The sequence below is a fragment of the Electrona antarctica genome (assembly GCF_951216825.1).
Source record: "Electrona antarctica genome assembly, chromosome: 4".
Taxonomy (NCBI): domain Eukaryota; kingdom Metazoa; phylum Chordata; class Actinopteri; order Myctophiformes; family Myctophidae; genus Electrona; species Electrona antarctica.
In genome coordinates this window covers 14,214,595-14,315,854 of record NC_136809.1, presented here as the reverse complement: position 1 = coordinate 14,315,854, position 101,260 = coordinate 14,214,595, and the positions used below count along the sequence as shown (strand labels likewise).

The 101,260-nt window shown below is 42.0% G+C and overlaps 1 protein-coding gene across 1 annotated transcript; it reads right to left on the bottom strand.

The window, feature by feature from the left end:
• Positions 1-4,462: 4,462 nt before the first annotated feature.
• On the bottom strand, positions 4,463-90,788 carry LOC306922553 (stromal cell-derived factor 1-like). Its single transcript, XM_079500236.1, has 6 exons — positions 90,579-90,788; positions 89,263-89,560; positions 15,753-15,934; positions 12,216-12,333; positions 7,990-8,073; positions 4,463-6,448 (listed from the first exon to the last, which is right to left on the bottom strand). The coding sequence occupies exons 3-6, from the start codon at positions 15,817-15,819 to the stop codon at positions 6,406-6,408; spliced, it is 312 nt and encodes a 103-aa protein (XP_079356362.1). The 5' UTR covers positions 15,820-15,934; positions 89,263-89,560; positions 90,579-90,788; the 3' UTR covers positions 4,463-6,405.
• Positions 90,789-101,260: the final 10,472 nt, after the last annotated feature.

Genomic DNA, 101,260 nt, shown 5'->3' with positions numbered 1-101,260 from the left:
CGGCCAATTTTCTACCCCGACAACTGCAGTGTGCTGCACTCTCCCACTGCATTGAGAAGAGAAGAGTGATCGTGGTGGACAGCTCAAACCTCATGCCCCAGAGAACAGGGTGCTTGTTCTTTGTGTTCATGTTGATGCTTTTCAATGGTTCATGCTCTGTCTTTCGGCTCCACGGGCCCTTAGCTGTTTGTCTACTGGGGGTAGCGTGGCCTTGGCTTTCTGCAGGGTCATCCCCGAGTCACGGAGACCAGACCAGGGAGTCCAGCACATGTTCCTGGAAATGGATCACACAGAGTGGTGACGCGGCCAATTTCTGGGTGAAGTTAGCCAGGTGTGCTGCATACTCTGACTTCATATCCCTTATATTGTACAGTATATTGTCCATTATTTCATATTCTCAACAGGGAGTTGATGGGTGACAACATAATTATACATTTTGAGTGGGGCTGTGTGTGTGTGTGTGTGTGTGTGTGTGTGTGCGTGCGTGCGTGCGTGCGTGCGTGCGTGCGTGCGTGCGTGCGTGCGTGCGTGCGTGCATGCGACCCGTGCGTGCGACCCGTGCGTGTGTGTTGACCTTCCCCTTCAGCATCAGTCCCATGTCCCATGCATCCTGAACAGGAAACAGCACATGTTACGCTCTCTTCCCCAGATGATGTGTTTTCATAAAGGCTACAGCTCTGCTCCAGGAAACAGAGACATAGCAGTCTGATCCCAAACCCCATCTTGCTGACATCCCTCAGTCACCATCATCAACGATACACACACGTGAGAACAGCAGCCATACACACAGACGTACGTTCATCATTCATGGTCCCAGCCTCTCCTCCGCCACCCCCACAACTCCTTCACCCACGTTCAGCACCACCCACCACACAACAAAGCATGATTGCACGCCGTGCGCAGGTTGCGCACACACCCATTTAGGCTCGCGATTGGCCCCGTGTGTGGTTTCTCAGCCAGCATGTTTCCCATTACCTTCCATCCCGCCAGCTGGGTATTAAGTTGTTCAAAGATGTAACTGTAAAGAGCCCCAAATCACACCAGATTACCCACAATCCCGGAGACCAAATCAGCTGGGCAATTTATTGTCCAGCCTGGTTATGCTTTCCGTCTCAGGTGATTTGAGTTGAAAGCTGCTGTGTGCAGACTGCAGACAGAAGCTGCTTGTTTCCTTTCCCTGTGGCTACAGCTTGATTTGAGACTTCTGGGATTTATAGGGAATCTGTCTCACATTTTACATTTGAGGCGTTCAGCTGATGCTGTTGTTCCGAATGATTTATTATGAGTACAATAGTTGAAGGAGTCTACATTTCCACTGTCAACATTACAAGCGGCATACTGTTAAGTCAGTTAGGGGTCAAAGACACTGTTCTCAGACAATAAATGGCCATATAGTATTCGGCTATAGAGCGTCGCAGCCCCGCCCCCTACCAGGGCCCAGGAAATGATTCTCCGTTCATTTTCCTCATAGACATTTCAAAAAGTATTTATTTAAAGACCTTTTAAGCCTCGTACAAAGCCAACTCTTGGCGTGACAAATCATGACAACAAACACAATTTTTCGGGCCGAACAAATAATAAGAAAGAAGAAGAAAACGGCAGGTTACAACACTTTTTTTGTTGTTTTTCTTCTATGTAATTATTTGTTTGGTCCAAAATATTGTGTTTGTTGTCATGATTTGTCACAACTCGAGTTGGCTTTGTACGACGCTTATAAGGTCTTTAAATAAATACTTTTTTGAATTTTGAAATGTCTATGGGAAAAATGCATTGGGAATTATTTCCTGGGCCTGGCGTCGTCATGAAAGGGGGCGGGACTGCGACACTCCATAATAGAGGTGGGCTAGATGCAAAAAAAGTAGCAGAGAAGACAATTGTGCTGTAATTTTTTTAGCCTGTGTTTGTTTTATTAGTCTCAGCATATATGGTATGCATATTACTGTACATTATATTTTACCATAATAATACTGCACAAATACACAAATAAATTGCATTTAAATGCCAACCATCCCCATGTGATCTCCTGTTGTGTTTACAGTATAGTATGTGTGCGAATGTAATATTTAAATTTGCCACCCACATACATTTATCTAGGCTACATCTGTAGCCTACATAGTGATTTCTTTAGTCCCAACAAATTGTTGGGACTAATAACTTGCATTTTTCACACCTTTGCTTGACACCTACCTGTATATGGTTGATCTGAATGTTCTCCTGCAGTAAAACTTACCCAATATACTGTATATTGGGACTGGACTGCATTAGACCAAAGTGTTACACTAAATTACATATTAATGTACATTATGTGCGTTTGTCAGTCACCTCGGTCAGCTGAGTAAGCATAGAAATCCCATAATCATTTCTAAATGCGCCCAAGATCTCAAAACATGCAGCTTTGACCCTCTAAAGCGCTTGGTCCACTTCCAAAAACCTGTCTCGTGTTTCTCGTACAAATGCTACAAATACGTAAAGGCCAGTGGAGGAAGCCTCAGTGTGAAATTAAGTTGCTTGACAGTTCCATTTTATTAGAGCTGACAGTTTTAGAAAACTGCACAAGCTCCCCGGTGCTGTGGACTAGTAATGAACCAGCACAAATGAATACTGGGAAAACCTCGGGTGCTGAAACCACAGAGATTCCTCCTGACCTCAAGGCGCGGTAAAAAAGGATTCACTTAACATGTTTTAGTTACGGGAAAATGCCAAGTAATATCCCTGTTCATTTATCCATCAAACCACACAAACGCTGTAAGATGATTTGCGTGGGGTTTTGGCTCAGTCTACTTTCATTTTGGCAGCCTCGGAGCGACAACGTTTACACTCCAGTGTTAGGTTAGCCCCTTTCGGGACACTTGGGTTACCTTTTCTGTATTTACAGAAAAGGTAACCTGTATTTACAGAAAAGGTAACCAAGGGTACGGTCCCAAAAGGGTCTAACTCCAGTGTGTATTCTATGCTGTGCAGAATTATGTGGTTATTGTTCCACCTGTTTGAGGTGTGGTGTAGTGTCTGTGTCAGGTATGTTACGGTCAAATTATGTATTTCCTTGTGATACCCTTGACAAGGAAAGCTTTTTTTGTTTTTACCAGAGTGGACACTTTTGTATATTAACCACTTTAAGCTCTAATAGGTTACAAATAACCTCACTTCACCAAACTTTCCAGGGTACAAATAGCGGAAAGCTCGCAATGCATCACCATGCAGCGCGTTGAGAGCTTGTAGATCAGCTATACTTTACATGTCCAAAATAGAGTTGCCATTGGTAGTTAAAGACAAACATAACAGTTCAGCAGATATTCATACGATTATTACAAAAAATAATTGAGAAAAAACAAAGGATTACTAAATATATTTTTATAAAAGTTTATTTAAAAAGGAAGTGAGTATCGTAGCTATGATATTGCTTCTCGGTTTACAAACAGTGAAAATACAGAGGGTAAAAAATTGTAACATATCTTTAGATGAAAAATACGCACCAGAAGCTGCCTCAAAAGAACAACCCAGTATTTCACATTGTCTTGGGGTCAAAAGTAGAACATATGCATCATGACGAGTAATTTACACACTAGCAAATATTATGCATAATTGTGGATGCTCGTGTTACATGAATTAGGTCCAAATATAAGTTTAATTTGATCATAAAACTACTATGTAATGCCCTGTATAGCTGTATAACAATAACACTGCCATTATTAGAACATTGATGGGAAGATGACATCATGCCAATATTTTAGATATTGGGGTAGGCCTACAAGTTTCCATGTCATTGCTGTCTATGCCATCTATATAACTATAGCAATCAAGCTTGTAGATCTCCTATTTTCACTACTTTAGAAAGAGTTAGAATTGTCTTCCATAATGACATGCCCAACATTGGGAGGTTAAGTTGAAAGTTGCTAAGTCTGACTGTGATATATATTATCAATATTTAACCAATGGAAATTATTAACAAGAGCTTGTGACTAAATTATAACTGTATTGGATCCATTGGAATTTTTTCCATTTCCCTTTTTTTCCCTTTCTTTTCTTTTTTCTTGACACACAAGGTTTCTATCCGATAGCGCCATTCAGTATAATGGTAGTAATAACTGAATAGGCCAAAATGGTCATCATATACTGACATCGAAAATGTATATTAAAAAAAAACAAGATGACTCAATTTGTGGAGCATGTCAACAGTAAAGCAAAATACTGTAGACGTGCACACAAAATGCACGTGGGGTGTTGGGAACGGCTAGATTGAAAGCACATGTTATTCCCACCGATCCCCACTTGAAAGGTATTGTTCTCCGTTTCAGCTCCACGGCCCCATCGACACATCATATCCCATTTTGGGCGGGAACCCCTTTTGGTGTTAGCATTATGTTATGCTTTAGCTATTGAAAAATAGCAGATCTACAAGCTCATAGCTTGTAGATCTGCTATTTTTGAAAAATCTAGACATTTTTAGAATCTGATCTCAGGTCAAAATGGGATATTTCAGCCTCACTGAAATTATTTCAACAAACGCATTTACTGCTGTTCAAGAGAAATGACGGGCCGGTTGACATTTGATAATTGCCTGGCTCAAGTAACAATGATAACAGTTAGATTTTAGATGTAGTATTCAAGCATGTGGGACCTTTTTACAGATTTATTAGATTTATCCAACCTAAAACTGAGGATGTGTCCCAGATGAGAGTGGATGATAACGATACACTATACTGTACCCCCTGGTACAGAATGAAAGATATCTAATTTGTTGTAATGAGACCCATATTTATTTCCAGTAGTTTGATGGGATTCTTTTCTCGTGTGGATGATATAAAAGAGAAGAAAAATCACTTCCATCCATTTAGCTGTTTAAACAAATACACACAAAATGAGGAATTTACAGATGTCTGTGATTACAATTGTAGGCCTACTACAAGGGCAAACAAATTAGTAATACTGTTTTATAGCACAGTCCTATCTGGAAATGCCTTAATTTAGTACTGCTTGAATAGCCTTAGAATGTGTTTTTATTTAACCTAGATTATACAAAATACAAAAATAAAAAATCATTACATTTAAAAGACGCAACCGATAATAAAGTGGCTCAAATATATACTGTAGATAAAAAAGTAGATAAAACATGAATGTTCCTCCTGGATGAACATTCACATGTGATTTTAGGTATTTTGTGTGGCAATAAACATAGCTTTATATTCCAACCAAGGACAGGTGTTGGTATTAAAAATCCCTGTGCTCTTACAATATTTCAACCAGGTCCCTTTGCTTTGCTAAGCTGTGTAATGCATTGAACTATATTAAGAAGACACATGGTTATAAACATTACATTTATTTATTCTGAGGTTCATATTTTTTGTTAAATAAATATTTGGTTTCTGATTTGACTGATTCTAAGACTTGAGTGGAATCATGAATGATTAATCAATAAAGCAGCAGCATTGATGTGTTTTTAAAAACCCTTTTCATTGCAATCTTTTTCAGTATGACAGCAGTGCCAATGTTTGTTAGCTGATCTAAAACAGTTACTCAGCTAATATTAACGTTGCAAATTCATACACATAAAGATAACATAACAGTGTTTTGTATCTCTTTTGATGATTTGTGATCATTCAAAGGTTATGGTCAATGTAAGACATTGCACCAAATGATCTCATTCCATCCAAAGACATGAAATACATTTATGTCAATGGCTCTGACTCATTATATACTGCATAGCACCTCTTAAGTCAGTGCTAGTCTTTTAGTAGCTTTTGTGAAATAATGTTTATCACTGATGTTGCAGCAAGCTCCTTAGACTACGAACAGCATGTCCTTCCCTGATTGGTCACCTCTTTTGGAGTAAGCTAACCGATCATTGGCCAGTCTGTCTGTATGTCCCTGTCACAAAGTGTCACATGTCCCCCTCCAAATCCTACTCCGGGGGTTACCCACAAAGCCTTGCATGCAAGAGTTCAGAGTTCATATTGTCCCTTACAGCCGCATGAAGTCAGAAAATACTATATACAGACACATTCGGAGTTAGTACATGTAGGCTACACACACATACGCTCAACACACACACACGCACACAAACGCTTATGCACTAAAAAAAATAGTTACATAGTTTGACAGACAAGACTGACATGCATCCTGACATTCTAATACAACAAGGTATAATTGCACTTGGTGCTGATGGTGAAGCTATGAGAGGTGACAGTGTGGGATGAAGCCATCATGTCCTGCAGGCGCGCGGCGCAGCAGCGAGGCTGCAGGATGGCATGGGTAGGTGGTGAACAAGTGCTGGTTCTGCAAGCGGCCCATAGAGGCGGACAGGTGCGCGTGTGTGACATGATAATACATCCGTAGCAGTAGAGAGAGGAGGTATACATGTTTGGTTGCCAGTTGCCTTTCGGTCTGCAACGCGTCCCACCACGCTTCTTAGATATTTTTGTTGTTGTTACGTCTTCTGGATTTCTTCACCCTGCAGATCAATTTGAGAGGATACGTCAATAAGATGCTCCTAATAATAGGGCGACATCCACCATAATCACGTAGTGTCCCTTTTCTGGGCATGTCACAATAGGTACTAAACACTTAGCAAAAATCACACTCGTGTGAAGTGAGGGGCGCTCTTGTCATCATACATCATTCATCATACATCACATTCCGTGCCCAGCCAATCAAATCATCTCAAATTTGGTACACACAAACACTCAAAGCTCAGCATAATTTGGTATACACAAACACACAAAGCTGTTTTGACCCATTGATCTTGTGAATTACGGAAAAAAGCAAGGGACCTAGTATAGACCCCTGGAGGACCCCCGGTCAACAAAGTGTATACGGTTTAAGTGGTTACATTTGATGAGCTCCTGTGTTTTTAATGTAACGCTGATCTCTAATATCCTCAGTCCGTAGCTTTCATGTCTAACTGGGGATTCGAACCACGGTCTCAGGCGTGGGAGACCAAATATCAAACGCTCTGTCAAGGCAGAATCCCTACTTGGTCCAGATATGGTTGAACTTGTGAGCTACAGGCAATACCTACATGTATGGAGTATGGAGACAAACTCCAACCACTGCAGATATACAAGTAACATACAATGTTAACATACTCTGCCAAACAGATGGGTTAAAATTACGTTAAAACTTCACTGAGGATTTTACTGTGTAACTATATGTGTTGTCTTTGAAAACGTCACATTTCAGCCTTTGTACTGTAGGCTATGTGTCGTGTCTGTTTCAAGAGCACATCCTAGCCAGTTGATTCTCATCTGCAGACACATTGTTAGGTTTATTGCACACGCATTTGAACTGTATAACTCATTTAAGAATAAATATTCTGAGATGCTGTAGTAGTTAGTGTAGCCTCCATTGTTTACTCATTGGGTGTCAAAACCAATGAACCTGCTCCCTACCACTGACAGTTTAACAGTAACTGTCGTTAGAAATTATATATACATTGAATAATGCTTACATATCTTTTATGTGCCTACATTTTCTCACAATCTGAGATGGTCAAAATGGGCCAATGTTGCCTTTACTGATACCCTTTTAGTGTTCTTATGGAATATTTAATCACAATTTCAGACATTTTCACACAAGAAATGACTGCAGAAATATCAGTGCCAGATTTATCACTGTTTTCAGGTGATGCAAGTCATTTCACTGTTAATAAGTCAGTCGCTTTTATCAACCAACTTGGTGATTTCCGAGAGTAATTGCCACCATGGAGTTGAACAGGGCTGTGCTAATGGTATGCGTCTGTGTATCTCTGCTTTGCAAGAACCATGCGTGTTTCTCTATCTGTGTGTGCGTGCGTGCGTGCGTGTGTGCGTGCGTGCGTGCGTGCGTGCGTGCGTGCGTGCGTGCCTGCGTGCGAGAGAGAGAGAGAGAGAGAGAGAGAGAGAGAGAGAGAGAGAGAGAGAGAGAGAGAGAGAGAGAGAGAGAGAGAGAGAGAGAGAGAGAGAGAGAGAGAGAGAGAGAGAGAGAGAGAGAGAGAGAGAGTATTTCTTTTCTTACTTATTAATGGCATTCTTTAAGTACTGCTGAAGCCACTTGGTTTCTGGGTTGATGCACACTTCTCTGTTGCTCTTCAGCTTGGCACTGAGAAAGGAGAGATGGAGATGGAGAGGAGTGAGTGAAATAGAGAGAAAAACAGAATAACAGAATGCAGAATGCAGAATCTAATAGAATTATTGGGTTTCTGCCCCTCGACATTTTTTAGATTTTGTGTGTGTGAGTGTGTGTGTGTGTGTGTGTACGTGCGTGCATGCATGTGTGTGTGTGTGTGTGTGTGTGTGTGTGTGTGTGTGTGTGTGTGTGTGTGTGTGCGTGCGCGTGCATGTGTGCGCGTGCGTGTGAACGTATGATTTTTCAACCATCCCTACCATGTTATTTCAAGCCTCCATGCTTTCTAATCAGATACAATACAGCAGTGTACTGCCCTATACATCTGGCATACTTCTTTGTCAGCTCAACATCCTGTAATAGTGTACTTCCATCCACTTCTTTTTCATCTATGGTCATGTTTCAACATGCAAACCGTAACCAGACCTCCAAGACAATGTGAAATGTGAGTGGCACATTTAATTATTGCCGATTGTTCCCAAGGTTCATTGATGGCCCCTTAATTCATATACTGTAGCTATAGCTGGGGCAGACTTTATTGTACACCGGAACACGGCGACTTCAGTGTTGTGCTGCCGATATGTTTTCCATTGGTGGTTCATCTCAACAAGGTTTTCTGAAGATTCAGCCCAGGCACAGTTAATCTTATTTAGCTAAAAACTAAAAATTCCAGCTTAAATCAGGGTATTTCCATACCTCAGCAGACAGGTCATAAATTAGTACCTGCATTTTTTGTCTTTTTTTAAAATATAGAAACACAAATAACTCTTATTTAACATCTTTGAAAATATTGTAATGTGTGAAGTATAAATGTAGTCTGCTGTGTCAGGCAGAACCGTCTGATATTACCTGTATAAATACAGATAACCTCAGATAAGTCTTTATTTGTGTAGGCTACACTTCTTCATATCTATGATAATATGTCTATGTAATATCTGCAGTTTTTCTGACAATCCATGTCAGAAACGGATTCACTTTAATCTGTGAAAATTCCCTAACACATCCAAGTATAAACCAAAGGATTACCACACATATAATGTCTCTATCGCCCTAAGCACAGCAGTGAAAAATCACATTTCTGGCAATTTTATATCAACTGACCTGTCTCTAATAAATAAAGAAACCCAAATTATTATATAGAAAACTAGAGGGAAATACTTGTATTAAAATAATTGCATATACTAGTACACTATAGTGTCCAGCATAAATCTTATTTTTTCTTTCTGCAAAGTCCAGAATGATGTCCACCTCATCATAGTTAAAACATGATACAGTGGTGTAGCAATATATCAGAATAATAACTGAAGCTTCATGACGGCCCGCCTTAGAAACAGCTCAACTTAATCCCTAAAAACCTCAGAACATCCCACAACACATCCCACTTTAAACCGCGGGATTTACTCAACATAACAGGCTGTCACCCTAACTACAGGAGTGAAGAATCACAGCTCTCCGTTTCCACTCTGGGACAGCTGGAAGGGAGGCTCACAGCATCACTACAACAACCATGACAAAACAAGATATCTACCTCATGCATTACTGGGGGGAAAGGAAAAAAGAAATAAAAAAACATAACCATTTGGTTTCCATATTTGGGGCGTGTCATTAGGAGAAAATAGGAGACAATTATTATTTTGTCCACTAGCAGATCAAAGAGGAAAATAGCAGATCTACCATCTCACAAAACGTTATGATGTCATGTGTTGTGAGCTTGTAGATTGGCTATTTTCGCATTTGTTTTATTTATTTATTTATTTTATTTTATTTTACAAACATTTAAAGTATAAAATAGGGGTTAATAACTTTTAATTTACAATTGTTGTAGATTACAAACACTGAACTCTGAACTACCTACAGTAAGGGCTGACTAGACGTATAGGCTACAGGGGCCAGATAGGATGTCCCAATAACTTGTACTCTATGATTAACAGCTCTGGGCAGTGGGCACCCAGAAAGTGTATGTTTCTGTGAATGAAGGCTCGGCCTGCTGATGGAGAACTGAGCCAAATGTTTAGAAGAAGGATTTGTTCTGTTATCGCACACCGCTGGGTGGTGGGTTTTCCGATGTGTGATGAGTGCCTTGGAGTAAATAGGTGGGACATGAGAGGAGCCCCCCCCCCCCCCCCCCCCTCCAAACACATGGATCTCACACCTCTGTGGCAAGAGGTCGTGTTTGAGAGTTAACAACTCTGAGGGGTAGCGTTTCACCGCCTCTCTCTCCGCCTGTATCACACGACCCTGCAAATTAAACATTCCTCCCTGTGACAAATCTCTCCTTCATCACAGCCTCAATGCTTTATTGACTTAAATTGTGCCCCGCCCTTTAATTATGCCCCCTCCTCCTCTCTCTTTAACACACACACACACACACACACACACACACACACACACACACACACACACACACACACACACACACACACACACACACACACACACACACACACACACACACACACACACACACACACACACACACACACACACACACACACACACACACACACACACACACACACACACACACACACACACACACACACACACACACACACACAGCAGGTCAACTGAACAAATGGCCAGGCTTGCCTCAAGGATTTTAGGAGCATCACTTGTAGAAATCCCTCCGGCACACACATCTGATTCAGTAAACCAAACAGCTGCGCAACGCAACGGGACCTCTGTTTGTTTGTCCTAAAGAGATGTCTCCCTTTCCTTTTATTTTATTTTATTAGGGGGGTGGCTCGCTAATCCTTTTGGGAGGTTTCAAGTGTTTTGATGTGTCTCCCTCCATCCTGTTTATCTGTCTGTGTGTTTGGCTGGCTTTAGTTGGCTGGCTGGCTTTGGCTGGCTGGCTGGCTGACTGACTGACTGACTGACTGACTGACTGACTGACTAACAGGTAGTCAGTCAGTCAGTCAGACCAATAGTCCACCCTAATTGTCTTGGCTGGAATGTGAGGGCCTGGAGTTCCACAACCAGCAGGTAGTAATTACTTCACAGCAAGTTAATACCAACAGCATGCCGGGGCACAGTGGGTGGGGGGTGCCATGGGGAGACAGGGGGATGTGGGGGGGGTTAGTGTCGCTGTCTGTCTTTCATCTGCGCCAACAGAGATATCAGAGCAGCACCCTGCCTTTCTCCCCTGGAGCCTCGTGGGGCTCTTTCTTCACTCAAAATGACTTCTTGACTCCTCCGATTCTACTTCCAGGGAAAGGGGGTAAGGGAGGGGGGTACTATGCATCCTCTCTGACCTTTTGCCACTACGTTACCCCTTCGAAGAGTCACCCCCCCTAACGCTCTTTTCTTAGCTGTGGGGCTTTTGCCAGTGTGGTTTCTATAGGTTTACAAATAAGGAGTCATTCTGGTAATGTGTTCCAGACCATTGGCATTATACTAAATCTTTCTGGGCGGCTTGGAAGGGAAATAAAAAAAGAGAGTGGATGAGGGACACGGAGGGTCAGCAGAAATACAAAGGTAATCATTTTGACCCCTAATGATTGTTTCCTTAGCAAAACAAAAATGGTCCCCCGAGTGCCTTCCTCACTCTGCATGGATCGTGTTGTTCTAATCCACACCGACCGAGAATCGGTGCTCCAACTTGAATCTAGAAGTACTGATAGATGCCTATGGTCAATTCTGAAGACTACATTCTACTTGTTCTTAAGGTCACAGTTCTGCGGCTGAAAGAAAAGAGTAAATGCACACAGGCTGTGTTTCTCCTCTGTTCATAACCACTTTAAACCCTACATACTGTACTTCACTTGACCGGAGTCCGCCAGGGGTCTATATTAGGCCCGCTCCGTTTCTGTACTTGGCCCGGGCTCCCCCAGAGTGTGTGTCGAAATGTCCCTGAGCAAGTCTCTGAACCCCTAATTGCTCCCAATGTGCATGGTTTCCTCCGCCATCGGTGTATGAATGTGTGTGAATGGGTGAATGTAATGCACAATCTATGTAAAGCGCTTTGGATAAAAGCGCTATATATAAATGCAACATTTACCATTTTCACAGAAAATAGCTGTTCTACAAGCTCACAAACCAAATGTTCATCCCCATAATAATGGATGCTAAATGTGCAGTTATTGTAAAACATGTAGTCTCATTATTACTGTACTTACATGACTTGGAAGGGACAGTTGGGCGTGTGGAGGAACTTGAGCTCTTTGATGGACCTCTGCGGGACCGTGTTGAGTGTGGAACGGCACCAGCACCTCTCCACCAGGCTGATGGGCTTGGCTACAAAAAACACACAGAACACACAGTACATCACTTTTAGTCAGCGAGCATGTCAATTTGGAAGGAATACAGTCTCTGCTCTTTCTTTTCTAAACTAACTAGGCCAATGGGAACGTTAGGCGGTGACTCAGTTCAGCATTCCCTCCTGACTTCTCACCACGACGAGGAGATTTTTTTTAGTTTGTTCCATATAAAATATAAATAAGACAACGAAAAACAGAAGGCACAGGGGAACCATAACGATTGGCAAATGACTGCTCCAAGTCTATGAACGGACTATTACAATTTGGCTCAAAAACTCTCAGAGTTTTATATATATTTTTGTCAAATAACGGGCAATGAACTTTAAAGGGCAGTCAAATAAATTGGGGGCATTAGAAAATTGTTGTGGGTTTTTTTCCCCCTTCAGCATTCCATGGGCCTCCTTTCTGTATCTGTTTAAAAGTGCTAAAGTTGTCAAATTAAATTACTGTGGTCATGGGCATACAAGATGTCCCTATAGGCCTACCAGGTGTTATTTTCTTAAGATACAGTATATAAATAACAGCTAAGACTGAAAGTCCTAAGGAAAGTCTGTATGTGCTATAAGTCAGGGTTTGGTGATCAAGAATAAGAACTATATGGTAAGACTACCCACTGAGCATGGTCTAAATGACCACAGAAGTGTTCAGATTTGCCAGAATGTTTGTAAGTGGACAGACTATAGATACAGTTGGGTGCCACCGATATTGTCCCTTATTATTTGACCCATTTAGGCCTGACCTCAAAATTTTTAAAAAAATCCTCCAGTTTTCTGAAATAAATATTTTCACGATTTTTCAAAAATAGCAGACCTACAAGCTCGTAGCGCGCCACTCGGTGGCGCGCTATGAGCTTGTAGATCTGCTATTTTTCAATAGCTAAATTATAACAATGTTTAAAACACCAAAAGGGGTTCCCGCCCAAAATGGGTTAACTGTCCTTTTGCGCAGATCACGCAAACCTCAGCAAAAAGAAAAGGACAATATCGATGGCCTCCAACTGTAAGTGGACAGACTAGATATGACATCAGGACCAAGTAAATAAAATCAGTCTGTAGATAATGTAGATGCAGCTATTTCAGGGTTGTTTAACATATTGACTATGTTTATCTCAGTGTCAAACTAAACCTTATTCAGGCCATCTACCCAATAGATCATCTGATTGCTATTAGATAAACACAACATTTCAAAACCAATTTCATAACACATTTCATATTCCACAGAACACACAGTACATAACTTTTAGTCAGCGAGCATGTCCATGTGACGCCCATTAATATGCATTGTCCTGTCCAAATAAACAAATAAGTAAGTAAAATATCATAAACAAAATCGTGGGCCTACAACCACACTACTTTGAAGAATAAGCATTAACTAAAATAACTTGCATTGCATGCATTTCCCTTTACAATTAAAATCATTACTATAATCACAACTAATCTAATGTGTCCAATGCATTTACAACGCCTGAGGGAGGTATACGTAAGTGTACCTGCCGATATTCCTAACAACACAGTCATTAAAAAGAGATTAGCGTGCTACACACACACCACACTGGCCTGCCTCTATAGTGCACGGACACACACACACACACACACACACACACACACACACACACACACACACACACACACACACACACACACACACACACACACACACACACACACACACACACACACACACACACACACACACACACACACACACACACACACACACACACACACACACACACACACACACACCTCACCATTCAGTCTCACAGAAGTAATTTTAGCTTTCCACTCTGTATGCATTCAGCCTCTTTGCCACTCTAATGGAGAAGGACCCTCAGCGTTCAGCAACACTGGGCTTTCCAATATTCCTTCCATTTACCAAAGAATGCCTCGGAGCTTAAGAGCAGAATTAAAACCCCTTAAAGAAATCACCTCAAGTACATTCTTAGAATGACTAAACATCACCCATGGTGCCTTTATTCATACATGGTCTTCTGAACGAGAAGTCTTCATTGTTAGAGCCAGTGGGGGTTGGACATCATTGTGAACCTATTTTAAAATCCAAGAAACATCTATAAATATGTATTTACTTGCAATATCCCGAAAAGTAACAGACAAGGACACTCGTAAATGTGTCAGCTTTCTTAGATAGTTCAGGTACTTTCTCCTCCAACAGGTTTTCCACAGACAAAAACAAGCACTAACTCCATGAACTACAAAAGTACAAAAACTAACAAAAACGAAACTTTTTTTGTGTGGCTAAAATGTTTCCTTGTATTACGTTCAATGCAATGTCAAATTTAGCCAAAGTCCTAAACAGTGTAATAAGTCAAATTCACAAGCTATCCGACTCTTTTCTCATGCTAACTAGGGGATCATTATGCGGCTTACAGCACCAGTAAGAGAGCATCCACAGCTATCAGGGCTGCAGCCTGTTGATCCCTAATTAGAAACTAATTAAAAGAAAGCAAGGAGAAAAGACAAATACACACATTTGATGCTAGGCCTTCTCTTTAATATGCAATGAGAATGAGATGCTCACCGGGGGTAGAAACAACAAACTTAGCATACCGGTATGCCTGTATGGCCTGGGTATTTCAACTCCACTCTGACTTATCTTATCATCATAGGATGTAAGGGATTAATGCAATGGTTAATTCAGTTCTGCACTTCACCGCTGTAATAGGATTTCATTTAATATTTTTTTTAAATCAAATGTAGTTTGGTCAATTAACAAAAAGTATATTATATTATACGATTACATCTTTTAAAATTACGATATCGTGTAAGCCACTAAAGCCAGCAATCATTTTATCATAGTGGCGGAATTTTCAAATGGAGGCTATACAGTATATTGAATGTATCCATTCATGTATTGTATGATATTCAAAAGGCCAAAGCAGTACATCAGAGCAGGATACCAAAGTGTTGAGATAAATGTGACAATAGAGTTATTTAGCAAGGAAGCTTGACTTAATTTCCACCACAAAATGAAAAGACAAATAACTCTAAAGACCTTGGAAGTCCAACTGAACAATGAATGCAAACACTACTAGCAACATGTTGTTAAAAACACACACCACTTAGACAACTAAACTGAATAGTGTTAAGATTTTTTTTATATTCCTAATATTGTATTTCATAATTAGGCATTTAGTGAATGCATTTATTCTAAGGGTAAAACTTATATACTGACATACTACCCAGACATCCAAGCAACATATCCTTGGAGAAAACCATAATGCCCAAACAAACGATGCTCCAAACACTCTTCAACAGTTCTTTCAAGAATTATTCAACTTATTATGCACATTATGTCTAAATCAAATCAAATCAAATCAAGAAATCCCACCCTCCAAAACAGATAAAAATGGGATAAATCATGGTCAGCCAGCCTTACCATTGGAGGTTGGTACGTGCGTGGCCACGGCCAGCAGTGCCATCAGAGCCAGCAGTTTGACATCCATGACGGTGGGCTCACAGTATGCAAGGAGGGCTGCTCTCTGCTACAATCCAGGACACAGTGTGGCTGCCTGCTCTCCTCAGCACTGCTTTAAATCTGTAGAGATGAGAGCCAGCCAGCTAGAGGGAGAGAGAGTTAGAGAGAGAGAGACTCCCACTTTCTCAGGAGGAGGTGGGAGGGAGGGAAGTGGGACTCAGCATGAGAGCAGGGCAGACAACGGAGCAGCAGACTTCCTCCATTGTCAAATGTACTGGCTGAAAATCAAGGAGAGAGTCTGAGGGGAATTCTACTCTCTCTCTCCCTCTCTCTCTCTCTCTCTCTCTCATACCCCCCCCCCCCCCTCCCCTTCTCTTTTCTATTCTTGGTTAGTCTTTACTTTCACTCGCTTATATTCAGTTCAGTCTGTCATCTGCCTCTCCTTGGCTCTTTCTGATGCCATCTCCCCCATCTGCTGCATTCACTCAATTACAGACAGACAGACAGACAGACAGACAGACAGACAGACAGACACATGGGACGTGATGTGCATGAGCTGATGTGCACTAATGCGCGCATAGTAATGCACATCACCTCCCCATGTCCCGCCAGTCAATCAATCAGACTATTTTCAAAGCCAGGGCTCCCTGCTGCTGTGCCAATGTTGTATACAGCTGAATGTTGTTTTGTTTTTTACTGGGCATCTGACCTCTCTCTCTCTCTCTCTCTCTCTCTCTCTGTGTGTTGACTCCTGGTCCTCTGGCTCTGTTCCAATGATTTATATCTGCCTCATGTCTTCACTGAGCTCCGCTGGACTGTTCTCACCGACTTTACAATTCCTCTCCAACAAACTGCAACTCCACATTTTTATGGTCAGTGATGACAGATGAGTCAAAAAGGAAAAGTGAATGAAGAACAACATCTGCTCATGTTTCACAAGGATTTACCTGACATGCATCGTTCTCAATGCTGAGTGCCGAGCAGAGAGGCATTGGATCCTGCCCTGCCCTGTATAAGTGTGAGTGTTAAGTTTACTCTGAGAGTGTACAAATGGACCCTTATGGGTCCATTTGGTTTAATTTGTATACTCTCAGAGGCCAGCTTTACAGATCCTCAAGGGTCCATTTGGTATAGGAATTGTGTGATATTCAGTTTTTGGCAGATTTGACTAAAACCTCCCAAAAATCTCAACTTTCCAATGTGGGTATCATTGTACACCGAAATAAATGGCCACAAAAGCAGGAGATAATCCAGTGCCCTCTTGGTCCAATAACTGCCTGTATCTTCATAGTGTGTACACACTCAATCACTGCCTGTATCTTCATAGTGTGTACACACTCAATCACTGCCTGTATCTTCATAGTGTGTACACACTCAATCACTGCCTGTATCTTCATAGTGTGTACAGTACACACTCAATCACTGCCTGTATCTTCATAGTGTGTACACACTCAGTGTGTATACACACTCAGTGCCTGTATCTTCATAGTATACACACTCAGTGCAAGCAACATGTAAAGGACTTTCAGAGGTGAAAATAATGGCATCAGTGCTGTAACAGGTGGCTACGTAACAGTGCCTTATGGGACAGCTGATCTCAAACGCTGGTTCCCAAAGCAATTATAGTCCTAACGCTCTGGTTGGTCTGAGAACCTCCAACATCATCTAGCAGAAAGAGGACTTAAATAGCGAGGGACAGTCTAACAGGACACAGATGTGAGTTTAAATGTCTTTATTTGTGTGTACATGCATGCGTGTGTGTGTGTGTGTGTGTGTGTGTGTGTGTGTGTGTGTGTGTGTGTGTGTGTGTGTGTGTGTGTGTGTGTGTGTGTGTCTGTGCATGCATGTAGTGTGCGTGCGTGCATGCGTGCTGCCATATCATAATCTGCAGCACTCTAGAAATATGACCAGGTGTCACAGTGTGCAGACATTTTTCCAACAAAATGAACCATTGCCACATTTTACAAAACGGAGGTTTTCTGAACCAGAACGTGATGTATTATACTCTGTCAGGCAGTCAGAGATGCTGGGCCCACCCCCATTAAATCCATTAAAGACCGCATGTCGCTTCATATAAGCTGGAGACCCATCCTCGTACAGTTTAAAAGGCCCATACGATGGTACCGTGCCGGGTGAGCTCTTGCAGGGCTGCAGGCAGCCATAAAACAGAGTGGGTGTTTACTGTAAGCCAAAGGGCCACCCAATATACCTGTCATTAACAGTGGTGAGATCAAACCACAGTGTGAAAAAAACAGACCTCAAATCACCCCGGTGGAATTTACTTAGGTGGTTTTACACCAGAGATTGAATTGTTACTGTTTTACGGCTCAGCTAATTAGCAAGATAATACAGTTTTTACACCGTAAAATCGGGAGTGTTTTTTTTTACACACACTTAGCGCACAAATGTAACCAAATGCGCCTCCATTTGGTTACATTTGCACACTCTCAGAGTTACAAATGGATAAATTACCACTGAGGAGTTTGTGTAGAATTTAAAGTCCTTATTTTAATTTAGAGAGGCCCAATTTTATCCATCTTTTTTGATAGTGCGTATATGAAACTTAAGGGAATACATTTGTTTATATGTTTGATAAATGGGTTGAGAATGACTTTTTGGAATGTTGGAACTTTGTAAGCTAAAAGGGGTTGCTGTCATATTCTCTGCGGATGGAGGGAGGGGTTTATAAGGTCACACTTCGTTCTGTACAAATTCACTTACACCCCCAATGCCGCCCCAATCAATTACAGCATGTATTTACCACTGTGAGTTAACTAAGAACACATTCAAGTGAAAACCCCTGCAAGGGGAGAGTGGGTTACATACACTCACACACCCACGCGCAGGCGCATGCACAAGTAGACGCATGCATGCACACAGCCACATGCACATGCATGCATGCACACACGTTGCACGCACCCACGCACGCACGCACGCACGCACGCACGCACGCACGCACGCACGCACATAAAAGAGTTGTAATTTTCCCCATGGGTTTTCTGTGGTAAGATAACATGTTGTGTCATTTAAGTCAGTTATATAAAATTTGCTCACTAGACTCGAAACAATCTTATCCACTTAACGCCTTAGGTTTTCTACTATAATGACATGCCCAAAATAGGGACATCGGGTTGAAAGTGATTTAAAAGCGCCTGCTAATCATTTAGTTTTAGTTTTTTTCACACTCAACAGAATCGTTGCCGAGACACAGCAACAAATGTCAGATGTGCTTTAGCCAGGGCGGTGCTAACACGCCACAGAGGCCAGCTGTGACAGTTAGCGCCCAGACATTGGGAATGTGTTTGGCACGTTACACCGCTGGCCTGTGGGACAACGCTGCCACTTGTATCACACACGGGGTCAGAGGCCAGCGTTTCATGTCTCCTGTATTGGGTTACAGAGGAGCGGAGGCTGCCGTGGAGGGCTTTGTTCTGGTCCAGCTACTGATTGACGGAGCTACTGGCTAATGGCAGCCATGTTGAGGGTCCTGATGAGGCACAGAGAGGGAGAGGATGTGTCTGGTTCTTCAGGTGGATGGATGGTCTGCGTCAGATCAACACCGTCTGAGGTGTACCGCCACCCCCCAAAAACAAAGGTCACCACGTGTGTTAAAAAACACGTTCAACCTGGCGTCCCAACTTTGAGCAAAAATGTCCCAAAAATCTATACGAGTTCAGCCTGTAGTTGAACTTTTCGCTATTAATCATGCTACGAATTATATACGCCTCAAGGGGTTAATGTTAACCCTGTTTTTAGCGAGCTAAAAGTCGAAGAGATAAGAATGATAACAGAAAATATTCTTTAGAGGTCCTAGTGAGTAAAAAAGCTGAAAAAATAAAACTGCAGTGCTGTGTATTTTTCCTAACGTTTTGTATGATGAAGACTTCTTGCAAGAAATAAATCTAATCAAGTGAAAAAGACAAGACTGGGTCCAATAACAGCTTGCCTTCATGTGGATCTGTGACGCCAGTTGTCTATGACCTATAAATTACTCTGTATTTGGCCAAGGTTTCAGCCAGATTCAACCACCACTCTCTTCCTTATTGAAGGCCTGGCTCTGAAAAAGAGTGTACTCTAGCCAGATGACATCATCATGCCCAGATTTTGAGATTCCGAGCTCAAATGTATTCCATTATAAAAAAAAGTTAAAGTTAAATATTTCAAAAAGTATATGTGAACAAGAAATGTATGACACTGACCGGTCCAGCGGTTTGTGAGATCCGCACAGGCACACACACAGACAGACAGACAGACAGACACACACACTGACCCTCTTATAAACAGCTTAGCCTCTATCAGAGGAACAGATTTCCTACAGGACAATACACATTCTCAATGTGCACCAAGCGCTAATCGAAAGCATCGTTCAATGCACACATTCCATTAGCCGCGATAATCATCTTTCATAAGCAGGTGTGTCATACCACTTATATCCTACCCAAACAAACACATTATTAATGTCTTTCATGGGCTTCTATGCTTTAAACGTCAACCAAATAAACACGAGACTAATCTTTGTCTTGATCTCCTGTAGAGAGCAGATCTCTGCTTTCCTGTTGGGATCTATGGCACGGCATTCCATCACAGTGCGGTTTATTGTGTTTGTGTAGTGGTTTGAGCCTGGTCCTCACTTTTATTGTATAGTGGCAGGACAGATGAAAGGTTTCCCTCTGCTGGGCTTGGATAAACAACAGTACACAATCACTGGCTGGCCTTATAGCCTACCAGCAGAGCTGTGATTTATTATACTACAGATATAAACATTAATCAACATCTGGAGAAATGTGCGGAAATTGAGACGAATGTTGCTGTTGAATAAATATATTAGGAATCCTACGTCTAATTATTATGTACTTTTTAAATGGTAACCTACTGTAGCTAACCTAATGTATGGCTTGACTCACACCTAATGTCAGTTTACAATGTTGGACAGGCCTTTCAGTTTTGTCCGTGTGTGTGTGTGTGTGTGTGTGTGTGTGTGCATGCGCGTGCGTGCGAGTGTCATGTGCGTGCGTGCTTGACTGTGAGTGAGTGAGTGTGTGCATGCGTGCATGTTTTATTTATTGGGTGAAAAACTGCGGGTTTCGGGTAAATACATTTCATGCCATAATCGTATATTTACGTTTTATAAAACCCAGCACTTTAATGCTACCGTCGTATATTTACGTTTTCTGGTGTTTATAGTACAGAATCAATGATCATTATATTATTTACAAAAATATACGGCGAAAATAACCAAATAACTCTGCTCCATAGCGACGAGGCGTGCTCCATAGAGCTCCATAATGGCGGCGATCTTTAGCAGCGTTAATCTCCGAATTGAGGCGTAGATGAGGTGATATATGAGGCGAAGTACTATATTAGGAGATCAATAACAAATTAGCGCTAGGCTCCGCTTAGCAGATTAGTGTCTTCCATGCTAGTTTCATGCTAGATCTACCTAAGGAAACAGCATCGGCTAATACTTTCGGTTCAACAGCCACGTCACAGGGTCCTCATTTTTGCATGGCAAGGGTAAAAGGGGCGCCCAAGAACGGCCTGGCTTTAAAAGGTGGAGGGTTTTGAGATGGATGTGTGTGTTATTTTGGGGGGGGGGGGGGGGGGGGGGGGGGGGGGGGGTGCTGTTATCAGCTCACATGTTTGTTTTTCCTGAGCCTCAGCTGCTGGTCTCTCTTGGGGGGGGGGCGGGGTACACCCCTCAATCAATGCTCCACGCTCAGTACCACACACACACACACACACACACTAATTCTCACTTGTGGCTGTTATGACAACATGACAACATATAAGGACAACACATAAAGATGGATTGCTCTTAGAGTTATCTGTTGTACAATTAGTTATCTGTTGTATAATTACAGTATTACACACACACACACACACACACACACACACACACACACACACACACACACACACACACACACACACACACACACACACACACACACACACACACACACACACACACACACACACACACACACACACACACACACACACACACACACTAAACATTTTATGGTTCATTAATCAGTAATGAATCAAGGAGTCCCGAGTGCAGCTCTAATGGATTCACATTCAATATGAATGGATCAAAGCCTTCAGCTTAATTTAAATTAAACGTTGTACTGTGCTGTGTATTGTGCACTGTACTGTAATATATTGTATTATATTGAATGTATTTTTAAGATATTTTTGGGCCTTTTTTTTTTACCTTTTATTGATAGATTCAGAGTAAGTCGACAGGAAACTGGGAGAGAGATGGGGGGGAAGACACGCAGCAAGGTTCGTCGGGATCGGGACTCGAACACGCGACACGCTGTCAAGCACGATTACCAGCCTAGGTGCCTGGACCGCTAGGCCGACCCAGGCCATATTATATTGAATTTATGTTCGTTAAAACTATAATACAAAATAACTTTCAAGAACAGTATTGGTATTGGTACAACACTGTTATAACATATTATAGCATATCTGCACTAGTAGTTGGGAGGTGGCCTCCCTACTTTTCCATTGAGAAATGTCTACGCCACGGTAGCTCTTGGTCAGGTGATTTTTAAGCAGACCACGCACCGGATTGGACACTAGATGCACCACCATCTCCATTGTAGTACGGACATTGTTTGTCATTGTTTATCTCCTTCAGGAGATGGATGTCTCCATCTCCTGAAGGAGAGGTACCTGCAACAATGTCCGTTGTCAGACATAAAACGTACAGGTTGTATAGGTTTAAATTAACCTAACTCTGTATACTTTGCTGTGTGTTAACATTAACATACACAGTTTACTAGTCATACGCTCAGGCTATGTCTGCTGAAATATAATGAAAGTCATTTCCATGTGAAAGCATGTCCTTTTGTCCCCAAACGCCAGTCTTTCGCTAGACACCTCCTAAATACGTTTGAAGTTTCCACTGTCACTTACATATGAGAACAGGCCTCTCAAAGACTAATCCAGTTTACGTTGTGCCGGGCCACGGAGGACAGACTCTGGCATGACACCAAATTCTGCTCAATGGATGCTTTTCCAAACAAAGAAAAATAAATGCCTGCCCCTCCTCTGCTCTCCTCTGTTTCTTTCCTTCTTTCCTTTAGACAGCCACATTCAGTCCCTCTGCTCTGACTATACCGTATATTTGTCAAGAGCATAGTTGGTGCCCGACCCCGTCGCCATGGTTTCAGGTGCTGTATAGGACAGGGTGTGTGTTTACTGTATATATTATGGGATGTTGAGTAAAAAATAAGAGACAGTGAGTTGTAGCATTGCCCCCCGCCCCCTTGGTTACAAGATCGATTATGTGTGTACATTGCATTTGTGTGTGTGTGTGTGTGTGTGAGGGACTCAGAGGAGCGTGTGTGTTGGGATGTGCGCATGCAGCTGTCCAACATGAGGCCACATGGTTGTCATGACACAAATTCTAATTGGATGGGATGTACCATGAACGCTCAGTGACCGCAGGCGTGTGGTCTGACCAAGACGTACACTCTGAGGGTGTGTGTGTGTGTGTGTGTGTGTGTGTGTGTGTGTGCGTGCATGCGTGTCTGTGTGGCTCTGCTGGTGAAAGTTCAATGTCTATTGCTCCTCCCGTCTCTCTCTGTGAGTATGTACGGTAAGTGTGTAGGTATGTGTGCGCGTTTTTGCCTGCGAGCGAGCGTGTCTACCTGCCTGTGTGTGTGTGTGTGTGTGTGTGTGTGTGTGTGTGTGTGTGTGTGTGTGTGTGTGTGCCTGTGTGTGTGTATGTAAACACTGGCCTAAAGAGGAGCATGTAGAGCTGGGTGATAAAAAATATTCCGGAATATCGATATTGTGACAATAATTGTAATTTGTCTAATATATATAAAAAAAGAAAATAGCAGCTTTACGATGCGTTATGAGCTTGTAAATCGGCTATATAGAGTGCTGAATTATTTTTCAGTGATTAAATCCAGGATAAGACAACATCCGATTTTACAATATCCAAATTCCCAGACAATGTCTAGTCTCCTATCACGACATCAATATAATATTGATATATTGCCCATCCCTAAGGGCAGGTTTGGGATCAGTTCCCATTTTGTGTGACTGACATCACATACAGCCTGACATTATTTAATGATGACATCACCTCCTTTATGTGCTGTCAGAGAAAAAGACACACTAATCGGCGTGGATGTTTTGCCCTCCTTTCTACGCGTTCCCGTGGCAACGGGCGATCGTGGCGCTGTTTTGAAATTGACGAATTGAAATGTATTAAATTCACCTCGGGCCAGGGCTGACCTAGGCCAAGAACAACCTGGAGAGAAATTGGAAACATCAGTTTGCGTAGCAGCAGTTCACTGTCAAATAAAAATGCCATTAAAAGAATATATCAAAAAGTAATAAAAAGCATTACCTATTTTTATGTTTTATGTTTTTTAATGTTTCTTTTATTTGAAAGTGAAATATCCCTTTAAGCCTGATGAGGTGGAGATTATGTTTTTGCCCCTGTCCCTCCCTCTGTCGACTGTGTTGAAGATATACAGTTTTTGCAACCTAAATAAAAAGTCAGAAAAAAACAAAAACAAAAAAATGTACAGCTTACGAAGAAGACAAGTAAACCCTTTAATAGCAGCAAAGGGGAGTGCATGATATATGAGGAGAATAACTTAGCAGCCGGAAATATAGAATATGCAGTAAAAAGTATACACATATATAGTATGTACATAGTGGCATTCAGTATAGTATCCTGTTGCGTAACAGGAGTAGATAGTGACTTTTTAATGTAAATTTCAGATGGCTCTGACATTTTAATATGATGTGTGTCTGGCACATCAGGATGAACTCTGTTGGCGCACACACACACACACACACACACACACACACACACACACACACACACACACACACACACACACACACACACACACACACACACACACACACACACACACACACACACACACACACACACACACACACACACACACACACACACACACACACACACACACAAACATGCGAGCGTGCATGCGCACAAGGGCAGAGCCAGAGATTCTTTCCAGTGCCGGCTTCTCGGCAGCTCTTGACCGACACACTCAAGTGAGTGCTGCGTTACGGTGGAACATGGTCAGCACCACGGCCAACCGAGGGGGAGATATTCCGTATGCTGTGAAGGGACTCGGGGTCACATGACCCTGGCCTGGCAGGCTGTTCAGCCAATAACAGTGGGAGCTCTCTTCTACCACCACCACTCCCTCCTTCACAATCTCATACACTTCACACTCTAAAGACTGGAGAATGGAGATAGTAGGATTTGTTTTCTTCTCTTCTCACTAGGCACCATGTCATCTGAACCGTTCTCATTTTCTCACTTTTTGTTTGCTTTTCTTCCCGTTTTCCCAACTATATCGCTGTCCTAATGCACCATTTGTCTCGTTGCCTCCCAATCTCTTCATCTGTATATCACTTTCCTTTCTCCTATTCTGCGATATTGTTACCATTCATGTGTCGTGTCCATCCACAGTCCACAGTAGCAGGCTCCTTTTCAGGCGATTAGCCAACTGGTTTCTACTCAGGATGGTTCACTGCCTCGATAGGATCTGGAAGAACACGCTACAGCTGACCTGCCGAGATATTCTAAACACGCTAACATGGGCATGCACGCACTCTTGGACCCCTCCCCCCCCCCATCACACACACACACACACACACACACACACACACACACACACACACACACACGCACACGCACACAAATTTGATACAGATGCCCGTTTATCACCAAGCTGCTTCCCTGCAGGCCATTACCCGCCCGCCCCCCAGACAAATACATCAGCATCATTACACACACACACACACACACACACACACACACACACACACACACACACACACACACACACACACACACACACACACACACACACACACACACACACACACACACACACACACACACACACACACACACACACACACACACACACACACACACACTTCCTGTGTAAAAACGCAGAAATAAGTTGACACTAATGTTATTGCAGAACCATGATGAAAACCTTTGCATTTATATATGTTTGGCCTGAGAATCATTTCAAAGAAAATCTGGGCTTTACAAAGGATGGTGGATGCAAAATATTTAACATAATAGGTTCAATATTTATTGTTCAATGATTCATGGCCCTTCATAATAGTACCTGTTTGATTGCATACAGTATGGCATTTATCCAACAGCAATTTCTGTATAGTTCTAGTTCACACACTGTTGTTATTATTAATGGGTTAATGGCCCGTTGGACAACATGCCCCAGATTATCAAAACCGACTTTCCATTGCTGTTTTGGGGAATCTATGAGCCGCGTCAAAAAGAAACATCATGAAATGTTTTCAGAAGTGGGGGAATAAACAATTGAGATGTGATGTTGCTCAAACGGTGTCCCGGAATGTTGTTGACTTCATGCACATCCACTGAACCACTGCCTCTCATGGGGGAGAGAAAACGAGGGGCTAAGGCTGTTTTCTGATGAACTTCTATAAGCGCGCAGAGATGATAGAGCAGAGTCCGCGCACTCACGTCCGCAAGCCTCGTGCAATATATAAAACGTTTTAAGACACTTCAGAGTGCTGATGTTTAGTGAAAATATCCCTCCCTTTAATCTTGTGGTTTTATCCCACTCAAATGTATCTGGTATGGTAAACATTGCGGGCTCTGCACGGAGCAGCGCTTCACTTTGAGGAATGGAACCGTCTGCTTCTCAGATCACTTCTGTTCACTCAGGCCAGTAATATAGTAATAGTAACCCATTAGCACAGTATTATGGTCCCTTCCTCTCAGCACCCCCAAATTTATGACCTGCTTGTGAAAACATGACAAGCTCCTCTTTCTCTCTCTCTCAGGGGGGATAGCAAGAAGAGAGTTTCAAGTCCCTTTAGAGATTGTTCCCAGATGGAATGCAGTCATAAATCCTCACACTTGATCCAGTGTGACAGATCAAAGTCCACACAGAACACCCCAGAGGAAAGTGTCACGAGGCATTCATGGCTATAGCGCTGATTAAACGACTTCTGTTTAAAATGATCAAACAGTCGTGTTGTCATTACGAAATACAAGACATACAGTACTGAGATTCAGTACAGAGTGGTTGCGGACCGTGTAGAGAACCGTGATAGGAGACTTATCCAATTGATTTGGAGATTTATCCAATAACTATATTGAATTAATTCTTGATATATCACACTTATTGCAGCTGCTACTTGTAACGGTAGAATTTATATTCCTTTCTCATTCAAATTATTTATTGATTATTGAATAATTATTAATTCAGTATTACTAGTACTTACTTCAGCTGTGTGCATGTCTGCATGCCGATATGTCTGAATGTAGAGTTCTAGCATGGAAAGAAAACAAGGCTGATCATTAAGTGTTGTGTGGTGGTTATTAAACAGCAGCAGGCCCATAAAGCAAGGTTACAGCAAGGCTACCTCTTATACCACTTGCCCAGAAAACCAACACAAGGTTCCAAGGTTTAATAAACGCATGGGCAATGTGTCTTGTATCAGGCGTCAGTATTCTGGCTGAAGCAGTGACTGCCTTGGCGTATAGCAATAGGTCTTCCATTCTCAGCCGCTGGCCCGCTGACAATCAGTCCCCAGAAACATCAGAATAATTTGTATGTACACTTGGATAATTCTGTAAGCTCCATCAGCATCCAGATCGGTGTCAGATTCTTGGCTTGTCTACCCAGTTATATAACGAGTCTTTCATCTGTAAACATTGTGTATTTCTCTTTTTTTGTATGTATTTTTGTGGCTTTCGCCTTTATTTTATATTTTTTATAGAGGTACAGACAGTAGGCTGACAGGAAATGGGGGAGAGAGATGGGGGAGTGACATGCAGTAAGGGCCGTCGGGATCGGGAGTCGAACCCGCGGCACACTGCCAGACGCGGACTACCGGCCAAGGTGCCTGGACCACTGAGCCACAGCCCAGGCCAACATTGTGTATTTGAAATGATGAATTAATTAGCTGAACACTGTGAAGCTTCATTATTTCATATTTGTGAAATGTTAAACATAAAAAGACTAATGATGCTGTTTTAGTCCACCTGCACTCATAACAGAAATATAAAACGATTCTTAGTGCCAATGCTCAACCATTTGAATTACAAAGAAAGGACCACATTCAGGCTATTTCATTTCACTACACATTTTCATAGAAATCAATTTTCTCTTCTGACCCGTTTTTAATTGTTTAATTGGACTCAATATAGAATCAATCACGCACATGCATGCACACATGAATAACATACAGGCTCAAGCAAAGGAAGGCAAACAGCTATATAGATGTGAACATGCACACTTGCGTGCTTGAACACACACACGCACGCATGCATGCATGTGTATGACCTGTCCATACACCTACCTAGTAAGAGCTCTATTGAAAGATGCCGGTGGGCTGGTGGTGGGTTTGATGACACACACACACACACACACACACACACACACACACACACACACACACACACACACACACACACACACACACACACACACACACACACACACACACACACACACACACACACACACACACACACACACACACACACACACACACACACACACACACACACACACACACACACACACACACACACACACACACACACACACTCTGACCTCCGATGCCAGGCCCTCAGTCCCACTGAATGGAACACCAGATGGTTCAGTTGGCTTCAATGGATCCCCAAGAAAAAACACCCACAATGAAAGAAGAAAACTTCCAATGGGCGCAAGACAAAGGTGGTGAAGTATGTGTGTGCGTGCATGTGTACCGGTATGTGGTGGTACGTGCATTTTTATATCAGCTTGTTTGTTTGTGCACACGTGTTTGTATGGCAGTATGTAACTATAGTAGCCGCATTAAGCATATCAGTATTACTTCTATCTGTTGGTTAATGGACACTATAATCCATGATAAGTAAAATATGACGGTGCAATGTTACACAGATGCTTTATGTATCAGTACTGTGTAATATTACATTGCCTGTTTGGCATGCATGATTTCCCTAAAGCTACTCCCCATTGCAGCCCACACACACACACACACATGTAGAACTTGTTCCAGGACTGGTGTGTGTGTCATCAGAATCCCTATCTGGGAATACCGCGTGAAGACAGCTGCTTGTACAGTAAGCCTCATTGCTAATCGGAACCCTGTCAAAGGCAAACTCGACTCCCAGTTTGGAGTCCAACAGCTATACAAAAACCTGTCTCCTTGTGTTACACCACTGTGTGTGCATGTATCTATTCTATCTATTTTATTTATGCACGAGCCAACAGGTTTCATTTTCCCACCGTCGTATTACAAACGCTGTTGGCAGACTTGTGGTAGGAATGAAAAGAATGAGTCATTTTGGAAGCGATTTAGTAGCAACAAAATGGTAGTTTGGAATCACGTTGCCATGGTCAGACGTGACAGTTGAGGGATGGAGGACATGCTGGCTCGTCAAGCAGATGTATCTGGGCCAAAGGTATATAGGCTACATTTCAACGACTCTGAAGTCTGAAACCACATTTCTGAAGATGGTTCAAGTTAAGTTACACACCAGGACCATTCCCTTGCGCTGTCCCTGTTATTCCACTGAACTGTTTCTAAAAACAGACAAACAAACAAAGTTTCCATTGGTATCGTGTCTAAATGAATATTGGTGGACCCCAGGAGTGTAGAGATATGGCTCATTGGCATGCCTGAGATAGTGACCAGTGTTGACCTTGGCACTGCAAGTCGGTACAATGTTTCCATTGCTTTGGCAAAAACCTTTGGGAAATCCTGTAGTTCCAGCAGTGGGAGAATGCACCAGTTAAGATACAGTATGATGATGAGCACAATGAGAAGCAAGAGAAAGAAATAGAGTCCGCAACTCAGTGGAGCTGACTTATTCCACAATGAGAAGCACACATATTTCTCCAAATCATTTAATCTGGCACGGAGCCCAAAAGCTTATTGTCTTTTGACTTGAAACAAGATGATTAAGTTTGTGCCAATGGGGGACATGAATATTGGCCTGTTGTGATGATGACTCAACATCATGGCACGTCAGTGTGCCTTAATTATCAATTATATCAAGCCATTTGGCAGATAGTTTAGCTTATTTGAGGCCAAATAAGATTTGAGGACATAATGCAAGTTAAAGCCACTTGTAAAATAACAAGGAAATAGATTACAGACCGGTTTTGGGAAGGGGCATTGCCTTTCCCAAAAATTGTCTCCAATGTCAGCTATATGAGCTAATGTGGGATTCCAAAGGCTCCAACGTCCTATGGGTGATTGAGAAGCTCCCAGTGTCTGATAGATGAACTGTCATATCATTTACTGAAAGTCAGCACCGATTATCTTTTATGATGCCTTTATTTCACTTTTATTTCTTATATACAGGATGCACTGTACTATATCAAATCTAATTCCAATCATATGTTTCACATAGTTTTGTGGAGCTGAGTGGGGTCATAATGGTTGTTTTTGGCCCAATACACATTAACTTGTGCATATTTGGCAAAAACCATAAAGCCATGTTCCAGGTTTAGATTTGATCGATTTTCCCATGACTCAGTTTATTGGAATTTGAAGTCTGCTGCATTGAGCTACAATATATACACGAAGAAAAGCACTAGTACATGTACAAGTACAGTATATCTCTGCTGCCGGGAATAAGAAACCACCTAACTCCAATATGTTAGTTTTTCAGGAAATGAAGAAAACCTTGTATTTTTAAAACAAAGCAATACTGCCTCATCAAAGTTTGTATTGTGACTTTATTTATTATAATGACTAATGAGAGGGGTGAGAGGTGGTGGAGTTAGCTGCTTTAGCAGACAGTTTGAGGGTCCAATGGAGTTAAGAGGTTTTGTACTATGCAATCGCTTTTTATTACTTTTGGTTCAATATAATATAACACACAGATGTAAAGGGTGTTCAATAGCACTGATTTATGAGGGGGAAAAAATCTAAAACCTCAAAAGTGGAGTCAGGTGGTTTCCTCTCGACAGCAACGATATGCAAGGTTATGACAAAAGCCACATGAAAGAAGAAATGGTATAGAATCCTGAAAGGAGGGAGAGGCCACCTGGTTTGTTTTGCCATCTTCGACTAAATCAACACTCACCATGTGGGATTGGCCATCTGTTGACAGCTTAATTCACCACTGCGGAGGCAGGGGTCAGAGGGGTGAAGATAGGGGCCGAATGGTTGCTGTGGGATGGGATTGGGCTGCGGTTGGGGAGGACAGGCCGGCACGTAGATAGACGGACAGGTATGCTCTGCATGGAGATATGTGTTGTTGTCTGCGTGGTGATACAGTATGTGATGTGTAATGCTTACCAAAGGACAGCAGATAACCCATAAATGGAGGTCCGGGTCAGCAGCCTGAGCACTGGACCACTGCAAACAGCTGCATTAATAAACAAGGCTGTGCGTGAACAGCAGAATTGAACAATAGCCAGGTTAGATTTTCTCCCAGCATTTGAGACAAACATGTCAGAAAGAGAAGCTGCTGACAGTTTCAACATGGGCTTGTCAACATGTTTGGCTGAAGGCTGCCAAGCGCTGCTCTGCTGTTTGAAAACAATCTGGATGATGATGAATGGATCACTGAACTGTTTGCTGATGGGGAAAGAGTAAACATGTGCATGCATGCATGTGTGTTTCGGCATGTGTGTGTCTGCGTAGCACTATGTGTGCCTACTCACTATGTGAGTATGTGACGAGAGAATCTGGTAGACATTATCACCACTCTGCAATGCACACAATCAGGACCCACTTAACCGCACTACGGGGTTCACCAGGTCACCACGCCGACCGTGCAGCGCCAAACAAAAGAAGAGTTTGGTGGAGGTAGGTCTGGGAGCCAGTAGCACTTAAAGACACATACCTCATGAATAGAAGAGGAAAATAGCCGGCTGGATTACACGGTCCGCTTGAAAGTGTGTTTGCATTGGGACGCGTGAAAACTATTTCTGCAGTTTGTTTTAGAGCTGAGTTTGTCATTTACTTTTCACCTGTAGACGATATTGATTGACAAGACTAGCGGATGACTTTGCTGGGGTGGTGTCATATTTCATCATTTTTGACAAATCGACATTCATTCAATAGCATACGTTGTTGTAAATAATCGCATATTACATTAGAATGCAATACTGGTATATGTATTATCTAGTTTAATACATTACATATAGTATTGTAATGTAACATTTAAATACATCATATTTATGTATTTAAAATCCAACTGAATAGAACTACTAACTACTTGCTAGAAACATGTATCAGTTGTACAGTATAGAATAGAGCCCGCATGCATGTTCCAAGCCAAGAATGTTACCAAATTAATAAACTATTATGTCATGCTAATGACCGTTGGTTTTACAGCAAACTCTCACGTCCCTGAGAAGCAGATAAGACATGTGGGCTGGTACCCTTCCTACGCCTGTGTGATCACTAACACTCCTGTGTTCATCCACAGACCACCATCATGGTAGACCCCGTGATCAGCAACACGCATAGACCATCATCATCATGTTACAGTGGAAGCAGTAATTCCTGTGGGAAAACAAACTGCTATCACTATCACTAACAGTAACAGTAATATGAAGTGTCATGACGTTGATAAATGTATGTGATCTAGAGATAAAGCGCTTATATTTCGGAGTAAAAATGTCTTGCAAAAATACAGCTTTTTTTCATAAACGATATACAGGATGGAGAATTCTCCATACTGTAATGTGCAGGAATGACCAAAAAGTAATGTTCCTCCCTATAATGGTCTTGCATTACAACTGTTTCTTCAGCTGACTGAGCCCTGTGTGTCTACATTTTATAACATTCTAAAACAACATTCGTCCATGGTGTGAAGTACGTGATTAAAGTGGCAAAAATCTGTTCACAAAACCCTAACCCCAGGTATTTCTTCACCTGGGTGTCAGCTTGCAGTTCTGAAAGATATGTAGAATTCTACTCACATCTTGTATTCGGAATATATTGGTCCGGGTGGTGTTATGCCTGATTTAATACTTGCTTGCACGATTGAGTCAAAGTTCATCATCCCTCATCATTAAAAGGTTGTGTAGAAATAAGTAACCTTAATCCTTAACCCTTAGAAGATGAAAGACGCCAATTGGCGTCTTCATCAGAATTCCGTAAATGATCAATGACGCCAATTGGCGTCTTCACAGTTTTTGATGAATCTAAACATATTAATATGCTCCGAAGCGCTGTTTAAATTCCTGAGCTTATATTCCAACTACATTACCCAGAAAACCCGTGTCACGTGACACACGTGTACGTGTTGCCATTGGAAGCTGGTCCCACCCCCTGTAAACAGTGGGGGCAGAGGGAGTCTTCATAGTTATCATTGTTTTGCCTGTTTGCCGTCTCGCCCGAGCGATTTTCTAGCAGAAAAAGTTGAAAGCAGTACTATTTATTTGAGCGAGTTTTGTGGTAGTAGTATTGATCCATACGCGTCCCAGTCGCCTTCTCCAGGCGGAGTAGCCCTGGTCCAGTGCTTACAGCGAGACTCGCTGCTCCCTCCCTCCTTTTTTCATTGTCTCCCCATCGTCGTCCGATGAGCTATACCGGGAAACCATTGAAGAAGACGATCAACCCGGAATGTTTTGAGGTAATCTTATTGTAGAAAATGCCCTTCTATAGTGATCAGAAATCATAAGATGATCGCTACAAATAGATGATTGGATAATTACTACTACTAGTCAGATCATGACGCCAGAATGACTCACCACGATGGCCCCCAGCCATTAGCCAGCACCGAAGGTGCTGGCTAATGGTGTTGGTCGGTGCATTGGTGCTGGCTAAGGGCTGGAGGGGGGGTTGGTGTTGATCGGTTGGTTGGTGCAGTACAAATGTATCGTAGCAGGCATGCACGCATGGCAGTACAAGTATTTTATATTGTAGCGTGCCTTATAGGCGATCTGATCTTTAGAGTAATGTTCGCTCCTTTTATTTACTGTCTACAAAGACGGAGAACAAACATGCATCGTTTACTGAAGCAACGCGTGGTTATGATGACGTTGCTACAAGGATCGGAGGGGGGACGGGGAGTGAAGCTAACAGTAGCGTATTATATAAGATCTGTATGACGTTTCATTGACGTCTGAGCTTGCATGATAATTGCATTCATTGTATATTGTATACAATCATGATTGTACATTGTTTAGTGTGTCTCCGTGTGATGATGATGATGACGATGATGTCAGATAGCCTACGTCCCCCCCCCCCCCCCAACTGGCTATTGGCCGGGCTGACTACAGCTAAATGTTTATTTTTTATATATTTAGAACTGGCATCAGATGAGGAGGAGGAGGATGATGATGATGATGATGATGAAGACGAAGAGTCAAGACTGCGATGGAGTTCTCCGACACTGAACCGGATGCATTCATTCATTTCAGTTGTTGTTTTTTTTAAATTTAGCCTACACACACACACACCGTCAAGAACAACTGGAATGCAGTGGTTTGGGGACACTGGGGAGTTTGGGGACAACTGTTTTGTATGTAGGCCTATTTATTTTCTGTAATATTTATTATAATTGTATTATGTTAGTCATAAAAAATAAAAGACAAGCTTTTACAATGAGTTAGACCTGTCATGGCTATTTTGTTCACTAGTCTGAGGTTTATGGTTTGACTAAGCGAGTTTCAACTGTGATTTACTCTGTAACGGTAGATGGTAAGAACCCAATTTTTTTGTTATAATACAGTATACATTCAAGTCTATATTTTGATACATATCATGGGCACAAAGTCATATCAAAACAATGTCCTTGGATGAGTTTTTTATCAAAACTGTTTCTTCACAACAGGTTTTTGAGATACATGCATGAATAGACACGGTACTGGTAAGACTATGTAAACATGGTATATATCAAAATGTGCGTTAGAATGTCTAATTTTACCCCAAAAAAGAATTGAGTTTATATGATGTTCCATTTCAGAGCTAGGGGGACTTTTAGCTGGATAGGTCAGATTGATCATGACTGACCATGCTATTTATAGATGGCAAAATATCTACAGTGGTACATGTGAGAAACTTTTTATTTTATTTTAATTGAACTAGACAACTCACCCTTTAAAATGAGATATTGCATGGCTATGTACGCCCAGCAGAAAAAAAGTTATTTAGAAAATAAAACTTCAACCGGTCATAACTTTTTTTGTTGTCCTAGAAACACTACCCAGTGTAAATGCAGGCTCTTTTAAATGGCTTCCAACACCACAACTAAACATTTTATCAACTCAGTTCATTTTTTTCCTGGAAGCAGACAAGCCAAGCTTTCTCTGAAGGTCTTTCGTTGTCACACATTCACAGCAGAGAATTTTCAATAAATCATTCAAAAACGCCATTCTGCCATAGAGAAGTCTAAAAACTATATAGAAATCCATGAAACTCTCAAAGAGTTAATCCTTTTAAAAAATGAATATTTTATTTGTGCGGTTCAGAACCCTGCCTGTGTTTCCAACTCATCCATCTTCATTTATTCCCTTATCTCTCTCTCTTCCCAACCTCTGACCTCATTACCACAGTCTTGTGATCTTTACAACTACATTACAAGGAGCTGTTTGCCTGCGGTGTCCAATCACAACAGCCTTCCAGCTACAGTGATTGAGTGTGCACATGGCAGTCTTAATATGATTATAATCAGAAGCCCATTAGGTCTGCAAATGTACTGAAATATTTTTATGTTAAACGAGACTTGGCACGACTTCCATTTGACTTTGCGTAAAGCATGAGGCAATTCTAAATACAGGGCTGCCTCCTTAATAAATTAAATGAAAGATTCTGAGGCAACCACCAATGTTAGTTGACCAATACATTGACCAAAACAATAGGTGCGTTCGGATATACACACCGCGAGCACACTCACGTGTTGGTCTGTATTGGCACCAGTGCGCTCAGTGGCCTATATCCAAACGCACCCTAGGTTAGTTGGTAACAGTAGTGAATTAGTTTTCTCCATACTGAGTTAATTTCCTGAAAAACTATCATTTTTTGAATACACATTTGTTAATTAAATGAACTAATCGATTAGTGATAATATCCTTGACTATTAGTCAGCTAAGAATCTCTTTTATCAAAGAGGTAGATGCCACATCAGTGTAATGAATTCCAGAGTGTTTCCCAGACAAACACATACGTTTTCGCCACAGGCTGTGACCAGCCGAAGGCTGGTAAATAGACAGGAAGGAAAGGTGACTTTTGCGCGACCTTTTGATGATTGACAGCACATGACCTCGTCTGCTGGAAACCTCGCCCGCTCGAACACGGCTGCAGCCAGCAGCCAGGCGGAACAGAAATCGATAGGTCACCACATTCGGCGCATGTGCCTTTCACAAGGGCTATATCTCACCCCTTACCTTATCCTTGAACCTATTTGCCATTTTTTACTATTTTGTAAAACCTTTTAAAATAGTTCAAATAGCCAATCTACAAGCTCACAACGTGTCAATTTCAACATGAATTCCTCTATAGGTCTACATGTGTTCACATCTCTCTACGTCGTCCTCAGACGAGCCCTCCATCGGCGTCTCCAGTCATCTCGGTTCTCCATACATCTGGCCAGCTCATTTGTGCTTTCTGCACCAGCATCTTTCTTTAGTACGTCCACGTAGGTAGGTGTGGGACGTCCTCTCGATCGATGCCTGTGTGTTGGTTCCCACAGTACAAGCTTTTTGGCCGGGAGTTCAAATACTCTATTGGAATATGATTTATTCAAATAATTTCTTGTTTCAACCTAGTATAGTGCCCCATAGACAAACTTCCTTACAAAAGAAAACAAGAAAATGGCCAAAACTGGAATCACAATTCTTCACCTGAGAGCAGCAGAGTGGAACTTTGCACCAGGTGTGGAAGACATCCTGAAAGTGGGTTGCAGACATGTGTTCGCCTTGATTGTAATATAATGGGCCATACATCAAACTAAGCTTCCATCTCTCCTATAGTTCATCACTGTCAGAGTCTACTCTACGCTATATCTGTGCCTACAGTATATGTTCACTGTGATGGATGGGCTTCCATAGGCTTGTGCCCTTAAATGCACCGAACACCCGCTGGCGGAACCTCAGTCTGGCCTTTCTGGTTAGCTCACACAGACACGCTGCATGCCGTTTCCCTCGTTTTCACATGCGCGCACAAACGCATGCAGTCACACACATGCATTACACACACTCGTGCACACGCACACACACATTTGTATTACTATACTTGTGAGGACATCAACATTTTAGGACGGCCATTTTATAAATATCACCGTTACGGCCACACAGCCAACTCAAGGTACGGCCACGGAGCCGACTTGGGGACCCAACGCAGCTCCTTCAAGGAAAACAAACAAATTAACGGAGCTGAACGTGAATCCCCCCCACCGCCCACCCCTTTTTTTCCCTCACTGTATATGTTTCTTTTCCCTTTTTACCTCCTTTATGATGAATTCCTGTTCTGTCCTTTGTCTATATAGAAGTGTCTATTTGTACGTCTCTAAATGTTTTGATGATTTGAACATGGTGGACCCTATTGGAAACAAGTGTAATGCTTAATTGGGTCGTCCACTCACAGTTAACAGCCTTTGTATTGAGTTTGTGCTTGAAATGTACTGTAATTCTGCAAACTGTTAATACATTTTTCAATCAATCAATCAATCAAACCTTTTTTTATAAGCCTAACCATAAACCATAAATCACAATTCGGCGACACGTAATTCGATGAGCTTCTAGACAGGCTGTTTTATTTTGCAACAACGGCGTGCAAAGTATAACGCAGGGATAACTCCAACTCCTAAACGCTAAATAAAACACCAGGAAATTAGTTTTTCTCAAATTCTACATTTGTAATTTATGTCTGTGTTATTTTACAAGCAGTTTTAACTTGTATTATGTCTTCAAATCGTATTTGCATTCACATAGACTAAATTGTCCGAAATGGTCTGAGATAATAATTGATTAAGGCACTGATGTGCCTGATGTTGTCATCATCACAGATCACCAGATGTCCCCCTTTGTGTGCAGGACAGTCCCTCATTTCCAAGACTTTTCATGCGTCCCACAAATTGAGACTCTGTCCCATATTGTGACTGGCAGGTATCAGTGTTCAAATGCCCTCATAGTTGGCTTTCTGTTGTAAAGCTCTCTCATTGTCTCTTTTCCTGCAAGATGTGTTTGTTAAGCCTGTTCAAATAACATGAGAAATATCCCCTTAGGCTACAGTACCGGTCATACCACCCATGACCACATTTATCATTTTAAAAACAAAATGTGAGATTGCCAGATAATAAAATTATAGGAAATATTAGGCCTATGGCCAAATATGACATCAAGGCATTTTATAGCAACTTAAGTAATACGTTGCCTAACCCCGTCACATCCCCATGTCCCACATAAGCAATAATTCTGTCCCTCAAATTAATAGTTTGGATCTGGTCTCCCTAATCACATCATATCAGGCCAGTATTCCCATTGTGTCGATCCCATTGTTCCAAAGTCAATCATCCCTGAATCAAGACAAATAAGCTTTCAGGCTTCAGTGCCTGATTAATTAACATTTGGCCCTCACAAGTATAGTCACACACACACACACACACACACACACACACACACACACACACACACACACACACACACACACACACACACACACACACACACACACACACACACACACACACACACACACACACACACACACACACACACACACACACACACACACACACACACACACGTTCTCCCTGCCTTCCACTGGTCATCGTTATGAGCACATCATCCATGCACCATAAAGCGTATGGCTCCTTCCTAACGATCAGCCCTGTAAAAGAAATCACCTCTGAGAGAAACAACATCTCTCAGGGATGCTTCCAACTGACCCCAGGGTGACCGTCCAATGAGCTGTTTACAACACTTTACAACCGTTTTAAGACGACAACTAATTCACCGTTTTATCGCTTCCGCGATTCCAGAGGTGTCGTTTCTGAAGAAACTAGAGGGTGGCAAACTATTTAAAAAGAAGCTAAAATAGCAGCACAAAAAGAACACATGCGATGCAAATGTAAAACAAATATAAAGTGTGTGAAGTGAGGGGCGCTCTTATCCTCATACATCATCACTGCGTCCTCACTTTTCTGTCCTCACTTTTTGAGGGCCCCATCCTATAGTCAGCTATAGTGTAAATCTTTGTCCTAAAACAAACATTAAATGCTATTGACAATGAATGGAAAAATTATGTCATATCTGAGCAAATTAGCTATTTTGTGCTAACACAAACATTAAATGCCATTGACAATGAATGGAGAATTTACGTCATAATTATGTGGACGAGCAAATCGGCTATTTTGGCTCAGCCACGGAATTCATCATCGCTATGGGGTACACACGCACACACAAAGCTGGGCATAGGAGGGGTTAGCGGCAAAATGTTTGTATCGCATCGCTGAGCACATGTAACTGTTTGTAATGATAGCTAAATGGTAAATGGTGCATTTATATAGTGCCTTTATCCAAGGCGCTTTACATAGATTGTGCATTACATTCACCCATTCACACACACATTCATACACCGATTGCGGCAGAAGCCGTGCAAGGTACCAACCAGCACATCGGGAGCAATTTGGTGTTCAGTGTCTTGCCCAAGGACACTTCGACATGTAGACAGGAGGAGCCGGGATTCGAACCGCCGACCCATGGATCATTGGACGACCTGCTCTACCTCTTGAGCCACAGTCGCCCCTAGCTAAGGGGTATGAGCTACTGCTAACGATGTTGTGCTCACAACAACAGTCGCCACCTCCCTGAATAACCCGGAAATGAAACAAGGACAGTAGAGTTAGAGCGGACGGGTGGCATTCGTTAGGTGTGCTTATGCTGCCACCTAGCGGCAGTAATTGATTTAAATGCGACGCAAACGCTATTAACCTCAGGGTATGGCAATTGGAGGCATACCCTGGGACCCCAAATGGCACCCGTGCATGATTCTCACCTGAGCCCAAACAGGTTGGCAGGCCAACTGCAGGGACCTGCTGCCCAGGTGCATGGCTGCACATACATCCTTCCACACCAGGCAGGGACCAGACTGAGTTATGGAGGGGGGGGGGGGGGGGGGATGGGGGGATGGGGTGGTGGCTGACATGGGGCGCCGGGGCCCCACTTTGCTGTTTATTTACACTCCCATTTAATGAGCTTTATGATTCATAAGTCTGAGCTAACGGTCTTTATGTGGCCAAATATTTATGTTAGTTAAGCTGTGGTAACTACTGAGAGGGCACACACACTAAATGTACATATGAGCGCGCACGCGCACACGCACACGCACACACACACGCACACACACACACACACACACACACACACACACACACACAGGGGTCTTTCACTCTGTGCCCAGGAGCTAGTTCTCATTACAACGTGTGGTCCTTGAACACCTCAAGACTGACTAAAGATTAGCCACTGATGAATGAATGGGAAAGACTTTGAGTGAGTGCGAGTATGTTATGTGTGTGCGTGTGTGTGTGTGTTTGCGCACGTACGTACATGCGCATGCGTGTTCGCGTATTTGAGAGAGACATAAATCTGAGAGAGACCAATACATAAAGAAAAGAATAACAATGGGAGGTAACAAAAAGGAAAGTATAAAAGGTGTAGAGGAAATGAACAATGAGCCAGCCAGAAGCAGTAACACGAGGCCAGGAAAGAGATAAAGAGATGTTGTCGTCTAAAATAAAGTCTGTGGAATACGGCCAGGAAGATTAAATGCTCTGGTTCCCATTATGAACTGGGTCATTCCTCAGGATCTGAACTCTCTGAGAAGTTGACCATACTGGAAAGACACATTTCTCATCCCATTTCCATATCGCTCAACTCAAATGACAAAAGACAGAGGCTCAAACTCACAACAGTACAATACTTACAGCCATGAGCTGCTGTTGGCACAAGCTTGATACACACACTCAAAAGAGCACAACGAGAAAAGACAAGTCAGCAGAATGTACTGGCTAACACAAGCATGTATGTAACACTGCCGTGTCTTTGTAATTATGGATTTCTCCTCATCTCCAAGCTATCTGAAGCCTGATTCATGCTCACAGTACACCCGAGTATAAATCAAGATACATCAACGACATCCTTCCCCCTATATCCACATATCACTTTTATGTTTCAACTTTAACGTATCATGACTGTTCCCAGCCGTACAACATACAAGGAGGTTAGTTACGCTTTAAATCCATGAAGATTCCTGAAATCAAATATATATGCGTGCATGTAAACATTAAAACCCTTGAATAAAACCAACACGTTTGTGACAGTCCAGTAGTCTTAAAGGACGCATATGGTCAGCTTGAATTGATCTGAACCAATTACGTGACTAAACATTCCGTGTGGAATGTGAACTGCATGCTGTCCGTTTACCGGGTAATCTTTTCCAGACCCGCTCCTTATAACCTCACGAACCTTTATAACCCTTAATAACCTCTTGACCGCAGCTTGTTTATGACCTTAATCATGATGGCCTGGGTCAATCCACTTAGCACCAATGTCTCCTCCAACACTTCCTCCACACTTCCTCTACCAGCTGACCATCATCACAGGCCATTAAAAACAAAAGCCTCACTTGATTTTATGATCTACTGTAACTGTAACTGTAAGTGTGTGTGTGTGTGTGTGTGTGTGTGTGTGTGTGTGTGTGTGTGTGTGTGTGTGTGTGTGTGTGTGTGTGTGTGTGTGTGTGTGTGTGTGTGCCCCCTTCCTTAGGAAGCCTACAGTATATATAAAAATATGTACATTACATTTTGGAAAGTTACAATCATATATATCCTTCGAGAAGATTATTATTAACATTTAAATACAATGTATTTTCCATACAAAAAAAAGAAAAAAACATTCTCAAAGGGTGAACAAGGGTTCCCAAATTCTTCAGTGCTGGTGGCCTGCGACCTCCCCACAATATTCATATTTGAACTGGGGAGACCCCCCACCATGACAATCACTTTGAATTGTAGGCATTGCATTTATTTTGACTCAGTTCCACAGATACATATCGTGAAAATAGCCAAACTACAAGCTCACAACGCCTCGCACTTATACTACTGATCTCATTCATGGTTTATTGAATACATTATGGTATAGTATATACACATCACATGACAGGCGATTTCTCACTTATGCCTATTGTTTGCTTTAATCAGTGGAAAGTTTCGATTATTGCAAGTCAAATGATGAGGATTATTCTATTCACTCAGCAGCTGTATTAAGGAGATAGTTCCAATATACTGATTCAAATGCAGTCCAAACAATTTATCTAAGCTCATGTACTGTGCCAGAGTCATTTAGCTGTAATTAGTATTGATTGAAAACAGACATATTGAATTGGTCCAAGGCTCCAAGCTGGTTTTAAGGGCATGTCCGTCATTTCAGTAATAGCATGAAGCATTAACCCAAACGTTGCTGCATTGAAACCTTAATTAAAGTCACCTCCCCAGCTCAAATGCAAATGAAAATAATTCTCTCAAAAGTATTGAAACTAAATCTAAAGAAAAACAATAGTTATGTACAGTAATTGACTGACAAAATGATGCCACTTTTTCAGAATAGGTCCTTTTGAATGAACTGATACTTCTTCCCTTAAAGGTAGAAATACAGTTTCCAAAATTAGCTTTTAATTAAAATACTTTCGCCAGGCTGTTTTTCCGACTATCCTTGGGATTGTGGGTGGGGGGAGGGTGGGATAGGGGATTGAGTTTTATTTCTGTTTCTGTCTGTTTAATACTTGCCCCTGGGCTACTGTTACAAAAACCTGAATAAAAAGTTTTTGAAAAGAAAATACTTTCAGCGCCTGTGTAAAACATGAGCAACCCACAGTTAATGACTCTGACTCACACTTAAACACATCATTTACACCCACAACATCTAATTCCAGTCGTGGAAAAACTAGAAAATGTGCATCTCCACGAGTGCCAAAAATCTAAACGGTTCAGTCATTGTGTCACTGTCAATCTATTTGAGTTCAGACTCAGTTTTAGGAGTCTTGTCATGTCTCGCTGTCTGAGGATTAGGGGTCTGTTGGCATACACACTACATATACAGGCTTCTATACTCCCTGATCTCTTCTAATAAAGCCCACTTAGCTAGGAGCTGAAAACCCAACAGGGCCCTTTTGCTATCAAATATCAACGATTATTCTCTGTCAGCATCCCTGATACCTCAATAAAGAAAACACCTGAATGACACTTTAGGTCGAACTTTGAGGATGATTGAGAGAATGATTGAGAGATGATTAAGAAATTATTTAGAATTATTTAAACATGTATCGTATGTATCTGCAATTCTGCACCCTTCTTTTGGACTGTTCAGGGTTGTCTAGAATGGAATGTGGATGCTGGTGTCGTGTCGGGTTTGGAACAGAGGAAGAGAGAGAAGAGAAAGAAGGAAGGAGGGAGAGAGAGAGAGAAGGGGATACGGTGAAGCAGATAGCATTACTACTATTGTTGACAGTGTTAATTGTCCGGGATGAGGAGTGAATGAAAGCAGGTGGACATGTGAACTGTCTACTAAGGCATATTAGGGCCACAAACCGCGCCAACTCGGGACAGGACTTGTGGAGGATTGCCTGTTTATTAGGAGAGTGGTTCATTAATGTGGGGTGACACAAAACACATGAGCAGATACAAGAGCACACGCGGGCACGCACGCACGCACGCACACACACACATGCACACACACACGCACACGCACACGCACACAGCCAACAAGAACCACTTCAAAATAAGGAACAATCAACTGGATCCAGGATTCTTCCAGACCATCTTTAGCCCCCTGACTTCCAGAGACAAAAAAGTGGCTTCTATAGAAACACCATAATTATAGAATGTTAGCAAGTCTTCAACCCAATAGGAAACAAACAGGAGTCTTCTATTGACCCTCTTTTCAAATCCCCATTTTCACGTCGCACAAATGGACGGACAGGCATCATTCAGTGGCCATCTCGTTCCAGTGGTCGAGCCACAATGGTGGAGAAGCTGCCCATTGAACGAAGGCTGAGAGTGGGGGTAGTTCTCCCAAGTTCGTGACCAACCTTTGAACTCTTGGTACTATGATGAGTCCCATTAAAGGCATGTGAAGATGGTCATTATGGACCACCACTATTCACTTCAATGATAACAAGCAGCTTTGAGCCTGCATGGTCCTTCTGTTCTCCAGAAGACCGGTGTGGAGTCTCTCTCTCTCTCGTTAGCACCTCAACATGGCCACTGGGAATGATAATAAGACCACATGCAAAATCCATTTGTCTGCAAAAGCATCACTCCCGCTTTGGAGTAGAGAATGAACAAAATGTGTCTCCGACACACACAGATGCCACTTGGAGACGCCGTTTCCCATAAATCGCAGACATGAAAGATTAGGGTGCACTTTGCTCTCCAGTAAAGTCTACAAAGTGTGTGGATTGTGTTAAAGAAATGAGCTCAGTAACACATCTGCTGTAGCGTTTTAGGACAGGGTCTCCCTATATCTCTGAAAGACGGTCAACAGAGAGGCAAAGAGCATCTCAGTAAAAACCTTTAAGAGGTAAAGAAAGCTGCTATTTAGTCAAGTGCACAGTGTTTCATTTACTCTGTATATCTGTAAACCAACATATATGGTCATTTAATTTAAGTTCTTCAATTAAATTCACTTCAGTTGAGTTCAAGTCACCATACAAACCAATATCTCTCTTGCAATGTTATTTTGTCATCACAACCAGTTATGTATTCTGTCCTTTCCATTTATCAGATCAGACTATACGATCTCTAATGCCTACGGCGATGTTTCTCTTTCTTTCCATGTTTTATTTGCGTTCCCCATCAACGTCTTTAACTATAGCCATTCCAATTTCTCCTACATTCCTTATATCTTCTTGAATTTCTCTTCCGCTTTAACTATATTTGCCTCACACAGTGTATGCTCTATCACTAAAACATTTCTCACATCACATCTCCCAGTCATTGTAGGTCTCTCTTTCAGCATGGCCACGAGCCTAATTCAGACTAAAGATGTGCAACGAGACAGAACGGTTTCAACCCCGATTTATACACCTCTGTGTGATGGAGCATACATTAAGCATTAGAACCTTGATACAGAGTAAGATTCTGAGCATTCATTTAACTCTGAAAGTGTACAAATTGACCCGATTTCCAGATTTTGTGTTCGGGTATAGAGACATGGTAAAGAGGAGAGATAGTGGAGAGAGTAACAGTGATCTGATGACCTCCTTGTGGCTGTAAAGCAGACCAGATGACGACTAGATGAGAATTATGGTACACTTAGCAGGAGTCTTAGGGGTCAGACTCTGGTAGACACAAAATGACAGGGGGACGTGTTGCAGAGGGCATGGCACACGTTTATCAGGGAATTAGCTACAAGGGATGACAGGATTATTTACTGACAGCTAGTGTGTGCCGTGGTACCAGGAAGAAAGAGACTGTTGTTTCGGTAGAACCTCAGTCAAGATCGACTTCAAGATCTGCAATCAATGATGTCATCAAATGAGGTTTGGAAAAAAAGGGGGAAATGAAATGAAATTAAATGAAATGATTACTATATTTACCCAGGGTATCTGGGCTAAGCTCAAGAACTTGTTTCCAGCCAGGCCCTGCTCATAGAACACATTTCATCGTAGTGGTTCAATGCCTTGTTCAAGGGCACTTCAGCGGTGGTAATTTTAACGTGTCGGACCGCTGATTCGAACTGGCGACCTTCCGTTATCAAGACCGCTCCGCTATCCGTTCGGCCACCGCTGTCCATTAGTCCGACAGCCCATTATTATTCTGACCGTGACGTCCCAATAGTACAACAAATGTATAGGTTAGTGTGAGGTTAGGGTTAGGCGTAGTTTGCACCAAAAAAAGACAAATGCAATTTGATGGCCAGGTTCATCCCAAGTCCATCTCAAAGCACAGTGAGATATATTAGTGACCTGCTCCAACTATTGAGCTACAGTATAGGAGCAGGATGCAGGAACTTAGGAAGGCACGATCAATTACGTACCAAAACTAATTTCCAGCACAGTGCCAAGCATTTGTATTACATCCCCAAAATAGTCCAGGGCACGTGGAGAGTAACACTAACAATGAACCGGGAAAAGGGCTGAGGTGCATAAACTTACAAACTAAAGAAACACCCTATGTTCTGAAAGTTAAATAAAGAATGAATAAGAAATAATAAACTCAAACTGGCATGCCTTAACACATGGACAAACACAACATCCAAACACATTTCCTTCCTCTCAAGAGAAAACACCGGTGCATACACAACTTATTTACCTAGGTTGTGCAAAAAACCTTCAACATACTGTACATACAATCACCCTCTCTAAAAAAAAAGAGTAACCACTGAGTAACACATAGCTGTCTGAACTATTGACTATATGCCTACTCACATAGCGGCCATTTTGCTCTCACATCATATTTGCGGATTGGGAATTTGAAAACCTTCTTCCCAATTTCTTCCCAACCCGCAAATATTAACTTAATAGCAAAATGGCTGTCATGTGTATACTTTATGGTGAATTCCCCAGGTTTTTAACAGCCAAGCCCTGATGAATTGATTGAGCAACTAAAGACAATGAAAGGAACAGACAAGAAAATACACACACCACTTAATGGTAACGGTGTGCAATTTACCACCCACGTCACCAAACTGCACATGCAAGTTGCAACCCGATGATGCAGTAGATCTCACAGTTTCAGCAGAAACATTCAATCCTAAAGCTCATATGCAGATGTGTACGTAAGAAGGACAGAGGCTGGAGCGGAGCTTGGCTGCTACACAGAAGTAGAACCTGATCAAACAAATTCACTGCAACACAGGCCTTAATCACCCACAGGGGAATTGGGAGATGGGATAGAGGCGGAGGAGGATCGTCAACTGAACAGCAGCTCTGACAGACGGTAATAAACAACAGAGTCGGGAGGAGACCACAGTTCTGTGTCTATTATTAGGCAATTCCTTTGGTATTGATGGTCAACCAAATGTAATTGTGTCTTTGAATAGAGTCCAATAATCATGAGGTACAGTACATCATAAAAAAGCCATTATCTATCTATAAATGCATCAAGTCTGTCTGTGTGTGTACTCTTGTAATCCACGTAACTCGAGAACCGTTCGCCCCACCGACTTCAAATTCGCCACACCGGTGTCGAGTCGGTCAGACCCACACAGTCCCTGCCCAGTGTCCATATATGGAGCTGGCCTGTTCTGACATCATTCTGATGTCTGCATATATTCCATATTTGGGCATGCCTGATAAAGAACTCCATATATGGGCATAAAGGGACACAGACATAATATCTGGGTGGGGCATTCATTTCCAACTTGCATCGTTCCCTCAGAGCCGGATTTACCTTGCTGAGGGCCCCCGGGCTGGAGCAAATTTGAGGGCCCCCCTTGGGGCGCGCGGCAGAGCCGCTCGTCCCGCGATTTGGCCGAGCGGCGTAGCCGTGAGGCCGGAAAAAATTTGGGCTATTTTGTTTTCATTTTGGGGTACCCAGGCCCCTAAAAAGAGAGGCAGGCAGGCAGAAGCTCTCAATGGTTTAACCATAATACAACTAAATACAATAACAATACACACATTTCACTTGAATTGGATTTCACTTTACAATTTTATAATTCAAAAAAAAACTGGGGCCCCCCTAGTCTGGGGCCCCCGGGCTTCAGCCCACCCTAGCCCAACGGTAAGTCCGGCTCTGGTTCCAAGTATGACAGTGCCCAACGGGAACCGCTGTAGAGGCTCCAACGGGCACCGTTGTACAGTACAGGCACAGTATAACGATATACAGTACAGGGTACAGTATAATTACACAAACACACACACACACACACACACACACACACACACACACACACACACACACACACACACACACACACACACACACACACACACACACACACACACACACACACACACACACACACAGTTACAGTATATCAAGATTCAAGATTCAAGATTCAAGATTCAAGATTCAAGAATTTATTTGCCATGTCAACAAGTTGATAGGAATTTGTCTTGGTTCATACTCAACATATACAGACAACCATAGATACAAAAACAAAAAGGACAATACAATACAAAAACAAAAACCAGCAGCATAGGGAATTACATTGTTTTTAAAGTGCACTATGCATATTGCTACATATACATACATCTAGTTCAGATGTCTAATGGCTACGAGGTAAGTGCTATCTCTGAAGCGAGATGTTGAGCTCTTGATGCTTCTATATCTCCTGCCTGATGGGAGGAGATTGAAGAGGTAATGTGCAGGGTGAGAGTTGTCTGCAATGATTTTTTTTGCCTTCCTAATTATTCTGGTGGAATAGAGTGAGGAAAGTGTAGGGAGGCTACATCCAATGGTTTTTGATGCGCGACGTACTACTCTTTCCAGCTTCGATTTGTCTTGAGAGGTTGTGTGACCAAACCAGACAAGCATGGAGAAGGTAAGAACACTTAGTGGCCCTATAGAAGTGAGTCATGGCTGTTTGGCTGACTTTAAACTTCTTAAGCTGCCGCAGAAAATAGAGACGCTGGTGTGATTTGCTTATTATGAGACTGGTGTTGAGATCCCATGATAAGGATTCATGGATGGTGGTCCCTAGGAACCGGAAGGAGGAGACTCTTTCTACCTCTTCCCCATTGATGAAGAGGGGGGGGAGGGGACTCGAGATTTTATTCCTAAAGTCTATGAGCATCTCTTTGGTTTTAGAGATGTTTAGAATCAAGTTGTAACTCTCACACCATCTCACCAGCTCCTCTACTGCTCTGCGGTAGTCGGATTAATCCTCGTTGGTAATAAGACCTACTAAAGATGTGTCATCAGCAAATTTATACATCATAACTGTACTAAAGTGAGATTGACAGAAATGAGTATATAATGAGTATAATAGTGGAGAAAGGACACAACCCTGGGGGGCCCCAGTGTTTAGGAGCCTAGACAGCGAGACAAGATCACCTATTTTGACCACCTGTTTCCTGTCACATAGAAAATTAAAGATCCATTTACATAGAGGTGTGCTGACGCCTAGCTCCTGTAGGGTTGAAATCAGCTTCCCAGGCACTATTGTATTAAATGCGGAGCTGAAATCAACAAATAGTACATGAGCATAGGTGGATCTGGATTCTAGATGTTGGGTAATAGTGTGCAGACAGAGGGACACTGCATCATCTACACTCCTATTTGCTCTGTAGGCAAATTGGTGGGGATCTAGTGCTATGCTGGACAGGTGCTTACATACCAGTCGCTCAAATACTTTCATAATGACAGATGTTAGGGCAACAGGCCTATAGTCATTAAGACAGGTGATATTATTTTTCTTTGGGACAGGAATGATAACCGCAGATTTAAAGCAAGCAGGCACAGTACAGAGTTCAAGTGACCAGTTGAAAATGGAAGTGAGGACAGGTGCGAGTTGGTCAGCACAGTGCTTTAATGTGGCAGACGACACGCCATCAGGCCCTGCCGCCTTTCTGGGGTTTTGCTGACGGAGCAGCAGTCTGACATCATGTTCCCGTATGTTGGGTGGAGAGTCACCCTGCTCTCTTGGAAAAGAGGGGGACTGATGGTTTTCACTATCGAACCGACAATAAAAATCATTAAGCCTCCCAGGAAGAGAGGGGTCCCTGTCTGGAACATGGAACATGGTCAGTGATGTCCTGCAAACCCTGCCATACACCTTTGATGTCATTTGCTTGCAGTTTGTTTTCAAGCTTCACTTTGTAGGAGGCCTTAGCCTTAGACACAGCACGCTGAAATTCATATTTCAGTCTCTTATAATTCCCCATATCACCACGTTTATAAGCAGCATGTTTCTCCCTACAAAGCGATCTCACTTCATTATTGAACCAGGGCTTGCTGTTATTAAAAACCTTAATGGTCCTTGTGGGAATGCAAACACTCTCACAGAAGTGAATGTAGGATGTAACAGTGTCAGTGTAAGTGTCAATATCCTGACCGTCAGCCCAGAGGCTAGTCCATTCTGTGGAATCCGAACAGTCCTGTAATGTATCTATGGCTTGTAGAGACCATTTCCTACACAGTTTGACAGTTGGTTTTGCCACCTTTAGTTTCTGGCGATACTTAGGGACTAGGAGAATGGTGTTGTGGTCGGACTCACCGAGAGGAGCTCTAGCCACTGCGTGATATGCCTCTGGGATGGTCGAGTAGCACTGGTCCAGTGTTCTCTCCAACCTGGTGGCGATGTTAATCTGAGGTTTGTATCTTGGAAGAGCCTTCTTCAGGGAGACGTGATTGAAGTCCCCCAGCGCGAGCACAACTGCGTCGGGATTGTTATTTTCCACCTCCGTGATGTTCTCGGACAGCTGCTGCATGGCAGACTGAGCGGCGGCGCTCGGAGGGATATAGTATATCTCAGATGTGGGAGTATACTGTACTTCATGACAGATAACTCTTGGATTGGAATACAAACATATTTATGGAACATAAAAATATCGTAATTTCTTCTTTCGCCCATCGCCCCTTCTGGGGTTTAGGCCATGGGTCCTGAGCCTCTGGGGTTTAAATTCCTCAAGCATCTCGGTCCTGAGCCTCTGGGGTTTAGATTCCTCAAGCATCTCGGTCCTGAGCCTCTGGGGTTTAGATTCCTCAAGCATCTCGGTCCTGAGCCTCTGGGGTTTAGATTCCTCAAGCATCTCGGTCCTGAGCCTCTGGGGTTTAGATTCCTCAAGCATCTCGGTCCTGAGCCTCTGGGGTTTAGATTCCTCAAGCATCTCGGTCCTGAGCCTCTGGGGTTTAGATTCCTCAAGCATCTCGGTTCTGAGCCTCTGGGGTTTAGATTCCTCAAGCATCTCGGTCCTGAGCCTCTGGGGTTTAGATTCCTCAAGCATCTCGGTCCTGAGCCTCTGGGGTTTAGATTCCTCAAGCATCTCGGTCCTGAGCCTCTGGGGTTTAGATTCCTCAAGCATCTCGGTCCTGAGCCTCTGGGGTTTAGATTCCTCAAGCATCTCGGTCCTGAGCCTCTGGGGTTTAGATTCCTCAAGCATCTCGGTCCTGAGCCTCTGGGGTTTAGATTCCTCAAGCATCTCGGTCCTGAGCCTCTGGGGTTTAGATTCCTCAAGCATCTCGGTCCTGAGCCTCTGGGGTTTAGATTCCTCAAGCATCTCGGTCCTGAGCCTCTGGGGTTTAGATTCCTCAAGCATCTCGGTCCTGAGCCTTTGGGGTTTAGATTCCTCAAGCATCTCGGTCCTGAGCCTCTGGGGTTTAGATTCCTCAAGCATCTCGGTCCTGAGCCTCTGGGGTTTAGATTCCTCAAGCATCTCGGTCCTGAGCCTCTCCAGCTATCCCCAGCTGTGGTCCATCCTCTTGGCATCAAGTCTCTGCGCCAGGTGTTGTGTGACCATCCAATAAAGATAAAACAATATCTTTATCCATATTGTGCATAGAAATATACAGTTTTCTTCTGGCTCTGCTTCAATTCACTCCCTGTAAGTATGATGAACACATGGACCCTGCTGAACCAGGTTGAACCAGGAGTTGGCCGCTTCAAAACACCTATGAAAAACTGGGACCTGGCAGATAGCGCAGCATGTGAGTATGTGAGGGACCTTGTGAGCAGTCTGCCGACCACATAATCACCACCTGTCCTGATAAAAATTAAATATATATATTTTTAAAAAACCTGATATGTTCACCCCATAGCCTCGCAGACACATGGGAGGGATGGTGGGTCTGAGATTATAAATGAACAAAAAATAACGTAGTTGTCAAGGACATTATTCAAATAATATTTGGGATTTGGGTTCCATGGCGAGCCAGCAGTGTGCACAACAATGTTGATGCTAATCAGCCTAGTGGTTTGCGATGGTATTAGCTGTGGACACACTGGCACACAGATGGGTGAATGCAAGACTCTCTGACTCTCTTTAAATAGTCACTCCATCCATTAGGATATAGGTGTAGCTCACCTCGTGCTACTTTGAGTTGTCTGCCTGAACTAGCAAAGCTATACAGTAGCATAGAGGCTCAGAGCCTTGATCTGCCTGATGACCAAAAGCCTCCCCTGGCCAAGAGGGAATTCCCCTTAGGCTAGTGGTTAAGATGTTGGCTTTCCACGCAGGAGACCCAGATTTGAATCCCGGGCATTGCAGGCTTCACATCAATTGTGTGCTCCCACTGTCCCACACCACCAAAAGCACAAACACCACACCAATCAAAATGGGAGAATATGAATATCTGTGAAATGGATAGGCCCCTAGGGAAGGCCAATTCATATTTGCACAGCTGTAGAGTGAGTAGCGAAGCATTCATGTCTGGGTTTAAACAGTGAGGCAACCCCGTATCCACTAAATCAGCGCTCTGCTAAAAGCTTGGAGTGATGCCTTTGGCTTTTCAGAGGTCTGGGGAATAAAGTTTAGTTTTGTAAAGCAGAGATAATGGAACAAGGGACTTCCATTTAGGCAGCGTTTGGGGATCACTCAATCACTGCAGGCATTTTTACATTCTTAATTGCAGCCTTGCATAAACTTCATGCATATTTTTCAAGGTCAAAAAGTAATTCTCAGTGGATCCTGAAAAGCCTACTTTAAAAGGAGTTTGAAACCACATTGCTTTAAGACTACAGTATATGTACGTTGTGTAAGCATGGTTTCCATTAATACACAGCAAAATCCCCCCCATAATTTAACACTGGCGATTGTACTGTTTAGATGTGAGGCAGTGTCTTGTGAAAATGCAACATAATGCCCTAATAATCGACAAACGTAGGGCTACTGTAACTAGAATAAACATACAATCCACCCCCCAACATGTTACTATACCAATTTAACGGATTTAAGGATTATGGGGCTAAAGCTTATATGCAGATGTGTACAAGCTACAGGCCTGCACCCGTTCATGCAAACATACAGATGCAAAGAATGGTCGTACATCATACCTGTAGTAAAATGTGGACCATGAAAACTGCTGGATCAGATTTCACTACAATGCTAGAATTTTCCAGCCAAAAACCAAACTGAAATAGAATGCTGCAATGAAAAACATTTAGCTGGCAATAATTATGTTCAACATTACTGAATAATACTGATAGTTTTGGTCTTTAGGACTTCGGTTTCACTTTTAATTCAAAATGAATCTGAAACCAATTACCGCACACCCACCCACCCACCCACCCACCCACCCACCCACCCACACACACACACACACACACACACACACACACACACACACACACACACACACACACACACACACACACACACACACACACACACACACACACACACACACACACACACACACACACACACACACACACACACACACACACACACACACACACACACACACACACACACACACACACACACACACACACACGCCCAAATCTCATCACCAAAGCCTGCGCTCCAAGGCAAAGAGTTGACGTCTCCTCCTCTCTGTGTCTCTGCTGCCTTGATTTACGTGGGAGTCATGTTGATCCGGGAGGAACTGGGCTCATCTGTCATCTAAACCATAACCAGGGATATAAACCCATGGCACTGACCCAGCAGCAGCTTTAATGCAAGGCCCTAACCAGGTTTAGCTGTCCCATCTAAACCTGTCACCTCCAATTTGTGGGAAGTGGGTGCAAAACAGCCCCGGCATGTCTGCTTTGATGGACATTAGGTCAGCCGCCGTAAAGTTTGACCACGGCAAGGCATAAAACGCACATTGGGAACGCATAAAATGGCATGTTGAACAAGCGATCAACATGCCAGTGTGGGGTGGTGGAATCGTTGTGAGTGACAATGTTTGTGTGAATTACGTTTGTAACGAAGGGGAGGTGGAAAAAGAGTCTAGCATCTTCAATAGGCTGTATTACTCCTTACACACAACAAGACCAAAGTGCTTTGAGCTGATATATATATCCAAACGTAGAGCTCCACGCTCTCACTACACACAAGAAAATGAAAATGTTGTAATAATTATTGTGGCAGAATTTGTGGAAGGGGGGGGGGGGGGGGCAGGGCAGGGTTATATTGTGTATTATTCACTGAAGGAGGCACTATAGGGGAAGAACGATGGGGTATCACTAAAATCACTCAAGTTCATCCTGCAATCTTCTTTTATGAGATACTATTGCGTGGACAGCTGCCATTTTGGCTTGGGGTTCATCCTCTCAGGAACATGTGCTCGAAGGTTTTATGGCAATCTGCCCATTGGATATTGAGATCGAGATTGAGCTTGTGTGCAAATGGACATTTTAGCCTAATGGTGGCACTAGACTAGAGGAATGGCTATGGTGTCACCAATAGCAGTAGGGGTCATCCTTCAAGGGGGATCTGCTCGTAATTCCGACGGCGCATTAGTCCGGCAACGTGGCTTCGCGTACAGACTTACAGTTAGGGTTAGTAATGGAGCGAGTCAGACCAGAATAATGCCGCTGACCCCCTTCAAGGAGCAATAATGTGTACAGCAAATTCCATTGCAATCCAGGCTCCAGCCAGTATAGTTTCCATGATAGGACACAGAAACATAATAAGGGACAAATATACACTGAAAGACAGACAGACTAGGCTGAATGTCACTTTAACAAAGACCCAAACCATGCAGGCCTGAATGACATTAAATCATGTCTTGGTTTAGAATCCGTCTAAGCCTCAGATCATCACTCCGATATACGCAGTCCTGAATGACACGCGCACTGATTATGGACTTACTGAGAAGGTCGTGTGGGGAAGAAAATGAGTGGTGAGTCTAGAGGGGTCACCTCCAGTCTTCCGAGACAGGAAGAGTGACTGGAGGGTCGTGGGGTGGGGGAGGTTAGGGTGCTTCCGAACGACAGCGATGCTTTTATTGGTCACATGTAAACCCCTTGTGATCCCAGGGCCGGCAGGTTACCCATAAACTGTCATTTAAGAGCGAATAGGAATGTTGTGAGTGGAGACGTGAAGCTATAGGTAGAGGCTGATGCCTCGCCCCCCCGTCCGGCGTTAAAAAGGACACCCTCAGGGCCGACAGGTTTACGGGATGCCCCCCCCCCCACACACACACACACACTCTTTCAAACGGACAGGCTTTTAGCTGCCTCCGAAGACAGAGAGGATTCCTTTCCTGTTGATCTGCACAGGGAATTCCAGGACCTACTGATCCAGAACAAGTGGGATCAGCGCTTCCCCGCACCAAACCAATGAAGCCTATAGGTGAAGAAGAAGAAGTAGTAGTAGTAGGGGGGGTGCAATGTGGTTACACGACATTGTTAGGTGGTCATTCTTCTGATCTGGGTAGCCTTTATACAGTAGGTGTCAAAAACATGGCTGGTATGACGGTTCCATTTGCAGTAATCTTTCAGCCTTTGGAATAATTTATATAAAAACATCAGCAGCCTGCATGGACACAATTCAAAATCAAATTGATATTTAAGAACCTTGGCTGAGGGAAGTAGGGGACCGGGTGCTGGGGGGGCTGGAGCACAGCCCCCCTCGGACAAGAGGGGAAAAATAACAATAATCAAAAGATATTTCTATTACTAGGCCTAATAAATATGATGTATCACAGTATCGGCGCCTTCAAAACCTTCGAGCACAGGTTCCTGAGAGGATGAACCCCAAGCCAAAACCTTGGAGCACAGGTTCCTGAGAGGATGAACCCCAAGCCAAAACCTTGGAGCACAGGTTCCTGAGAGGATGAACCCCAAGCCAAAATGGCAGCTTTCCACACAATGCACCTCATAAAAAAGTGTATTTTAGTGATACCCCATAGTTCTTCCACTAGTGCCTCCTTCAGTGAATAACACACAATATAACCCTGCCCCCCCTCCACAAATTCTGCCACAATAATTACATTTTCATTTTCTTGTGTGTAGTGAGAGCGTGGAGCTCTACGTTTGGAAATATATATAGCTCAAACCACTTTGGTCTTGTTGTGTGTAAGGAGTAATACAGCCTATTGAAGATGCTAGACTCTTTTTCCACCTCCCCTTCGTTACAAACGTAATTCACACAAACATTGTCACTCATACCAAAACAGTGCATCAAGCAGCAAGCCTCCGTATTCTCCATCCATCATGTCATAATGCTAGATTTCACTGCCAAAACTCACAACATGTGGCCTCAACCTCCAGTCACACACATCATGTTCCCAGTTTGTAAATGGTAACACTCTGTATACTCGCTCCCCATGGCAAAACCACCAATTTTATTTTATCCAGAAGCTATTTCAATATTTGGTACATATGTCAGTCAGTAGGTCTATTTGTACAAAAGAACACAAGCGAGACATGCTGTGATTTCATCACTAGCAATAACAGAAATCGCTTCCTTCGCAAACATGTTAATATTTAATTTATTAAAAGTATTCATTGTCTAACCATTCCTGAACAAAACTGCTTAGTTTGTACCAATTTAACTGGGCTAGTCAAATTAATTAAATATCACAGAACATTTCCCTACCAAATGAATATAACATTTTGCAGTGAAACACTGATAAGTAATTTATCAATTTAACAAACATATCAGGTAAAAGACTCATTACATGCAGTAGTGTATGGGAAAACCAGGACAAAATGTGTCCCTGTTTCAAGTGAAGAAACTTGATATGTTAAACCTTAATCACAATGTCCTCCAGTACTCTGGGCCAGAACTCAGGCTATTACATTCCAGCTTCATTGATAGGGATCAGAAGGCTCTCTTTAAAGAGCCTACGTGCAGACATTATAGGAGAAATATCCCAGAACTGGTAGAGAAAGAATTTCTACTATTTACATTGCTATCTACCTCGACACAGTTCTTTTTCTGAAGTAAAATAACGTTGTTGACCGCTCTTGATGCACGCACGCACACGCACGCACGCACGCGCACACGCACACACGCACACGCACACACACACACACACACACACACACACACACACACACACACACACACACACACACACACACCATTATCATCATTATGGGATAACCAAAGTACAAATAGCTAAATATCTTTGTGTCCATAGTTTCCTTTGTTGAATGTGAAGAAAGTCAAAGGTTTAGGCGTTTATATGCGGCGATGAGTGATGGGTTCTGACTGGGGAATAGTGTGTGTGTGTGTGTGTGTGTGTGTGTGTGTGTGTGTGTGTGTGTGTGTGTGTGTGTGTGTGTGTGTGTGTGTGTGTCATATGTGCAAAGTTGAGGAGAAACAGATTACATTTAAATTGGATAACATTCTGATTACAAGAATGGCAAAGTAAGTACATACATGCTGATAGCGCTACTGTTAAACAAAACATTGCTGAAAGGTTGTATTATACAGGTAATAGTCATTTAGATGAGGAGGTTCTGAACATTAGATAATACTTTTCACACATCATTTCACACATCATGAAATAATAGTTGTATTTAGTTGTATGTACTATCTATTGTACTATTGTATGTACTATCATAACTATCATGTTGATAGCAATGTTATGATACTATTTAAACTTGCAGTGTAAATTGTAATAAACCTCATCTAAAAATTAAATGTATTGCCTTTTATCACTTTTTGGTCAGGTCAGGCAGATCCTGCTCCTGCTACTGGTAAACTGTAAGCCAGTACCACCTGTTTCAGTCGGACAGAGAAGGTTTGTTAGCTCTGGAAGCAACTACTCTAGTGCTTGCAACACGAACAATAAGGCAAGGGTATAAATTCCAGGATGGTATCTGGCGCCGGATAACCCACATCACGGAGGGGGAAAGACCTTCTTTAATACTTGGTTGTATAAATCTTTCCAATGTGTGTAGTAGTGGCGCCCACACACATTATCAGCTATTTGAAAAGATTATGGATTTTACAATGAACTGTACCAGGGTTCCTATTCCTCAGGCAACCACCTTGCATGGTATACCTGTTGATATAGGTGTCAACAGGTGTTGTCCCTGATGTCATCGCTAGGGACACAGGCATCAGTAAGCAGGAACTGGGGATGGCAATGAAGGACCGGGAAGTCTGGCGTGATATTGTGAAATCCACGATCTCGACCACGGTCGAAAAATTATGATGATGATCACTTTTTGAAGGACAACCTTTCACTGTGGTTGACAAAAAAAAACACCTAAAAAACAAACATATTAGACATTCTGCTATGTTTTAGACATTATATATCTCTGCACATTTGAATTCTCCAAGACATTTTCCAAGACATAATATACATACAGAACATAAGCAAATATTTATATTTCAGTTAATATTACTGAGTAGGCTATATTATTAGACAGGCATCCTCTGAGAGGTTATGACTGACATCTTGAAAAGTAATCCTCCCACCGCTTGAATGTGTCCATATGTAGCAACCATCTGAGAAAATGAGATGTTTTATCACTTCTCCTGTGGTGTTGATGTGTGTCTGCCAGTGGAGCTGGGGCTTGACTGGCCACAGGCTGTTTATTGTGCTGTTAAAACCACATGAGCATGTAAGCAGACAGCACGTGGCCTAATGGACGACAGGAGCAACAAACATCACTCACTGTTCAGGATGGCTTGATCAGACTTCGCTTATGGAGGTGTTCTGCAGTTGCAAATAACATTTAACATGACTGTCTTTTGCAAAAATAACACTATAAATTACAGCATTATTATAGTCCTGCGGAAGAGGCAAAAGATGATGATGATGATGATAAAGAGAAGCAGGCATCTTCTATCTATAAATGCACAGCATCCTACAGTATAAGTGAGTGAGTGAGTGAGTGAGTGAGTGAGTGAGTGAGTGAGTGAGTGAGTATTGAATGTCCTTGACCTAGCCAAGCACTTATTCATATAGTTATGAATCTGTTTCACCAGGATATTAGGGATGTCAGGGACAGGTTAGAGACTTCATGCTGAAAGTGAAAGGTCACCGTTTTGTTCTTAAAACCAGCCTATGGTTGATCTCTCACTGCCCTTGAGTGTGATGCTGAGCTGGGAAATCAGAATGATACAGGTGCTCAGCTGCAAAAGTGGTTGGACTATTATGTGTTTTAACAAAGATATTGAATGATCTCAGACAAATTTTAAAACATGAACCAATGTAAATGGTAGACCTTGTGTTATGAATGAAATGTTTTTCCCAGACCCAATATAATGAATTCAGTAGCACCAGGCTCAGACAGTGAGAGGAAGTGTGATATTTATTTATCCAGGCTATCTCTACCATAACAGAGCGTGAGTGAGTGAGTATGTTGCTTCGCATATCTTGTGAACTGTTTAACCAATCAATTTCAAACTTAGCATGTGTATCACGGCACTGATGACCCAATGCGGAATTGCCCAAATCGGTCGGATAAGCTGTTATTTCTATAAATCCACAATATCTCTGTATCTGTGTGTCTGTGTCCTTTTATGCCCATATATGGAGATCCCTGATATCATCAATATGACATCATAGAACCATATTCTTTATCAAGTTAGGGCCTCTATTATATAACTAGCATTAAATATAAAATTAATAATATTTTGGGTCTTTGTTGAAATCTTTGGTAATTTATTTTTCTTTTCAGGCCTATGACGGGGTGGGTTGGGAGGGATTAATTTTATATAAATAATATATACTGTATATGACTGACGCCATAGATTGGCCTCTAAGTAAGTACTATGATAATGTGTATACTTACTTTAATCAAGTATCAAGTACTCTGTGCTGCGTAGGAGTAAGAGAGAGGACACTGTTGATGATTACTTATAGGTCTGTATAGGTATAGATAGACCGGCTTACTCGAGGTTATGCAAGTTGTGAACAATGGAAGTCAGGAATATAAACGCCTCACCCATTGTGAAATACTCTTGGCACTCGTTGTGCTCGTTGTCAGCTCCACACGGATCATATCTTGCTTTGTGTCGCCACTTATATTCACATCCTTCACTATTACCACATGTATGGTACTTTCTGTTCCATTGCACACACTGCCACTTAAATTGGACAACTACAATTTAGGCATTTAGCAGACACTCTTAATCCAGAGCGATTTACAGTAAGCAAGAACAAAAACATGGTAATACATCAAATACATTTGATGCATACAATAGTCATCAAGACTCATACGTAAGCTAAGAACCTAACAGTGGAATATCTAGATAATTAAACAGCCTATAGGTCACTACCTCATTTCCTCTGACCTCTAGGGTGTGGTCAGTGAACAAACTCCTATAGCCTTCCTCTCATGGGTCCCTCTATCCCCGTTTGTCGCACCACTGAGGTCAAAGGTCAAGCTCTGCTCCCCTTAATGGAAAGAGCTCCCATGAAAGACCCTGTCAATCACAACTGTGTCTGAGCCAAACAAGATGTCCCATTGGTCCCCCGTCCCCCCCACTGCTCGAGTTCCAATTATTTCAATTGGAAAATGCAGCTGCATCAGAGATGCAAACAGATCAAAATGCAGCTGCATCAGAGATGCAAACAGATCAAAATGCAGCTGCATCAGAGATGCAAACAGATCAAAATGCAGCTGCATCAGAGATGCAAACAGATCAAAATGCAGCTGCATCAGAGATGCAAACAGATCAAAATGCAGCTGCATCAGAGATGCAAACAGATCGAAGCCGGAGTGAAATTGAATGATGATTACAGTTGGGTGCCACCGATATTGTCCCTTATCATTTGACCCATTTAGGCCTGACCTCAAAATTTAAAAAAAATCTTCTAAATCCTCCAGTTTTCTGAAATAAATATTTTCACGATTTTTCAAAAATAGCAGACCTACAAGCTCGTAGCGTGCCACTCGGTGGCGCGCTATGAGCTTGTAGATCTGCTATTTTTCAATAGCTAAATTATAACATAATGTTTAAAACACCAAAAGGGGTTCCCGCCCAAAATGGGTTAACGGTCCTTTTGTGCAGATCACGCAAACCTCAGCAAAAAGAAAAGGACAATATCGATGGCCTCCAACTGTATGTAATATTGAGATACCAAGCTATGGTGTGAATTAAATCTCTCATGGGTATGTCTTTCTGTTGTCTTTCAGAATTACAGTACCTGTTATGATCAGTGAAGCTATATTATTGGTATGTTTATTATTACATTATTATCTTATGGCCAGTATTCAGTTCCTCTGAAACTGGTCCAGTGACTGACCTGCATACTATTTTCAAACTGCTCCTGTGCAGTTCACACCCAGGCCTCTTATAGAAACAATAGGCCTACATAGTTTATTGAAACAATATCCAGGCTTTGTGAAAATGTCCAAGGGGGTTATTATCAACAGAATAATCCAAGGCTGCATATAGTGCCAGCTTCAGGCACAAGATACATTTTCAATATATCCAGAAACAAATTAACATTAGCCAGGATTCATTCCGAAACACTCTTGGTTTTGTGGAGTGTGTGTGTGTGTGTGTGTGTGTGCGTGCATGCACGTACAGTGTGTGTGTGTGTGTGTGTGTGTGTGTGTGTGTGTGTGTGTGTGTGTGCGTGCGTCAGTACAGTGTGTGTGTGTGTACTCACTAAGCCAGTCATTTCCGCCTGCTAAGGCAGTATAGGTTGTGTTTGCTATATAATAGTTTTCTCTCACACAAGAGCAGCATGCAAAAAAAATCACTCTAAATTCAACAAAGGACCTTTCAGTGCATACTATAATCATGTGATAATAACTAAATAAATAGCCACCTCTGACATAATGACTGATCCATCATTCAACGTAACACAAATGGGCATCATTGACGTTTGTCTGAAGATTAGCCAAGAATGAAAACATACCACACATCCACTGTGTGTGGCTTCAACATGCATCTGCGTGCGCATGTGTGTGTGTGTGCGTGCGCCTGTGCATGTGTGTTCCATACAGTATCTCATATGGAAACGATTGTCTGAGCCATGTGGAGGAGAACCTGTTTCCCCTTACACAGCATCTCCATTTATCATGATTTAAAGACTGTGATGGATGTCAGATAGCGTTGGTCTAGCCTTTTGAAAATGGAACGGATGAAAAAATGTGGGTCTTAGAAGTGACTAACTCATCATAATGTTGTTATTAAAGTTATTCTGAGCCAAGCATAACCTCTGGTTTTTATGGCAGGAAAAACGTAAAGAACCTATACTTTAAGAATTGGTTTCCTTGAAGTAGCACTGGAACTTGGGGCCTCATTAAAAGACTTAATCCATAACATGACAATTTCGAAGATTATGACAAAAACGTTCCAATTATCCATGACATACAGTTTGTGCTATAACTAAACATTTGAAGTAACCACATTATGTTGTAACTTGTTACCCTGTTGGTTTAGCTTTGGCATATTTTTACTTAAAACATAACTTTAACTAGAATTTGGATGTATGGTTTTGTGTTTAAGAGCCTTTTGAAAATATGACGCATTTAGTGAATTATTATATTCCACAATTATTTAGGTATGACGCTTAACCCACAAGGAAAATGCATTTTCCTTTACGGGTGATTACCAGGATTGAATCTGATGTCCCTGACCTAACCACACACACTTATCATATTGTTACGAATCTAGTGTACCAGGAAATGATGGATGTCAGGGTCACTTTGTGGTTAGAGACATGCTGAAAGCAAAAGGTCACACTTTGGTTGTTCACCCCAGCCTATGGTTTCTCTCTCACTGCTCTTGAGCGTGATGATACTGAGCTATTACTGGGACATCAGAACAATATACCGTAAAGGAGGGAAGAAAACGTTACACTTTTTGAGTGGTGTAAAACACTCCTACAACTGGCTTTGTTAGTCTGTCTGTCTGTGCTCAAAAAATGAGCATGGTTGCTATGGTCACCCTGTTCACACGGGTGTGATTTCATTACGTCAGACATTACGTCAGACCACAGCTGGTCAGTCTATATAAGACCTTACACCACTCAGTTCACACGGGTGTGATTTTTTGTAAACGCATGCTCAGTTGGAAAAGTGAGAGCACATAGTTTGTAGCACATAATAGAATATTATGTGCATTATGTACATAATATTCTATGTATTCAGTATTCAGTATTCAGTGACATAATAGAATATTATTCTATTATGTCACTGTTACTGAGCATTTTTCATTAGACGTCTAAATGACTAAAAACAAGCTGAAACGAGCTGAAACTGGTCTAAAATTGCACGTTTTTTTTTGCGGTCTAGGCTTAGATTAGACGTTGAAAGAACGTTGTTTCAACGTCTAATATATAGACAGTCTATATATAGAGATGTTTAAAAAAACTGCTGTGTGCAGACAGCAAACTTAAATTTGTAGACCAGTAAATTACAGGCTGTTTTTAGACAGACTTCTAATAGCTGACTATTGCTCAGTGGGGTGTTTTTAACAAATAAATATGTATTTATCTCAGACACAAAGTCTAGTTTATCCAGTATAGGAAATCCAACTATGGCAATAAGAGAAGCTCTGTGGCTTTCATCAATGTCTCGACCAATTTGATTGGCCCTATAGAGGGTATGCACGTGACATCATCATCAAACCGGGAAGTTATGCAGGAACGCCTACTGAGTGGCAAAAAACTACTTTCTGGCCTTGACAGCCCATACATCCACACAGAAAAGTCATATCTGATTGCATTAAACAACATTAAACAATGTTAAACTCACTTTGCCTGTTGCTTTTCCACTCGATTTGCCACTCGATGTGCCATTCACTTTAAGCATGCGCATACTCTCTATTATGATTAAAGAAACCTAGTGTGTGGGTTTTAACAAAGGTTTTTAAACGTGCGCCAACATGAATGGCAGGCCTTGGGTTATGCCCTTTCCCATCCTCATGATAATTAATTCAGTAGCGCAAGGCTCAGTGAGAGCTAGGAAATGCGTTAAGAGTGTGATATTTATTTCTCCAGGCTATCTCTAGTTCTCTACCATAATAGAGCATACTGGCGGAGGTGCACTTCCACAAGATATTACTCTCAGATAAAATCAAATAAATGTCACATGAATGATCCGAGACATGCGGATACGCACACAAGTGAATTGCTGAAATTCTGGTCTTTCCTTTTCTTACTGAATGAAAGTTTACATGGCCATTTACTTGTTGAGTGACTTTCATAAACTTTTACATTTGTTAAAAGCCAATTGTATAAATTAGTTGTCAAAAAAAATGCTATACATTTTAGCAAGATTACATGTAATCTGAAGTGTAAATTTGACACAATGACCCTAAAGCAAATAAATCAAATGGTTTAAACCCACTTATCTACAGTATGTCACTTTCCTTCATTTAGTGTGCTGTAGTGGGGAACCCCACCATGGTTAGCTGTCATTTAGTGTGCTGTAGTGGGGAACCCCACCATGGTTAGCTGTCATTTAGTGTGCTGTAGTGGGGAACCCCACCATGGTTAGCTGTAGTGGGGAACCCCACCATGGTTAGTGTGCTGTAGTGGGGAACCCCACCATGGTTAGCTGTATTGGGGAACCCTACCATGGTTAGCTGTATTGGGGAACCCCACCATGGTTAGCTGTAGTGGGGAACCCCACCATGGTTAGTGTGCTGTAGTGGGGAACCCCACCATGGTTAGTGTGCTGTAGTGGGGAACCCCACCATGGTTAGCTGTATTGGGTAACCCCACCATGGTTAGTGTGCTGTAGTGGGGAACCCCACCATGGTTAGTGTGCTGTAGTGGGGAACCCCACCATGGTTAGTGTGCTGTAGTGGGGAACCCCACCATGGTTAGTGTGCTGTAGTGGGGAACCCCACCATGGTTAGTGTGCTGTAGTGGGGAACCCCACCATGGTTAGTGTGCTGTAGTGGGGAACCCCACCATGGTTAGTGTGCTGTAGTGGGGAACCCCACCATGGTTAGTGTGCTGTAGTGGGGAACCCCACCATGGTTAGTGTGCTGTAGTGGGGAACCCCACCATGGTTAGTGTGCTGTAGTGGGGAACCCCACCATGGTTAGTGTGCTGTAGTGGGGAACCCCACCATGGTTAGTGTGCTGTAGTGGGGAACCTCACCATGGTTAGTGTGCTGTAGTGGGGAACCCCACCATGGTTAGTGTGCTGTAGTGGGGAACCCCACCATGGTTAGTGTGCTGTAGTGGGGAACCCCACCATGGTTAGTGTGCTGTAGTGGGGAACCCCACCATGGTTAGTGTGCTGTAGTGGGGAACCCCACCATGGTTAGCTGTAGTGGGGAACCCCACCATGGTTAGTGTGCTGTAGTGGGGAACCCCACCATGGTTAGTGTGCTGTAGTGGGGAACCCCACCATGGTTAGTGTGCTGTAGTGGGGAACCCCACCATGGTTAGTGTGCTGTAGTGGGGAACCCCACCATGGTTAGCTGTAGTGGGGAACCCCACCATGGTTAGTGTGCTGTAGTGGGGAACCCCACCATGGTTAGCTGTAGTGGGGAACCCCACCATGGTTAGCTGTAGTGGGGAACCCCACCATGGTTAGCTGTAGTGGGGAACCCCACCATGGTTAGTGTGCTGTAGTGGGGAACCCCACCATGGTTAGCTGTAGTGGGGAACCCCACCATGGTTAGTGTGCTGTAGTGGGGAACCCCACCATGGTTAGCTGTAGTGGGGAACCCCACCATGGTTAGTGTGCTGTAGTGGGGAACCCCACCATGGTTAGCTGTAGTGGGGAACCCCACCATGGTTAGTGTGCTGTAGTGGGGAACCCCACCATGGTTAGTGTGCTGTAGTGGGGAACCCCACCATGGTTAGTGTGCTGTAGTGGGGAACCCCACCATGGTTAGCTGTAGTGGGGAACCCCACCATGGTTAGTGTGCTGTAGTGGGGAACCCCACCATGGTTAGCTGTAGTGGGGAACCCCACCATGGTTAGCTGTAGTGGGGAACCCCACCATGGTTAGCTGTAGTGGGGAACCCCACCATGGTTAGCTGTAGTGGGGAACCCCACCATGGTTAGTGTGCTGTAGTGGGGAACCCCACCATGGTTAGCTGTAGTGGGGAACCCCACCATGGTTAGTGTGCTGTAGTGGGGAACCCCACCATGGTTAGCTGTAGTGGGGAACCCCACCATGGTTAGTGTGCTGTAGTGGGGAACCCCACCATGGTTAGTGTGCTGTAGTGGGGAACCCCACCATGGTTAGCTGTAGTGGGGAACCCCACCATGGTTAGTGTGCTGTAGTGGGGAACCCCACCATGGTTAGCTGTAGTGGGGAACCCCACCATGGTTAGTGTGCTGTAGTGGGGAACCCCACCATGGTTAGCTGTAGTGGGGAACCCCACCATGGTTAGCTGTAGTGGGGAACCCCACCATGGTTAGCTGTAGTGGGGAACCCCACCATGGTTAGCTGTAGTGGGGAACCCCACCATGGTTAGTGTGCTGTAGTGGGGAACCCCACCATGGTTAGTGTGCTGTAGTGGGGAACCCCACCATGGTTAGCTGTAGTGGGGAACCCCACCATGGTTAGCTGTAGTGGGGAACCCCACCATGGTTAGTGTGCTGTAGTGGAGAACCCCACCATGGTTAGCTGTAGTGGGGAACCCCACCATGGTTAGTGTGCTGTAGTGGGGAACCCCACCATGGTTAGCTGTAGTGGGGAACCCCACCATGGTTAGCTGTCATCTGTCAACTTTTGTTTATCAAGAGCTAGACATAGTCTGCTGCAGAGATATGTGCTCCCTTCATTGAGCTTGCTCAGAGGTGGTTGTTTATTATTTTTGGCTCACAACGCACAATGTTTCAAATTGAACTTGAATAAAGTGTATATAAAGTTGTGACTCTTGATCTTTCTATTTCTTTCTTTCTTTCTTTCTGCTAGGAACAGGTGCAAATAGTGTTTGCAGAGCTAAAATGTTACAATATCTTGATCCCAATGTTATAATGTGCCAAAAAGCTGTTAGCACTATAGCTAACTGATTGTCTTAGCCTTTGGCCAGGCATACGCACACCCAATCCTTTTACAGTGTGTGTCAAAGAAGGACTCTTTTAGACCTTTTTTCTGTATTGGCCAGCACCACAAAAGAAAAGGAAAAGAAAAATGCAGCTGTGATTAAAATCAGACTCATTTTAAAATAAGAATAGTTCTGTTATAGAAACTTGAGAATAGTAAGCAATAATATGGATTTGTATGCAGAATAAATATGTTGGCTCCTGTGCCGGAGCCGCAATCAGCAGGACAAACTGCAGAGCCTTCTGCAAACAGCCATTCATCAAGAGGGCAGAGACATCATGAAATAATATCCAACAGTAGAAGAGGTGGTCTCTGGTCTTTGTTGCACTCACAGAACCACTGACATTTAAAAGAGTAAAAAACACAAAAGGGTGCTATTTTTTCCCTCCATTCCCGCTTACTCACCAGTGTGATTGCTCCATGGTAAATATCCCTATAGGTTACTCGGTATAAAAGAGGGAGATGGAAGCCAACTGGCCCTCATACAAAGACCTCTCTCCAAGACAAGGTCCACAGGGTCCTCATTTGGAACTTAAAAATGTTTACCGACTCAATCAAATTAATAGTACTGGACCTCTGTGCTTCACTGAATGTTTTATTTCATTAATGTTGTCACGAAGGCTCCTCCGACTGTGTGTGTGTGTGTGTGTGTGTGTGTGTGTGTGTGTGCCTGTGTGGCCTGTTTACTTTCAGAAGGTAGGAGGGAGGCTGTTTTACTCTAGACAAACATTAGTAACGAAGTCTAGTTTATCCACAGTATAGTTATAACTCTGCAGGAAATCTAACGATGGCAATAAGAGAAGCTCTGTGGCTTTCATCAATGTCTCAACCAATTTGATTGGCCATATTTTGATCAAAGAAACCTACAGTATGTGTATTTCAGCTTTGATTAAAAATGACCAAAACAATATTTTCAGTGAAGAGAGAGAGAAGGAGAGAGAGAGAGAGGGGGGGGGGGGTTATAGGAAAAAGAACGCTGGCAATTGCAGCTCTATCCTGACCCCTACTGACCGTGCAATCTGAATGGCCACCTAAATTGCATTTCGTCACCTTCTTAAAATGTGTTATTGCCAAAATGTCAGACAGGTGCGCTTCCTGTACCAAAATCAGCCATCACCCACACCACAATGTACAAGTCTTTGTTTATAATGTCAGACATTTAAAATGAAATAGCTAATTAAGAAATGACAGTCTCCCCATTCATTAGGACTATAATCTGTCAAGCGATAAATGGATGTGTTTTCAAAATGAGTCCAACATGGAGTTTGAAATGGTCTAAATATTGAATCAAACAACTTCTTCAACTTGAAGATGTGAAAATGACCCCAGACGTGTTTTAAAGTCAAATTCCCCTTTAACTAGAAGTCAAGTAAGTTGACACCAATCCATTATCACACCCTCATACCCATATCCTTCTAGTATACATTGTTCACTAGATTAGCATCTCGCCACTTGCACAAACAACGTCTACAAGCCTCCATTTCCTTGGATAAATGTCAACTCACTGTCAATTATCTGTTCCTGCTCAGATTCTTTGCACTGGACGATCAACACCTTCACGTATTATTTGACTGAAAGCAGAGATCTGTCAGATCCGATCTTTGTTCCATGTATAGCCAGTAAGAATAATACACTGACTGAGTTAATTGAGGAAGCCTACACATAATGGTGGAAAGTTGAGAATTGAATACTGGACATAGGAGCCCCTTAACCCATTTAGGCCTGACGTCGAAATTTAAAAAATGTCTTTTTAAAATGTATTTTTTTCTGAAAAAACCTCATCAGTGGTTCTCAATATTTCAAAATATGTTGTTCCAGGGACACCCCAGAAGCAAAGATTTGAGTTAAAAACTGAAACTCTGAAAGAATATATATTCAAAGATTTCAGGCTCATTTTCACGATTTTTCAAAAATAACAGACCTACAAGTTCATAGCGCGGCACTCGGTGCCGCGCTATGAGCTTGTAGATCTGCTATTTTTCAATAGCTAAAGCATAACATAAGTTAAAACACCAAAAGGGGTTCCCGCCCCAAAATGGGTTAAAGAGGTACATTCATAAAAGTGATCTTTAAAGGTCCAAGGGGTAATATTATTTTGTTAAAACGAGTGTTATAGCTCTTTAATCCAACAGAAATCATTGCTCTAATGTTTGTTCAGTAAACATGGGTCTCACCATCATGTCTCCATCTCTTTAGTAAACTGAAAACAGAATTTCAGGTTGAGATAATTACCAATGTGATCTAATCAGGATCACGATAAACCAGTGAAATTGGAAGTGAGGGGAAAAAGAGCAGATAGGATTGGAACTGGAACACTATAAAACTGAAGCTGATAGATGGGGAACTGGAGAGATGGGGAGGCCCCTGTTACTGAACAAACACTCTAGCAATGATTACTATCAGAATATAGAGATCTTTTTTGTTTGTTTTTGCATATTTTTGCTTTTTTTAGGGCCTCCTAGCTATACACAAACATTAAATGCCATCGACAATGAATGGAGAATTGACGTCATATGTGTCTGAGCAAATCGACATGTCATAATGACGTACGATGATAAGAGCGAGCAAATCGGCTATTTTCGTCCTACACAAAATTCCTGTTGACAATAAATGGAGAATTTACGTCATAATGTGTTGTACGATGATAAGAGCGCCCCTCACTTCACACGGGTGTGATTTTTACAGAAACAGATCACATATCACTACTTTAATTATCATAGGCCAACATGATCCGAGTCCTGAGGTCAAATCTGGTACCATTTGGGTAAATAAATGGTGCATTTATATTTATATAGCGCTTTGGGTCTGTTCACCACCACCTGCCTTCATAACCGTCTCCAAGAGATTATAAACCGCCACCACTCAGGATGTGTTCCATTTTAATTAGCCTGTATATGTTTTCTTTCATATTTATTACTCAGTAAAGCACAGAAGTGTAATGAATTTTTAAATGAAAAATATACACTTTTTTCAGTAGGATGTGTTTGTGTTTGACACGTCATTTTGTCTCTGGTGCATAAATTAAGCTTAAAGGCAGTGTAAGTGTAACTCTCCATGCTCTTTAACTCACTAAGTTAAACAGTTAAACAGAGTTAAACAGAGTTAAACAGAGTTAAATAGAAAATCCATTTTCAGGTGGGTTGCCAATTCCAACCAATTTCAATCTTGTTTATCCTGTATATCCTTTGTGAGTTCTCTCTCCTGATTGGATACAATTTATGGTATCCAGTCCTGAACATGTATTTTCTGTTTACTAAAGAGCTGGAGAGACAGGGTGACCCCAGCTGTTACTATAGGTAGGTAACGATTCACTTAACTCACGATGCAATTCGAATCACGATATTAGGTTAACTTATTTCTGTTGACTTAGATATCATTTGATATAGACTTATAGCATGTTATGTAGACAGCACTATAATTGCATTGTATGTAGTCATAGCACATCGTTTCATTATATAGATATTCCACTGTTACGTTCTTAGCTTACGGTACGCATGTTTCATGATAAATTATTTTTTATGTGATGTATTCCCATGCTTTTTTGTTCTTGCTTAATGTAAATCGCTCTGGATTAAGAGCGTCTGCTAAATGCCTAAATTGTAAATTGTTCACGATAAGATTTTTCACAATTTTTTAAACAATTATCTTTCCCGACAAATGACACACTCATATTATGTTTCTGTGTTCATACATAATGTCCATGCATACGTATTCTGTTGTTGTTGTTGCTTGTGTTTTCTGTATTTGTAAAAAATCCAAATAAAGTACTGATCATAAATAAAAATGACACACTCATAACATCTTTATTATTATTCTCTTCCCCCCGAGCTATTAATCTCATATGTACCACATTTTCAAAACTTTTATTTAACTACATTGCAAAAGTAACATACTTTTCATGTAAAAGTACTTAATTTCTATGCAACAACTGTAAACATGCTTTCTTGTTTAGAACCTTGCTAGGGTTAACATGTACCAAAAAAAAAGCTTTGGCTTTGATATCCTAGAATAGATGTAGACCTATTTGACAGTGCAGAAACATAATAGCTTTCCTTGATGCATTAACGAGCATCAACTGGTCACAGTCTAAACACACAATATCATTTCACTCCAAAAGCCCTTGAATATGATGGAATATGATTATGGATTACTGTGATTATGGTAAGCACACATTATAATTCACTACCCCCGCCCCCCCCTTTTTATAATGTGGCCTGTTTGTATCAATACATCACGATATACGATATACTGTATCGTTACATGCCTACCTGTTACTGAACAGACTCTATAGCAATGGTCGCCATCAGCATATCTAGCTATATTATGTTTTCTCTCTGATCAAAGACGTATCACTATGATAGTCACAGCTGCTTGTTTTATGAGTCAAAACCAACGTGTGAACGAAGTGCCAACCATGGCGTGAGCTCAGCTGGTTTCCATTATTCTGTCATCATAGTTTTGTATTTAAATGCAGTGGGCCACGGAGCAAGGCGAAATCAATACTCACTGACTGCATTCCATGATGGTTAATGGCGTTGTTGATATCCCACCACAATGAACACAGACCTGTGAAAGGTCTTATGGGTAGTTATAAATACTGCACTTTACTAGACCCTCAACTTGTACAAAGATTGTACCCTCCATGACATGTTTGGAAAGTGGTTTTATTGTTTAGAATCAAATGAATCACTTTCATTTGTTATAGGTAATTAAGATCTAATTCCTATCCGATCTACAAGGATATCTTCATTATTTTTTGCATGACAAAGTATATAGGGCTTATAAGTGGTTAACATGGCTAGTTGACTACCATTATGATTTTTATCAATGTTGACACGATACGATACGATACAACTTTCAGCTTGCACTGAAATTAGCTTTGCACCCTTTTCTATCCCTTTTCTATCATTGGCACTATATCACTTTAATTTAATCTCCGCATACATTCAAAGGTAGAGTATGTTGACTTCATCCTATATGCAACATTGAAGCAATATGCGCATGCAAGCCATTAAATTCATACTACTTGTATTACCGGTAGTAGAAATTCAACATAATTCAAAAGTTTTATTAGAACGACATATATTTGTACCAGTAATTGATTTCATTTCAATGACATGACTCAGGTCCCACTAGAATCGATAAGAGAATTGATAAGACAAGCCCAAAACCTTACTGAATTCCTGATTCTCAATAACTTCTAAATCGATTAATTTTGTCCGATTCTTGATCATAAAACGAAAATAACATCGCCTGGATGCAACTGGGACGTATCCTCAGTGCTGTATCCCAAGGTCATAGGGGTTTCGGGTCTCTCGAACATCATACCCCTCACTCGGGTGACCCAGCCGAGGTGACGTAAGTCCCGACTTACGTCCCAGTAGCTACCCTCGATCAGACCACTAGGGAAAGACAGGGCCGCACAATCCGTTGGAACCACTCCGGAACTACTATGCCGGGACTGAGAGGTACTATTCCGGTAAGTGGTAGGCTCTGTGGGTTGCCTCCTGTCCGGGCCCCTCCTACATCTCACCAGGTCCACTCCTGCTCTCACCAGGAGTACCGCGAGGACCTGTGCGTTGCACCAGACTCCCAGCACCAGACACTTCATTCCGGAGTGGTGGATTCTTGAGCCACAGTGGTTCTGCAGGCTCCACCGCTGGGCAACGGTAGTACTGCAGACTCCACTTGCGGCTCGAATGGCCCTCCTAAAGGCCTCATCGAAGGTTTTTGGGCTTCCTCCTCACGGAGGATGCAAGCAGGGGCGCTAACCCATACTGCTCCCGGGGTGCCGTCTGCATTCCGGCTGTCACCCGTCTCTCCGGTGGTCACCAGACTATACCTGGTTGTCACATAGTCTATTCCTATGAGTCACTCCAAACAGTATACCTCAGAACGAAAATAACATCGCCTGGATGCAACTGGGACGTATCCTCAGTGATGTATCCCAAGGTCATCAGGGTTTCGGGTCTCTCGAACATCATACCCCTCACTCGATCATCATTATGATAGAATGATGTAATTGTTTGAAATTTTGTTTTTACTAGGGTGAGCCACCTAGTGGGTGCGGTCCCTTCACTGATACTCAATCCACAGTGAGAACTTGCAAAATAGCACACCAATAGTGGAAGTTGACTTGTCCGCTAACGTCACAGTTGATTGCACTGATAGGGAAATAATTAATGACCCATTTTTTCAATCCCAGAATTCCATCCATTTACACATATTGAGCTAAAATGGGGCCCAAAGACTTGCAGTATCAAGTTTAACTCCAATTGGGAAGAAATAATAAACTCTCTAGGTTCACAACTGTGACTGTTGGGATTATAGCAAAGCCAACATGGCCCTGGGTCCTTCCAATGACAAGTAGAACGTGTGCATTCAACACAATATTGTAAAAATGTTGCAGTAACACTTTCTACTTCTTAGATGTACCATGACAGGACTTTCAGAGGGTTTGTTATGAAAGCCCTTGTTTTCCCAGTCTGAGTGTGTTTTAAGTGGTGTGTTTGTGTCTGAGAGATGTGGTGGGAGTCGAGGCCCTTATGGACGTGGGGTCATTTCTGTTTTATGTTCAACCAGACTTGGCTGTGTAGAGCTCATTGTATCCATGAGAGACAGGGCTGCATGGGAGAGGACTTCTTTGACTCGCTTGTCCAAAATCAATCATGTTTAGTCGTCATCCTCCTCTATCCAGGTCCATCTCGGAGCCACTTGTTTGTGACTCCTAGTCATCTCCGAAAGATTCCTCAGCTCATTTGACAGTAAAATTTACATGGTAGAACCATCCTCTGTTCTATTGTGAAAGAGGTTCTTCATATATGCGGTAATTGCACAGTCCAATTATGAACCCATGGTGGAATTCAGGTCCTACAGTTTATCTCAAGGTTTGACCTTGGCTTTTTCAAACAAATCCTCTAAGTGGTGTTAGTCATCATTTGGAACTGAAACAGCCCAACATATGTTGCCTCAGTGAAGTGTTGAAAAGACTAGCAGTTGTGGCCAAGTGTACATACCACAGCTGTAAATTTATGATTATATCAACCACAAATACATTTATTTAATGTACAGAAGCCATTTAGGCCTAAGTGGTCCTACACAGAGCATTTCTCTTACTTAACCATTACCTGTTCATAAAACACATCTGTCGCAACATTAAGCTCGCTACTTAACAATGTCTTGGCAGGATAAACTGGCTTTAGTCTCTGACTTCCTACCATTTCCTCTCTGGTTTGGCGTCTACATTGTTTATGTTCGACGATGATGTGCACAATGTCAACATGGCTCCATGCCAGATGGCAGAAATACACAGCATATGAAATAGGTAGGAACTCTCATTGACCTCCTTGAGTTACACTGATATCATAACACTATGTTATGACTTCTTATTACACCACATTAGAGAGCCAATGATGCCTGAAACACTTCAAATACAGATGATGAATCAGTCTTCATTTAATTTGTAATGATCAAATATGCATTACAGCATTGCACCAGCAGCTACCTGTGTTTATCCTATAAAAAGTTGTAATGCTAATAGTGCAATGTGAACGCTGCTTCACGCTTCATAAGAGACATTATCCTCTTGCCGCAGACTGAAATGAACGCTTAATTTTCCATGAAGACAAACATGTACTCAGGCTGTCGTCATTCATCATCACTGATTGTGGTCTGACGAAACACTTAGAAAGCAGCTTCATAACAACAATGCTTATTTAGAAGCATTAATCTTAAAACCCTACTAGTTTTTCTAGATTTTTTCCGTGTACACCAAATATCTATGCCAAAAATAAATTCTATCTATGCCAAAATGATACATTTGGCATTTAACCATGCACTTAAACCCTGTATGTACTTCGTTGTTCCGGTATCTCTCAGGGGTCTGTACTTGGCCTGCTTCCTTTTTCCCTCTACAACCAAATACACTACTCTGATACATTAGGGAATGAATGGACTCATGATGAATGAACACCCATCCTTTGATGAAAATAGAACATTTAACAAACCTTTAATGATAGAATTGTTCAAATTTGCTTTTTTTTGCATTGTTAAAAATCTGATAACAAAATATGTTCCTGCTCTGATATAAATGTTAATGTAAACGTAAGTCTCAAGTAGAGGACCTCTGAGGTTTCCCACTAATAAATACTGAAACCATTACGTTGTTAACTGTACCAGTTGACAGTGTCATCATCATTAGGTACTGCACATGTCATACAGGGACAATGTGCACCTGGGGCTGTAACAAGGAGCACGTAATTGTCCTTCATGACCAATTGACCATCAAGTTACATATCCTTGCATTTTCATGTGGGATAATACTTAAGCAGACTCGAACCTGTGTGATTTCTAACATTTCCATAATGAGAACAACATGGGTATAATGCTGGGAAAACATACACTGTGGGAGGGTTAATACATTTATTACAGTAAATGATGTTATGAAACACATTTCAGTACATATATTAAAGAGATGACAGAAGCCCTGGATGAAAGATTATTGAACCTACATCCTTTCCTGTGACATATACAGAATACAGTATGAATGCATTTGCTGACTTGACCTTGACCGCAGTGGAAATTAGTCTCACTTCATTTTGACATCCTTTTTCAAAAGATTATATTTTGTCATTGTATTCTTTTTTTATATGGCAGGAGAATGTGGAGAAACAGGAAACCGAGGGCAGAGAGAGAATACATATGACAGGACTCAGAAGTCTGACTCCAACATGGGTCTAAGTCATGATTCACAGAGAGCATAATGGTAACTATGGCAACCCTATTTAGCCATACTTGATGGTTTATGTCACTGGTTCTCAACATGGGGTCTGGGGACGCCCACGGGTCCTTGAGGGGGCCTTTCAGGGACCTCCAGCTAAATGATTGATAGTTAGGACTGGACTGTGGTCTGTAACTCAGAGTGTGTGCAGTACACTGTACAGATGGACTTCATTTAACACTTTTTACAGTGTACTGTAGATTGGGGGTCCCAGAGAAAAATGTTATAAAATAGCGGTCCATGGCCAATTGCATATCAAACCGGGGTTCTAAATTTTAATCAAATTACAGGAGCATTCACACACACACACACACACACACACACACACACACACACACACACACACACACACACACACACACACACACACACACACACACACACACACACACACACACACACACACACACACACACACACACACACACACACACACACACAGCCACCACAACAGTCCAGTGCATCTGGCAGAGGATTTACGAGTGCAGGCCCTCCAGTGTGTCTCGTCTCCGGGGATGAGAACCTAATACCTCCCTGTATCCCCTCGTCACGCTTGGACAGACGCGCTCACTGTACCGTGAGACACAGCATATGCAATTTCACTGTTTGGGTTGGCAGCCAGGACCAAACCTGCCCGTGTCTTCGAGGACAGACTACCGGGTGGAAGGAAAAGGCTAGAAGCATCAGAGGAGAGGGCCAAGAGGCATCTGAAAAATTCCCCTGGCTGCTAGTGGCTGCTCTGACAGAGCTGAGATTTCTGTACCGTTGTACGCATTCCACTCCTTTGACTCTTTTTAATGTTCACAGTTAAATGCAGTCAACTTCAGGTCATATTCATAAATGTGGTAATGGCCAATCTCTGTTTATGTAAGGTCTCCTGTCCAGATGACGTTAAATACTTCGGCTAATGTCAGAGCGGTGCTTTAAAAGAGGAATTGTTTGATGACCTACGTCTCAATACGCATTCCACAGGTTTTGAAGTGCCACTGCCAATGTCCTTCAAAATGTAAAAAAAGATATTCAAACATAGCAAAAAATAACATATATACAATATACAAGCTATGCTTTGTGAGCTTGTAGATTGGCTATTTTTACTATTTTCAAAAGATACATCATACAACTAAGTATAAACTAGGGCTTAAACTTAAATGGCAGCATCCTGGGAAAAGTAATTTGGTATTATAAATCAGACCTGTCTGAAGTGAGTGGTGCAACAGCGCCCCCTGTTGGTACCCTAAACATAGGGACACAGGCACACAGCACCCGCTTCTGCACCACTCAATAATACTGTCCTACTCTCGTTATTTTCCAGGCTTTGCCAACACTGACGACTAATCGATTCATGCCAATAAAGTATCCTGAACTGAAATAAAAGGCTAAAATGGCTTAGCAGAATCCATCGTGTCTTCTTGTGAGAATACGAGTCAGCAGGGAGCTAAATTATTTTAAGCGCCTCCATGTGCGAGTTCTCTTTCTATATTTAGGTGCTCCTCCTGCATCCTTCACATACATGATCCCTCTGGAGTGTCTGGCAACATGTTTTTCCCATAGTCCTATGTATACATGTGTCCCGGACTCCCGGGTCATCTTTATTTGTCATGTGGGCACTCTCATATCAACCCTGTGGTTCCCAGACACAAGTGGAATGGTGTGACCAACAGGAGCAGGCAAGATTGTAAGAAAAATGGAGCATAATGCAGATTTGCAGCAGGTTGAAAGTGGTTTAGGAAGGGAACGGTATTGGCATGCATTCTGATGTGATAAGGCATGGATACAGTGAGTTGTGAGGCCATATAGATAGTCACACATTTCAACACCGCCGTATTCATGAATTCAGCAATAGAACGCTGCAGAGAATAATCACAATAGTCAGAACTACGGTATCTAAAATGCAATGCATTTATTCACCTAAAATGACATGCACAAAACAGGGATGCCAGGTAGTGCTAGCCATTGTCAATACATCTATGACACTTTCAAGAATCAAGAATCGATGGTTTATTTATGTATGTGAGGTCCTCAGAAGAAAATGTACCTGTATTATGTAGAAATACTTCAAGGGACTTATGTATGTATGTTAAAAAGAAGAATTAGAAAGAGTGGGGTAGACACTGAAAGGCATCTCATGATGTATGCTTGGTTCAGTTTGGAGTATGTCATATTGGATAAATTGTATCTGTTGTTTATCAAATGTTTTCTCACTGTACATCCTCTCCAGAGTACGGTGATGGAAAATGTATCAAACCACAACTTGTCAGTTGCGGTTACCATAGAAATCTGATGTTATTCACTATACATATTAACCACATGAACTCTGGTATCCCGATCTGGGGCAAACAAGTTGGTAACAGCCAATACAATACAAGCTCACGAAGCGCTGTTCTGCGATGAGTAGTGAGCTTATACTAAGATCAACTATTTTCTGCAAAACAACTTAGTTTTGAGGGAAGAAAGAAGCGGACCTGGGGCAGCGGTGGCCTAAGGGTTAGAGGAGCGCCCTTGTTGCCGAAAGGTTCGATTCCCCGGACGGGCAGGAAAAATCTGGGTTGGGAAGTGATTGTCATCACTCACCCAACACCGCTGAAGTGCCCTTGAGCAAGGCACTGAACCAACAGGCCAACAGTATAAGACTGTGGTTGTACTGGTCAGCTCCCAGGTTTTAATGTGTGTGTCTGTCTGTGTGTCTCTACTGTATGTGCAGGGCATTGCTGAAAATGAGCACTTGTGCTCAGCTACTACCCTGGGTAAATAAAATGATAAAAAAAACCCTATAGTATAGAGCAGGGGTTCTCAACGTTTTTGGCCAGGGACCCCCGAAAATGCTTTGGCAACGTCTCGGGACCCCCGCCCCGCCCCCTCCCGACCCCCAATAAAAATTGACTGCTACAATAACCTTAAACCATTTTGGGCGGGAACCCCTTTTGGTGTTTTAAGCATTGTTATAATTTAGCTATTGAAAAATAGCAGATCTACAAGCTCATAGCGCGCCACCGAGTGGCGCGCTACGAGCTTGTAGATCTGCTATTTTTGAAAAATCGTGAACATTTTTTTTTTTTTGAAAATAATTTGGGGACCCCCTAAAATAATTTGGCGACCCCCCCGAGGGGTCGCGACCCACGGGTTGAGAACCCCTGGTATAGAGCCTTACCATGACGAAGTACTGTAAGTATATAGGGTTTTCTAACTTTAACCATGTAATAATTTATATTAGATCCATGTATCCATTTTGCAGATCAAGAGGTCACTTTGAGTTGAATCTGACAGGTTGTTTAAGGAGTACCACTGTATAGCATAGCCATATCTATAGACATATACAAATACAGATATGATATGATGATAAAAGTGGAATGCTTACATTACATTAATGTAGTTGGGGCATAGAGCAACCTGTGTACCTTTGAATGCATGATGAGGTGAAATTTTACACGACCCAGAGGAAAGCCATATGCTTTCTGGATGTTCCAAGATAACTCACATCTCTCTGGCACTCCAGCCAAAATGTACATAACCTACATGACCAGATCACGGAGGATGCAGATCCATTTTAAGAGCACTTTCAAAATGGCAATGCATTCTCACAGAGATATACAGATAGCTGTATATGCTACAGCGCATGAAACTGGAAAAACTGACCCCAAATGCATAAATTGTAAGATAGTGTCAGTCATACATGCTTCTATTAAAAAATGATAGGGCTTCACCTTAATGGTCGAGAGTAGAGCTTGGTTGATAAATCTCTGTTCTTGGAATATTTGTTCCGAGAGAGAGAGAGAGAGAGAGAGAGAGAGAGATAGAGAGAGAGATCATTTTCGCTGACCATGCCAACATTTTTTTGGACTCAGGGCATTTCCCACTTTACTAGGAGCAACGCCAAGCCTAACGGCAGAAACAGAACCTTCTACACAAAATCCCGATATTTATCACCCATACAAGGATTGATTAGTTGCCAGACTCCTATCATTCTACAACATCATGCAGTACTTTGCAGACTTTGTAGTTTGTACAGTTTGGGTTTATAAATGTTATCGTGTGACAACAATCTTAAAACAAACCATTACCCAAATCCAAACATAACAATTTACATTTACTGCACATTTTCAGATGTCAAACTGGGCCCTAGAAGTCCATTTCTTGAAATGTGTTCCATTTTCAAAAACCATATAATGAATTACAGCAGATATTGATTTCCTTCATAAATATCAGGAAACACATTTTAGAAAGGGCAAATACCCAAAATGATATATCCCCTTAATTGGAAACACCTCATTTGGAAAGAGTCATTGTGGTAGATGGGGATTTTCACCATAACTCATCAGCTGCTTTTACTATTAAAGGTATATTCAGTGATTTTACTTAATTCAAATATCACTTATTTTTTCTTTTTTTCTGGATAATCCTCCCTACTATAGAGTGTGCTGACCATATAAGGAGTTCCTCCCTGTCCCCAGTGAGCCCCTGGGGTCAAAAAACCCTAGTTTCAGTTTTGGTGGCGGGTGGCAAAGCCTTCATCCAATCAGGATGAGAGGGGCCTTCCTCCAATCATGATCGACTGGGGGCGAGCCTTGGTGCACATGCTGTTGGCCTGTTGCACTTCCCCCCACTGTAGAGCGTGCATGTGCACATTTTGTTACCGGGGCGGACTGGGTGGTTTTCCAAATCACCCAAATCACTGAATGCTCCTTTAAGAAAACCAGTTAGGTTGTGAGAAGGTAATAATTATTGGAATTTACCGTAATAATAAGGGGCTAGCGCGTAAGTAATGTAGCCTAAACTCCACTTCAGAAGGAATACTTTGTACAATTGAATATACACTACTCTCAGATTCACAAACTTTTTACCTTGTCCGACTCCTTACTGATGATAATAGCTTTAAATATGGAGGTCCAGATCTTCAATCTTTGATCGAGCAGGTCTGATGTTAGACAGTACAATTGGAATTGATTGGATAATCCAGATTCCTTTAATAGGTCAAATTACAGAGCCATCCTTCTTCTAATCACTGCAGTCTTGGAGAGTGCATTTAATCCAGACAGCCACAGCCTGTAATGTATGGTGGATCAGTTTGTAATTCTGGCTCCTCATGAGTAATGAGACTCACCTGTGTTTTGTGGGGGTGGCACATAACGAGGGGAGGGACTCGATCTGAGGGAACTAGATAAAAGTGATGAAAATGTGTGCATCTGTATACTGACCTGACGAAGATCTGTCAAGATCGAAACGTTGTCGATTTATTCAATAAAGTAATTCTTTACCAAAAGAATGGTGTGCGGGCCCTACCTCCTTCCATAATTGCCTTATTGGCCCTGCACCCACTGTCGAGGTGCGCGTAAATAGGTATGCTCTGGATCAGTTTGTAATGCCATGTAGAGTGAAGGGGGAGGAATGCTGTTATTGATTCCGCCAGTGTTAGGATTAGTTAGACTGCAGAAGGCCTAAAGTGGCTGTTGTTGGCAGACATACAGTACTTACTGCTGCAGGGCGGCAAAATGGGATGGAAAAATAGCCAGCTGCTGAGGTATGCTGGGAGCATTCCTGTAGCTTCTTTGTTGTATTCTCTACAGTATGTAGTCTTCTATACGCATAAGCCTGGCATTACACACCAACACCTTGCCAAATAATATAACTTATTTTCTACTCATTAGTATATCGTTGCTGTCCGGAAGACAGATGTTTTAGTTTTTTTTAAATCAGTGCTATTGAACACCCTTTACCGTACATCTGTGTGTTGGTTCAAACCCTTAAAGTATTAAAAACCTCCTAACTCCACTTGAGCTGGATGTTTTTTCATTTCCATTTTGGAGTTAGGTGATTTCTTCCAGACAGCAGAGATACCTGCATCCTGCTCTGGGACACAATTCTGTTAAGATTTCCTCCGTCTTTCTCACTTCATTAATATCAATTTCCTTCCTTTCCTCTGTAAATTGTGTTTAGGAATGTGCATTCATGGTCAGGCTTTCTTTGTATTCATCTAAATATTCCTTGCATACTGTGTATGACTAGTGTCCAACAGTGCAGTGATCCATCACAGAGGAGGTGTTCTTGTTATCTGCAGCTGATGTATGTTCTTGGACTAGACCCTAGAGTACGTGTCCCAAGCTCACTGCTGCACTTGAGAATAAAAGTTGTGTGGGGGATGGCTAATTTATCCTGTGTGCATCGAATAGCTCACTGTAAAATCATATAATACACATTAAACCTGAGTCTTAACTGAACTCTCAGACTAGTATAAATACATCAATATATAGTGTTCTAAAACGGTTAGTCCCAATACTTGATTCTGATTGGCTGGTTACCGTCACATGACCGGTGTAAATTCCACCGATAATCCACACCTTCAATCACTTCGTATCATCCTGCAGCCTTGTAGACCAGGGGAGCACTTGATTGCCTTACACACGCTGGCCGTGCCGCACTCATATGACTGTGAATGTGTGGCTCCAGGCAGCCCCGTAAAGACATCAAGCGCTATTCTCCCGTCACATAGTCTAGTGTCTACTTGCCGAGCAAAACAAGGAAGTGTGTGGCTCGCTCTGGTGGCGCAAAGCGTAGCTACTTTTGTGAATTTAATAGTTTTATGAGGTTAATATTGCTATATGTTTGTAACCGTTTTAGAAAAGCAATAAGCCACTCGAGGCCCCAGCTTACCGGGTATTTTACAATGGCTGGGGGAGAAGACCCTCCGCTCCGCGTCGGGTCTGCCTACGACCCCAGCCATTGTAAAATACCCGGTAACCTGAGACCTCTCGTGGCTTATTGCTTAAATGTGCTGGGTGCAACGGCGCCATTAGTAACGGCGTTATGTAACTACTTTTATTGGTAATGGAATTACCTAACAAGTTCGTTTTGCAATGTAGTAGTTAGTTACTTAGTTACGTTTCCAAAAAATCTAGAGTCTATTTTCCCTTCCTTCTGTGTGAATTTACAACGCGTAATGTGTATACTATACATCCTGTGTCTACTACATCCTGTAAGTTCACTTAAGAAATAAAACTATTGTTACAAGTAGCCTTTATTTTGAAGAGGAAGATGAGAGTCTGTTTCGGTTGTTTGTAGCCAACAATGATGACAGAAGCAATGGTGGACTGGTGGTGGTGTCGTGGTGATGGATTAACCACAACATGCTTTTAGCCAAAGTTCATAAAAACAATGCGTCTTTGACTTAAACAATGTAGGCTACACACTTTGGAATTACGTTAAACATGGTAGATCCTCCATGGCGGCGTTGTATAAGTTTCACGCTAGTATCATTCATCATCAACAACAGCTGCCCCCCCAAAATAACACGAACAGGTTACAAGATACTCATTCTACAGTACTGTTACTGTCACTGCCTGTAAGGATGGCCACCCTGCCATTTCTTATAAACTTTCTAGTTCATACGTGGGTCGTGGTCTGGGGAGTTGTTGTTCATGTTGTTGTTGTTCATGTGCGCCGCGGTGTGCGGCGTGGAGAGGGCATCATGCGCACTGGCTGGTTGGAGCACAACAGCCTCATTAGTATGGCATATTGTCTGTACTCTATGCACTCTTGATTTTCTGTCCAGTCCTAGTGTAGTATAGGCTGGCGATTGTGGCGAATTATATTCGTTAATAAAGAGGGAGCTGTAAAGGGGATATTGTCTATGGTCGGTATGGTGTATATCATTCTTGTTTTTAACCATTCAGGACAAATAGTGCAAACAAAACAAAATACTAGGGTACCAACATTTTCGGACACAATTGTATGTGTAGCCTTGTTTTAATGTTTTTATTTTGTCTTGTATATTGTATGATTCCTTGTACTTTGTTGTCTTCTTCAAATAAACTAGAGACTGCTGGTGTTGAATGACCATGGAGTATTGTGTTGAATAAAAGACAAGGACATTTCCATTTGAATTAAATAGTCACTGTCAAAGTTCTTCCAGTTCTCAGAATGGCAGGAAGGCTATCAAAATACAATACTTGGTTAAAATGCCTACTGCATTTCACATGATTCTGTGAAAGGTCATTTTGGTACAACTACACACCACAAAGCAGATATTTATAGATGTGTAGTCTATGACCAGATGCATGTTTCATATTACAGTTGTATGCCCTTCTTTCTCAATGTGGCCAGAATGGTTTAATTTAACTTCAACAATTGGACAGCTTTACTTTTTTAAGACATTAAACAGATGTCCAAAGTTTAACTGTAAATGTAGACAGATCACCTCAAAATGTTACTGTTCATTTGTCTCCCTTCACCACATAATAAATTACTCGTTAATCTCAATATAATCAACATTAATGTTATTTAGAGTATGGGTTCAACGGGCTACTGGATCACGTACTGTACATTGTCCAGTTCCAAATACACCTTATCTCATCTCTGTCCTGCTTAGGTTAATCCAGTTCGAGTTGATGTATAGCAGATAGCAGCCTTCTTATCATGTATAGGGGTTAATACAGCATTAATGGAAATATATGATCAAGACAGAGGTTGCCCCCGACATGGGCTGTGGAGATAAAAGCTGCCATTGTATAATGTGATGAATGTGTTTGCCTGCACCACTCTACTACTGTACCAGTGTACTATGCAGACACAGAGGAGGAGGAGGAGGAGAAGAGATAAGCAAAGCAAAGCAAAGTTATTTGTTTACCCAGGGTGAATGGACTAAGCTCGACGAACTTGTTTACAGCCAGACCCTGCTCATAGAACATTTCATGGTAGTGGTTCAATGCCTTGCTCAAGGGCACTTCAGCGGTGGTAATTTTAACGTGCCGGTCCGGGGATACGAACTGGCGACCTTCCGATAACAAGACCGCTCCGCAAACCGTTCGGCCACCGCTGCCCAGATGACAACAGTATGAAAGTATTTCCGTTTGCCTCGACAGTATTTTCTTCTTAAGCGCAGACCTTCTCTTCATTCTTCTGTCCAGTGTCCACCCATGTTTATTGAAATGTAACAAGGCCAACAGCAGTCATGGCAGGAGAAGGCTGTCAGGGACTGTTTGACCAAGACTCCCCGTTCTGCTTGTCATACATACAAAGATAAATGGATGTCTGATGGTCTTTTCTCAGATAACAGGACCAAGCTATGGCGTTTTATCGCGCACACGCACGCACACACGCACGCACGCACGCACACACGCACACACACACACACACACACACACACACACACACACACACACAAATATCACAAGAAATAAACAAGCCATATTGATTGTTTCTTTTTTTTAACACCATGCACAAAGACAATGAATGTGAGATTTGATGGGAATTATCATCTCTCTTTTTACTCAGCTGCTGAAACATGACATTTCTAGTACTAGAAATATAAGTGCGTCAGTGACTGATGACAGCATGTATACACAGAGAACATGGTGTTTGTGTGGGCTGTCTGCTAACCCCTATGTCACTCTCACCCACACACACTATCTCCCTTGTCCTAAAGAAAAGACCACAGCAGGAATGAAATTAGAGAGGGGAGACAGATACACCTACAGCATAGTACTGTTCTGTCCTGGGATGGTCAGTGATGAGTATATTTCATGTAAACATGTTCAGAATAATCTAGATACCAATTCACTCTGATTGAGGTTATATTTGGGACACGTTTATATAGATTTTCTGAATATCACAAATACACACTCCTTTACTTTACACCTGTAAACCTGTGATGTAATGGGACAAAGTTGATGCTGAAGTCCGAATCTGTTCTATTATTCAAATCGGCGTGGCCGAGACTATGTTTTGCACCCTGTCTGTGTCCCCGTTACGTCCGTCTGTTTGTGAACAGCTAATCTCCCCTGTTGACCTGATTGACGTGAAACTGTGCACACACACTCCCTTTTTCTACTCAGCCTATGTCTCATAGGAGGGCTATGGTCACTTCAGAAATCCATCTACCAGCGACATCATCGTTCATCATCACGAGAATGATGACATCATGGTAACTTTTCAGGAATAGAAAGCCTTCAGTTTCTATTAGCTTGGATTCTCCATCGATGATGTCACTGGTACAAGGGTTTCTGAACTGCACACAACCCTCCTATGAGACAGACTGAGTAGATTTTGTTTTATGTTTTTGCCATTTTATTTATTTATTTATTAGTGAGGACCAATTATATGAAGATAGGTTGAAAAGTGATGAAGTCGTCCTTTAAGTGGTTAAAACATCTAAAATATATCTTAGTAAATGAGACGAGGTGTTTACATTCTTTGGTATCAGGTTTATCTCAGGACATCTCAGTAATAACTTTAGGGTAAAATCAGGATACGATATTAATAATTATCAGGACGTCTCACTCCAGAAATAGCAAACCATACTATGTACATGTGGCAATACTAAGTGTTATTGGAATAATGTGAAAGCACAAAGACCCAGAGAGTGAAGAGTACTGCTGGATGCCGCTGAGGCTTTAAAAATACACACATTGAGGATGAATGAGGAATTCACAGATTAAACATGAACTTTCACAAATGTTACGAATGTGCTGTTCTGACAGGTTTACTTGTGTTGTTGCCACTGTGTTTGTTTAATATGGAGCGCGCATGAGGGAAATCATGCGCGCTGCGAGAGCAAGACAGTGCGAGACCAAGACAGAGAGAGAAGTCAGAGAACTAGAAAAAGTGCTCCTCGGAGCTGCTTTTTCGGAGCAGGTCAGGAACGTTTGTGATGTTTGGACAAAATGGGTAGGATGGAGAGAGAGAGCAGATGAGGGAGAGAGAATTAGGAGTTGAACAGTGGGTGGTCTGGTTCTACTGGTGCCTTCTCCGTGTTCACTCATATTAAGTGTGACCCAATTAAAGTAAGTGCTACAATGTGACGAGGGAGCAAAGCGTTCCACTGCATTACTAAAAACATACACTGTACAAACAAACAAGCTAGTTCAACAGGACCCTCCTCTTGCATCACACATCTGCAAGGCTGTTAAGAGGGTGGCCAGTGTGTTCCTTTGAGTGGACGTCGTGGCTCAAGCACTTTCATCTAATCTAAAACATTACAGGCTTTCACTCAAATGTCACTCCAGCTCCAGCACTGTATAATATAGGCCTATGTGTGTGTGTGCTTGCTTACGGCCTACGGTTACACCAATTCTGAAGCCTGGCATTCCGGTGTACCGCCATTACTAACCCTGTCCCGACTACGGAAGCCACGTAGTCGGAATGCCACTCTGTCCCCCATATGTACATGCTCACATGATGCATGCACAACCTGCACGCGCACATGCACATGCACACACTTAAAATGAGGATTGTCCTCTTCAGCTTTGTATTCTGTGTTCATGTACTGTACTCTGTTCCTCTAAAAAAGGCACTTTTTGACAAATCTCATCTTTAATGGTCCTTTCCAGTAGATTTGACTTGAGTTTTACTTGAAGCAGCACAAAAAAAACACACATTGACTTAAGAGGGGACAGAATGACCCCTCTCTATCCCCTTGCGACTTGTGACTATGTGTCTCTTTCGTGTGTGCAACAAGCTACTAATTGAGATGAATGCTCTGTCATATTTCGATTCAGACACTCCTACTTTTTGATGTTCAGTCTCTGCGTATTTTACAGCTAACAGGACATGGCATGTGTCCGTCGCAGGCCAAAGTAAACCATACTGTTCTGTACAAGTCAAGTCGGGCCGAGTCCAAACTCACAGCAAGTGCCCTGATCTCTGGCCAGCAGGCGGTTCCCACACAATGTCTCTAAGGTCCACTTGCCAAACTGTATTTTACTACTGGCAGCTAGAAGAACATGCCTGGATATCCTCAAGGGGGCAACAGGTCCTTGGTGCCCAGCCAAAAGTGCACTGAGTAGGGCTGAGACGGTCCACTGAGGTGCCTGAGATGAACTGCCAGGGCTGTACAGAGTTATGACAGCTGGAGTGGTGGTACTGTAGGTACTGGAGGTCCGAGTTTTACTGACAGATGTGAATTACAGATGGTGGCTGCACACACGATGTGATCTGATAAGTTAGGAAAAGATGCTTCAAAATCAATGATTCCCAGAAGAAGACAGTTCAAATGAAAATCAAGATGTCATACTTTATTTTGCTGGCTGGTGCAGCTTGGAAAAATGTATTCTTCAAAACTGTAAATCTGAAAATTCTCCCTCTCAGAGACATTGGTTACACGAGTAAACTTCCCATTGTAGTCCTGAAAAGATTGTATACTTAAGGAGGAAACCAGCAACATTTGAGAAAATATATATGTCTATATATAATATATAGCAATGATATCTTTATCATTGCGTCCTGGTAACTAAATGGGACATTCTATCATCATGTTTTAATTTATACAAATGTAAAGATTGGAACTTGTACTGTACCAGGGATCTGTGTGGGTACTGGGTGGGGTATTTTATGTTTTATTTTTTGCTTTTGTTGTCCTGTCTTTGTTTTTTGTATCATTGTGGGGAAAAAAAGACCTGTTTGTCTAAGTAAAAATATCTTAAAAAAAGAAACGAACATCAAGATGTCACCTCACTATGCCCGTCTGCATTTATCTGCAAGACATTCACACACTCACTTGTTCTGATTGACATTCCACCAAACAATGCTGCATTTGTATTGCAATAAAAATCACACCCGTGTGAAGTGAGGGGTGCTCTAATCATCGTACATCACCATCAAGAATGGTGGTCCCTTATTGGCCAGGGGTTCATTGTCAATGGCATTTGGATACAGACACATTTGAATGCATCAACTATTTCAAGTATTTTCCCTGGACCAAATGAGACACCGAAAGAAATAAAGGAAAGAAAAAGAAAGGAAAGGAAAGGAAAGGAAAGGAAAGGAAAGCTAGCAAGCAAGAAAGCAAGCAAGCAAGAAAGAAAGACGAAGGAATGACGGAAAGAAAGAAAGAATAGGTCTACATAGAGACATACATATGGCTGTTTTGTCAAAGCCCAAAACCTCTAGCTCGAACAAAAAGGAAATAGCAAATTCACTCATCGAATTATTGAAGTCACATATCATCATCATTTTTCGACCGCGGTCGAGATCATGGATTTCACAATGCCACGCCAGACTTCCCGGTCCTTCATTGCCACCATAGACATATATACATAGACGCCCTTTCCGGCTCTGAGGCGAGTGTCACCAATTGAAGGCGGAAGCATTAGCGGAAGCAAGGCGGAAGCTTGTCAAGCTTCCGCGTGCGTAACATAAGTCCCGGAAAAGACGCGCTGTGATTGGCCAGTAGTCACTTGAGTGACAGCGAGAGACATGGAGTCGCATGAGTGACGTCACTTGGGCAGCGACGCAGTCGCCTTCAGCAAATGCCTTCAGCACTTCTAAATAAGAAAGCTGCGGAGAACTGTTGCTTTGTGTTCACTCTTTAATGTTTTCTGTTAGTAATCTAATCCCCCTGGCTCTGATGTTGTATTGTTAATAACTTTGTTGTTTGTGTGTTTGTCTTGTTTTGTATTGTAATGTATATTGTCATGACTGTTATAAAGATTTGTTAAAAAAAAAAAAAGCCTTCAGCACTGCACTTCCGCCTTCATTGGGATACACGTCGCTCCAATGAACTGCAGCGGCAAATGAGGCATCTATTTCTTATAATATCTATGATTACCACCCCCAGTTCCTGCTTACTGATGCATGTGTCCCTAGCGATGACATCAGGGAACGATAGTTTTCTACCTCTACCTCTAGTTTTCTACCACATACCTCTAGTATGTGGTATACCTCTTTTCTACCTCTAGTTTTCTACCACATACACATAGGCTACTGCTCCCTGTTACAACTCACATACCTCCAATGGCAGATACAACACTTACAAACTGTACTAGATTCACATCAGCATTCAATTCCGGAGCCACAAACGGTTACTGAACATGTTTCATTGCCACCCAGTCATTGGGTCCCAAAATGACAGTAATAGTACACCAGCTTGAATCAGACTAGTATACCATACAACACAAGCAGCAGCAGCAGCAGCAAAGAAGCAAAAAACAAGTTCCTACCTTTGAGCCGTCTTCTACTTGACTCCATCAGTTGTGTAAGTGATGCCAGGGTCAAACTTGGAACCCATGGATAGAGAGATAGAGCCTCCGTCTCTTCAGTTCATGATGAGCCCTCCAACGGCGTCTCCAGTCATCTCCATCCTCCATACTGTACAATGTACATCTGGCTAGCTGGCCAGTACTTTCCTCCCAGTATCAATGGCTGCCACTGATTACCCTCATTCTCTTGGCTGAATGGACTCAGGGCTAAGAAGACGCTGAGCTTGGGGTCATCACCCTGACTCGTGTACCTGACTACCTGTGGAGCAGGTTGAGAGAGGCAACATAAGCTTTAAGTACTGTAAGTAAGGTAAGTAAGGTAGAAAGAAAGAAAGTGAGATGACCAAAAGCCACATAGCCTACAGGGCTGGACTGAGTCAAGAATTCCACCCACCACAACCGGCAAGGAGATAGCAGATAGTCTGCTGTATACTCCCTGTCACAGCCTAGTATACATGATAGTGTCCATATACGTAATGTTAGTTTTATAATCAAATAAATAATACATTATTTTTTGGAAGGAATGTGGGGACTTGCCTGGACTAGAGTATGCCTTGAAATAAATTGTGCAATTCAGGTTGTAATGGTGCGTTCACACGGGCAGATGAAACGATGCAAAGATGTACATGTGAGTTGATTTGGAGCAGCTACATGAATCACTGCGTCTTTGCAACGTCATGTCGCTGGCTTCTATTGACAATGAATGGTAGACTGCATAGTTTAAAGCTGCTATAAGCAATATTGTTTCAGGTAAATCACTCCCAAATATTCAAAGATTTTCCTAGACCTAGACGCTTTGTCATTGGTTGATTTGCCTGTCTACTTCCTATCTTGGCAATGACAAAGCTTCTAGGAAATGTGGCCCCTAGATGTGTCACAGTTGACTACATTTTTTGACATATTATATGCGTGTGAACTCAATATAACACTATATTTCAATATCACTTTCAATTAAACCATCATTGGTAATGGTAAACACTTTAGAATGAAGTTTCATACAAGCACAAACTCAATACAAAGACTTAACTGTGAGTGGACGACCCAATTAAGCATTACACTTGTTTACAAGAGGGTCCACCTTGTTCAATTCATCAAAACATTTAGAGACGTACAATTTGGTGCTGTGACTGTGTGACACCCCAAACAAAACATTGTGTCTGTATATTTATTCTAATATATAGGACCCATGCACACAGCACTTCAAGCACCTTTGTTTCACCCTCCTCCCCTCACTCTCACACGCGCACGTTAATGCGTAGCATAGGTAGCTAACTCACCTGAAGAATAAAAACAAATGGAGTATGAACAAAATTAATTCACTTCTCTTTCAAACGGTCACACACAAGTTGAGACTGAGCAGTTTTCACTCCCTAACAAGCAAGAACACTCCACTCAACTTCCATGAGGTCACAGTGTAAAGTTACATTATAAATATTGTTTATTTCCAAACAAAGCTCCTGTTTGTCTGTTTGCAGGTGATGTGTGAGTGGACTAGTGGAGGGGGGAGGGGGCGTGGCTACCGGAGGTTTTTAAAGCCTACTCAATACAGGGAGTGGCCGAACGGATAGCGGCGCGGTCTAGATACCGGAAGGTTCCCAGTTCGAACCAGCCGTCCGACACGTTAAAATTACCACCGCTGAAATGCCCTTGAACAAGGCATCAACCACTACGATGAAATGTGTTCTATGAGCAGGGCCTGGCTGGAAACAAGTTCTTAGAGCTTAGCCCAGATACCCTGGGTAAATATAGATTTCATTTCATTTCATTTCATTTCATATTATTATGCATAATATGCACATAATATGCACATAATATGCACATACTGTCACGGGGCAACCCGTGCCCTATATACAAACACACATGAAACTGTTTCCTATAACATGCAAGGACTATTGTTTTAAACTTTATTGAAATGGTAATCACTGATTGGTTAGTTGTCTCTCCTGCACTGCTGGTGGCATTTCCCTTGATGAGGAAGGGGCCAAGTGCAATGCAGGAGAGGGGTGTTTCTTCCTATGCTTTGAGTTATTGAGTAATTGTCATTGAGTTGTCATTCTGATTTATACTTGTTTAATTGTAACACATTTTTGAGAATGTTTAGGTTACTTGTTATTCAAAGTATTTATATTAGTGAAGTATTTGAGGAGAAATGTGCTAATTGAGTCTGCGCCCAGTGGTAGGATCCACTCCTATTTAAAGGAGCTGGCAGTGACAGGCTAGTGAGTTAGAAGTGGGCAATGACACAGGTAACATCCCTGAGGGAGAGCTACAGGGCCTTGTATAAGCAAGGTACAGCCTGAAGAGAGCTCTTAGCCAGTTGGGTTTTGTTCAGTAAGTGTGTGCTCAAGTGTTTATTTCATTCTTCAGTATTATTATTATTGTTTTCATACGGTGGAATCTGTACTGGACTTTGGTGGAGGAGTTTTGGGGGAAAATAAAGACCCTTAAACTGCATTTCTGACTGTTCTTGGAGCCTTGGCCGTTCGGGCAACTTCACACATACTATGCATAATATTTAATATAATATGCACATATGCACATAATATGCATAATACTAGAAAAAGTGCCCCTCGGGGCACAGGTCACCACCAGGGCAGGTCAGGTTGTGGCCTCCTGGTGGTGCTATAATAGGCCAATGTGAAAAGGGTGCCATTTCTTCATACGCTTTTGATGGCAATTGGATGATTTGAGGCATTTTGTTCCAAAAATGTGTTTTGCAAAAATCAACCTGTTGGTGGCGCTATAACAGGCCAATGTGAAAAGGGTGGGATATATTCCTCAGCCTAGTAAGAAAATGTGTGAAAGATTTCATGTAAATTGCATGCTGCGTTCATGATTTGAGGCTTTTGTTCAAAACGGGGCAATCTTGCAAACTGTGAATGCCAATTATAGCCAATTAGGATGGAATATGAAATATCGGACAGATCCGACTTGAGCACATGACCATAGAGATACTGTGTAATATCAAAAAATGTGTTTTACAAAAGTCGGCCTCCTGGTGGCGCTATAAAAGGCAGATGCGGAAAATGCAGGTCAAAGGTTTGTCCTTGGCCTCTAGGGAGTGTGCATGCAACATTTCACGCAGATCGGTGCAGTTTTAGGTAAAGAATGTGAAAAGCTGCCTCATGGTGGCGCTATAACAGGCCGCTCTGGAAAATGTGGGGCAGAGGTTCATCGTTGGCATTCAGGGAGTGTGTGTGCAAAGTTTGGCATCGACCGGGTTAACAGTGCCGGAGATTAGCTGGTAACAGACGGACGGAAGGACGGAGACACACACACACACACACGGACACGGACAGAGTGCAAAACATACTCTCTCCCCATGCCTTCGGCCTGGTCGAGACAATAATAAGGTAATAATAATGGTAATAATAATAATAAATCTCTAAACAAGTCATTTTCATAAATGATACAGCTACATATACCTGACAGAATCAAGGGCCCATTTTTGGAACAGTTCTTAGTATGCAACGATAAGATTTCCCCATGGGATTTTCAATAGAAAAAACTAAGACTTCATGACCCAGGGGTAGCGTGAGTGACGTCAGGACTTCGGACGGTACTATGATAAAGGCAGCACTGAGGTCGAGGAGGATGTTGAAAAAGCCAGTGTCAGAGGAAAGCAGAAGGTCATTTGTCACTTTGATGCGGCTAGCCTCTGTGCTGTGTTTGGAGCAGACACTGGATTACAATTGTTCATAGAGATCATTTGTTTCCAAATAACTGGTGATTTGGCTAGAGATGACACGTTCCAACGTGTTGTCGCCATGAATAATCTTTATAGACACATTGCTGGAAATAAATGACCTCTGAACAATTTAAATACGATTTTCTTTTAGCATTTCATATTACATGTTTGTTGTTTTGATTCCACTTCAAATATATTTATTATCCACTAGGGATAATTAGTTCAGAGAAGCTTGTAACGGAGATACTGTACAAAGTAACATATTGTACAACATACAAACACACAAACACTCCGAGGAACTAATGTATAATAAAATGATCTTAACCCTTGTGCAGTCTTAACAGTTTATAAATTCCTCATGTTCATGTCAGGCCGCTCTGCACGTTTACCAAATTCTGCCACAGTGTGTGTGAGTCGGTGTGACCATTGCACACGTACGGCTGTGGAAATGATTACGTACAAATATACACTTCTATATAAAAAAAAAACAGGAAATCATGTAAGATTTTACAGGGGCCAGTTTCGAATTGCAGCCGTCCGTAGGTGCCCTTTGAGAGCGGTTTTGAAGGAGTCAAGGGATTCGCATGTCTTAATGGCTGTTGGTAGGGCGTTCCACATTTTGGTGGTATAGGAGCGAAAATAATGTAGTCCCTTGTTTGTGCCGAATCTGGGTTGAACATGGTTTGTTGAACTCCCTCTGGTGTTGTGGGTGTGAACTTCGTTGACATTAAGGAAGTATTTAGACAGGTACATGGGTATCTTGTTCGAGTTAGACTTTTATTAGATTCAATATTTGATTACGGTATTGTCCTGTGGGAGAAATTCTGATTTTAGTTTTCTACCAGCTCATGGCTGCTCAGATGGTTATGATGATCGATCGGGGGGGGGAGCAGTTAGGGGTTAACTGTCTTGCTAAGGGACACTTGGACATATATTGTAGATCAGGACCGGTGACCTACCAGATGGCCTTTCTACCCACAAAGCTAAAGCCGACCCACAAGGGACATTCAGTTGTCATAGCAGTTGTGTGGGCTGGGAGAATTCTATCTCTAATGGAAGTTGAATGTCTGCAGACCACAAAAGGGTCGGTGGACCCAAGGTTGGGGACGCCTGGTTTAAGGTACTGCATTATTCTATTAGAAAGATAGTACTTCTTCGTAAAGCATGTAGTAAAAAAATCCAATTCATTTCTCCATAGTCATTTCAGAAAGTCCTTATATGAAGAGTTTTAAGCCTTCCTGGAATCAAACCAACGCCCTGATAAATTATAACCAAATTGACAATTATGACCACATTTGATTCTGTTCATAAATATAATTGGAAACCACAAGTATTACAAGACACATACAGTATTTTAAGATTGAAGGCACTACTTTTCTCATAAACAATTGCGCATAGGCATAGCCTTCCAAATTAGCTTCCAGCCAAAACGATCGTGCTTGCTTCTTTTTTACTTGAATGGTCTTTATTATAGTCTTATAGTTTATGATCGGGCTATGGGATCATAGAAACGTGACATTGATGGGAGGTGGTAACATTTCCATGGTAACGCGAGCTTCAACAATCAGAGATGTCGTTGTTAACACATTTGGATTTGTGGGTAGTTGTGACATTATTGCATACAGACGTGTAGCATCTACAAGAGCATATATTTATCGTTTTAAAACCAGAACCCTTGAGGGAAGTCTTCAGGTTGTTAAGACATTACAGCTGATACAATACTCTATGGATAAAATTAATGAGACGTTTAGGTCTACTTATGACACCAGACTGTTAAGCTGCATTAGCTTTGATTGCCTTCCAAGTGTGTGTATGTGTCAGTGTCATTCTGAATCTGATCTCTCATCATAGGAAATGGCCTGTCCTTTACAGTATTGGACAATTCCCCAAAACAAAACATGCAAGAAAACAATACCACACACACGCATGCAAGCACGCGCACGCACGCGCGCACACACGTACACACACACACACACACACACACACACACACACACACACACACACACACACACACACACACACACACACACACACACACACACACACACACACACACTCATTTATAGGGTTTGTCTTCTTTTAAACATATAGCTTTTTTTTTACATTTGTATGAATAAATAATAATAATAATAAACTGAGGGCTTGTGTGTGTGCTAATATAAATAGCCTACTTTACGTACATCTACTGGTAAAACCTACCTAGAAGAATTACAGGTTTTCACCAAGAACTATCTGTTCTGCAGGAGATACTTTAGTTGAGCTACAGGAAATCAAAGATTGGAATAGATATTTCTAGCATCCTCGAAATCATGTTTTATTAAATAGGGCTATAGGCTACTGTACTGTATATGAAAACATTTTCATTAAGAAAATTAAAGTACGGGGAGGAAATCTCTGCTGGATATGTTTAGGTCAAAGTATACGAAAACATGGAAACATACAGAGTCTAGACTAATACCTATACCTACAGTACTGTACACACAGTCCATATGTTTACCTTTAGTATTACTAGAGGTTTGGGCCGCCCACGCACGCACGCACGCACGCACGCACGCACGCACGCACGCACGCACGCACGCACGCACACACACACACACACACATTGTGTCTGTTGTTTCTCGGTAAAGGACAAACCTGTCCGCTGCACTGTAGATACATTTGACTGGACTTAACACAGACTGCATTCCCTCTGCAGTATACAGTAAGGTGAGGGCATAGGTCAGATGGCCTCACAGAGGAAGCACATTAACATGTTTTATGGGCCATGCAGCATAAACGAGGCTCTGATATATATGGTGGAGTTTCAGCGGGGCCTGCTGTGAACCCTGATGCCATGTGTACAGACCTAATTGGATGGAACGGTGATGACAGCGGGAGTCATTAAATCAGATGTGTAAACATGGCTTCTGACTCAACTGGGGTCTACTCGAGGGTCCTCAGCAGGTGCTGAATCTGTGATAATAAACCCATAATGGGCAGTGATCTTTCTTCATTGTCAGCCTGTAAACGAGGGTTTTTTATTGTGTACAAGTTCACAGAGTAGGTATAGTAGTATATACTTTCCTGTCCATTGTCTCATTTCATGTGTAGGCTAAAATCATTACCAAATGTACAGTATGTACTGTATATGTGCCGTCTCAAAATGTTTTGATGAATTGAACAAGGTGGACCCTCTTGTAAACAAGTGTAATTCTTTATTGGGTCGTCCACTCACAGTTAACAGTCTTTGTATTGAGTTGTGCTTGAAATGTACTGTAATTCTGCAAACTGTTAATAAATATTTCAATCAATCAATCAAGCAATTAGCAGTTAGTTAGTTACTTAGTTAGTTAGTTAAATGCTATCGTTTCCATGGCAACTGAACTGTCTTTATTAGTCAGTGTATGCATTGCAATAATATATTGTAGTTTCACTGTTCATTTATTGGTAAATGGAATGGTCACTGCCAACCCGTTCGCCCTATAGGCATAGTTTTATTGAGGTTACGTTTAGGAATAAGGTTCCATTTAGGCATAGTTTTACTGAGGGTAAGTTTGGGTATAAGGTTAGGTGTAGGCATAGTTTTATTGAGGTTACGTTTAGGAATAAGGTTCCATTTAGGCATAGTTTTACTGAGGGTAAGTTTGGGTATAAGGTTAGGTGTAGGCATAGTTTTATTGAGGTTACGTTTAGGAATAAGGTTCCATTTAGGCATAGTTTTACTGAGGGTAAGTTTGGGTATAAGGTTAGGTGCATGTAGGCATAGTTATATTGAGGTTACGTTTAGGAATAAGGTTCCATTTAGGCATAGTTTTACTGAGGGTAAGTTTGGGTATAAGGTTAGGTGTAGGCATAGTTTTACTGAGGGTAAGTTTGGGTATAAGGTTAGGTGTAGGCATAGTTTTACTGAGGGTAAGTTTGGGTATAAGGTTAGGTGTAGGCATAGTTTTATTGAGGTTACGTTTAGGAATAAGGTTCCATTTAGGCATAGTTTTACTGAGGGTAAGTTTGGGTATAAGGTTAGGTGTAGGCATAGTTTTACTGAGGGTAAGTTTGGGTATAAGGTTAGGTGTAGGCATAGTTTTACTGAGGGTAAGTTTGGGTATAAGGTTAGGTGTAGGCATAGTTTTACTGAGGGTAAGTTTGGGTATAAGGTTAGGTGTAGGCATAGTTTTACTGAGGGTAAGTTTAGGAATACCTGGTGCCGAGTGCTATTGTAACCTTGTCAGTAAACCTTGTTTAACTACACAAAACAAAACATATTTTCCGTACATTACATTTCGGGGTTAAATATTCAACCATTCATATTATCAATATATTCCCTTGGCTTGTATGTTATGTTTCGTTTTCTTTCAATAATCATACCAGGACAGGAAATACATTTCTTCACACATTTATGTGGCAGAGTCACAAAGGTACCAATCTCAGCTGTGATGCTGAGGCGTGATGCGGACAACTAACAATACAAAATGGCCACATATGTGCCGACTGCCACGGCGTGTATTAAATAAAGTATTTTAAGAATGTTTGCTGACAAGTGTCATAAATCAAGGGAGAACTTTCCCCCTGAACCGTATCAGAACAAATAGATCACATCAGAACTCTAATTCCCCACCAGCCTTTATGTAAATATACAGAGAGGAAGAAGAGGAATGAAGGCTGAGAGAATGAAGGATGATTGGAGGGAGTGGGATGGGAGATGCTCCATAAAGGACACCTGGTGGTACTTTAAGAAATGCCGGCCATACTGAGACCTTAAAATTAGACCACACCATTTTTATTTAAACACAACTAATAATAGTCTAAAAGCCCCACTAGCAACACCCCATTAGAACAAAATGGTTTTAACCAACCGAAACTGTCCTCACAGCTATATGCCTATGTTCCCAGTTCCCACTAGTGAAGCTAAGGCCTAAGGATGGTGATGGTGGTAGACTCTACCACCATCCTCAGGCCTTAGCTTCACTAGAGGCTACATCGATTCCTCAATGGTTAAGGGCCATCCACCATGCTCAGCAAGTGTGCTCAACAAGTTTCATGGCAATAGGGCCATTTGAACTTGTATGCAAATTGGCAATGGTAGAGGAAAGACCCTGGGCTCACCAAGATCAAGAGGTCATCCTCAGAGTTTTGAGTGATTGATTGATTGATTGATTGAAGTATTTATTAACAGTATGCAGAATGGGTACATTTCAAACGAAAGCACAAGTTACTCAATACAAAAACTGTTACTGTGGAGTCGGACGACACCATGATAAAGCATTACACTTGTTTACAACAGGGTCCACCATTTTCAATTCATCAGAACATTTAGAGGAGCATGAAGGTGCACAGTAATGCATGGTAATCCAACTTCCAGCAGTTTTTCCAGATGTGTTTGGGAACAGAATGTTGGATGGACAGACAGCAGACTTACAGGCTGACAGAAATAGCCATCTAACCATCAAGGTGAACACAATGAGGCCAACTAGCGTATTACTACTATGTTCACTGCAGGCTAACATGTAACTATAAGACATACATTGGGAGAGGTTAAGATGTTTAGATTAAAATTGAGTGGATACAGTAGAGAGAAAGAAGCAGCTATAACATCACTGCTCATGAAGTCTTTAAGCTGATCCATGTCCTCCACAAAATCCTATGTAAGGTTAGAAGAATATAATGTTACTGGTACTTTTTCCTGGAGATTAGCAGTGGTTGCGCACAATTAGTTCTTGGCTTGATTCAGGCCCTTTCTTTGCCCAGTTGGTTCAGACATGACGTCACTAGTATGCATGCAGCAGGATATCTCTGCTGTAGGAATCCTCTCCAACTTTAGAAGGAATTATTCAGGGGAAGGATGTAGATTAGAACTTCAACGCTTGGTCTGTGGCTATTATACTTACTTAACTTTGGGTAGTGAATACTGTAGTGTGAATAGTGTTCTGAATGAGTTGGAGAGGTGACTGGTGTTGCAGGTTAGCTACTTTGCTGTTGCTTATCGGCCAACACAGATTTGAAAAATCCATATGCACAGAAACAAATTCGGCACATGTCGCAGTCTCGCAGATAACCCGAGGGAGACAGATAAGGCTCTGGCCATGGCCAATTGATTGCCCAGACAGTGAAGTGACAATTTAAGGACTTTTAAGACCTTTTTAATACTAAAAAAATATAAAATAAATTAAATGTAAAAAGACCATTACTGAATTAAAGGTAATCAACTGGCCAAATTGACAAATAATATTAGAAAGAGGCACAAATTGTGAAAATAGCTTATCTACAAGCAGCGTTGTGACGGTTAACTTGTAGATCGGCTATTTTCACAGTATTTATCTGTGGAACTGAGTCAAACTAAATGTAATGCCTCAACTCCGCACACAACCAGGTCTTACATCAACAAATCCAACGCCTGATTTGGACTTTGTCGCACAGTCACGTGCTCTGTAATTTCCTGTGCACAATGACGTTTTACTACAAAGCATGAATCGGGCTTAAAAGTGATATTATTATTTTTTTAATCCTGGGGCCCCTATAGCAGCCTTCGCCCATGGGGTACAGTCCAGGAGAGCCCGTTCATAAACCGGCCTCACACTACTAGGCATTTAGAACATGGGTGGTCCCACTGACAATCAAACTTCTAATCCTAGCAGTGTTAACATATATGCACAAATGTTTTAGCCCAAGAAAAATACACAGTTAAAATAGAAATACCCCCAATCTAATCCCACAGAGGAGCAGGCAGGCTAAATTTAGGAATACTGGCACACTCAAATAAACCATACAATTCTAATTCCACGCACATGCCCCTCAAATTAAACGGCAAAAAAAAAAGAAAAAACACAATAAACAAAATAACAGTTTAGTTTTTGTGGGATAATACACAAATATTTATGTCTCAAAATCACAGATGAATTTCTTGTCACTTTAGTTCCCCTCTATCTTTTACTTTATTATCTTTAGTACATAATCACATCTGTATGTCTCTATAACAGAAATACATGCCTTTATGAGAGTTGACCTAATCTAATGATAAAGAGGAGAACACTGACATCTAGTGGGTGTGACACGGCATTTTAAGCTTAAACTTGTCTGTTTTATCATGTCATTATTATCCTTTGTATAGAGATACTATCATGCTTTGTTTTGATTGGTGTAATAATATATGACTTGTGAAAACAGGATAGTGACTGTCCAACTGGGGCAGACAGTCAAATTAAGCAGTGGGAGGTTATCAAGATATAACCCTTTCCCCAACACTCTACTAGATGAAGTGAAAAAAGACATTATTTCCCTTGAGGTGAAGAATTACATTCCTCAATGGGGAGGTCTATGAAACATTCCTCTGTCTCTCTATCTATCTCTCAGTGGCCGGTATAGAATACTGTCTCCAAATTTGTTCTAATTTGGAGTGTCTAATGGTGGGGCTTTATTACATTAGGACAGTTCAGAAGGTGCCTGTAGTGTAAGTTATCAATTGCAGAAATCTATAATACATTGTCTTTGAAATAATTTCCAATAATTAACTAAACTTTCAATTCATTGGCATACTCACTGTGCTCAGTAGGCTATATCATAATATCCTATTCATAGCCTACCCCATATTCCCCATTTAAATGTCCGGTCCAATACAGTCAACTCTACCTACAAGTTCAATTATCCTCTTATTCCTTGATTATTCTATGATTACAGCTTTAATTGAATATTGCCTTTAAATAATCAACTAAATTGATTAGTTTTATTATGCCATGATTTATGCTTTGTATAGGCCTACAACAGTGTTGAGCTAAAATAGCTCAAATACTCCCAATCTACAAACTCACTTAGTGTGTAGATCTCATATTTTTCTAAATCAATTATTTGATTAATATTGATTCGTATTATGATTTATATATAATTGATCGCTTAACTGTTACACACTTAAACTCATTTTACAAATGGGAGACAGAATGCTGTTATTACCTCTGTAGTGTCAGTACTAATTAGTTTACAACCTACAGTGATGTTACAGAGTGAACTGAAGCATAATGACAGTGAAGAATGCTCTCTTTGTCACAGTATTTGTACTTGGCAGTCACCATACATACAGGCAGCTAGTCCCTGGACCTGTGAACCATGTCTGCCTCAGTCTAATTATTTATAGAGATTTGCTTGGTTTGGTTAGGGTTTATTTTTGTAATTTGCCTTACTGCACTCTTGTCCCAAAACCACATGACTCAAACAGTGATGGACATGAAGACAGTGGAACTATGAAACACCAAGGAGGGAAGCACATTGTCAACAGTGACTGTGTAGTGCAAGTTTTCTGGAG

Bases quoted from the DNA above. Each gene is read 5' to 3' on its own strand.
- LOC306922553 (XM_079500236.1), bottom strand. From the start codon at position 15,819: ATGGATGTCAAACTGCTGGCTCTGATGGCACTGCTGGCCGTGGCCACG. The intron at 12,334-15,752 runs GTAAGGCTGGCT...TGTTTTTTGTAG, and splicing joins GCACGTACCAACCTCCAATG to CCAAGCCCATCAGCCTGGTG. The intron at 6,449-7,989 runs GTAAGAAAAGAA...ATTGATCTGCAG, and splicing joins TTAAAGAATGCCATTAATAA to GGTGAAGAAATCCAGAAGAC.